General features: G+C 35.0%; 1 pseudogene; it reads right to left on the reverse strand.

The window, feature by feature from the left end:
- Positions 1-8,138: 8,138 nt before the first annotated feature.
- On the reverse strand, positions 8,139-88,961 carry LOC137772167 (RNA-binding protein EWS pseudogene; annotated as a pseudogene).
- Positions 88,962-144,179: the final 55,218 nt, after the last annotated feature.

Here is a 144,179-nt window from a genome sequence, read left to right on the forward strand (position 1 = left end):
TGTCTGTATTTCTTCCGGGACAGCTATTTTTTCCTCCGTGTGGAGTTTTTTTTTTGTTTTTGCTTCTTACCTGTTTTCCTCCCTTAGTTTAATTTTTTCTTCTTCTAATTTTTTGTTGAAAAATTATATAAAATTTTAAAAAATTGGACATATATTATATAATATAACAACTATAGAAATCAGTCTTCCAACTCCCCAAATTTGTGGTGATTTTTCTGGTTATTGTTGCTATTCCTTTTTTTAGTGATTTCTTTGGACAAATTCTACAAAATCTGTATTCTTTGTTGTGTGTGGCCACACACACACTTTGTTGCATGTGGTCTCTTTTCTGTAGTTTAGTGGTCAGGTTATGATTGGAATTCTTAAATGGGTAGAACCATTAATTCTCCAAGTCTTTGTTGAAGGAATCTGTGTGTATGTTGGGACACTCATTCAACATCAGCCAGACAGTTAACAACTCTTCCTTAACTTCACTTTCTCCTTTTGTAGAACCTCAAAGTCAATGAAAGGTTATAGCTTAAGACTTTCTCTTGTCTTCCCTGAGCATATGTATACCTTTACAGATTCTATGGGTTTCTCATGTTCTAGCTTTTTCTTTTAAGTTTTTGGCTAGCCTGTTCTTTGCCTGTACTGTTATCCATAGCCCAGGCAGCTGCAAAATTAGTCAATTTTTTTCTTGTTTTACACAAATATCTCCAGTGAAAAGGCTCCTTTTTTTTTTTTTTTTTTTTTTTTGCACTGGGAAGCCATGAATCAGTTCATATTCATAGTGCCTTGTAATTGAGGTCTTCCAAGAAATCATTAAAAAAGTCAATTCATGACAATTCTCTGAGAATGTGGCTTTGAAATAGCTCCAACCTTGATCTTCTGTCTCAGGTGACTACCATCCTTCTTGTTATCACCATGATAGCAGTCTGTTACTGGTTTTCAAGTCTACCATGAAACTGAAAAGGGGACATGAAAAGAAGGAAAAGTAAAACACCACAAAACTTACAGTTTTTACCAAGATTTAGCTATTTAAAAAAATACTTATAGGACTGCTGCAATCCTTTCATTAATTTCCAGAGTTCTGAAACATTTTATTCTGACAAGTTTTGCCAGTACACCCATTGCCTCTATGGAAGAAAGAATTTCCAGAAGGCTGTACTCCTTCACTCAGGAAGTGCCAGCCTCTACTATGATTTTAGAGTATTCTTTTAAACTAATTTTGTTTCTTCCACCCACAATCAATGTATAACCAAATCTTGTTAGCATTTTTCCAACAAATATGCAGAATATAACTGCTTATCATGATTCTGTGCAATCATCTTGGGCTAAGCCACTATCATATCTCATCTTGATTAGTAGTATATTCTTTCAAAAGTTCTGAGTCAGCTATTGTGTCCCTAAAGAACCCAAACAAGCAGCTAGAGTGACTCCTTTGAAATGTACATCACCATGTCATTTCCCTGCTTAAAATACCCTGTTTCCTGTCTCACTTAGAGTAGAACTTAAGATCTTAAAATGCCTAAAAATCCTTACACGATCTGACACCTAGCTTCCTTTCTGCTTTCTCAGTACTTCCTGTTTTCTCACCTTACTTCAGCTGCACTGGCCCTTTGCTATTTCTCAAGCATGCTATGTAGACTTGTGTGATTCTACCTCAGGACTTTTACATTCTTTTTCTTTATCTATGCACAGGTCTTACTTAATCATTTACAAACAAACTTCACTGGAGATATATCCCTTGATTTTCTTATATAAACAGTAGACCTCCTGCTCCATTGGAAGTCTTTTTCCTCGTAACCTGTGTTATTATTCTGCACAGCACTCACTATCTGACATATTATTTTCCTTTATTTTTATTATTACTAGTTTTATTTATCTACCCTAGAATGTAAGTGACATGAGGATCTGATATTATACATTTTATTTCTCACAGTATCTCCAGTCCTTAGAGAAGTGCCTGGAAGAGTGAGTATGTTATAAATATTTTCTTAAATAAATGAATGGACCAGAGTTGTAGGCAGTAAATTAAGGGGAAGAGACCTAGAGTTACAATGACATTAATAATTTTCTATTTCTGAAATAAAATAATAAAGTGTTTAAATATATTTTGTAATTTTTCAGCATTAACTGATTTATTTAGAGGGTTAGAGTAATTGCAACTGTGTTCTCATTTAATAGAATCCAGATAAATAGAAGGGACAACAATTAATTCAGGATGATTCCCCCCTTCCTATTCAGAATCCAACTATGAAAAGAGGAAGAAAAAGTAGCCCCATCTCTTTGTTTCTCTTCACAAACACAAAATTGGTGAGGACATCTTTGCCTGACTCAGCTTCTGCCTGAACAGTCTCCATCTGTTCGACACCATGTGGTACTTGTGCATATGCCAAACAATCAGTCATTCTGCTGTTTGCAAGGAGAGACAATGAAAAGATTAATAAAATTCCTTTTACTCTGATGAGAAACACAACAGCTCAGTGATCTCACACACGCATTCTGGAAATTACTGTGCTACAGAAAACCGTTAAACTCATTTCTGGGCTGAGTGGAATATTAAAAAAACAATTTGACAGAGCAAGTATAATGAACAATGTACATGACAATCCCCTCTAGTCTACATTTTCTTGCCCAGGTTAATGAGACACATTGGGAAAAATCTACACAAGATCCTCAGAAGAAGATGTTTCTTTTGTGTTAAAACCCAAAGGCAAGTTAAGGTCGAGTGGTTGAGATCGACCTTAGAGATCAGAGCAAGAGGCCATCCATATTGGAAATCAACATTGCCACAAAGTTTTCTTTCCCTAAGATCTCCTAAAGTTTTCTGGAAGAAAAGAAAAGTTCAGGGAAACTCCAAGTTTATCAGCAGGATGATTTTAACCAGGTTTTCCCAAGCACCAGTTTGGAATTTAGTAATTGATCTTAAAGCCTGGTGGGAACTTTATTCTCAGTTCCTGCTTCACTCATGGTCACCTTCTCTTAATTTTTGTTAATTTCTCAGGAAATAACTAATTATTATAATCACTAAAGTTGGAAATTCTGGGTTATAATTTCTTTATAACTTTTTTCCTTATTAAATATGTGATACATATTCTTTGGCAGATGACTTGAAAAATATAAACAAATAATACATCTAAATTCCTACAATCTAGTCATGCACTATTAATATTTGGTAGTATATTCTTCTTGAAAGATATATTTTAAAAATTTTATTTGTGTGTACAATATACATAGATACAATATATTTATACATTTACGTATGTTGATATATATACATATACATAGATATATATGTATATTTATATATATGATATATATATAAAGTAGTTATAATATTTTGACAGGGAACTGAGGAATGCCCAATGCTGTTAACAATTATTTTACCTATTTTTCATATTCCAGGGAAATTATATAACCCAGAGGACAAAGATTTGATTACTAGTTGGAACTTTAATGTGGAAACATGCTAAATTAGAAATGTGTGTACCAGGAAGGACATCTTTTGCTCAGGTTAGGTAAACCTCATTCTTGTCTCACCTTTTCTTACTAAGGGAGGATGGTCAATGAGGCAACTTCCTTCCAAGCAAGAAAAGATGGTAAGTCCTGTCTTACAACCACCCTGTGCAAGGGAAAATTAGAGAGGTGCAGGTTATCTTATTAAATGTGGCAGATTGAGACATATTGTACCTCAACTCCTTTCCAAAAACCACACTAACATGATAATACTTTTAAAATAACACAAAATCAAAGGAATAAAGAGAATGTGAAATAAAGCCGAGCAAAATATGTCTATACATACAATTTTGGAAGGTGGAAATTAAATAGGAAGTGACATCCAAGTTGACAGACAAAGGAAAGTGAAACTTTAGCCTGACTGAGAAGAAGCCAAGGAGAAGCTAACTGATTCATGCCTAACAGTTTTAGAAAAGCTTAGAAATGAGAGCCAGTGAATATCTAAGTAGAGAAAGGTATGGATTTAGGCAAGATAAATGAGGACTGGTTGAAGGTTTTTTTTTTTTTTTTTTCTTTACTTATTTGTTTGTTGTATAAAGATTTTTCAGTCCTCCTATTTTCCTCAAACCCAGCAGAAGATTGGAGTTTAAACTTTGGAGAGGCTGAATTAGAGGGGCTCTGTACTCAGAGGTGCTAGGCACAACTGAGAGTAGTAGTAATATACCTGAGAACCGAGATGAAGTAAAAATATTTGTACAATGAATTGGGAAACTTATATTCATTTGGCCTGTGTGATTCACATAAAGTCGGCACAAGTTAAGTTAAGCTTAAGGCACAGCAGAGCAGTACATTTTTCAAAAGCAATGCTGATGGTCAGAATTTAGTAAAATTTAGAATTTTCTTTCAAAAATATGAAAGTTATTTTCAACCTAGAATCTTATTCCCTATAAACAAGTAAACCTAAACTTTTTCACACAAGCAACATCCAAAAGAAATTTACCTCTCACATATTTTCTCAGAAAGCTACTCAAGTATATGCTTCAACAAAACAAGGGCTGTAGGCTGACAGGACTCCAGCTGAGATTGTAACAAAGGACAAGGGATCATTAAAAGAAGCATTCATGAAAAGCAAGTGAAGAAAACAAGAAAAGTAAAACTTTTAAGATAGCTGCTCTGTACACATATGATGAGTGGATATTTACACTTATGTAGGAGTGTTTGGAGATGAGATACTTATGGCTATGTAGAAAAATAAGCAAGCAAACAAACAAAAAGACACAATTATGAACACCAGAGAAAAAAATTTTACAGAAATATGATTAGATATGAATTGTGATTCAACTGTGAATAATTGTATACTCATAACAACATATATTAAATATTGGTTTACTCAAAAAAGTTTTACATAAATAAACTGAAAGGATGCTGGGGAAGGTAATGATTTCTTTGTGGGTAGCATGTAAAAAATTAAATTCTGTCATCCATATAAAAATTCAATACAATGTGCCAATTCTCAAATAGCAGTATGAGTTATTACTGAGAAATATGACAGTAAATATCACAAGACACAGTTAAACGATGTTAATAGACTTTCTCTCAGGGAACAAGAAACCAGATTAGGGAAATGGGTTTTAGATGCCTGCTGTTTTGATGTAGAGGTGATGGTGGTTGTACCTATGACAAGCCCAGTTTACAAAAGAGAGAAAGAAGGAGAGAAGGAGAGAGAGAGAGGTAAAGAAGAAAAGGAGAGAGAAGAAAAGGGGAGAAGCAAGGAAAAAGTGAGCCAAAGAGATAGGGTAGGCTTTGTTCCAAGAGGGCAGTCCTGGTCCTACTTGCCTTCAAAGATTTGTGACTAAAAGTATGACAGAGGTACAACCTACTCCCAAGAGGGAAAGTTATGAATCTTATTCACATCTTTTTTTTTTTTCCTTAAATAAGAACATCCCGGAAAATAAACAACCTGATATATATTCAGACTTTTGTCTTTGCTCAATCATTCATGATATTGTGTTCATAGAACAGAGTGTGACATGAATAAACATTAACAGCAAATACACAAAAATGAATTTATATCTGAATTGCAGATAATCATTATATATGTATTCACCATGAATCTCAGTCTTGACTGAACATTAAAATCACTTAGGGTGTTTTTTAAAATCCAAGGCTGGTCCCCAAAACACTCTCTGGGGACAAGGTCTAGGCATCAGTAGTTTTAAAACTCTCCAGGCAATTTTAATTTGCAGGCAAATTGAAATTATGACTGTTTCATGTGGTCCTCAGACTAGAAGTATTGGCATCATCTAGGTACTTCTATTAAATGTAGAATCTCAGAACCTACCTCCAGACCTACAGAAGGAACAGTTTTGGGTGTAGGTAGCAGCAATCTGAGTTTTAATAAGACTTTCAGGTGATTCTGAAGCACACTATAGTTTGAAAAACTTTGCTTTAGGGTCTTACTTTATACAAGGTAGCTAATGGACCTACTGGGTTGACCAAAAAGTGCCTTCGGTTTTTAAGTAAAAGTAAAAGACACATTTTTCATTTTCACCAATAACTTTATTGAACAATGTATTCACCCTTTTGTTCCACTACCCTCTGCCATTTTTCAGGCAACTTCATAATTCCACATTCCTAAAACTTTTTATCTTTTTGAGCAAAGAACTGTTCCAGGTGTCTTTTACAGTTTTCCAGGGAATTGAAATTTTTTCCATTAAGAGAATTTTGTAAAGACCTAAATAAATGTAAATCCAAGGGTGCAATGTCTGGCGAATACAGCAGATGAATCAGAACTTCCCAGCCAAGCTGTAACAGTTTTTGCCTGGTCATCAAAGAAACATTCAGTCTTGTGTTATACTGGTGGAAGATGCATTTTCTTTTGACTAATTCCGGATGCTTTTTGTCGAGTGCTGCTTTCAGTTGGTCTAATCGGGAGCAGTATTTGTTGGAATTTATCGTTTAGTTTTCCAGAAGGAGCTCATAATAGAGGACTCCCTTCCAATCCCACCATATACACAAAATCACCTTCTTTGGATAAAGACCGGCCTTTAGTGTGGTTGGTGGTGGTTCATTTTGCTTGCCCCACAATCTCTTCCATCCCACATTATTGTACCAATATCCACTTTTTACCACCTGTCACAATTTGTTTTAAAAATTGAACGTTTTCATTACGTTTAAATAGAGAATTGCATGTGGAAACTAGGTCAAGAAGGCTTTTTTCGCTTAGCTTATGTGGAACACAAACATCAAAGTGAGGAACATAACCAAGGTAGAGCAAATGATTTTCAACGCTCGATTTGGATCTTCTGAGTATGTGTGCTATCTCCCACATGGTATAACATTGATTGTTTCCAATTAATGTCTCGATTTGATCGCTATCAACTTCAACTGGTCTATCTGATGGTGGAGCATTGTCAGCGAGAAATCTTCAGCAGGAAACTTCACAAACTGCCTTTGAAATGTTTGATGTGTCACAACACCTTCTCCATACACTGCACAAATCTATTTTTGCGTTTTGGTTGCGTTTTTACCTTTCTTGAAATAATAAAGCATAATATGCCAAAAATGTTGCTTTTTCTTCCATCTTCAGTATTAAAATGGCTACACAAAAATTCACCAATCTTGATAAGCCTTTTTTTAAATGCTCGCTGATATGACAGCTGTCACATAAATTCTAATAAAATTATTTCGAATGAAGTTAAAGACAACTAAGTGCTGCTAGAGCCATCTTACAGAAAAACCCAAAAGAAATTTTTTGGCCAACCCAATACAACTAAGCATACCAACTATCCCAGTTTACCAGGATAGTCTTAGTTTGATATTTAAAGCCCCATGTGCTAGATAAACCAGAATGACTGGCTACCCTAAGCAGCATTGTTACTTGAAATTTTCTTGTAAATAAAAAGTGTCAGGGCCTCCCCTAGACAGCCTAAGTTCAAATTTGCATTTTAAGGAGAGATCTAGATGACTTGCATGTGCTTGACAATCTGAGAAGGACTGCTCTTAGACAGTAATGGTTTTCAAGCGTAAAGCACATTAGAATCACCTGGGTGTCTTTTTAAAAACAATGGTACCCAGGCTTTACCCACGATTGAATCAGAGTTTCTGGGCTTGAGCTCCAGGCCTCTATGAAACTATGATTGAGCACAACTACAAATTTCTTGTTTTGTTTTGTTTTTGTTTGTTTATAAACATTTGAAATTTTATTAAAAATATCACAACCAGGAACATTGTTACAGTTAGAGGCCTTCTTAGTTCTCTACAATGATACTGAGCATGTTTGTAAGGGGTTCCCATTGTTTGGTCTTAAACAACCATCTTTCAAAGAAGGAAAAAAAAAAACTTGGCACACTACCATTTAACTTGTTTGTTTCTTCACAAATGGTGAAAATACTAAAGTACAGACAAGGAATAATCATAATGTTGTGGCCAACATTATAAATATGGAATTATAAATTTAAACATTTGTGCAGGGAGCTCATCTTGGTGCTCTGTGGTGACCTAGATGGATGGGATAGGGGGACGTTAGGGACATCCAAGAGGTAGGGGATATATGTATATATATAGCTGATTCACTTTGTTGTACAACAGAAACTAACACAACATTGTAAAGCAACTATACTCCAATAAAAAAATAAATAAATAAAATATAAAAAGTAAATAAATCTGGTAGTCAGTGCAGCTCCGTGGGGTCTCTGCATCTAGTAGGGTCAGTCTCTGCATTCCTGACAGTGCTCACCTTTATCCATTTTCCCATGTCCTTCACTCCTGCCTCTTATTCCTCCCATCTGTTCCATCAAAGGTCCAGTGGGTCCCCCAGGCCACCTTGTCTTCCTCCACCAAAGCCACCCTTTGTCCATGCCCTGGCCACCACAGAAGCCACTTCTGTCTCCACCACAGCCACCTCTGAACATTCCACTAGAACCACTATGGTCCATGAGGCCACCTCGTCCTCCCAGCATGCTACCAGGGCCACCTCTGCCACGGTCACTGCCCGGGGGCGGGAAAGGTGGTGGGAGAAAGCCTTCAGGCTTTGGGACCTTACACTGGTTTCACTCTGTTCTCCAGGTGAAGTTCTGCTTTGCACACCCCTGATTGGGGCACTGCCAGTCTCCAGCTTGGTGCTAGACCTTTCCTCCTCCAGACAGGTCCCCTTGGGAACTGCGGGGCCCTCTTGGTGGGAAGCCTCCTCTGTCTCCTCCTCGGCCTCCAATGTAACCCATGGGTCCTCCAGGACCTCCTGGGCCCCTTGGACCTCCTTGGAGAAGTGGCGCCATCCCTCTGCCTTCACAGGGTGACATTCCTCCCTGCATGCTGTTCATTGGAGGCTTCTTCCAAGCCAGAGAAATTTTAAGTTTGCTCCCTTGAAAATCCTTCCCATCAAATCACTTGACAGCAGTATTGGCAGTTGGCGGATCTTCAAAGGACACTGTAGCATCACCTTTGCGCTTTCCTGTTTCCTTGTCAAAGTATATATGCCTCATGGGTTATCCAGTCCTCTTGTTCATCTTAACAACTCCACACTGCTTAAAGAAGTCTGCCAGATCATCTAGAGTCACACTGTCATTTAATCCCTGCACATAAATTGCACTGTTGTCAGAGTCTTCATCTGGATCTGCAGGTGGGCCTAAATCAAGATCTGGTCCTTCATCTATGGGTCCACAAGGCTTATTGAAGCCACCTTGCTCTTCAGTGCCCATTCCACCACGTCCTCCCCACCCACCTGTGCTCATGCCTCCAGGATCAAATCCCCCTCTTCTGCTGCCTTGGTTATCAGGGCCACTCATGCTCTGGTTCTCTCCTGGATTTAGGTTTCAAAGAATTATCAGTGTTCTGTGGTTACAACAACTGAAAAATCTCAACAAAAATCATAGTGAAAAATCAAAATTGTTGTCCAGACTAGGATAAATATCTAAAGATTCACCATGTCTTTAGGCTAAAATAGATCTTGAACAGTATTATGCTTTTACTTGTTAAGATATGAATTACTGTGCTTTACCTGCACTAAGTAACCACTTTGAAACACATTGTTTTGGGGGTATTATTAAGAAGTAAATATATAAACAAAAAATCTCCATGGAATATATTAAGCTTTAGCTGTAAATTAGCTGTTTTGAGCACTTAATTAAAATACTATGTCATTCTTTTCTTAAGTAGAGTGATTTTCCTATAAGAGAGTTTAAGATATCAAGAACATGAATTTGCAATCACCCAGCTTAATCAAGCCTGAGTACCCCCATTGCCTACTAATCTATCAGAAACTGTTGTGGTCATACATTGTTCATTCAGGTGTGATGCTGAAATGACTCATACTGGCAGAAAGCTCAGGTTCATTAGGTAAAAATCAAACTTGATCTTGCATTGTAATGCAGTCTTCTAACATGCATTTAAGAAACAATAGTGTAGCTCTTTGTGGTTGCAACCACTTCTATTATTTTCTCCTAAGATATTGTGCATATGCTCTTTTGAGCTAATCAAATGTGTTACAATCACACTTTATCTTACCAACACAACTTTTTTTGAGTACTAAAAAATTCCTCCTGACCCAGCTAAAGAAGAACATGAGATAGAATTTTATTCTTAGAGAATGGGAATGAATTTTTTAATTATCCATAAGTTCCTACCCATAATTCCAAGGACACAGATCTGCTTGACCACTGGCTAGAAGGAAGAGTATCTGGAAGTATGAAGTCAAAAAGCAGAGCAAAACTGTGTTTACATGAGGTGAATTCTAAATTTTGGTTACGTTAGTTAGGGTGCGAGCTTTCTCAGCTACCACTAACTGGAATGCAATTATGTATTACTGATCAGGTATTCAATAGTCAAAAATTAGTGGTACATAAAGTATTGTTTTGGCATTTAAGTAGTTACTATCCTCATGATCGATATACTGTCTTGTTATGTATGACAAGATCTGGGACCCAAGTGATAGTCTGAGATACATACCATCTTGAACAATTTTACATACGTGAGACAGAGTGGGCTAGATACTTGCACCACTCTGATTTGATCTGATTGGCTTAGAGCTTCAAGAAGCCAACTGTATAATAGCTCTATTGGTTATTGGGATTCCTTTTCCTTGCTTGTCTTTTTTATAGGATCTCTGAAATGCATGCTCTGTTATGGTCAATAGTTTTAGAGAACGAGCTTATGATTACCAGGGGGAAGGGCGGGGAGAAGAGATAGACTGGGAGTTCGGGACTAACATGTACCCACTGCTATATTTAAAATAAAATGCCTTTCCATGAAAAAAAAATTTTTTTGTTTTCTCAGATCATTTTTTTTTATGCCAGAAGACTGTTATTTGTAATAAGTTTTTTCATGTCATATAGTTTTTTGAGTCATATAGCAAGTATTGTTGCCATGCAAACTATAGGTGTAAAACAGAGAAATTAATGGTTATTCTTCCTTTCTTTTAACAACCATGTAATGAGCACCACCAGTTTTATGCAGGACTAACTCTGTGAGACCCAGAAAGATGAATAATGAAGCAGCCATTGATCACAGGGGCTAACAATCCATGAGGGAAAGCAACAAGTATAGATACTTACAATAACTACAATTGTTAAAAGTGCATTTCATGAGTGGCGTTGAGAAATGCTGGGGCTACGAAAGGGAAAGATCAATTTGACTTTGGAGTATCAGGAAAGACTTCACGAGGTCAGTAGATAAAGCAATGTTTGTAGATAAGCACTGCAGAAAACCAAAATTTAATCTCTTCTTTCATTTCCTATTTGATGTTTAAATCTCCATACCTCACTTGACTTTTCTCATTTGTAACAGGAGGTTTAAAACTTTTGTCTTAAGGACAGATTGCATATCTAAATATAAAAGGCAAAAAATAAAGGATTTACAAAAAACTCATAGGAGAAAATCTTTATGATCTTGGAATAGGAAAAGCTTCCTTAAACAGTACATAAAGAGTTTAAGAACATATAAATCTTTTGTTTTGTCTTCATCAACCAGTAAGACAGTGGAAGACGGATGGACAGACTAGAAGATGTGAAGATATTGGTGATACTATGTCTGAAAAATGACTCATATCTTAAATATTTTTAAAGATCTCTCAGAATTAGGTAAGGAAAAGACATTTAAAAATAGGTGAGAGATTTGCCAGTCACATCACAAGATAGGATGTCCACTTGCCCCATAAACATGAAAAGTGTTTGACTTCATTTATTATTGGAGAAATGCAAAATAGAATCACAGTACATATAATTTTACTAGAAGAGTGGAAATGACAAAAGAAAATTCCAAATGTTGAGGAAGATGTGGAGGAACTAGAATTTTCATGTACTCTTAGTAGAACTATAAACTGATAAAACCACCTAGGAAGCTGTTCGACAGTTTCCAATCAAGTGTAAGTTTACGGTATGACTCAGCAATTCCAGCCCTAGGAATATACCTGTATTGTATCCTATTGCTGCTGTAACAAACTACCTTAAACTTAGTGGCTTAAAACAACACAAATTTGTTATCTTACAGTTCTTTAAATCAAAAACCTCATCAGGTCTCAGTGGGCAAAAATAGAGGTGTCTTATGTTCCTTTCAGCACATTCTAGGTTAGAGTCCCTTCTGAAGCCATTCCCAGCTTCTAGAAGAGTCCTGCATTCCTCGGGTCATGGCCAAGACCTCCATTATTAACGCCAGGAATGTTGGATTCTCTCACCCTTCTTCCTTCATTATCTATCTGTCTCTCTCTCTCTCTTTTTCTCTCTTGGTCTGTCTCTCTCTCTTTGTGCCTTTCTGTCATCTCTCTGCCTCTCTCTTTGCCTGTATTACTGTCTCTCTTTGCCTCTGTCTCTCCTTTTCTCTATCTCTCTGATTTTCTTTCTCTCTCCTTCTCCCTTTCCTTCACCCACAGTAGCCAGAAAAGTATCTCTGCTTTTAAAGACCCATGTGATCAATTGGGTCCATCTGAATAACCTAGGTCACTTACTCCATCCATCTCAAAGTTCTTAATTTAGCCACATCTGTAAAGTCCTATTGGTCATGTAACATACTGACAGATTTAAGGATTTAGAAAGTAGTTATCAAGTTCAAAAACAGGCAAAACTCATCACTACATTAGAAATCATGATGGGGGTACCCTTGTGGAGGATGTAATTTATGATTAGAAGGGGACATGGGTGGGGGACATTTCCAGGATGATAGAGCTGTTCTGTTTCTTATCCTGGGCACTGGGTAAATTGTTTAGTGTGGGAAAATTATGTATGTTATGCTTAAATATTACATTTGAAAAATCTGTTGTACTAACTTCACAGAGCAGTAAATATAATAACCAAATGATATAACAATATTGGAAATTATTTTTATTAGACTATACTATTTGACAGATGTTGTACAGATTTTTTTTTTCTGTTCCCACATAGCCCATATGATAAGCATTATTATCCCCATTTAACAAATGAAGGGGCTAAGAACCAGAAGTGTTAAGTAGCATAGCTAATAAAGATCACCTTGACTTAAAAAAAATTAGTTTTGTTTTTTACTTTTTGCTTCTATATAATGGAAATCACCTGGTATCTTACTTATATCAAACTTTATCCCTTTCTATATAATATTGGAAATTTTGACCATGCTTCTGTATTAGATTCTATTTACTATTTTCTGGTCAGAGGCAAATAATTATCTATAACTACATGCAGCATATAACCAAACTATTTAGGAAAAGAGTTTCAGTTGCTTTCATGCATTTTCCAGACGATAGCATTGAAAACTGAAATGACATTGCCTTCCAGAGTATACAGCCAGGACTTCTGCTTTTCAAAATGATATTGTTCTCATAAATCATGGGAGCAAAAGAGGCCCTGGAAATGCTAAAGGAGTCTGTAGAGCTATGGGATTCCCTCAACCTTTACCAACAGTTTTCTAGATTACTCCAATTATCTCTGCAGGATCAGGTATGCTTAAGGTGAACTCTTCAACACTATAGAGAATACATTCCTTGCCTAGTCTTTGAGGTAAGAAGATTGTTTCATAGAACTTTGGGGTTGCTTCTCTACTCTAAGATTCTGAGTTTGGAAATGCTATTTGAGATGGGTCTCCTTAAACGCTAACTAAAATATTTGTTTCTTATGTATTGGTCTGATGGTGGCTACTAGGATATTTGGTTAATCAGTTGCATACCAAAAAAAATATAATGAATTTTTAAATTTCTCATACTTTAGCCACTTCTTGGAATCAATTTTACCATTATGTCCTGGTGCGACAAGATAGATCAGAAACAAAGCAAATTAATATTCAACTTAAATTCAAACTACGTACTTCTTTATCACATATTCTAGTTATATATTATCAGGATATATCAGTTATAGGAAATAAATCTGATGCTTTAAACATATTTAACCCCAATTTTTTTAGTTTTCTTATTTATATTGGGACTTCAGCATTATTTATTCCAGGCACCCGAAATAATGGGTCAGAATTATTCACAGAATTAAACTTGTATACTAAATATGTTTACACATTTCTCTCACACAGAAACTACAAATGTGAGCTCTAAAGATTTTTTTCATTGAGTTCCAGACTTTTAAAACATATAATTCAAAATATTATTTTGAAAATATTTAAAATATCTATACAAATGACACTTGAAAGTGCTAGAAAATCTTCACCTTGGAGAAGGACAGAGAGTTGGGGAGGGTCAACATCATAAAAAAATTAGATTTTGAAGACAAATAAGAGAAGAATAAAAATAAAGGAAAAGCTGCATTACTATAATCACCTGACAAATGACTTCTACATTTTTATGTTCTTTTAATTTTGGAGTAAGTAGAAAAATATTAAAAGACATGCCAAAATGAGATATGAGATATAGATTTTCCCCTTGTTTTCTCAACTTATAGAAGAAAAAATAAAGCAATATTGTTTTTTGTTTCTGCAACTAGGAAAAGTCAAAACGAACTGGCTAAAATGCACATCCTCCCACAATTTATTTTTGGTATGCCAGGCCAAACTGTTGAAGAAGGATACTTGTTGAATTTCAATCTGGCTTGCCGTGTATCAGCACTTCAGTGCACTTCCACCATCACTTTCCATGCAAGATTGATAGACAGGTAAGGCTACGACAGGAAAACATGGTAGTTTATCACATGGAGACTGCAACCCAGAAGACCTGGATTCAAATGCAGAAAGTTATGCCTCTCTATGCTCTGCTTTTTTTCATCCCTAAAATGAGAGTAACATTAATAATAGCGCCTACCTCACAGTGTTGTTGTGAAAATTAACTGAGCTAATATTTAAAAATTGCTTAGAACAATGTCCAAAATATTAGAAATGTTGCATAAGTTTTAGCCACAGTATTATAGGCTTTTCTTTAGCTCAAGCGAAGGCATGATATTTCTTGGAATGTAGAGGGAACTGGCCTTGAAGGCCAGTAAATATATGTTTGAAAAATATTATCTTTATCCTGAAGGAGCAGCTAAAGTTACTGAAAGGATTGCCAGGACACATTCACTGGTTATCTGACTTTCAGAATGGGCTCTGAGCCTAGAGCTGGATTTAGTCTCCTCTGTTTCTAGAGCTGTCTACTGGCCACACATTTAAATGAGTACTTTTATTGATCAGAAACATACAGACATCAGGCTAAGTTTTCTATATGACAACAGAAGAATCTGCACCTGACTAAGCTAAGGCAGTGACCCTATAGGACTGCATAAGTCCTAATGAATGGCTGTCTGTACTACTACTGCCTGTGTAACTAATTATGTTAGAAAGAGGACATGTCTCTGGTAAATGATTCTCGAACACATGAGTGAAGTAGCATGCATATATATGGATTTTGTTTTGTTTTGTTTTGTTTTCTATTTACACTCAACATCTAGAGAATAAACAATATGTACTACAATGTGTACCACATTGAAATAAAACTCAAATGATATTGTTGAATTTATAAGGAAAAAGCATTAGAGTGTTACCACTAAGTTTTACTTAAAGAGATTTACCAAATAATTCTTAAAATAAGCCATATCCCCTAGAACACTTCAAACGTTTTCAATATTCAGCATGTATTTATTGAGCACTAATATGGGCCAAGTACCAATCTTACCCGATCTTAATTTAAGAGGGAGTAGATGTAGAAAAAATACTGTATTGGAATTCAAACCATCTTTCTTTCTTAGCCTTTGTTATTTGACATTTATACAAGTCTTTTTTGTATACTTGACATTACTAAGTATAATTTACACAGTTAATTTTCCGTCAATGGGTACTTGAATCACAAAAACACTAAAATTACTTCCAGTTATAGTAATACATAACTTTACTGATTTTTCCAATCAAAAGTGAATAAAAACAATAATTTAAGAATATATGACATTATTGTCCCTTATATTAACTAATGTGGTCTGTAAATTAGTGTACTGCTGAATGTTACTTAAAAAGAAGAGAATTGGAGGAGATAAACCACTGCGGAGCAAAGTTTAAACTCATATTCCTCTGTTTCTTGTAAACTGGTTATTATTTTCTTTAAATGTTATTAAACGGAACAGAGGCTCTCTGAGATAGTCAACTGTTCTAGTATTTATATCTATTTTTTAATCTCACAAGAGTGTAACCTTTAACCGTGAGAACTGAGATGACCCTAGAGTTTTCTTTGTTAATAAGAAATTGAATTTGTCCATTTGACTAAAGCATAGTTTTTGACTCCATTCTTTGGCAATGTGGATGCTGTCTGAATTATTTTTTTCATATTCACAGCAGGATGGCATTTTCATTTGCAAAGCTCCTAGTCCAATTTTAATACCTAGCCAAATTTAATCCATGTGATTATGCAGATCTGAGATTTTACACTTTCTAGTCTCATTTTCTGAACTTCTTTTATCCTAAGTAGATGCAACTCATGAGAAATAATGAGACTCTAACCTCCTACACTTAAGGATGATTTTTACAGCTCCCAAGTTATAATTCTCCACCAAAACTTCCTCTCTAAATCCATCCTGGCTTGTTTTCTCAGTGTCTCTGTCTCCTAATGAAAAGAAAAAGAAAAATATTGATGAAAGACTAAAAAAGATTAGGAAAACAAGTATCTATAGGGCAGGATAGTTGCTCAGTTTCAAAGCTGACCCAAAATTACATTTTCAACCAATTGTTCAAATAATTGAAAAAAATAAAGGGTATGTCTACCTATTTATGGAAGGGAAGGCAATGGTGAGCCACTTCTGCTATTTTATACTTGGTTGAGCAAGTGTGTATTTTTTTAAATATAGTACTTCTCCTATTTCAATTACTAGATATTGCTCCTTAATTTTTGGCAACTGTTTGGCCTTCATTTATTGTTTTCATACTTTTCTCTGTCTTCATGTGTATTTTACTGGGAAAATAGAAGGCATTGTTTGAGGCTGCTGGACCAATGTCATTTTTTAAAAACAATTTTATTGAGATATAATTTACATGACATAAAATTAACTCATTTCAAGTATATAATTCGATGTTTTTTAGTATGTTCAGAGTTCTGCAAGCAGCATCCTAACCAATTTTAGGAAATTTTAATAAACATTAAAAAGAAACCCAATAGCCATTAGCATTCTCTCCCCATTTCTTGCCCAAATCCTCCAGGCACAGGCAACTACTAATACATGTTCTCTTTATACATTTGCTTATTCTGGACATTTCATACAAGTGACATAGAATATGTGGTCTTTAGTGACTGGATTATTTCACCTAGTATAATGTTTTAAAGGTTTATCCATGTTTTGGCATATATCACTACTTTATTTCTTTTGTGGCCAAATGTTAGTCATTTGTATGTATATACTACATGATGTTTACCTGTAAATTAATTACCTGTAAATTAATGCATTGGTTCAACTTTTTGGCCATTGCTAGGAATGCTTCTATGAACATTTATGTAATTTTTTTTCCAAAACTTTTAGTGGAGTATAGTTGATTTACAATGTTGTGTTAGTTTCCAGTGTACAGCAAAATGAATCAGTTATATATATACATATATCCACTCTTTTTTAGATTATTTTCCCATATAGGCCATTACAGAGTACTGAGTAGAGTTCCCTGTGCTATACAGTAAGTCCTTATTAGTTATCTATTTTATATATTGTAGTGTGTATATGTCAATCCCAATCTCCCCATTAATCCCTCTCCTCCTCTTATACCCTGGTAACCATAATTTATTATGATTACTCTATTTCTGTTTTGTAGATAAGTTCATTTGTACACTTGTTTTTAGATTCCACATATAAGCATATTGTATGATATTTGTCTTTCTTTGTCCGACTTACTTCATTCAGTATAACAATCTCTAGGTCCATCCATGTTGCTGCAAATGGCATTCTTTCATTCTTTTTTATGGCTGAGTAATATTTAGTTGTATATACGTACCACTTTTTCTTTATCCATTCTTCTGTTGATGGACATTTAGGTTGCTCACATGTTCTGGCTATTGAAAATAGTGCTTCAATGAGCATAAGGGTGCATGTATCTTTTTGAATTATGATTTTCTCCGGATATATGCCCAGGAGTGGGATTGCTGGATCCTATGGTAGCTCCATTTTTAGTTTTTAAGGAAACTCCATACTGTTCTCCATACTGGCTGTACCAATTTACATTCTCACCAACAGTGCAAGAGGGTTCCCTTTTCTCCACACCTTCTCTAGCATTTATTGTTTGTAGATTGTTTGATTATGGCCATTCTGAGAGGTGTGAGGTGATATATCATTTAGTTTTGACTTGCATTTCCCTAATAATTAGTGACGTAGAGCATCTTTTCTGTACCTCTTGGCCATCTGTATGTCTTCTTTGGAGAAATGTCTATTTAAATCTTCTGCCCATTTTTTGATTGGGTTGTTTGATTTTTTGATATTGAGCCACTTGAGCTGTTTGTATATTTAGGAGATTAATCCCTTTTTTGTTGCTTCATTTGAAAATATTTTCTCCCATTCTGAGGGTTGTCTTTTTGTTTTGTTTATGGTTTTCTTTGCTGTTCCAAAGCTTTTAAGTTTCATTAGGTCCCATTTGTTTATTTTTGTTTTTATTTTCATTACCCTAGGAGGTGGATCAAAAAAGATCTTGCATACTCTGACATAAGAGTGTTCTGCCTATTTTTTCCTCTAAGAGTTTTATAGTATCTGGCCTTATACTTAGGTCTTTAATCCATTTTGAGTTTATTTTTGTGAATGGTGTTAGGGAGTATTCTAATTTCATTTTTTTACATGTAGCTGTCCAGTTTTCCCAGCACCACTTATTGAAGAGACTGTTGTTTCTCCATTGTATATTCTTGTCTCCTTTGCCATAGATTAGGTGACCATAGGTGCATGGGTTTATCTCTAGACATTCTGTCAAGTTCCATTGATCTATATTTCTGTTTTTGTGCCAGTACCATACTATTTTGATGACTGTATCTTTGTAGTATAGTCCGAAGTCAGGGAGCCTGATTCCTCCAACTCCATTTTACTTTCTCAAGATTGCATTGGTTATTCGGGGTCTTTTGTGTTTCCATACAAATTGTAAAATTTTCTCTAATTCTGTGAAAAATGCCATTGGTAATTTGATAGGGATTGCATTGAATCTGTAGATTATTTTGGGTAATACAGTCATTGTGACAATATTGATTCTTCCAATCCATGAATCTGGTATATCTCTTCATCATTTGTTTGTATAATCTTTTATTTCTTTCATTAGTATCTTATAGTTTACTGAGTATAGGTCTTATGCCTCCTTAGGTAGGTTTACTCCTAGGTATTTTATTGCTTTTGTTGCAATGGTAAATGGGATTGTTTCCTTAATTTCTCTTTCTGATATTACATTGTTAGTGTGTAGGAATGCAAGAGATTTCTGTGCATTAATTTTGTATCCTGCAACTTTACCAAATTCTTTGATGAGCTCTAGTAGTTTTCTGGTAACATCTTTAGGATTTTCTATGTATAGTATCATGTCATCTGCAAACAGTGACAGTTTTACTTTTTATCCAAGTTGGATTCCTATTATTTCTTTTTCTTCTCTGATTGCTGTGACTAGGACTTCCAAACTATGTTGAATAATAGTGGCAAGAGTGGACATCCTTGTCTTGTTCCTGATCTTAGAGGAAATGCTTTTAGTCCAAAAGCAGCAGAATACACTTTCTCCTCAGGTGCATATGGAACATTCTCCGGGATAGATCACATCTTGGGTCTCAAATCAAGCCTCAGTAAATTTAAGAAAGTTGGAATCATATCAAGCATCTTTTCCAACAACAACACTATGAGATTAGAAATCAATTACAGGGAAAAAAAAACATTTAAAAACACAAACACATGGAAGCTAAGCAATATGTTACTAAATAACCAGTGGATCTCTGAAGACATCAAACAGGAAATCAAAAAATACCTAGAGACAAATGGCAATGAAAACACGATGATCTAAAACATACAGGATGCAGCAAAAGCAGTACTAAGAGGGAAGCTTATAACAGTACAAACTTACCTCAAAAAAGAAGAAAAATCTCAAACAACCTAGCCTTACACCTAAAGCAGCTAGAGCAAAAAGAACAAACAAAACCCAATGTTAGTAGAAGGAAAGAAATCATAAAGATCAGATCAGAAATAAATGAAATAGAGACAAAGAAAACAATAGCAAAGATCAATGAAACTAAAAGCTGGTTCTTTGAGAAGGTAAACAAAATTGATAAACCTTTAGCCTGACTCATCAAGAAAAAAAGGGAGATGACTCAAATCAATAAAATTAGACATGAAATAGGAGAAATTACAATGGACACCACAGAAATACAAAGGATCATAAGACACTACTACAAGCATTATACACCAATAAAATGGACACTTAGAAGAAATGGACAAATTCTTAGAAAAGTACAACCTTCCAAGATTGAGCCAGGAAGAAATAGATAATATGAACAGACCAATCACAAATACTGAAATGAAACTGTGATGAAAAATCTTCCAGGGGGACTTCCCTGGTGGTCCAGTGGTTAAGATGCCATTCTTCCAGTGCAGGGGGCATAAGTTCAAACCCTGGTCAGGGAACTAAGATCCCAAATGCCTTGTGGCAAATAAATAAATAAGCAAATAAATACATACATACAAAAAATAGCAAAATTTTAAAAATTCTTCCAGGACTAGATAGCTTTACAGTTGAATTCTATTAAACATGTAGAGAAGAGTTAACACCTACCCTCCTGAAACTCTTCCAAACATTTTCAGAGGAAGAAACACTTCCAAGCTCATTCTATGAGGCCACCATCACCCTGATACCAAACCCAGACAAAGGTATAACAAAAAAAGAAAATTACAGGTCATGAACATAGATGCAAAAATCAACAAAATAGTAGAAACTGAATTCAACAACACATTAAAAGGATCATACACCACGATCAAGGGGGATTTATCCCAGGGATGCAAGCATTTTTCAATATACACAAATGAATCAGTGTGAAACACCACATCAACAAACTGAAGAATAAAAACCATCTGATTATCCCAATAGATGCAGAAAATGTTTCTGACAAAATTCAACACCCATTTATGATAAAAACCAGAAAGTGGGCATAGAGGGAATATACCTCAACATCATAAAGTCCATATATGACAAACTCACAGCAATCATTCTCGTGCAAATTTTTGTGTGCTGTATTTTCATTTCACTTTCATTTATGTTGGGTATATATCTATCAAAAGAATTCTGAGTCATATGGAAACTTTATATTTATGTTTAACTTTTTGAGGAAGTGGCAACATGTTTTCCAAAGTGGCTGAACCATTTTACATTACTACCAGAAATACATGATTGTCTCAAATTTGCAAATTCTCACCAATTCTTTTTACTATCTATTAGATTATAGCTACCCCTGCAGGCCTGAAGTGTTATCTCATTGTGGTTTTGTTTTGCATTTCTCTTATGACTAATGATGTTGAGCATCTATTGATGTGCTTATTGACCATTTGTAAGTCTTCTTTGGAGAAAAATCTATTCAGATCTTTTGCATACTTTTTAATTGAATCATTTATATTTTTGTTTTTGAGTTGTAAGAGTTCTTTATATATTCTAGATAAACTCCCTTACCAGACATATGATTTTTTAATATTTTATCCCATTCTTTGAGTTGTCTTTTCACTTTCTTGAAGGTATCATTTCTAGCACAGAAGTTTTAATTTTAATGTAATCCAGATTTTCTATTTTTTCTACCATCATTTGTGCTTTTAGTATCATTAGTGCCTAACCCAAGTTCACAAAGATTTACTCCTATGCTTTTCTTTAAGTGTTTTATAATTTCAGTTCCTACATTTAAGTTTGTAATTCAATGTGAGTTAATTTTGGGGTATGGTGTGAGGTAGAGGTCCAACCTCTTTCTTTTACATGTAGACATCCAGTTGTTCTGCTACCATTTATTAAAGACTATTTTTCTTCATTGAACTGTCTGGGATCCTTATTGAAATGAGGATTATTGATCATAAATGTAAAGGTTTACTTCTGCATTCATAATTCTATTCCATCAATCTACATATCTATCTTTATGCCAGTACCACCCAGTATTGATTACTCTAGTAATAAGTTTAAAAATCAGGAAGTGTGTGCTCTCCAACTTTGTTCTTTATCAAGATTGTTTTGACCATTTCAGAACCCTTAAATTTTCATATTAAGTTAAGATCACCTTGACCATTCCTGAAAAAAAATGTCAGCTGTATGTTTGATAGGGAATCTAACAATATTAAATCTTCTGATCAATAATCTTTAGATGTCTTTTTATTTATTTAGATATTCTTTCATTTCTTCCAATAATATTATGTAGTTTTCAGTGTATATGTAGTCTTGTGCTATTTTTCCTTAAATTTTTACCAAATTATTTTGTTCTCTTTTATGCTATTGTAAGTAGAATTGTTAGTTTCATTTTCAAAGTGGTCATTGTTAGTGTATAGAAATATAATTGAATTTTTGTATATTGATCTTGAATTTTTTAATCTTGCTGAACTCATTTGTTATTTCTAATAGATTTTTGGTGGAGTTCTCAAGTTTTTCTAAATATATAAGATATGTGTATTTCCAAAAAATATTAATTTCTTCCTTTTTCTAAAGTGGATGACTTTTATTTGTTTTTCTTGCCTATTTGCCCTGACTAGAACTTTCAGTACAGTGTTGAATAGAAGTGGAGAGAGCAAAGATCCTTATTGTTTTCCTTGTCTTATAGAGAAAACATTCAGTATTTCAACATTAAGTGAGACATTAGCTGTGGTTTTTCAAAGAAATCCTTTATCAGATTGAAGGAGTTCCCTTCTATTCCTAGCTTGTTGAGTGTTCTTATCATAAACGAGTGTTAGATGTGACAAATACATCTTCTGTATCTACTGACACAATCAAGTGGTTTTTGTACTATAATCTATTATCATGCTGATTTCATTAATTGAATTTCATATGCTAAAACAATCTGGCATTCCTGGGATAAATCATACTCGTTTATGTTATATAATTATATATATGTATATGTATATGTGTGTGTGTGTGTATTGCTGGGCACACAATGCTAGTATTTTGTTAAGATTTTTGTGTCTTTATTTTAAAAAAAGATATTGGTCTATAGTTTTGTTGTGATATTTTTGTGTGGTTTTGATAAAAAGTGCATTCTTAGCCTCATTGAATGGAAAGTGTTATCTCAATTTTTGGAAGAGTTTGTGAAGGATTGGTATTAATTCTTCTTGAATGTTTGGTATAATTCACCAGTGGAGCCATCTGTGCCTGGAATTTTCTTTGTAGGAAGTTTTTATTTGTTTGTTTAATTGAAGTATAATTGACTTACAATCCTGTGTTAGTTTCAGATGTACCAATAGTGATTAGATATTTTTACACATTAAAAGGGGAAGGTGGGGCAAATTAAGAGATTAGGATTGACATATATATACTACCATGTGTAAAATAGATAGCTAGTGGGAACCTGCTGTATAGCACAGGTAGCTCAGCTCGGTGTTCTGTGATAACCTAGATGGGTGGGATGGCAGGGTGGGAGGGAGGTCCAAGAGGAAGGGGATATATGTATATGCATAGTTGATTCACTTCATTGTACAGCAGAAACTAACACAACATTGTAAAGCAACTATAATTCAATAATAAAAAAGATCATCTTGCTAAGCCTAGTTACCATCTGTCACCATACAAAGTTATTACAATGCCATTAACCACATTCCCTATGCTGTAGGAAGTATTTAGATTACTGATTCAACCTCTTATGTTATAGTTCTAGAGGTCATAAGTCTGAAATGGATATAACAGACTGTGTTCCTTCTGAAACCTCTAGAGAAAAATCAGTTTCCTTGTTTTCTCCAGGTTCTAGGTGCTGCCTGAATTCCATGGCCAATGGCCCCTTCCACTATTTTCAAAATCTATCACTACAACTTTTACTTCTGTGGTTACACACCTTCTCTCACTCTGACCCTCCTGCATTCCTTTTATAAGGACCTTTCAGATTACATTGAGAACACCCAGATAATACAGGATAATCTTTCTGTCTTAAGGTCTTTAATTTACTCCCATCTGCAAAGTCTGTTTGCCATTTAAGATAACATATTTGCAAGTTCTGGAGATTAGGACTTAGACATCATTGGGGGTTATTATTCTGTCTACTGCAACCCTTATGTAATTTTCTCTTCCTCTTTTTTTTATTCACTATTGTTGTTATACCTGTTATATCTACATACATTATAAACTCAACAATACATTGTTGTAATAATTACTTTAGTTCATTTTAAGTTTTTAGAAATCTGGAATGCAAAAGGAGAACAAGTATATATTTATGGATTTTGTTATATTCACCTTTTTATTTATCATTTGTGTTGTCTTCATTGTTTCCTGTGGAATCACGAAACTATTTGACGTTATTTCCTTCTTCCAATATATTTTTGACCTCACCTACCTTCTTTATCCAGTTATTGTCAAATGTATTACATTCCTATGTGATACAGAACCATTAATGTAATTAAATATATGTTGTCTTATGTAATTGCTTATTAAATAAAGACAATAAAGGAGATGAAATATGCAATTATACTGTTTTTTATAAGTCCCTACATAATTAACTTTATTTTTTGTGTGAAGTTAAACTACTGTCTGATGTCAATTGATTTCAATCAGAACTTCATTTAATATTTCTTACTATGTATTTTCCAGGAAAATATGCACCTTATTTGGCCTATCATTTTTTTCTATTGCTTTGAATATGTCATCCTACTGCCTTATGATTTCCACTGTTTCTGATGGGAAGCTAACTGTTATTATTATTGGGCTTTTCTTGTATATGACAAGAGTTTTCCCCCTACCTTGATGCTATTAAGATTTATTTTTCTTTCAGCATTGTCACTGTGATGTGCTGTTTGTGTATCACTTTGAATTCATCCTATTTGGAGTTATTTGAATTTCTTGGTTGTACAGTTTAATAGTTTTTCATCAAATATGAGAAGTTTTGCCATTATTTTTTCAAGTATTTTTTTCATGTTTCTCCTCTCTTTCTGGCATTTCCATTAAGGGTATGTTGCTTAATGATATCTCGTATTTCTCTGAGGCCCTTTCAGTTTTCTTCTTTTTTCTTTTCTCTCCTTGCTCTTCAGATTTAGATTCAGATAATCATTTGTCTTCAAGTTTGCTAATGCACTCTCTGCCAACACAAATTTACTGTTGGGCCTTTCTGAATATTTTTTACTCTCTTTTAAAACTCCAATGTTTCCATTTTTTAATAACTTCTATTTCTTTAATACTATTTTTAATTTAATGAGATATGGATATCATACCTCCTTTACATCTGTAATCATAGTTTCTTTTCATTATTTGATAATATTTATAATAGATGATTTGAATTTTTTCCCACTAAATCTAATATCTGGTTTCTGTCAAAGGCCATGTGTGTTGCCTGCCTTTATTGTTGTATATGGGTCACGCTTTTATGTTTCTTTGTATGTGTCATAATTTTGTAGGATATTTTAGATACTATTTTGTAACAACTCTGAATATTGACAACCACCACCATTATATATCCAATCTACAGGGGTTGTTTTTGTGGTGTATAGCCAGCTTGTTTTCTTGTTTATTTGCCTTGTTACTTCGCTGGACTATTTTAGTGGAATGTATTTACCCCACAGTGTGCAGCCTTTGATGTTGTTCCTCAGAAGTTTTAACCTTGGGCATGTATTCAAACACCTTTTCCCTTCCCTTTTCAAGGGTGATAGCTGTTTTAGCTGGACTCTGGATGTTTTTTTCTTTGATGTCTCTAATACGTTGCTAACTGATCTACCTTTTTTCAGCTTTATTTAGATATTATTGACATATAACATAGTGTAAGGTTAAGGGAAACAAAGTGTTGGTTTGACACACTTACATACTGCAAAATGATGACCACCATAGTGTTAGCTAACACCTCCATTACTTCACATAATTACATTTCTTTTTTGTGGTAAGAACATTTAGGATTTACTCTCTCAGCAACTTTCAAGTATATCATTAAGTACTAGTAACAATAATCACCATACTGTACATTAGATGCCCAGAACTTATTCATCATAGCATAGAAATTTGTAGGTTTTGACCAGAATCTCCCCATTTCCCCCACCCCTCAGCCCCTGGTAACCACCATTCTACCACCATTCTACACTCTATTGTTATGAGGTTAGGTTCTTTAGATTCCATGTATGTGATAACATAGGATATTTGTCTTTCTCTTCCTTATTTTACTTAATATAATACCTTCAAGATTCATCAACATTTTCCCAAATGACAGGATTTCCCTCTTTCTCATGGCTGAATAATATTCCATTACGTATATGTGTATGTGTGTATATATATATATATATATATATATATATATATATATATATATATATATAAACACACATACATACACATATATGTCATCCATTTCTCTATTCACAGACATTTAGGTTGTTTTCATATCATGGCTATTGTGAATAATGCTGCAACAAGTATGAGATTGCAGATAACCCTCTTATACTGTTGGTGGGAATGTAAATTGAATCAGTCACTATGGAGAAGAGTATGGAGGCTCCTTAAAACACTAAAAATAGAATTACCATATGACCCAGCAATCCCACTACTGGGCATATACCCAGAGGAAACCATACTTCAAAAAGACACAGGCACCCCAATGTTCATTGCAGCACTATTTACAATAGCCAGGTCATGGAAGCAACCTAAATGCCCATCAACCGATGAATGGATAAAGAAGATATGGTACATATATACAATGGAATATTACTCAACCATAAAAAGGAATGAAACTGGGTCATTTGTAGAGACATGGGTGGACTTAGAGACTGTCATACAGAGGGAAGTAAGTCAGAAAGAAAAACAAATATCGTATATTAACACTTATATGTGGAATCTAGAAAAATGGAACAGATGAACCATTTTGCAAGGCAGAAATAGAGACTTAGATGTAGAGAACAAATGTATGGACACCGGGGGGGGGGGGGCGGGTGGGATGAATTGGGAAATTGAGATTGACATATATACACTAATATGTATAAAATAGATAACTAATGAGAACTTGCTGTATAGCACAGGGAACTCCTCTTCGCTGTACAGTAGACACTAACACAACATTGTAAAAAGACTGTACCCCAACTAAAGAAAAAGATTCATCAATGTTTTGCCAAATGTCAGGATTACCCTCTTTCTCATGGCTGAATAATATTCTATTACATATATGAATTTATGTATATTATATATATGTATATATATGTGTACATGTATGTATATATATATATATGTACACATATATGTCATCCATTTATCTATTGACAGACATTTAGGTCATTTCCATACCATAGCTATTGTGAATAATGCTGCAACGGATATGAGATTGCAGATATCTCTTCAAGATCCTGCTTTCATTTCCTTTGGATATATATATATGTATATTTTTATTTATTTATTTATTTTAAAGTGGGATTACTGGATCATATGATAGTTCAATTTTTTTAAAATTGGGATATAGTTGCTCTACAATGTTGTGTTAGTTTCTGCTGTACAATGCAGTGAGCCAGCTATATGTATAAATATATCCCCTCCCACTTGGACCTCCCTCCCACCTGCACCTATCCCACCCATCTAGGTGCTCACAGAACACTGAGCTGAGCTTCCTGCACTACACTGCATGTTCCCACTAGCTCTCTGTTTTACACATGGTAGAGTATATATATCAGTCACAATCTCCCAATTCATCTCATCTGCCTTCACCCCCTCATGTCAACCTGTATGTTCTCTATGTCTGCATCTCTATTCCTGCCCTGCAAATAGGTTCAGCTGTACCATTTTTCTACATTCCACATATATGTGTTAATGTACAATATTTGTTTTTCTCTTTCTGACTTACTTCACTCTGTATGACAGACTCTAGGTCAACCCACGTCTATACAAATGACCCAGTTCCATTCCATTTAATGGTTGAGTAATATTCTGTTGTATATATGTATCACATTTTCTTTATCCATTCATCTGTCAATGGACATTTAGGTTGCTTCTATGTCCTAGCTATTGTAAATAGTGCTGCAATGAACATTGGGGTGCATGTGTCATTTTGAAGTATGGTTTTCTCAGGGTATATACTCAGTAGTGGGATTGCTGGGTTATATGGTAGTTCTATTTTTAGCTTTTTAAGGAACCTCCATACTGTTCTCCATAGTGGTTGTATCAGTTTACATTCCCACCAACAGTACAATAGGGTTCCCTTTTCTCCACACCCTCTCCAGCATTTATTTTTGGTAGATTTCTTGATGATGGCCATTCTGACGAGTGTGAGGTGATAACACATTGTACTTTTGATTTGCATATCTCTAATAATTAGTGATATTGAGCATCTTTTCCTGTGCATACACCATCTGTATGTCTTCTTGGTGAAATGTCTATTTAGGACTTCCACCCATTTTTTTTTATTGGGTTGTTTTTCTTTTAATATTGAGCTAAATGAGCTGTTTGTATATTTTGAGGATGAATCCCTTGTCAGTTGCTTTCTTTGCAAATATTTTCTCCCATTCTGCGGGTTGCCTTTCTGTCTCGTTTATGGTTTTCTTTGCTGTGCAAAAGCTGTTAAGTTTAATTAGGTCCCAATTTTTTATTTTTGTTTTTATTTTCATTACTCTAGGAGGTGGGTCAAAAAAGATTTTGCTGAGATTTATGTCAAAGTGTGTTCTTCCTATGTTTTCATCTAAGAGATTTATAGTGTCTGGTCTTATATTTGGGTCTTTAATCCATTTTGAGTTTATTTTTGTGTATGGTGTTAAGGAGTGTTCTGATTTCATTTTTTTATTACATGTAGCTGTCCAGTTTTCACATGACCACTTACTAAAGAGACTGTCTCTTCTCCATTGTATATTCTTGCCTCCTTTGTCATAGATTAGGTGACCATAGGTTTGTGGGTTTATCTCTGGGCTTTGGATCCTGTTCTATTGATCTATATTTTTGCTTTTGTGCCAGTACCATATTGTCTTGATTACTGTCGCTTTGTAATATTGTCTGAAGTCAGAGAGCATGATTCCTCTGGTTCTGTATTTCTTTCTCAAGACTGCTTTGGCTACTCAGGGTCTTTTGTGTTTCCACCAAATTGTAAAAATTTTTGTTCTAATTCTGTGAAGAACACCATTACTAATTTGATAGAGATTGTATTGAATCTGTAGATTGCTCTGGATAGTCTAGTCATTTTCACAATATTTATTCTTCCAATCCAAGAACATAGTATATCTCTTCATCTGTTTGGGTCATCTTTGATTTCTTTCATCAGTGTCTCATAGTTTTCTAAGTATAGGTCTTTTACCTCCTTATGCAGGTTTATACCTAGGGATTCTATTCTTTTTGTTGCAATGGTAAATGGGATTGTTTCCTAAATTTCCCTTTCTGATCTTTTGTTGTTAGTATATAGGAATGCAAGAGATTTCTGTGCATTAATTTTGTATCCTGCAACTTTACCAAATTCATTTATTACCTCTAGTATTTTTCCGATGGCATCTTTAGCATTTTCTATGTATAGTATCATGTCATCTTCAAACAGTGACAATTTTACTTCTTCTTTTCCAGTTTGGATTCCTTTTATTTCTTTTTCTTCTCTGATTGCAGTGGCTAGGAGTTCCAAAACTAAGTTGAATAATAGTGGCAAGTGTGGACATCCTTGCCTTGTTCCTGATCTTAGAGGAAATGCTTTCAGTTTTTCACCATTAAGAATGAAGTTTGCTATGGGTTTGTCATATATGGCCGTTATTATGCTGAGTTAGGTTCCCTATCTGCAAACTTCTTGGAGAGGTTTTTTATCATAATTAGGTATCAAATTTTGTCAAAAGCTTTTTCTGCATCTATTGAGATTATCATATGGCTTTTATTCTTTAATTGTTAATATGGTGTACTGCATTTATTGAGTTGCATATAGTGAATGATCCTTTCATCCCAGGGATAAATCCCACTTGATCCTGGTTTATGATACTTTTAATGTGTTGTTGGATTCCATTTGCTAGTATTTTGTTGAGTATTTTTGTGTCTATGTTAATCAGTGATATTGGCCTGTAGTTTTCTTTTTTTGTGATATCATTGTCTGGTTTTGGTATCAGGGTGATAGTGGCCTCATAGAATGAGCTTGGGAGTGTTCCTTCGTCTGCATTTTTGGAAGAGTTTGAGAAGGATGGGTGTTAGCTCTCCTGGACTTTAGCACCCCCTCTCCCCCCACTGCCACCAAGGCCTCTTCTGGAACATGGGTAGTTCAATTTTAATTTCTGGAGAATACACCATACTATTTTCCACAGTAACTGCAGCAATTTACATTCCCACCAATAGTGCACATGGGTTCTTTTTTCTCCACATGCCTGCCAGCATTTGTTATTTCTTGTCTTTTTGATGATAGATTCTCTAATGTGTGTGAGGTGATATCTCACTGTGGTTTTGATTTGCATTGCCCTGATGATTAGTAATGTCGACCACCTTTTCATGTACCTGTTGGTCACTTGCATGTCTTCTTTGAAAAAACATCTATGCAGTTACTCTTCCCATTTTTTGATCTTGTACTTTGTTTTGTTGCTATTGAGTTGCATAAGATTTTTAATATAGTTTCAATATTTAACCCTTATAAGATACAAGATTTGCAGATATTTTCTCCCATTTCATAGGCTATTTTTTCATTTGTTGATTATTTCTCTTGCTGTGAAGAAACTTTTAGTTTGATGTAATCACACTTGTCTATTTTTGCTTTTGTTGCTTGTGCTTTTTGTGTCATATCCAAAAAGTCATTGCCAAGATCAATGTTTCCCTATGTTTTTTCCAGGAGTTTTATGTTTTCAGTTCTTATATTTAAGCATTTAATGCAGTTCTAGTTATTTTTGTGAGCAGTGTAAGATAAGGGTCCAATTTCTTTCTTCTGCACATGGTTATTCAATTTTCCCAAGGCCATTTATAGAAGAGATTATCTTTTCTCCTTTGAGTATTCTTGGCTTCCTTGTCAAATATTAGTTGACTAAATATGCAAGGGTCTATTTATGGACTCTCTCTTTTTTTCCATTGGTCTAAATTTCTATTTTTATAACAGTATTGTACTCCTTTGAATGCTGTAGCTTTGTAGTATTGTTTGAAATCAGGATGTGTGATGCCTCCAGCTTTGTTCTTCTTTCTCAGTATTGCTTTGACTACCTGGGGTTTTTTGTGATTCCATACAAATTTCAGGATTATTTTTTCTATTTCTGTGAAAAATGTCACTGGAATTTTGATAGAAATTACATTGAATCTGTAGATCACTTTGGGTAGTATGGGCATTTAAACAGTATTAATTGTTCCCATCCATGAACATAAGATATCTGTTCATTTGTTCATGTCTTCTTCAATCCATCATTGTCATGTAGTTTTCATTGTACAGATATTTCACTCTCTTGGTTACATTTCTAAGATTTTATTGTTTTTGATATTGTTGTGAATGGGAGTGTTTTCATTTATTTTGAGTGTGGTTTGTTGTTATTGTATGAAAATGCAACTGATTTCTGTATGTTGATTTTGTATCCTGCATCTTTATGAATTTATTTATAGTTCTAAGAGTTTTTGATGGTCCTTACAGTTTTCTACATATGGGATCCTGTATTTGCAAACAAAGATAATTTTACTTTTTCCTTTCTAATTTGGATTCCTTCTATTTTTTTTTTTTTTTTTTTTCCTAGCCTAATTCCTCTGGCTAGATCTTCCTCTATTATGTTAAATAGGAGTGGTGGGAGTGAGTACTCTTGTTTTTTTTCCTATTCATAGAGGAAAATCTTTTAACCTTCACCACTAAATATGCTGTTTGCTGAGGCGTTTTATTATAATTGATGTTGTATTTTGTCAAAAGTTTTATTCTGCATCTACTGAGATGATCTTATGGTTTTTATTTCATTCTATAAATGTGTGCATAACATTAATTGACTTGCATATGTTGAAACATCTCTGTATCCCAGGGGTGAATCCCACCTGACAATGTGGTATGATCCTTTTAATATGCTTCTAATTCAATTTGTTAATATTTTGTTGAGAATTTTTGCATTTATATTATCAAAAGGAAATAATAGTGTACTTTTTTGTGGTGTCCTTATCTGGCTTTGGCATCAGGCTTCATAAAATGGATTTGGGAGTGTTCCCTTCTCTTTAATTTTTGGACAAATTTAGGATTGGTGTTAATTCTTCTTTAACTGTTAGTAGAATTCACCAGTGAAACCATATAGTCCTGTGATTTTCTGTGTTGGAGGGTTTTGATTACTGACTCACTATCTTTAGTCATAATTGATCTTTTCAGATTTTCTATTTCTTCACGATTCAACCTTGGTAGGTGGTATGTGTCTAGGAATTTACCAATTTCTTTTAAGTTATCCAATTTGTTGGTGTATAATTGTTTATAGTAGTCTCTTATAATCCCTTTGATTTTTGTAGTTACAGTTGTAATGTCTCCTCTTTCTCTTCTGATTTTATTTCTCTTCTCTTTTTTCTTAGTCTAGCTTAAGTTATGCTGATTTTGTTTATATTTTCAAAAAATTGTCTCTTCATTTTATTAATCTTTTCTTTAGCTTTCCTATTCTGTATTTCTTTTATTTCTGTTCTGATTTTTGTCATTACCTTTCTTCTGTTTACTTGGACTTAGTTTGTTCCTATTTTTCTAGTTCCTTGTGGTATAAAGTTAGATTGTTTATTTGATATCTTTTTTTCTTAATGTAGGCATTTATTTCTATAAACTTCTCTCCTAGAACTGCTTTTGCAGGATCTCAGAGGTTTTGATATGTTGTGTTTCCATTGTCAGTGGTTACAAGATATTTTTTGTTTTCCCTTTGGATTTCTTCTTTGAAATTGTTTGTTCAGGAATATGTTGTTTAATTTCCACATAATTGTGAATTATTTACCTTTCCTCCTGTTATTGATTTCTAGTCCCTACCATCGTGTTTGGAAAAAAAAAATACTTGGTATGATTTTAATCTTCTTAAATGCAAAGACTTGTTTGGTGACCTCTCACATGCTCTGTCCTGAAGAATGTTCATGTAAGCTTGAGAAAAATGCCTATTCTTCTGCCATTGGATGGAATGTTCTGTACATGTCTGTTAGATATATTTGGTCTAAAATATGGTGCAAGACAAATATTTTCTTGTTGATTTCTGTCATTACTTAAAGTGGGGCATTGAAGTCCCCTACTGTCATTATATTGCTATCTATTTCTCCCTTCAGATATGTTAGTATTTTCTTAATATAAATATGTGCTTCAATATTGGTTGCATATCTATTTAAGAGTGTTATATCTTCTTGATGAATTGACCCCCTTATCATTATAAGGGGGTCATCATATAATGAACTTCTTTGTCTCTTATTACCATTTTTGGCTTAAAGTCTACTTTATTTTATATACATATAGCTACCTCTGCTGTCTTTTCATTTTCACTTTTACGGAATACTAACTGATCTGCATTTATTGGTATTGCACCCAGCTGTTCACCTCCTCTAATTGTTAGCTGATTTTTCTTGTTATCAATGATGCTCCAGTACAGAAATTGTTAGACAATCATAGAGTTGAATTGGAGCTCCTTTTCTAGGTGTTTTTTGAGTCTAGTGTTTGAGGCTTGCTCTGACTCCAGAAAGACTCTTTTTAGTTGCCCTCTGCCTCTAGTTTGTATGCTAAACTTCCGGCTGGTGTATCTTGCTGCTTTCATGGAGCTAGTAGTATTAATTGTACACTGCTAAAATGTCCATTGTTTCTGGAAGTGCCCTTAGACTTGAAATTCCTCATTCTCAGTTCCAAATAAAGTCAGTCTCCTTGTAGAGCTAGTTGTTCTTAAGGCTTGAATCTCTGCTGGTCCTAAATTGTGCACTAATGTTCTGAACCTGGAAAGTGGGAACATAGTCTTCTGCTCTTAGATTGACTCCCTGCTCTATGAGTGAGACATTAGGCAGGAGCAGTAGTTGTGGTCTTCGTTTTTTTTTGGGGGGGGGGAATCTGTGGTCAGAATACATTTATTGACTTTTTTTTTTTAAACATCTTTATTGGCGTATAATTGCTTTACAATGGTGTGTTAGTTTCTGCTTTATAACAAAGTGAATCAGTTATACATATACATATGTTCCCATATCTCTTCCCTCTTGCATCTCCCTCCCTCCCACCCTCCCTATCCCACCCTTCTAGGTGGTCACAAAGCACCGAGCTGATCTCCCTGTGCTATGCACCTGCTTCCCACTAGCTATCTATTTTATGTTTGGTAGTGTATATATGTCCATGCCTCTCTCTCACTTTATCCCAGCTTACCCTTTCCCCTCCCCATATCCGCAAGTCCATTCTCTAGTAGGTCTGTGTCTTTATTCCTGTCTTGTCCCTAGGTTCTTTATGACCTTTTTTTTTTAGATTCCATATATATGTGTTAGCATATGGTATTTGTTTTTCTCTTTCTGACTTACTTCACCTTGTATGACAGATTCTAGGTCCATCCACCTCACTACAAATAACTCAATTTCGTTTCTTTATATGGCTGAGTAATAGTCCATTGTATATATGTGCCACATCTTCTTTATCCATTCATCTGACACTTAGGTTGCTTCCATGTCCTGGTTATTGTAAATAGAGCTGCAATGAACATTTTGGTACATGACTCTTTTTGAATTATGGTTTTCTCAGGGTATATGCCCAGTAGTGGGATTGCTGGGTCATATGGTAGTTCTATTTTTAGTTTTTTGAAGGAAGCTCCATACTGTTCTCCATAGTGGTTGTATCAATTTACATTCCCACCAACAGTGCAAGAGGGTTCTCTTTTCTGTACACCTTATCCAGCATTTATTGTTTGTAGATTTTTTTGATGATGGCCATTCTGACTGGTGTGAGATGATATCTCATTGTAGTTTTGATTTGCATTTCTCTAATGATTAATGATGTTGAGCATTCTTTCATGTGTTTGTTGACAATCTGTATATCTTCTTTGGAGAAATGTCTATTTAGGTCTTCTGCCCATTTTTGGATTGGGTTGTTTGTTTTTTTTTATATTGAGCTGCCTGAGCTTCGTGTAAATTTTGGAGATTAATCCTTTGTCAGTTGCTTCATTTGCAAATATTGTCTCCCAATCTGGTCTTCTTGAATTGTGTTTCTCAGTGTAAAACCTCTGCCATTTCAGCAAGCTGGGGTAAGGGTAATCAGGGCTCAGAGTTCTTGGCTTGTGCAACTGGCGTAGAGCTTTTTCCTTATGAGTTGGTAGCTGGATAGAAAAAAGATGCCCAGATCTCTTAGTCGCTCTTGCCTAGAATAGAGCTTCTCCAATACAAAGCTGAGAGGAATGAGAAATGCTGGGATTCTGGCCTTCCTGAAGGAAGAATCCATAGTCCCTTACGGGAAACTGAGGGGAGAGGGAGTCCCATTCTCTTTTCTTTCTTATTTTCTGCCTATAGTGGGGCTTCCAACATGCTGAGCTACATGGGCCAAGAGTGAGTTATGCTTCCCCAAATTCAGAGTTTATCCCTGTTTTTACCAAAATTTAATGGATTTTCTTCATTAAATATTTCTAAATTTTCTGTGTGCTATTAGAATAAATTGCAGAGATTTTAAATAGCTGTTTACTTTATGATTTGTTTTTTGCTGAGGAGAGGGTTTGTGATCCTCCTCATGCTATCATTCTGCAATTGTCTTTTCCTAAACAATGTAATTTTAAATAAAAATCATATGCTATAATTCCAAATCCTTCAAAATTGCTTTAGAAAAACAATTATTTTTATTAACTTGCCCCTGGATAATATAGACATTTTTCTGATTAGTATGTATTTTCTTGGGAAAAATTTTAAATGTGGTAATTTAATGAGTGTATTGCAAAGTTCTCATAATTCATTTCAAAAAGTAAATTGATTATTATTCAAGGTATACTCTGTTGCTCACCAGCTTTCATTTGACTTCTGTGTTTAGCCATGGGAGAACCTAACAAATGATTGGAGGCCTGTGGTTTTAAGGTCAGAATATTTCTTCCCTGATCCCCTCCCCGCTATCTGCCTTGGTTCTATGGTTGTGGCTGTGGTTCTGTCCTTTTGTAACTATAGCTCCTTTCAGACTCCTAGTGCCAGTTCTCACATGACTCTGGTAATAGTTTTTCTACTTACCTTGAGAGAGCTTTTCACCATTGCTGGTCTGTAGGGCCTCATCATCCTTTGTTGGTTCAACTATAAATAGTCCCTTATTTAAACTTACTTCAAAATGTCAGCTAAGTATGGCATTTATTCCTGGTGGGACAGTGACTCGTTTTCTTGGTGAGTGGTTCTGGGTCAGAGAAAAGAATGTTAACTTCAAGAGAAGAACATGTGACTACAGATCAGGCTCCTATTTTAAATAGTTTCCTGACAATGTACATTTACTATCTATTCATAGTCTGCTGGCTACTTTGCAGGACCCAGGATCAGTCATTGTTCTTAGTTGCTGCTACAGACATTGATATAGACATAGTTAAACAGAAAAAATGAATTTATCCAAAGGGTGTTACATAACTCATTGAAACTCCAGGAAGCCTAGAGAACTGGGACTGGAAAATTGAGGAGGAACAAGGACCATGGTCAAAATCAGTAACACTAGTCCAGTGAGAAAACTGTTGCAATTGCCACAGAGAATAGGCACCCTGGGATACAGTGCCTCCATTGTTGATGCTGAAAACTGGACACTGTCCTTTGCTGCCTCTAGACCTCGAGGGTTTGCCCCTGCTACTAATGCTGTACACTGACATAATGGGTTCTTTGTCCTTTCCTCTCAATTCCAAGTCCAGAGTTGGTGAGTTGGATTGACAGAAACAATATTTCATCCCATGCCCTGACAAAACTATCTGTCATTTTCAGCTTCCACTAATACTCGCCAGGTAAGGAATTGGCCATCCATAAAAGGGGACTGAATGTTCGTCATAGAGAACATGCTAAATACCCATTGCTATGTGCCTATTTGTCTGACAAGCGGTTGTTACTTTTGGCTGTCCAGTTCATGTAGTTATACTTCAAAAACAAAAACAGAATGAAACAACTCCACCTTAATGTACTACACCATCCTTCATGAAAATAAAATGTATTTTCACCTTCCCCCAAAGAAGGGGAACTCAACATTTCATCAGTTACTGCATCCAGCCAGAGCACCAATATCTCTGGGGAAATGTATACTACTCCTTTTCTTCTGACTTCGACATGCCTTGATATTTTGTAACTACAGAATTCTCACCACAAATATGTCCTATAGAAAATAGTAAGAGGAATGAAACTGAAAGAAAATGAAAGAAGGAATAAAACAAAGGACTTTGTTTTCCATCTCTTTGGGATTCTTTACTTACTGAAGTGGCTGGAGTGACTAAAACTTTTCTTCAATTCATGAAAATTGTGCTCCACCTGTCTATTGCCTAAGTCTGTGGATTTCTCCCTTTACTTTAAATGAAGATGCTTCTGTCATCCGAATATCCATCAATGTGCCATTGGATCTAGTTTCAGTTAACTAAGCAAACAATCACAAAAGCTCCAGGCAGCTTCAATTATTGTACCAATGAATAATCTTTGATAACCTTGTTAAACTTTGTGATGAATGCAGAGTTCATGATGCTGCTTTCTGGAGTTTTGTGTGCTGGTAAAGGAGAGTTTGAAATAACCTGAAGAGTGTTCAAGATCAAATCCAAGTGATTGGATTCTCTTATGACACCTGAAATTATAAAATTAGGATGGCTGGAATAAAAAAAAAAAAAAAAAACTAAACTAAAAATTATTATCAGCTTGCATTATCTCTGCTTGAGATAAATTATACAGTTACCTAAATTTATAATTGCTCTTTGGAAAGTGAAATTTTTGAAGTGCTCATGTCATGGTCCAGCTTGCTTTCAACAGCAATTAACTGGTATGCATAACGTAAAGATACTTTTAAAGATATGGCATATATTATCCATGTGTTCTCTTTTCTTTTTTCTCAGGCCAGGAATGAGCATCAAGTAGAATATCTTTCTCCGTAGTAATTTCTTATGTGTTGATTTCAGTTTATCAGCAGATCCTTCCTTGACTCAGTAAAATTGGGCTACATATTAAGTCTTATGTTTTTTTTTGCTTTGTGTCAGTCATTTCCCCAGAGGTTTGAAGTCAGCAACAATAGAATTTTGCAGTTCACAGCAGAAGACTCCTGATTATCAGCAGAAGCTCCATGATCTGTCTTGAATTCTCTGTTTCTCAGCTCCTTCACTAAATCATCTTACTCCTCCATTGTGACCTTATTCAGATCTTCCAATATATTCAACACTTTCTTCTGTGTCAACATAGTGCTTAGCGGTACCCCATGCTGGTTGTGATTAACAATGCACTGAAAAAAGTTAATTTTCTGATTTTTTTCAAAATTATTATACCATATATAATAACATGTTGAAATTTTCCAGCACCAACCACATTTTATAATTATTATTTATTTTCTCATGAAGAGAAGCAACTCACATGCACAGTAGATGAGAATATGTACATAGTCATGGTTATGTCTTTTATGTAGTCACACTTTACTACTTCTAAATTTTCTTCTAATGTATGATTATTTCCTGCCTCTTAGGCTCACCTACTTTCTTCACAGGTGTATATACTTCCTTAGAATGCCTTTAAAACTTACTTATGAGGGGAAAATGATAGGAAAAATACACAACATATTTTTTAAAATGCAAGCATAAGACAAAAACCTATAGAAAAAATTGCTTAGATAAGACTACATCATATTCTACATCTTTTCACATTGATACTCATGCAACTCAAATATTTTTACTGACACCTACATGTAGGTTTGTCTATCAAGCTTTTAATTTATATTGTGAATATTGTTTAGATTTTCTTGAAAGATATGCCAACGTATATTCAGATGAATAGAGTTCAGAATATCAAGTAATATTTTTGTTTACTCCATTGCATGCTAAACATAGCAGAATTATTTCCCCAAATACCAGTTGAGATTTTCATTTCAGCCCTGTCTAGAAAATTAACTGATCACTTAATTAATTAAGTGGTCACTCCCCATACCAGTTAAGATTCCTTGTTTCATGCAGAAGAACAAACTGGGTAATTTAAGCAGAATATTTGTGAAGAGGATAACGAGTAGTACACTAAAAATTAGGAAGTCTAGAGAATCAGGTTAGAAAAATGGCCAGGAAGAGGGGAAACTATGTAGCTGCTAGCAACAGGCTAAATGCCACATCAAATACCAGCTCTGTGATAACAGTTCTACTGCTGTTGCCGCTGTTGAACACCACACAGACCAGCTTGTACTCCTGCCACTGTTGGCACCAAACACAATACTCTGTATACACTGTGCTGCTTCCACTGTTGCTGCTCCTATCCCTGGAACCTGGATAATGTTGCTACTATTGTCATAATTGATGTTCCTTGGCCTCTACCCTAAATTTACAAAATCCCAATTCAAAGTCCAAGATGGTGCAAACTGATTGAAGGAGCAAGGTCACATACTGTCAATCTAGTTGCAAGAGAGGCTGAAACTATCATACTTGTCTCAGAGAAAATAGGCTTTGTCTATACTGACACTCAGAGGTCAAGAAGAAGTCAAATATGGGAAGAGTGATCATATTCTGGACAGCCAAAAATCAACTCATATTGATTACATGACTTATGAATTTTCTATTGTTTAAATGAGTTGAAGGAATTGACCTGTCAGTAAAAAGAAAATCAGCAACCCTAAACATAAATTAATAGATCAGTGGGATAATAATGCTTATAATACCATTAGTGTTGGCTTTAACTTGAGGTTGAAACTACCAATTCAGCATTTTATGGGAGTACTTTAAATCCTCCTTTTAGTTATGGAGTTAGAAATTCAAAAATTCACCCCTTATGAGTGAAGCAGAGCAAGCATTTATGAAAATACTAACCTGGGTTAAATATGTACTCTCTGGACATGAAAATAATGAGCCCATACGAGGCATGAGGTCTTGACCTTGCACTGGTCAAGTTCTCACCCGCTGAGTTAGCCATCTGTATAAGCACTATTATTCTCCTTTTCTTGCAAGATTATATAAAATTCCAATTGAAAATAGAATGTTTTTTTTTTTAAGGCTGAAGCTAGATTTTATCAAAAGACACAAAGTTTCTATTTCTTAGCTCTATTGTTTTGCTATCTCAAACTCCTTATCACCCCTCTCTGATCCCATAGAACCCCACAAAAAACTAGCAATTTAAGATCCATTCACCCAGGAAAGGGAATGTAAACATGGCAGATGAGGCTTGAAGTATGGAAATTTCAATGGAAACAATCCAGTGTACTAGGACATACACTCCATGGTAAAAATAAAAACAAAAACACTCCTTTTTTTCCTCAGAAATTCTGGAGTTTGTGTAGAATATAAATGCATATATATAACTGCCGTATATCAGTTCTTAGATCAGTTACACAATGTTTTGACTCCCAACAAATTTTATATATCTTCCCACAGCTGAATAAACTTTTCCATTTCTGTTTAAGTGCTGAGTCACTAATGCATGTTCTTCTTTTCATAGAGAAGACATCCATAAGTGACCTCCATAAGTCTAAAATGACCACTTTCCTCTACTTGGCAGCTAGGTAAGCATTAATTCAATAAGACTACACTTCCAAAATTGTATTTGCCTTAAAAACAAGGATTATCTGTTTTCTCCTACTTCATCTGGCCATATGACTTCTAAAAAATATGTAACTGGGTTCTTTATGTGTGAATATTGGATCTGGTAGATTTAACAAAAAGTAATGATGATAAAGGACTGAGTTCCTATAGTGTGCAAGAAAGGCTGCTGTGCACTTTATACACATTACATCTGCTGACCTGAAACGAATAGACTGCCAGATATTTTTCCAGCAAAGATAGCTTATATAAGATCAGTAGAGAATTGTAATTTCGGATCTGCCACCATGGCAAGCCATGTGGTAGTTTCTGCACAGCAAGAGAAGGAGGATGCTTTTATAGGTAGAAAAAGAAAGTGAGGAGGGCTATAGTAAACAAAGACTCCATGGCTTTTGATTGGCTGAGTCCTTGCCAGGAAAGAAAAAAACTCTTTCTTCCTCATGTTGGACTCTCATCCCCCAACTCTATTCAACTGTTTCTAATTATTATTTTTTTACATATATAATGCCCCAAATCGTTACCAGATTCACATATATACAGGGAGGAAAAGTGATTTTCTCAGTGTTACACAATTTTTAAGTGGCAGAGCTAGGATTGAGTGCACTTTAGCCACATTTGAGGATCTAGAGGAATTATTTGAAAACTGATACATAAAGGGAAAAAATCAAGTGTGTATCCAGCTTTTCCAAAGTGAATTGTACTTAAGTGTAACTAAATAATTGAGCACCAGAATTTCTCTTTAAGGAAGTACTCAAAACTTTAAATGAAAAATAATAGAGTCAGAACATCACCATTTTTAAATCCAAGAGAAACAGAGATGCTGGAAACGGTTACCAATAACAGCTAAAAACCACAAAAAGGAGAGAAAGCTAGACTATATGTGTTTCCTGCTGGAACACACAGTACCACATTCCAGAATGTGATCAAGCTTCTAAGTCTAACAATAACAGGGGACAGAAGAGCATGTTAAATAACACCCCAGGGATGAAAACAACCAAAACCATATTGTGGAAAACCACCTGAGTCTGCAATAAATAAATTCTAAGAAATTGAGAAAGAGTGAGAACAAGAGCTAGAGAGAGCAGGGGATGGGGGGGAGAGAGAGAAAATCAAATCTATAGATTAAAAGAAACTTAAGAAACTTGCCAACCAATTGCAATGTGTAGAACTTATCAGAACACTAATTATTAAAAATCCTTTAACAATTATGAAACGGATATATTTATTTGAATTCTGTCTAAATATTTGGTGTTATTGAGATATTGTTTTCATGCATATTTTAGGCATAATAAAAAAGAATATTGCAGTTATGTTTTAAAAGTGTTATATTTTAGGTATACATAATAAATATCCTTTAATACAAGTATGTAATACTTTAGATTTGTTTGAATAATCCATGAGGAAAGGATAGATGGAGGTAGGGTCATAGATGAAAGAAGATTGAAATTGGGAGATTAAATAATGGGTTTCATCATACTATTCTTTCAAAATTTGTAAATACTGAATTTCTATAATTAGAAAACCTACAAGTATAGTTTTTTTTAAATATAAACTAAAATGAGGAACTCGTGAGTCTTTTTTGACTCCCTGCAATTAATATCAAGCACCCATTTTTCTTTCTTTCAAATTCTTGGTTCCCTATGAGTGTCAATGCAACATTAAATTATGTTTGTGCAATGAAGATAGTTTCTTTAGATTTTAGAAGACTCTTACAAGGTGTGCCAGTTGTGTTTGTTGATATACCACACCTGCTTTTCTAAGCCTGTCATTCAAGTACAATGGTATAGAGCCCAGCAATGCCATTTACCAGATGCCCTTGCCAGCATTTTTCTATTTCAATTTTGTAGTAGGAGGCACTCAAGTAAAATGTGATAGATTGAAGAGAAGAAAAAAATCGTATTATTTGTAGCATAAAATCATATTCTTATGTACTGAAAGCACATACAAGCATATGCATGACCATTGATTGGCAGAGAGAAGCAGTAGGTTTTGCCTACTTTCAGGCTTCCTCTTAAGAAACATCAAGTTTGATATGAAAGCAACTGAGGCCTTTTGTGGCAGCTTCCTTGAAATTCCTTCAGGGACAGGGATAACACCAAGTTGGGATTCCGGTATGGTCTATTTTTTCATCTATGTGTTGGTTACTTGAGCGTTTGTGAAAATCATTGAGATGTATACTACGATACTTACACTTTTCTATGTATATGCTACTGTAATTCAGTAAGATGTTAAAACAAAAACAAAAACAAAACAAGAAAAACAAGAATAGTCAGGAAGTGCTGAAAAACCTCTACCTTTTCACATTTGTTTCAATTGAGCAAGAAAAGTCATTGTGATACTGAAAGACAACAAAGACTGATCACAGATAAATTCAGATCTGCATTATTTATAGATATCCAAATAGCAACTCAACTGATTAAGACCTCAGGTTTAAATTAACCCCATGCCAAATGCAGGGTAGTGATAGATATTTCCAATGTGAATAGAAGCATTCCATGGATCATATTCAATTTGAACTTTGATGGCAATTTTGGGGCTTCTATCAGGGCCTGTACCTGCATCAGGAATTGTGAAATATTGTGAGAAACACATTTCCTGGGTCATTTCAATTTGGTATATAATAACTCAGCTTCACTGGTAATGGCATCTCAAGGTGGAAGCGTTAAACTGGGTGCATGAAAGAATTACAGGGAAAGAAATATGAGCCTCACTTACTGACCTGAAGGTCAAAAGGTGGACTTGCAAAGAAAAATCTCAGGGAGACTTCTACTTTAAGGGAAATTAATAGAGTATAATGTGTGTGGGGGAAAGGAATTAGGATTGCTCTACATGACATATTTTAGCCCATTCTAGACCCATCAAAGTAAAACATCTGCAGAGTCTAAAAACGTATTTTGATAAAACATTCTTAAATACATTAAGATGCTGATGCATAAGATAATTATTTGTCATTAGGTTAATCAGTCATAAAAATGTCCCAAAGATTCCATAAATTAGTTCTTAACTAAACAACCGTAAGTATATTATATACTAATCAAAACAAACACTGTTATAGCAGGTTCTATTTCACAGAGTATTTTGGCATGCCCAATTTGAATTTGTTCCTTTACCAATGACATATTATCTATACTGAACATTATGCATGTACACTGCACACAGACCTACAATTCCTAGGAAATCACACTCTAAACAATCTGTTCATAACTCTGACTGCCCAGTGTGGTTGTTAATTTTTTTTAAATAATTGTAATATAAGCTTACATTTCTTTGTAAAGATTCAAATGTTAAGAAACTCTTAGAACAACTTTTGGGAAGGTCTTATTGGATCTCCTTTCCTTTTTATCCCGCTCCAGACCTCAAGAAAAACCATATTCACAAATGATACGTATCCTCTCAATACCTTTTCCATACTTTTGAGGTAGATATGCACTTATCTATGCATAGGGTTTTTTAAACACATCATTGTGTTCTGTAACATTTTTCCCACTTAGTAACATGTTCTGAAATAGTTTTCCATGTTAATACACTTAGTTCTACTTCATTTGGTTTAGTCACTACCTAGTCTTCCAAATTATGGGTGTTTCATAATTCAATCAACACCTGATACAAAGGTTTACAATTTCAAATAATATACAGGTTAAAAACTTGGGATCTGTGGTCTGATTACTCTGCTGTTTAACTAGTATGGACACTTGAGCAAAGTATTTAACTATACTGAGGTGCATTTTCTTAATCTATAAAAATGAGATGAATGCCTACCTCACAGGAATACTGTGAGGATTAAGTGATATAAGTAACAAGCACTAAGCATAGAACCTGGCACATAGTAAATACTCAATAAATGTTAAATAATACACACACACACACACCCGATGTATGTAAAGTACCTGACATACTGCCCAAGATGTTAAATGCTCAATATATGATATTATTATATAGATATCTTTCATGTTTTCTTCTCTGTTTTTAATAATCATTAAATATTTATCTACAAAGGTTTTATTTATATGAAAAGTATCTATCATTTGTTAATTTGTTAATATTTTTAGCCAGTTGAGTTTTTTAACTCTGTACAATCATTCTATATGAACTTTTTTCAATTTTATGAATGCAAATTACTCATACAAATTACTTATAGCTTTTAATATTTGTCAGACTTAGAAAGGCCTATGCCACAAAAACTGTAAAAATATTCTCCTATACTGTATTATTATTTTTATTTTTTCTGGAATTTTTTCCTACCTGCTTCTGGCATGCATCTTTTTATATGATGTGAGGTAAGCATCTGTTTTAAATTTTTTTCCAATGCATCACCAATTATCTCCAAGTCATTTTTCAACTCTTCCCCCATGGATTTGAACTGTCATCTTTAATCACATAATAGATGCATACTCATTCATGGCTCTCCTTCAGGACTCGCTATTTATTGGTCATTTAGATTAGAGAATATTTTTCTTATTTTGTGATATACTTGGTTGCTTTGGGTATAAGTATTAACCTTGTCATATAGAAATAGTTGTAAACATTTCCAGATCCCTTTATCCAGAATCGCATGCACTTTTCTCAGTCCATTCATGGTTACACAACATTGGTTGGATCTAGGAGAAATTGAAGAAAACTTCTTCTGTTCATCTCCAAATGTAACTATTCTTTCTTCTCCACTAGACCTGATCCTGCCTTCAATCACTAGAAATGGAATTCTGAAGAGCTACAGGTTGTGTAGTAACTATTTTCTGTCTATCCTCTACTTTAATCACCACCACTTTTCCCCTATCATTAGGGGATTTGCAGTTGTAATTACTTTTCCTAGCATTAGCCAAGTTGACTAATTCTTGTGCCTCCAAATTTTCCTTTTGTGGCACAAACATCACTTTTCATACTTTTTGAGTCCTGTAAGAATCTCTTTCCACTCCATTTTCTATCCAAATCCCACCTTTGTGTGGTAATTTCTACTATCTCTGTTTCACACAGTAGAAGGTTGCCTGAGAACTCACAGGATGGACCTTATGCATCATAGCAATGCCTTCATAGTTCACTGTGACAAAACTAATGCTCCATTATTCCCTTTTCATGTTGACATATATATGAATGGCTCATGTTAGATTATTAGATTATTAAATAAATGTAATGAGGTATCGGTAGTGGTAGATGCGGATGCTTTCTGAAATGATTTGATGACTTAGCAGCATCTTAAGACCCAAATTACCTACCTCTGAGGTACTTGTAGTAGTGTGGGAAGAATGCAGTGACTAGCTCCATTCTAGCATATTTCACTGGTTTGTGAAGTGATGCGCATCATATGTTACATTGGGCATCAACTTAAAATACTCTTATGGCTCAAGTTAAATCATGGTGAAAAACGGTATTGAAACAGTGTTAAAAAATAGGACCCTGATCCAGAAAGACTGGGCACTTGCTTCATATGGGAAGCATGGCTTCATAATCTGTGATTTAACTCTTTAGTTCTACATTGCCTCTTTAATTACTCTGAAATTTTAATGAGATTGGAATCAGTTTAGATGAAAAATAAGTGTTTTCAATTATTTTCATGGCAAAAAAGTAAGACTTTAAATGGTAATTTTTCATGAATATATTATTTGAATATGATGAAAATGTTTTTCTTTCATTTATTTTAAAGACGTTGTTTTTTTTAATGTCATTAACAAGTTCAAGCCAGAGAAATCAGCTGAGCTTCTGAAATGCCACTAAATTTAGGCATATAAAATATTTTATATTATTTTTTTAACTGTAAAAAGTAAACATTTTAATTGAAAGGGTACATTTTAGGAATTAAAATTTAAATTAGAAATGGACTGCTATTCTTCTTTGTTACTGCACTTAATTTCATCCTAGGATGGCCATAAAACAAAAAATAGATATATTTTGGCGTTCAAATTCATATTTTTAAAAGCCAGTCTAGTTAAGTAGTCTCATAGACATACTGTGTCAACAAACTAAGACGTAGGGAGGTGAAATAGTTGGAACAGTAAAATTAAAAATAAAATAAGGTACAGCATTTATTAGTGTAATAGAAAATGCCTGGAGCTAGAAGTCAGCAAACTAGAGGTTTCGACAAAAATCTTACAGTAGCTCATTCTGTGATGTGAAATAACCAGCTGACCACTGCAGGGCTTACATAAGAGGAGAAGTTTTGTGTCAAAGATCTTGAAGTTTCCTTTCTGACATAAAATATGTGTAAAAGTCCATGATTTTCCCAGTGCACTCTCAATGTGATAGTCCAGCTGCTATCACACATCTTTTGTTAGTTTAATATTGAATCTATTATAAACTGCCTCACTTGAAAGAGAGAAATTCAGTATTTTACAATGGCACATAGGGTTAATAGAAAATATACTAATACAGAAATATAGATCAAAGAAACAGATAGAAAGCCCAGAAATAAACTCATATGCCTATGGTCAATTAATCTATGACAAAGGAGGCAAGAATATACAATGGAGAAAAGTCAGTCTCTTCAATAAGTGGTGCTGGGAAAAATGGACAGCTACATATAAAAGAATAAAATTAGAATGTTCTCTAATACCATACACAAAAATAAACTCGACATGGATAAAATTAACCTTTCTTATGTTTGTCCATTTGACAGAGTTTTGATATGTCATGACCTGGCACATAAGCTATAAATATCCTCAGATGGAGCCATTCATTGATGTGTTTCTTCACAAGCAACAAATAAACTAAGTATTTTTGAGAATCCAGTAACTTGGGAAATAGTATAATGATTATTGAAATTAAAAATATTTTTTTATAATTAGTTATTAAGCAAAATATATAATATGTATAAACTGGCATTATTAAATTTACAGCTTAAATGCCCCAAACATAGAGGCATCAATGGAGAAAGCATTTCAGTTGTTCTTTTTCACTTATCATTGAGATATAAACTAACAGTAATAGGACAGGCTCATTAAATGTTTCATATGGTCAAAGTAAATCTCTGTTTTATGTTTATGACTACAACACTGGAACAATTAATAACAATTTTATTGTAAACAAAATTTATATCCCTTTTGATCATTTTTCGAGTCCTTAAAGTTGTTTTGATATAGTGTACAAAGTTTCACTTAATACTGTTTGTGAGACTTTCATGTTAAAACTTAAAAATTCTATTCCAAAAATTATAGAGTTTTCTCAAAAAGAAGTCTTTATTGAAACCAAATTTTAAATATACAGTGTCTTATTATATCATCAATCATTAGTAATTATAATTTTAATCCTTGCTTTTAAAATAATATTAATACGGGAATAGGAACATACATATCGATAATTACCTTGAATGTAAATGGATTAAATGCTCCCACCAAAAGACACAGGCTGGCTGAATGGATACAAAAACAAGACCCATATATATGCTGTCTACAAGAGACCCACTTCAGACCTAGAGACACATACAGACTGAAAGTGAGGGGATGGAAAAAGATATTCCATGCAAATGGAAATCAAAAGAAAGCTGGAGTAGCAATTCTCATATCAGACAAAATAGACTTTAAAATAAAGACTATTACAAGAGACAAAGAAGGACACTATATAATGATCAAGGGATTGATCCAAGAGGAAGGTATAACAATTGTAAATATTTATGCACCCAACATAGGAGCACCTCAATACATAAGGCAAATACTAACAGCCATAAAAGGGGAAATCGACAGCAACACAATCATAGTAGGCGACTTTAACACCCCACTTTCACCAATGGACAGATCATCCAAAATGAAAATAAATAAGGAAACACAAGCTTTAAATGATACATTAAACAAGATGGACTTAATTGATATTTATAGGACATTCTACCCAAAAACAACAGAATACACATTTTTCTCAAGTGCTCATGGAACATTCTCCAGGATAGATCATATCTTGGGTCATAAATCAAGCCTTGGTAAATTTAAGAAAATTGAAATCGTATCAAGTATCTTTTCCGACCACAACGCTATGAGACTAGATATCAATTACAGGAAAAGATCTGTAAAAAATACAAACACATGGAGGCTACACAATACACTACTTAATAACGAAGTGATTACTGAAGTAATCAAAGGGGAAATCAAAAAATACCTAGAAACAAATGACAATGGAGATACGACGACCCAAAACCTATGGGACGCAGCAAAAGCAGTGCTAAGAGGGAAGTTTATAGCAATACAAGCCTACCTCAAGAAACAGGAAACATCTCGAATAAACAACCTAACCTTGCACCTGAAGCAATTAGAGAAAGAAGAACAAAAAAACCCCAAAGCCAGCAGAAGGAAAGAAATTATAAAGATCAGGTCAGAAATAAATGAAAAAGAAATGAAGGAAACAATAGCAAAAATCAATGAAACTAAAAGCTGGTTCTTTGAGAAGATAAACAAAATTGATAAACCATTAGCCAGACTCATCAAGAGAAAAAGGGAGAAGACTCAAATCAATAGAATTAGAAATGAAAAAGGAGAAGTAACCACTGACACTGCAGAAATACAAAAGATCATGAGAGATTACTACAAGCAACTCTATGCCAATAAAATGGACAACCTGGAAGAAATGGACAGATTCTTAGAAATGCACAAACTGCCGAGACTGAACCAGGAAGAAATAGAAAATATGAACAGACCAATCACAAGCACTGAAATTGAAACTGTGATTAAAAACCTTCCAACAAACAAAAGCCCAGGACCAGATGGCTTCACAGGTGAATTCTATCAAACATTTAGAGACGAGCTAACACCTATCCTTCTCAAACTCTTCCAAAATATTGCAGAGGGAGGAACACTCCCAAACTCATTCTACGAGGCCACCATCACCCTGATACCAAAACCAGACAAAGATGTCACAAAGAAAGAAAACTACAGGCCAATATCACTGATGAACATAGATGCAAAAATCCTCAACAAAATACTAGCAAACAGAATCCAACAGCACATTAAAAGGATCATACACCATGATCAAGTGGGGTTTATCCCAGGAATGCAAGGATTCTTCAATATACGCAAATCAATCAATGTGATACACCATATTAACAAATTGAAGGAGAAAAACCATATGATCATCTCAATAGACGCAGAGAAAGCTTTCGACAAAATTCAACATCCATTTATGATAAAAGCCCTGCAGAAAGTAGGCATAGAGGGAACTTTCCTCAACATAATAAAGGCCATATATGACAAACCCACAGCCAACATTGTCCTCAATGGTGAAAAACTGAAACCATTTCCACTAAGAGCAGGAACAAGACAAGGTTGCCCACTCTCACCACTATTATTCAACATAGTTTTGGAAGTGCTAGCCACAGCAATCAGAGAAGACAAAGAAATAAAAGGAATCCAAATAGGAAAAGAAGAAGTAAAGCTGTCACTATTTGCAGATGACATGATACTATACATAGAGAATCCTAAAGATGCTACCAGAAAACTCCTAGAGCTAATCAATGAATTTGGTAAAGTAGCAGGATACAAAATAAATGCACAGAAATCTCTTGCATTTCTATACACTAATGATGAAAAATCTGAAAGTGAAATTAAGAAAACACTCCCATTTACCATTGCAACAAAAAGAATAAAATATCTAGGAATAAACCTACCTAAGGAGACAAAAGACCTGTATGCAGAAAATTATAAGACACTGATGAAAGAAATTAAAGATGATACAAATAGATGGAGAGATATACCATGTTCCTGGATTGGAAGAATCAACATTGTGAAAATGACTCTACTACCCAAAGCAATCTACAGATTCAATGCAATCCCTATCAAACTACCACTGGCATTTTTCACAGAACTAGAACAAAAAATTTCACAATTTGTATGAAAACACAAAAGACCCCGAATAGCCAAAGCAATCTTGAGAACGAAAAATGGAGCTGGGGGAATCAGGCTCCCTGACTTCAGACTATATTACAAAGCTTCAGTAATCAAGACAGTTTGGTACTGGCACAAAAACAGAAATATAGATCAATGGAACAGGATAGAAAGCCCAGAGATAAACCCACACACATATGGTCACCTTATCTTTGATAAAGGTGGCAAGAATATACAGTGGAGAAAAGACAGCCTCTTCAATAAGTGGTGCTGGGAAAATTGGACAGGTACATGTAAAAGTATGAAATTAGAACACTCCCTGACACCATGCACAAAAATAAACTCAAAATGGATTAAAGACCTAAGTGTAAGGGCAGACACTATCAAACTCTTAGAGGAAAACATAGGCAGAACACTCTATGACATACATCACAGCAAGATTCTTTTTGACCCAGCTCCCAGAGAAATGGAAATAAGAACACAAATAAACAAATGGGACCTAATGAAACTTAAAAGCTTTTGCACAGCAAAGGAAACCATAAACAAGACCAAAAGACAACCCTCAGAATGGGAGAAAATATTTGCAAATGAAGCAACTGACAAAGGATTAATCTCCAAGATTTACAAGCAGCTCATGCAGCTCAATAACAAAAAAACCAACAACCCAATCCAAAAATGGGCAGAAGACCTAAATAGACATTTCTCCAAAGAAGATATACAGATGGCCTACAGACACATGAAAGAATGCTCAACATCATTAATCATTAGAGAAATGCAAATCAAAACTACAATGAGATATCATCTCACACCGGTCAGAATGGCCATCATCAAAAAATCTAGAAACAATAAATGCTGGAGAGGGTGTGGAGGAAAGGGAACACTCTTGCACTGTTGGTGGGAATGTAAATTGATACAGCCACTATGGAGAACAGTATGGAGGTTCCTGAAAAAACTACAAATAGAACTACCATACGACCCAGCAATCCCAATACTGGGCATATACCCTGAGAAAACCATAGGTCAAAAAGAGTCATGTACCAAAATGTTCATTGCAGCTCTATTTACAATAGCCAGGACATGGAAGCAACCTAAATGTCCATCGACAGATGAATGGATAAAGAAGATGTGGCACATATATACAATGGAATATTACTCAGCCATAAAAAGAAATGAAATGGAGGTATTTGTAATGAGGTGGATGGAGTTAGAGTCTGTCATACAGAGTGAAGTAAGTCAGAAAGAGAAAAACAAATACAGTATGCTAACACATATATACGGAATCTAAGGAAAAAAAAAAAAAAAAAAAAAAAAGGCCATGAAGAACCTAGTGGCAAGACGGGAATAAAGACACAGACCTACTAGAGAATGGACTTCAGGATATGGGGAGGGGGTGGGGTGAGATGTGACAGGGTAAGAGAGTGTCATGGACATATATACACTACCAAATGTAAAATAGATAACTAGTGGGAAGCAGCCGCATAGCACAGGGAGATCAGCTCGGTGCTTTTTGACCACCTAGAGGGGTGGGATGGGGAGGGTGGGAGGGAGGGAGATGCAAGAGGGAAGAGAAATGGGAACATATTGTATATGTATAACTGATTCACTTTGTTATAAAGCAGAAGCTAACACACCATTGTAAGGCAATTATACTTCAATAAAGATGTTTAAAAAAAAAATAAAATAAAAAATAAAATAATATTAATACAGTAAGGAAATTTAAACATGGCTATTATTTTTGGAAATGCTTTTCTTGAAGATCACAGTGACTCACTTGAATAAGATCTTTTCTAAGTCTCATCTAGAGTAGAAGAATACACAACAGCAAGTGATTTAGGGTGCTTAACATAAATTCATTTTCTCATTTGCTCATGTAAAGACTACCCAGAGCATAGCACTAAGGAATATAACAGGTAAGGAACTAGTAATGTGGTGTGTTTATAAGAACACATGGTTTTTAAGAAGGTTTTATAGATAAATATATGTAGGTTATTTCATATAATCTATAAAAGAGAAACAATAAAAAATACAATTAAATTCAACACTACCTTGAACTTATTTATGGCAGTTCAAAGGAAAAAAAAACAAAACAAAAACTAAAGGGTTTTGAAATTCATCAAATTTCCTAAAAAGAGTGCAAGTATGAAGTTCCAGAATTGATTTCCAAATTTTGATTTGCTCTCCAGTATGACATGAAGTTGAATTGCTCCAAATCAGTGGCAGATGATATTACCTAGATGAAAGCAACATTGATGGAAATGAAGATAGATTTATCAGGGAGGAGTGCAGGGCAAGCTGCAATGGCATTCTCCCAAATCTTTGAAACAGTCAGAACAAAACTATGAAATGTTCTTTTCATTCTAGAATATCAAAATATTTAAATATTTTCTTTTTTTCACTAATGGAGAAAATGGAATCCCTGGAACTGCTCACTCAACCAGTGCTAGAGATTGCTTAAGCTCCTGCAGCAAACTCATATTATTCTCTCCGACAAACGTACCCTATTAATCTATGTGGGGCACATGTTCTAAGAGGCAACTCCTCTTGGGAAATATTTGTTAAGATAATAGACAAATTCATTTTCCTTAGTTACACTTAGCTGGACAATTTGTTCTCAATCTGTACATGTATTCATTTATGCACTTATATATGAGATGTACATACAAATATCTGTACATTTGTATGAATTTAGTGCTTAAACTATAATATCAAAGTGTTCTGTTTTGTTCTGTTTTTAATTTATGATTATGGTCAGATAAGTGCCAGTTTGGGGAAACTGAAGATTTTAGCATACCCATCTCAGACAGACAAATTTCTTTACCTTATTAACCTTTGTTCACCTATAATTATGTGAATTCTTCAAGATGTCTTTTCTCTCCCTACTACCAGACACCTGACTTGAGGTCCGTCAGTATGGGGTGAAAAATATAGTCTATTGGTAAGAACTCGTTCCAGAGCATCTAAAGAATGTACTTCAAACTGCTAAAATAACTCTCCATTTGTAGTAGTAAAGCATCCCAGGAGTGGAGAGATGGTAATTTAATATGTGGTGTCAGTGTCACAATTAATTTTCTATATTTAAGGTAAGAATCTGATGATGTTTTTACCTTTACCACACTAGTTAGTATTTTCTTGTAACTCACTACTTCCTAACATTTAAAATTTCAGTGAAGTTTTATTGATGTTTCCTTGCAGACTGAACTGAAATTGCCTTTTAGTTAAGACTTTAACTACCATCTTGGAATAAGGATGGAATTTTTGCCCCTGTTTTGTATCTGCTGTAGACTGATAAGCTGAGTATTAGAGTTACGACTGTTAATAGTGAGAAGAATGTCCTTTTGCTTCTTCCCCACGCATATTATCAAGAATGGCCTAAGGTTGGCGATATTGTCTGGATAATATTCTTACTTGTGCATAACTATCATTAAAAAATCATCTGTCTATCTATCTATCTATCTATTATCTATCTATCTATCTATCTATCTATCTATCTATCTATCTATCTATCTATCATCTATCTATCATTTACCTACCTAATCTATTTATCCTACTTACCTATCTAATCTATCCACTCCCTATTCTGGAATTTGGAAAAGTTTCACCATAAATCTTCAAAGTACAGAAATAGATATTTGAAATGTCTTAATAGTGGAGCAATTTAGCTTTCATCTGAGAGAGTGTTTCAAGCTACCAGTTATCTCACATGTGGAGAGTTTGCTTATACAAATAAACATAAGAAAGTGACTTGTAGAAGCCTCAACAACCACTTATCAGGTCTCAGAAAGATCTGAATACAGAGCAGTACTCACCTCTATTATCTATCAAAGATTCTAGTGATGCAGCAGTAACACTTAAAGGCATGTTTTGTATCTTATAAGAACTGAGACACTATTTATTATGTGCTCTCTTACCTCTGTTCTGCTGGTTCTTCCATTTCTCTCTTTCTCATTCTCTCTCTCTCTCTCTTTCACACACACACAGACACACAGACACACACACACATACACACCCCTCCCCAAATCCCACAGAGGCCATCACTAGTAAGCCATTTCCATATGATACAGAAGCCCCCTAATTGGGCAGTACTCTCATGCCAGGCCACATCATAGGCTATTGGCAGATCTATAGATAACAGCCTTTACATGAGGAGCCCACCACTGATCTAAGCTGCAATGACCCTTGGGGGTGGAAGAAAAGGTTGTTTAAAATTTGGTGCAGAGATTTTTCAAAAAGGGTGGTGGCCAAGGAAGACTTTCGGAGAATTACAGTCTTCTCTCTAACACTTCGCTACACAGAGTATGGTCTATGCACCAGCAGCATAGACATTACCTGGGAGCTAGTTAAAAATGCAGATTCTCAGGCTCTTTTTTGATTGACTGAACCCAAATCTACATTTTCAATTGACTGCATTTTTAACAAGACTTGAGTGATTCACATGCATATTAAAGTGTGAGAAACACAGCATCTGACAAGCTGTCCCTGGGCTCCAATTTGACTCTTAACAGGATCTGTGGTGTCAATACATCTATCTCATTATACTGAAATTTCAGATGTAAAAAAGGTGCATTGAAGGACTCTGTTACTTTCCTGAACAAAGATAAGAAAATAAGAAGTATCTCCATCTGAGCTGCATATTCTAGCTCCTAACAACCTTTGATATGTATGTATGTGATGTGTGATCCATGCACTTCTAAAAGGGGGGAGAGCACTGCTAAGCATGGAGATCCAAGCGTGAACTTAAATGTACAAAACACTTGGGTGTTTTTGTTTGTGACTAATTAATGCTTTAGCTAGATATCACCTCATTGAATAAAAAATGGATTTGCTCCAAGAAATAATTTTATCAGTCAAATTTCAATTTTAGGAAATTATTAGTTAGAACTTATTAAAAAATTTAAATGTGCTTTAAAAGAAAAAAATAGAAAATATTTTTTATTTTCTTCAGCAGTGATATCTAACATTCTACCAAATCTATTTAATTTGTCACACCCCTTCCTCTTTTCATCCTAAATACTTGTATTCATTAATCAGTATTTAGAAATCCGATTTCTAGAATCATTCGATATTTAAAACAATTAAGAAGCAATATTTGCAGCTATTTTACCTATATCATAAATAGTCCCCCAAAAGGAAATGTTAATTTGTTGCCAATTTCTTTTTCCTAGACCGGTTCTCTAACATCGTGTTTCGATCCTCTTCTGTGTCTTGATCAAGGAGACATGCACCAAAGCAACCACACTCCAATAAAAGTTAATTTTAAAAAAATGAGACATGCAACATAAGTAATTTAAGAACAACACTGATAAACCAAAGTTTCCAAACAAGGTTTTGTCTATGAATAAAACAGTAATAAAACTTAATGCTATTCTTAATAATTGTACTCTCACTGACTTAGATCACAACATTTTAAACTTTTAATTAAAAAATAAACTTTAAATTTAAACTTACAAAAAATTATACACAATACATAATGAACTCTACCTGGATTCATGATTTGTTTACATATTGTTACATTTGTTTTCTCTCTCTCTTCTTTGTCTCTCTGTCTCTGGCTTTCTGTGTGTCTGTGTGTCTTCTCTCTCATTCATATATATATATAACACATATATGTGTGTATGTATTACATGCATTTTATGTTATATATAATATGTATATTTTAATATAATTTTGGATGAACCATTTGAGAATAAAGCAAAACTTGACTCTTGATGCTTTACACAGAAATACTTTAATGTATGTCTCTTAAAATAAGGAGATTTCCTTACAAGACCACAATTTCAATTGTGATAGGGACAGAATAAATGGACAAAGTAGGTGATTAAATAATTAATCTCACCAGGGGATTATAAGTAAAGAAAAAATTATGGGAGACCCCTGTAAGTTAATGATCACTCAAGAAAGCAGGTTTGCTTAGCCACAAAACAAAGCAGGCTTTCTTAGCAAGGAAACCGTGCAACAGAAGCATAGCCATGCCCCAAAACGATAAAACAATAGTGGAATGAGCCCCTTACCCTGCCCAGTAAGTTCAGTAAGTTTATGATTCCTAGGACACGCTCCTCTGTGCACACTAAAGACAAAAATATAAAGAAAAGGTGACATTATATTAAAACCTGAGATGATTTACCAATTTTAGCATATGTTACCACTACTACTAATTTAGATAGTGCCATGACAGTCCCGCTTTGACCATGTAGGGACAAGAAAACTCCCCCCACCTGATGAGGAGGAGAAACCGATGATAGAAGTTTGATGCCTACTCAAGAATGCAGAAAAAGGTGGTCTTCTCCCCCTCCCCACTTTTCCTTTGATTATGAAACTGTAGCCCACTATGTTCTCGAGGCATGACACCCTCTCACCTGCCCTCTTATAAGCCTCACAAGCATCCTATTCTAATAAATCACTTCTTATCTATCACTTTGTCTCTTACTGAATTCTTTCTGTGCTGAGATATAAAGAACAGGAGCTCCTCAGAGCCCACCCGGGCACATTCCTGCAGTTTCAATTTCAGATAGTTTAATATTTATCCATTATTGTCTAACATAAATTTCAATTTTGCCAGATATCCCAAAGTCTTTTATAGATTTGTTTCTTCTGTGATCTGTGATCCATTCCAAGCCTGTGAAATCTGTTTCATTATTATCACTTTAGTCTCCTTTAACCAGGATAGTTCCTGAATCAGTCTTTGTCTTTTATGACCCTGATTTTTTTAATGGTAGTTTTTTAAACTGTCTCTCAATTTGGCTTTGTCTAACTGTTTCCTTAGAATCAGGTTCAGGTTTTGCATTTTCGGCAAGAATGCTACTTAAGTGATATTATGTTGTTTTTAGATGAGCATATCTGAAGTCACAGGGTGACATTTTGACTCACTGTCAGTGAAATTAACTTTGATCACTTGGTTAAGTAGGGGCATAACAATTTTCTTCCCTGGAAAATTAATACTTTTCCCCCTTTTTAAAATAACAGCTTTATTGAGATATACTTCACCTACAACTCACCCAGCCAATTCAGTGTATACAGTTTAATAGTTTTTAGTATATTCACAGAGTTGCACAGTCACCACCACAATCAATTTTAGAACATTTTCATATTCTAAAACATGTTTATTTTCATCCCAGAGAGAAACCCAACACCTCATTGGCAGTCATTTTTCATTCACCTCCCAAGCTTCCTTTCCATTTACATGTGTCATACATATTTTAACTTTGATAAATATTTTTCTTTTTCATGCAAAAGTAGGTTTCCAAACACTGTGTAGTCCAATTCATTACTATTTTCTTTTACTATATCTGGATTTGAGTCATAATTAGAAAGCCTTTCCTTACACGGAAGAATTTATTAAATTTTCTACTTGTGCATGTATTATTTTTTATACTAGATTTATTATTCACTTGGAGTTTATTCTTCTGTATGTGTGAGAGGGAAATACTTTTACCTTTTTCTCAATGGCTATCAGATGTTTTGGCACAATTTAATTTAAAAGTCTACCTTTGCTTCAAAAATTGGTGATGCCATTTTCATCATGAACTAAAATTTTCATATGTTCTTGAGTTTATTTCTAGATTTTAAAAAAAATTGTATTTCACTAGTCTATCTACCTAGTCATGTACTGGTAACATAATGTTTAATTAGAGGAATGATAGCAGGTTCAAATCCCTGGTTGGTATAGTATACCCACATAGTTCTTTTTCAGGAATTCTTAGCTATTCTTGCATGTTAATTTTTCATATGAACTTCGATCTGTTTTCAGGGAAAAAAAGAAGTTGTTTTTGCTTCAGTTTGACTTACATTACATTTATTAATTGATTTAGAATAAACTAATATCTTCACAATGTTGAGTTGTCCTGTCTCCTTTTTTTGTTTTTGGTTTTGTTTGTTTGTTTAACTGAAAGATAGGGATAGATTTGCAGTGTGTGATTCAGGAATTTCACATAACCATGAGCCTTCCCAGGAGAATGGGTCACATGTGAAAATCAAGTTTCATGCATGTCACAAAGTTGAAAATGGGTTGTGAAACATTTTGCTAGTGCATATAACCAAGAGTATGTAAGAAAATCTGGACAAGGATAATCTTAAAGAAAGAAAATTTGGGCTGGACAATAAAGGCTGTGAAAGTAGTAAAGATGTAGAAGATTTTGAAAAAGGGAATCCAGAAAATCATATCTAAGATTGATGAGGATATATAAAACAAAAGTTAAATGTATTAATTATTTTCATCAGAGAATAAAGGGCTAAATTGAAAAGATTAGTCTTCTGTCATATAAATATTTTATTTTGTGTAATGTGGTTAGCTTGTAATTTTTTTCAACTGATGGCATATGCTTGTAATAAACTAGAAGAAAACTTTAGAAAAAGTTTCTTTAGAAAAAAAGTTTCCATCAGAAACTTTTTAACAGATGTTCAGTTCTTAGAATAAGTTTGTAAGATTAACAAACAAAATTCAGATTCTGGAGTTTTTAATTCTTCCTCTCAGAGTGGAAGCAAATCTTTCAACAGTGTCTTCTTAATATATGGTTGGCCAAAAAGTTCATTCGTTTTTTCCATCAGATGGCTCTAGTAGCGCTTACTTGTCTTTAACTTCATTCAAAACAATTTTGTTAGATTGTATTGTGACAGCTGTTGTATCAGTGTGCATTTAAAAAAAATCAAAATTGATGAATTTTTGTGTAGCCATTTTAATATTGAAGATGGAAGATAAAAAGCAACATTTTCAGCATCTTATGTTTTATTATTTCAAGAAAGGTAAAAACGTAACTGAAACACACAAAAAAATTTGTTCAGTTCATGGAGAAGGTGCTGTGACTTATCAAACATGTCAAAAGTGGTTTGCGAAGTTTTGTGCTGGAGATTTCTCGCTGGACAATGCTCCACAGTGAGGTAGACCAGTTGAAGTTGATAGCTATCAAATTCAGACATCAATCGAGAACAATCAACATTATACCACGCAGGAGATAGCCCACATACTCAAAAGATCCAAGTCAAGCTTTGAAAATCATTTGCACCAGCTTGGTTATGTTAATTGCTTTGATGTTTAGGTTCCATAATATTAAGTGGAAAAAACCTTGACAATATTCCCGCATGTGATTCTCTACTGAAACGTAATGTAAACGTTTCATTTTTAAAACAAACTGTGATGGGCGATGTAGAGTGGATACTGTACAGTAACGTGGAATGGAAGCGATCATGGGGGCAAGCGAAATGAACCACCACCAACCACACCGAAGGCCAGTCTTTATCCAAAGAATGTGATGTTGTGTATATGGTGGGATTGGAAGGGAGTCCTCTATTATGAGCTCCTTCCAGAAAACCAAACGATTAAGTCCAACATGTACTGCTCCCAGTTAGACCAACTGAAAGCAGCCCTCGATGAAAAGCAACCGGAATTAGTCAACAGAAAACACATAATCTTCCGTCAGGATAAGGCAAGACTGCATGTTTCTCCGACGACCAGGCAAAAACTGTTACAGCTTGGCTGGAAGTTCTTATTCATCCTCTGTATCCACCAGACATTGCACCTTCAGATTTTCCATTTATTTAGGTCTTTACAACATTCTCTTAATGGAAAAAAATTCAGTTCCCTGGAAGACTGTAAAAGGCACCTGGAACAGTTCTTTGCTCAAAAATGTAAAAAGTTTTGGAAAGATGGAATTATGAAGTTGCCTGAAAATGGCAGAAGGTAGTGGAACAAAACAGTAAATATGTTGTTCAATAAAGTTCTTGGTGAATATGAAAAATGTATCTTTTTTTTTTTAACTTAAAAACCAAAGGAACTTTTTGGCCAACCAAAATTTCAATTTTTTGTTTTGCTTTTGCTTTATCATTCTTTCCCCTTGGCAGTGCCAAAAATTAAAAAAAAAAAAAAAAAAAAAAAAAAAAAAAGAAGTGCAGTCAATTGCAAAGCACCATAAACAGGAACTATAATCGTAATTGGCCAGAGAGTTTCCTTATTTACTTTATCTGAAGCTCTTAGTATATAGGCTCAAACACTTAGAGCACCCAAGAGAATTAAGGTTGATGATTTCTAGGAAATATTTTTTAAATTTATTTTCTCATTCTGTTTTTGTTGTTGTAGTTTGTTTGTTTGATTGCTTTGCTTTTAAAGGACATAACACGTTTGTGCGGAGCTCCAGAGTTTTGTGATTATGATAAGTGGAAGAGAAAGATTTAAAACTAGTTTGGAGGGAAATAGAAAAGAATTTGGTTTACACCAAGGCCAATATATTACTGGGGATCAAATTTGTGGCAAAGATATCTAAGGATGATTTAGAAATACTGGGGGACCAAAAGATATGACTTTAATGATTTGTGTTTCATGGATGATAAATAATACTTGTGGATGGAACTTTTGCCATCACTATGATTTTTTATAGGAATAAATGTGAAAGAATTAACTTATCCTAAAACAAATTACCAACCTAATGATTATGAGATGGTGACAGAAGGAAGGACATGTTAGAGTCACATGTGCATTCACTAGCGTGAATTATAGATGCCAATTTGTGAAACCTGGAGATTGAAACAATTTATCAGTAAGGAAACAGTGTGTAAGTATAAAAATTGTTGCCAAAATAATAATTGTGTCCAATTGTCCAAAAAAATCGGTGATTGCTATGTGCAGACACTCTTATGCCATCTGTTGCATTTGATTTAATTTTATCACTGTCTTCCATGTAGGTGGCAAAGGACAGGGGCAGTGCATTCTTTTGAAAATTGAGTTTTTGTGGCCTGGCTGATCTGTTGATTTCAGTTGCTTTAGAGATCAATTCAGCCGTAAACATCACTACTGATTTTGAAGAAAGCTGAAAGAAACTATAATAAATTGAAAAGCCTTTTTGTTAAAAAGACAACATGTGTGATTAAATTAATTAATTAAACATTATTTTGTAATACCTACTACGTGCCAGGCAATGGTCTATTTTCTGAGAGCAAGCCACTAAAATAGATTAAAGCTTAGGTCCTAATGGAACTCATATTCTGCTAGGTGAAAAAGGCTGTACACAAACATCAACTTGCAATTATTGGACATTTAATGTATGGCTGGGTATTTTTCTAAGAAGTTTACATGCATTACCCTATCTAACACCCACAAAAGCCCTGGAATGGGAAATATAAATTAATTGAGGAAAAATGAAGGTGAATAACTTATGCAGCTAGTAAGTAAGGACACTGGAAATTTGAAGCCAGGTGATATAGACTCTAGATATTTTAAGTAATAAGAGTCATGAAGAAACAGAGAATCTAAGTAAAAGTTGGTCACAGTGGGTGGTGGTGTATAATTTTAAAAATGGTGGTGAGGGAAAACCTTTCCTGTGAGGAAGATTTTGAGCAGAGAGGGAATTATGCTGATATCTAAGGGATAAGTGTCCTAAACACAGGGAATAGCAAAGGCAAACGTACCTGAGGACAATGTATTTGAAAAGGAATGGGAAAACAAATATGTGTGGAGTACTGCAAGTTACAGAAAGAGTGGTAAGAGATCAGGACAGAGGGATTTTGGTGGCAGAGGCCATGAGGAGGAGGTGGTGGTGCACAGTTAATCATCTTCTATGTCATCCTTGCAGTCACTGTCAGTACTATGTTCAGATATGCTCAGATCCTTCTTTTTAACCATTCCTATGTGTCTCTCCCAGGCTTTGATGTGCTGGCTTTTGGAACTCATCCCTGGAGATCTGTCCTTTAGCTCCTGGGGCCCCTTTCCGCACACATAGAAAGCTACTAGTGCCCAGGAATTATGTGTCCCCAAGGAAGTCAGTGACTGACGGGCACAGCATAATGAAAACTAGTTCCCATGCCTTAAACATAGACCAGCTCTGAAGAGTAATTTCCACTCTAGAGTTTCCTTGCAGACTAAAGTTAAAGCTGCCCTCGCACAGGACTTTGCTTGAAATTGCCGCCTTGCTTGGTTTCTTCCCCTACTTCCTTCACTCCCGTACCAGTTGTCCCCCAGAGCATTTTCTTAATAAATAATTTGCACATGAATCATTTCAGGGTGTGTTTTTGAGGAACCCAATCTAAGACAGATAGATCTCAGTAACCTGAACAGGTTCATCAAAAGATTCTAAGGATATAAACCTGGAGTTGGATTCCTCAATGCCCAGATGGTATTTAGGATCCCATTATTTGTGGTAAGTGAAGTGTATATGCACTGTGCCATGCTGGAGCACTGAGATTATTAAAATTTTCACTCATTGTGAACTGGGATGGATCCAAGTGGAAGGAGATATACATGTATATTCAATATTGTCTGCACTGGAGAGAGATGGATGTTGTAATTTAAAGTATTGTCAGAATTGTATGTTGTTACTGAGTGTAACTGATGCATGGAAGAGAAAAATGAAAGCTCCATGTCATCCAAATACCAACTCAAGACTTGACTCCATGGTGGTATTCAAAGAGAAACTCAGGACTTCCCTGGTGGCGCAGTGGTTAAGAATCCGCCTGCCAATGCAGGGGACACGGGTTCGATCCCTGGTCCGGGAAGATCCCACATGCTGTGGAGCAACTAAGCCCGTGCACTACAACTACAGAGCCTGTGCTCTAGAATCCGTGAGCCACAACTACTGAGCCCTTGTACCACAACTACTGAAGCCCACCTGCCTATAGCCTGTGCTCTGCAACAAGAGAAGCCACCACAATTAGAAGTACGTGCACTGCAACGAAGAGCAGCCCCAGCTCACCACAACTAGAGAAAGCCTGCTCACAGCAATGAAGACCCAATGCAGCCAAAAATAAATAAATAAAATATAATTTTAAAAAAACAAAGAGAAACTCATTTCTTACAGCTGAAGGGCTATGCTGAAGACCAGGCCCAGAATCTGATAAGAGTACCAGCACTTCAGAGAAAGCTGGATTTGTTGTCTCAGCAAGTCTCCAACAGTAAAGTTGGACCCTGATAAGGAAGACATCTGCATGGACACTTGTGGTATGCTGAAAAATGGTCCCACAGAAGATGTCCACACCCTCATCCTTAGAATCTTTGACTGTTACATCACATGGCGAAAACAGCAGCTGGTGGGGGAGCAGTCTTTGTAGATGTGATTAATTTCAGGATTGAAGATAGGGAGATTATCCTGGATTATCTGGTTGGGTCCTAAATGCAATTACATATACCCCTATAAGAGGGAGGGATATTTCTTTTTAATGCATAGAGAAGCCAATGTGAAGACGGAGCAGAGAGAGATTTGAAGATGATTGTCCTGAAAAATGGGCATATTAATAATTTATGAGTCTTTTATGATAATTATCTATTTCTCATTACTTAGTTCTGTCCATTTTTGCTTTATAATTTTGGAAATAGTTATCGGAGATTACAGTCATAAGATTCTGATATATTCCTATTGGATTATTGTTATTATCGTTAGGATATGTCTCATCTCTACCTCTAACAGTATTTCTTATTTACACATCTTTTTCTGACGTCAGAATGTACATATTTTTACACATATTTCATACATGATTTTAGTATTGCTACCCCAGCTTTTGGTTTGTGTTTACATAGTATATAATTTTCATCCTTCTTCTTTCAAACATTATACGTTCTTATGTTCAATATTTGTCTCTTTTATGAAGCACGACATTTTTAAGTCCATTCTGACAAGCTTAATCTTTTACTTGTAGTGTTTAGTCCGTTTATAGTTGGTATAATTAAATAGATATCAGTAGGTACATCTACCATCATATTATTCTTTTTGTAATGGTCTATCTGTATTCTGTTCCATTTTCTGTCATTGCTGCTTTCTTTTGGGTGAGTAAATTTATGTCATTCATTTTTGCCCTACAAGTAACTTGTTAGAAATACATATTTTAACTATTCTTCAGTTGTTACATAGAGATTATAATATGCATCTCACTACTGTCTAATGTGCTTTTGTAGTTTACTACTTCCTGATACTGTTGCAATATACATTTTAATCTGCATTTACTACCACTCACCTTTTTTTGTTATTGTCCTCCATTTTAATCCTACACACAATTTAAAGTCAACTAGATTTTACTCTTTTCTACTTGTGTTTCCATGTTTTGTTTTGGGTAATTTTCTTCCTGCCTGAAAAGAAGATGTGGTACATATATACAATGGAATGTTACTCAGCCATAAAAAGGAATGAAATGGGGTCATTTGTACTGACATGGATGGGATGGACCTAGAGACTGTCATACAGAGTGAAGTAAGTCAGGAAGAGAAAAACAAATATCGTATATTGATGCATATATGTAGACTCTAGAAAAATGGTACAGATGAACCTGTTTGCAAGGCAGAAATAGAGAGACAGATGTAGAGAACAAACGTATGGATACCAAGAGGGGAAAAGGGAGGTGGGATGAATTGGGAGATGGGGATTGACATATGTACACTAATATGTATAAAATAGATAACTAATGAAAACCTGCTATATAGCACAGTGAACTCCACTTCACTGTACAGTAGAAAATAACACAACATTGTAAAACAACTATACTGCCCCAAAAGTTAAGATAAAATAAAATAAGTAAAATAAATAAATCCTTTGATTTTTGTTTTTTTGGTGGAAGTCTTCTAGGGACAAATTTCTTCAGCTTTGTCTAAAAAATTTTTTTATTTCACAATATTTTTAGGAAAAATTTCCACAGTGTTCAATATTCTTTTTTACTAGTTGTTGTTTTGTTTTGTTCTTCCAGCTTTATAGAGATACCAATCCTTTGCCTTCTCACTTTGAGAGTTTCTATTAAGTCATATGTCATTCTCACTCTTGCCCTTAAAATGTAATGTGTTTTATTCCCCTCACGCTGCTATTAGACTTATTCCTTTGTTTTTGCTTTTCAGCAGTTTTCCCATGATGTGCCTTGGTGTAACTTTTTTTTGTATTTGTTTTGTAGGCAATTTGATGAACTTCTGGAAACTATTTTAATATCTTCTATCAGTTTAAAAAATGTGTTATATCTCTTCAAATATTAATTTTGATCCATTATCTTTCTTTATATTTTCTTTCTGGGGCTCCAACTGTACATAAATAATGGAAGCATGTTGTACTTGTCATTTTTTTCTCAATTTTTAAAATTATGGTAAAATATACATAAACATATAATTTTAATCACCTTTAAGTGCTCAGTCTGTAGTATTAAATATATTCATAATATTGTGATACCATCACCATCAGCCATCTCTAAAATATTTCTCATCTTATAAAACTGAAATTCTATACCCAATAAATAATAACTCTCCATTTCCTTCTAATCTCAGCCCCTGGGAACCACTATTATACTTTCTGTCTCTATGTAGTTTCCTAAATATTTTTGATGCTATTATAAATGGAATCATTTATGTAATTTCCTTTTTGTATTGTCCATCATTAGTGTATAGAAATGCAACATTTTTGCAGCTTTATTGAGATAATAATTGACATATACATTTTGTAAGTTTAAGGGGTTCAATGTGATTTGACCTATGTGAAATAATTAATAAAATTAGTTACATCCATCACCCCACATAGCTACCAGTGTGTGTGTGTGTGTCTCTGTGTGTGGTGCAAACTTTAAAGATCTATTATCTTAGGAACTTTCAATTATACAATACAGTATTGTTAACTATATTCACCCTGCTGTGCATTAGTTCTTCAGAACTTATTCTTCTTATAACTGAAAGTTTGTACGTTTTGAACATCTCCACCCATTTCCCCTATACCCTAGCCACTGGTAAACGCTAATCTACTCTCCATTTCTATGAGTTGGGTTTTTTATATACCAAATATAAGTGAGATCATACAGAATTTGTCTTTCTCTGTTATTTATTTCACTTAAATAATGACCTCAAGTTCCATAGTTCCATCCGTTTGCTGCAAATGGCAGAATTACCTCCTTCATAGTAGAATATTATCTTTATACATCCATCTGTAAATAGATGTTGATTGTTTCCATATCTTGGCTATTACAAATAATGTTGCAATGAACATGAGAGTGCAGATATCTCCTTGAAAAAATTATTTTATTTCCTTCAATTTATAATCAGAAATGAGATTGCCAGATCATACGGTAGTTCTACTTTTAATTTTTTGGGGAACTTTCATACTATTTTCCATAGTGACTGTACAAATTTACATTTCTACCAACAGTACACAAGTGTTCCCTTTTCTCCACATCCTCATCAGCACTTGTAATTTCTAGTCATTTTGACAATAGCCATTCTAACAGATTTGAGGAAATATCTATAGTAGTCCTTTTTTTTATTTTGAGTTCCTCAATTATGTTTTTCTTTTTAAATTGGGGTATAGTTGCTTTACAATATTGTGTTAATTTCTGCTGTACAATGAAGTGAATCAGCTATTTGCAAATGAAGCAACTGACAAAGGATTAAACTTCTAAATATACAAACAGCTCATGCACCTCAATATCTACTGTAATCTTGATTTGCATTTCCCTGATGATTAGTGAGGTTGGCTGTTTGTATATTTTCTCAGGATAAATGTCTATTCAGGTCCTTTGCCCATTTTATAATTGGGTTATTGGTTTTGTGATATTGTATGGATTCCTTATATATTTTGGATCATAATTCCTTATCAGCTATATGATTTGCAAATATGTCCTCTCATTCTGTAGGCTGCCTTCGCATTTTGTTGATTATTTTCTTTTGCTCTGCAGAAGCTTTTTAGCTTGATATAGTAGTCCCACTTATTAATTTTTGTTTTTGTTGCTTGTGCAACAAAATATCCTTCAAAATATCCTTGCCAAGACCAATGTCGAAGAGCAAAAGTTGTCCCTATGTTTTCATCTAGGAGTTTTACAGTTTTAGTATTATTTTTGTCTTTAATCCATTTCAAGTTAATTGTTCTGAATAGTGTAATGTTTGGAGTTCACCTTTTTTTCTTTTGCATGTGGATATCCATTTTTCCAGTCCCATTTATTAAAGAGACTATCTTTCCCATCGAGTACTGTTGGCTACCTTGTCATATATTATTTGATTGTATCTGCATGGATTCATTTCTGGGCTCTCAATTCTATTATTTTTGACTATGTGTCTATTTTTATGCCAGTACCATACAGTTTTGATTACTGAAACTGTGTAGTATAGTTTGCAGTGAAGAAGTGTGATGTCTCTAGCTTTGTTCTTCTTTCTCAGGATTGCTTTTGCTATTTGGGTTCTTTTGTGTTTCCATAAGAATTTAGAGATTGTTTTTTTTTAGTTCTGTAAAAAAAAAAAAAGGCCACTGTGAGTTTTATAGGGTTAAAATTCAATTTATGGATGGCTTTGAGCAATACGGATATTTTAACAATCCAAAAAATTGGGATATCTATTTATTTGTGTCTTCTTCAATTTCTTTCATCATTGTTGGGTAGTTCTCAGTGTACAGCTCTTTCACCTCCTTGGTTAAATTTATTCCTAAATATTTTATTTTTTTTTGTATCTACTGGGAGCTGGATTGTTTTCTTTATTTCTTTCTCAGATAGTTTGTTGTTACCATATAGTGTTAGCATTTGTTGTTGATTTTGTATTCTGCAAATTTACTGAATTTGATCTTCCTAACAGACTTAACGGTTTATTTTGACAGAGGAAGACCTTCAACAGTCAGCTCAGCCTGGGGTACTGGGCTGGACAGCTTGTAGAATATCCCCAGTATTTGAGCTCCACAAGGTTCCTAGTGAGCTATCTGAAGTGAGACGCTAGTGAGCCTCCTAGTGAGGGCCTGAAATGCTGGGGAAGCTGGATATCCACCTTGATTTCTATTTTTCCCACTGAATTAGCCATAAAAAGAAGAGGGCTCTCTCAGTTTGTCCCTGTGCTGGCCAGAGGGAGGGGCAGTGTTGTCATAGTGGAACTGCTTCTCTTACCCTATTAATGCAGTCCTTCTCAGTCTCTGTTGTCCCAGATCCTGGGATTATCACAGTGGTCTCTTGTCTATGCATAGTTGCTATCTGATCTTATGAAGGAAACTGAAGTCAGGAAATAACTGTATTGCCATCTTGATGACATCACTCTCCACAATGAATCTAATTTTTATGTGTTGACTTATATCCTGCTAAATTGCTGAATTCCCTTATTAGTCCTAACAATTTCTTTGTGGAATTTTTTTTTCTACAAATAAGATATCATCTGCAAACAGAGATAATATTATTTTTTCCCTCCCTATTTGTAGCAGAAGCAGACATCCTTGCCTTTTTCCTGATCTTAGAGGAAAAGATTTTAGTCTTTCACCATTGAGTATGATGTTAGCTGTGGATTTTTCATGTATGGCTTTTATTATGTTGACATAGTTTTCTTTTATATTTAGTTCATTGAGTGTTTTCATTATGAAAGTGTGCTGAATTTTGCCAAATGATTTTTCTGCATCAATTGAGTTGATCATATGTCTGTTTTTTTCTTCATTTGTCAATGTGGTGTATTATGTTGATTGATTTTAGTATGTTGAACCATCTTTGCATTTCAGGAATAAATCCCACTTGGTCATAGTTTAAAATCGTTTTAATATCCACTGAATTCAGTTTGGTGGAATTTTGTTGAGGACTCCTGCATCAATGTTTACCAGGGATATTGGTCTGTAGTTTTTGTTTTGTTTTATTTTGTTTTTCCTTCTAGTGTCTTTGGCTGGCTTTAGTATCAAGAAACTGTCCTCAAAGAATGATTTAGGAAGAGTTCTCTTTAATTTTTTGAAAAAAAAAAAAAAGTTTAAGAAGGATTATGTTATTTCTTCTTTAAATGTTTGTTAGAATTCATAACTAAAGCCATCAGGCTCATGGCTTTTTCTTTTGGGAGAGTGTTTTATTACTGTGTAGTGTGAGCCCCGACAGTTTTTTAAAAATGTTTTTCCTGTTTTGTAAAGCAAGTGCCTGATTTAAGCTTTCATTTTAGAGGCATTCCCTTCAAAGATGGCCACCTCAGATAAACACATTGCCAGTCACAGGACTAGATAAAGAGCCAGGCCACTTCCTCTCACTAAGGCTCCTTTGTTTTAACGATCTTGGTTCATTTCAATATATAACCATTTGGGCTGTTTCCTTTTTGTTTTTGTTTTTGTTTTGTTTTGTTTTGTTTTTCCTCTTTTCATGCTTAAATTCCCACTCTTAAGTGGTAAATTCCCCAATAATGAGTGAGCACCTGAATCCCTAGACTCCACCCTTGACCCTAACAAAAGTAGAACCCCCAGCCTATGTTTTTCTCTCTCTCTCTATTTACAACCTCACTGTGTGACCCAGATGTACTGTGTAATTTCCAGGTCTTATAAGTAATAACTCTCTATTTTTTCAAAGATTCCAGATGGTTATTGTTACAGGTCATCCTCCAATCATCATAAGAACCACAAGGGCCAACAACAACACTGTTTATTAATAGGATGAGACTTGCACAAAACATACTTCTTCAATGTCCTTACTAGTTATAAATCAATTCAGATTTTTTATTTCTTCTTGATTTAATCTTAGTCTGTTTTGTGTTTCTATGAATTAGGTCATTTCATCTTTGTTATGAAATTTGTTGGCATACAATCATTCATAACCCTCTCTCATAATCCTTTTTATTTCTGTAAAATCAGTAGTAATGTCCCCACTTTTATTTATAATTTTAGTAATTTGAGTCTTCTCTCTTCTTTCTTAATCCATCTGGTTAAAGGTTTATCAATTATTTTGATCTTTTCAAAAAATCAACTTTAGGTTTCATTAATTTTCTCTGTATTTTTTCTATTTCTATTTCATTTATCTCTGCTCTAATCTGTATTATTTCTTTTCACTAATAGTTTTTGGTTTAGTTTTTTTCTTTTTCTAGTTACATTTTAAAATTAGGCTGTTTCAGATACTTCTTATTTTTTTAACTTAAACCTTTATAGCTATAAATTTCCCCATTAGCACTGCTTTTTCTGCATTCCATAAGTTTTGGTATGCTGTTTTCATTTTCATGCATCTCTAAGTATTTTCTAATTTCCCTTGTGATTTCTTCCTTGATCCATTTGTTGTTTAAGAGTGTATTTTTTATTTTCACAAATTTGTGACTTTTTGGTTCTGATATTGATTTCTAACTTCACATAGTGATTGGAGAAGATACTTTATAAGATATAATGTCTTTAATTTTATTGAAAACTAAATTGTAGCTTAATGTATGGTTGATCCTGGAAAATGTACAATATCCACTTAAGAAAAATGTGTATATTCTATAGTTGTTGTGTAGAGTGTTCTGTACATGTTTGTTATATATAGTTGGTTTATTATATTGTTTAAGTTTTCTATTTCCTTACTTATCTTCTGTCTGGTTGTTCTACTCATTATTTAGAACTGGGTATTGAAGTTTTTAACTATTTTTGTAGCACTATCTATTTCTCCCTTCAATTCTGTCAATTTTTGATTCATATAATTTGATGGTCTGTTATTAGGTGTGTAAATGCTTTGTTTGTAATATCTTCTTGCTATATTGAAACTTTTATTAATATATGATATATTTCTTTGTATTTTATAACTTTTTTTTCATTTATACACTCTTGTCTAACATTAGTATTGCAATGCTTGCTCTCTTTTGTTATTATTTCCATGGAATATCTTTTTTCCATCCTTGTTTGTGAAGAGTCACTTCTCTGTTGTTTTCAAGAGTCTCCTTTTGTCTTTGTCTTTTGAAAGTTTTATTATACTCTGTTTTAGTGTGGGTCTCCTTGAGTTCATGATACTTGGAATTTATTGAGCTTTGTAGATATTTATATTCACATCTTTCATTAAATTTGGAAAGTTTTCACCCATTATTTCATTAAATATTTATGTGCCCCTTTCTCTCTTCTGGGACTCCTGCAATGCATATGTTGATTTTTTGATGGTTTTTCATAAGACCCTTAGTCTCTAGTCACTTTTCTTTAATCTTTTTTCTTTCTGTTCCTCAGATTTGATAAGTTTTAGCCTTGTATTCTAGTTCACTAATTCTTCTTCCTGCTCAAATCTGCTTTTGTACACTTCCAGTGAATTTTTCATTTCATTTGTTATACTTATACTTTTGAGTTCCAGAATTTCTTTTTGGTTTCCTTTTAGGTTTTCTACTTATTTATTAATATTTTTATTTTGTTCATACATTGTTTTCTTGACTTTCTCCACACCTTTCTCTAAATCTTTAAGCATCTGTAAGACAGTCATTTTAAAGTTTTTGTGAGGCAGTTCCATTACCAAATATTTTTAAGGGAATATTTCTATTGAATTATTTTCTTTTTAATTAGCCATACTTTCCTGTCTCCTTGTCTGCTTCGGGGCTTTGCTGTTGTTGTTGTTGTTAAAAATTGGATATTTGAATCTAATAATGTGGTAACTCTGGAAATCAGATTCTCTTCTTTCCAGGGTGTTTTTTTTTGTTTGCTTTGTATTGTTTTTGCTTTTTTGATTGTTGCAGTCTATCTCTGGGCCAAGGATAAGTCTAAGATGTAAAATTAAGGTCTTAACAGGTATTTTTTTGAGCTTTTCCTTTCTTTGGGCAAGCATGGTAACTTTCTAATTTCCCATATATATGTAGTTGATTTTGAATGTCTTAGTCTTTAATGTCTGGCTCCCAAAAGGGAAAAATGAGAAAACTGAAGGGGAAGGAAATAAGGATATCAGCGTTTTAAAGCTTCTAGAAGTTACTTCAGCTGAAGAGGTGGGACACTGCAACAATGGGAGAAAGTGTAACAATGATGGCTGCCAGCCTCTTTGCACCTCTGAGAATCAGAAGCAGCAATTAGTGAGCAAGATGCAGCTGTCTGATATTTGGAGAACAGGGTCATTTTTGTCCACACTGTCCCTCACAAACTGTGTGCAAACTGCTCCAGAATACATGTACACACTGCCATAGGACTGGGAGTGGGAGATGGGTAGTTGTTTCTATGCCAAAAGTTTAAATTGACCAAGGTTAAGCACAATTTACTGTCAAGTCTTCCCCCTTTGAAGTTGCAAACCTTCAACAGTTTCTAGAGTTACAAAATCGTTATATCAGACAGATTCTGCTGGTTCAATTGTTGTAAGTGAGGAGTCAGATCTCGGTGCTTTATACTCTGCATCTTCTCAGAGTCCTCTTTATTTGTCTTTTACACTCTGTTCTGTATTACTGATCCCTTTTCAGCCTGTCATTTTTTGGGAATATACTCTATTTACAGATCTTCTACAGTACTTAATATATGTTTGCATATTCAGAAGAAAGTAGTCATGGATACTGACATTATCAATAGTAATGACTTCAACAATTATTACCTAAGGAAAATAGAGCTTAAAAGAGTAATAGGGTGTTATTTATACATGATTAGGTTTCTAAACCGCTTCATTTCAGGCTTAAATTTCTGCCAGTTTTGAGGGATAATTATGATTTTAACAGGCCATATTGACTCAGACTCTTTATAGGTTGCTTATGTACTGCCAAAAATAAAGGCTGTTGATAATATAAAAATATAATATGACCTTCATACCATAAAAGAAAAATGATATTGAAAGTATGTTCTTTGCTAGTAAGGAAATGTATTTTGAGCTTACAATATTTAATTACCAGCAGCTTGAATGTTGTCTATTGCTAACATTTTATTTTGCAGATTCAGCTTTTCATTTCCTTATGTGTATAATATGTCATTTAAAAAATTTATCAATAGTGTGTTTAATACTTAGGAAAAAACATTACCAGTTTATGTAATTCTAATTAATCTCCCAATTGAGACAAATGGAATAATAATGGGTATTTGAAGGTACATACAAAGAGAAGGACATTTAGAGGGAAAAATGCAGCTGTGTAGGCTTGATTGACCCAAGATGTGGTCCATTTTTTTCTAGGAGTAACAGCATGTATCATTCATCAGTTCCCCCTGCTTTAGATACAATCCAGCATCATAAGCTAATTATATGGATAATTTCAACTGGCAGGACTGTGGCAAGGCATACCCTTTTTTCATATTTGTTTAATGGAAGACAGCTTTAATGATTTCCTGGAATATTGGGCTGCATGAGAATGTCACCAGTCTGTCATCTCTATACATCTCTGAGCATCTCAAGGTCTTTTTTACTTAAAATCATAGACTTTGTAAACAGTGTAAGTTACTTTAGTTATGTCAAAGCTCATTGAATAATGAGCACTTCCTCCTTGCTAAATTTGCAAGGTGCTTTTGACCAATTCAGTCCTCACCCCACCACTTCATGTTTATGCTAATGCACAGAACATTGTTCATATTCTCTACAAGTGTGCTCCATATTCAAGTGTGCTATTTTTCTCCTAGCAATAATTCTTCCCTACTCTCTCACTATAGAAATTGAAATGCACATGCTCTTTCATTTAAACAGTCTTTGAATCTCCACTAAGCATTCTGTTAGTTTTGTTTTTCTCCGTCTCCCCATGTAAGCAAAGTAATTTTGTTGCTTGTGAGAAAGCAATGATTATTTTATCTAAGACATAAACACATTGCTCAGCAGTAGGCCCATGGCTTCTATATAGTGCAAGTGGAATATGCAATATTCTTGCTAAAATACATTTATTCATGATACAGCTCAGCCTAAGAGAAACAGACAAAATTAAATATTTGAATATAATAGCATTGTTCCTCAACACAAAAGAGTAAGGAGGAAAGAATTTTGGTTATGAATGCCACAATATTATCCCAGCATATGGTGATATATTGTTGTGTAGTGTTGTAAAGTTTTTGTCAGTAGTCACACTGTTACCTAGGATAATTTCCTTGAATTCAAAGTCTCTATTATATGAAGAAATAAAAATGATTAATGATTTGGTATTCAGTCAGCTCCATTTAAGTGGCCCATGCAGATCCCAACACTTCCTTTCTTTAGTAGTTTCCTCTCCAGGAATGGCACAATAGAAGGAGAGGAGAATCACAGACTTTGCATGCTGCCAGCCCAAGGAACAGGGGATAAATTGATATAACAATTAACAATGAATAACTCTCCTCACAGAATCATTCCCAGAGAAATAATCACACCTTTAATCTGGCAGATGTCCCTACCCCCTTAGACACACACACTCACATACACACACACACGTCCTCCCTTTTGGTTTGCTTTGAAAAGCAAGTAACAGAGATATAGGCAAAGATGGCAGGGTAGAAAGACCCTGAGCTCACCTCCTCTCATGGGCACACCAAAATTACAGCTATTTAGAGAACAGCTATCAATGAAAAAGATGAGAACATACCCCCAAAAAAGTCTTTTACAACTAAAGATACAAAGAAGGAACCAGAACATGATGGGTAGGAGGGACAGAGTCACAATATAGTAAGGTCCCATATCCCTGGGAAGATGATCCATAAACAGGAGAATGATTACAATTGCAGAGGTTCACCCAAAATAATGAGAGGACTGAGCCCCTGTCAGGCTCCCCAGCTAAGGGGTCCCGCACCTGGAAGATGAGTTCTCAGAGCATCTGGCTTTTTCTTTTTAATTTAATTTTATTTACTTTTTTATACAGCAGGTTCTTATTTGTCATCAATTTTATACACATTAGTGTATACACGTTAATCCCAATCACCCAATTCATCACACCACCATCCCCAACCCCCCGTGGCTTTCCCCACTTGGTGTCCATACGTTTGTTTTCTACATCTGTGTCTCAACTTCTGCCCTGCAAACTGGTTCATCTGTACCATTTTTCTAGGTTCCACATACATGCATTAATATACGATATTTGTTTTTCTCTTTCTGACATTACTTCACTCTGTATGACAGTCTCTAGATCCATCCATGTCTCAACAAATTACCCAACTTCGTTCCTTTTATGGCTGAGTAATATTCCATTGTATATATGTACCACAACTTCTATATCCATTCGTCTGTCGGTAGGCATTTACGTTGCTTCCATGACCTGGCTATTGTAAATAGTGCTGCAATGAATATTGGGGTGCATGTGTCTTTTTGAATTATGGTTTTCTCTGGTTATATGCCCAGTAGTGAGATTGCTGGATCATATGGTATTTCTATTTTTAGTTTTTTAAGGAACCTCCATATTGTTCTCCATAGTGGCTGTTTCAATTTACATTCCCACCAACAGTGCAAGAAGATTCCCTTTTCTCAACACCCTCTCCAGCATTTGCTGTTTGTAGATTTTCTGATGATGCCCATTCTAACTGGTGTGAGGTGATACCTCATTGTAGTTTTGATTTGCATTTCTCTAATAATTAGTGATGTTGAGCAGCTTTTCATGTGCTTCTTGGCCATCTGTTATGTCTTCTTTGGAGAAATGTCTATTTAGGTCTTCTGCCCAGTTTTGAATTGGGTTGTTTGTTTTTTTAATATTGAGCTGAATGAGCTGTTTATATTTTTTGGAGATTAATCCTTTGGCTGTTGATTCGTTTGCAAATATTTTCTACCATTCTAAGTGTTGTCTTTTTGTCTTGTTTATGGTTTCCTTTGCTGTGCAAAAGCTTTGAAGTTTCATTAGGTCCCATTTGTTTATTTTTGTTTTTATTTCCATTACTCCAGGAGATGGATCAAAAAAGATCTTACTGTGATTTATGTCAAAGAGTGTTCTTCTTATGTTTTCCTCTAAGAGTTTTATAGTGTCCAGTCTTACATTTAGGTCTCTAATCCATTTTGAGTTTATTTTTGTGTATGGTGTTAGGGAGTGTTCTAATTTCATTCTTTTTCATGTAGCAGTCCAGTTCCCCCTGCACCACTTATTGAAGAGACTGTCTTTTCTCCATTGTATATCCTTGCCTCCGTTGTCATAGATAAGTTAAGAATACGAGCGTGAGTTTATCTCTGGGCTTTCGATCCTGTTCCATGATCTATATTTCTGTTTTGGGGTCAGTACCATATAGTCTTAATTACTGTAGCTTCGTAGTAGAGTCTGAAGTCCAGAAGCCTGATTCCTCCAGCTCTGTTTTTTTCCCTCAAGATTGCTTTGGCTATTCGGGGTCTCTTGTGTCTCCATACAAATTTTAAGTTATTTTGTTCTAGCTCTGTAAAAAATGCCATTGGTAATTTGATAGGGACTGCATTGAATCTGTAGATTGCTTTGGGTAGTAGAGTCATTTTCACAATGTTGATTCTTCCAATCCAAGAACATGATATATCTCTCCATCTGTTTGTTTCACTTTTACTTCCTTTCATCAGTGTCTTATAGTTTTCTGCATACAGGTCTTCTTTCTCCCTAGGTAGGTTTATTCCTAGGCATTTTGTTCTTTTTGTTGCAATGGTAAATGGGAGTGTTTCCTTAATTTCTCTTTCAGATTTTTCATCATTAGTGTATAGGAATGCAAGAGATTTCTGTGCATTAATTTTGTATCCTGCAACTTTACCAAATTCATTGATTAGCTCTAGTAGTTTTCTGGTAGCGTCTTTAGGATTCTCTATGTATAGTATCATGTCATCTGCAAATAGTGACAGCTTTACTTCTTCTTTTCAAATTTGTATTCATTTTACGTCTTTTTCTTCTCTGATTGCCATGGTTAGGACTGCGGAAACTATGTTGAATAATAGTGGTGAGAATGGACATCCTTGTCATGTTCCTGATCTTAGAGGAAATGCTTTCAGTTTTTCACCATTGAGAATAATATTTGCTGAGGGTTTGTCATATATGGCCTGTATTATGTTGAGGTAGGTTCCCTCTATGTCCACTTTCTGGAGAGTTTTTATCATAAATGAGTGTTGAATTTTGTCAAAAGCTTTTTCTGCATCTATTGAGATGATCATATGGTTTTTATTCTTCAATTTTTTAATATGGTGTATCACATTGATTGATTTGCATATATGGAGGAATCCTTGCATCACTGCAATAAATCCCACTTGATCATGGTGTATGATCTTTTTAATGTGTTGTTGGATTCTGTTTGCTAGTATTTTGTTGAGGATTTTTGCATCTATATACATCAGTGATATTGGTCTGTAATTTTCTTTTATTGTAGTATCTTTGTCTGGTTTTGGTATCAGGGTGATGGTGGCCTCAGAGAATTTGTTTGGGAGTGTTCTTTCCTCTGCAAATTTTTGGAAGAATTTGAGAAGGATGGGTGTTAGCTCTTCTCTAAATGTTTGATAGACTTCACCTGTGAAGCCATCTGGTCCTGGACTTTTGTTTGTTGGAAGATTTTTAATCACATTTCCAATTTCATTGTTTGTTATTGGTCTGCTCATATTTTCTATTTCTTCCTGGTTCAGTCTTGGAAGGTTATACCTTTCTAAGAATTTGTCCATTTCTTCCAGGTTGTCCATTTTATTGGCATAGAGTTGCTTGTAGTAGTCTCTTAGGATGCTTGGTATTTCCGTGGTGTCTCTTGTAACTTCTCCTTTTTCATTTCTAATTTTATTGATTTGATTCCTCGCCCTCATTTTCTTGATGAGTCTGGCTAATGGTTTATCAATTTTGTTTATCTTCTCAAAGAACCAGCTTTTAGTATTATTGATCTTTGCTATTGCTTTCATTGTTTCTTTTCATTTATTTCTGCTCTGATCTTTATGATTTCTTTCCTTCTGCTAATTTTGGGTTTTGTTTGTTCTTTTTTCTCTAGTTTCTTTAGGTGTAAGGTTAGATTGTTTACTTGAGATTTTTCTTGTTTCTTTAGGTAGGCTTGTATAGCTATAAACTTCCCTCTTAGAACTGCTTTTGCTGCATCCCATAGGTTTTGGGTCATCGTGTTTTCATTGTCATTCGTCTCTAGGTATTTTTTGATTTCCTCTTTGATTTCTTCAGTGATCTCTTGGTTATTTAGTAACATTGTTTAGCTTCCATGTGTTTGTGTTTTTTACTTTTTTTTTCCTTGTAATTGATTTCTAATCTCATAGTGTTGTGGTCAGAAAAGATGCTTGATATGATTTAAATTTTCTTAAATTTACTGAGGCTTGATTTGTGACCCAAGATGTGATCTATCCTGGAGAATGTTCCATGTGCACTTGAGGAGAAAGTGTAATATGCTGTTTTTGTATGGAATGCCCTATAAATATCAATTAAATCTATCTGGTCTATTGTGTCATTTAAAGCTTCTGTTTCCTTATTTAATTTCATTTTGGATGATCTGTCCATTGGTGTAAGTGAGGTGTTAAACTTCCCCACTATTATTGTGTTACTGTCAATTTCCTCTTTTGTAGCTGTTAGCAGTTGCCTTATGTATTGGGGTGTTCCTATGTTTGGAGCATATATATTTATAATTGTTATATCTTCTTCTTGGATTGATCCCTTGATCATTGTATAGTGTTCTTCCTTGTCTCTTGTAACATTCTTTATTTTAAAGTCTATTTTATCTGATATGAGTATTGCTACTCCAGCTTTCTTTTGATTTCCATTTGCATACAATACCTTTTTCCATCCCCTCACTTTCAGTCCGTATGTGTCCCTAGGTCTGAAGTGGGTCTCTTGTAGACAGCATATATATGGGTCTTGTTTCTGTGTCTATTCAGCAAGCCTGTGTCTTTTGTTTGGAGCCTTTAATCCATTCACGTTTAAGGTAATTATCAATATGTATGTTCCTATGACCATTTTCTTAATTGTTTTGGGTTTGTTTTTGTAGGTTCTTTTCTTCTCTTGTGTTTCCCACTTAGAGAAGTTCCTTTAGCGTTTGTTGTAGAGCTAGTTTGGTGTTGCTGAATTCTCTTAGCTTTTGTTTGTCTGTAAAGCTTTTGATTTCTCCATCAAATCTGAATGAGATCCTTGCCGGGTAGAGTAATCTTGGTTGTATGTTCTTCCCTTTCATCACTTTAAGCATATCATGCCACTCCCTTCTGGCTTGTAGATTTTCTGCTGAGAAATCAGCTGTTAACCTATGGGAGTTCCCTTGTATGTTATTTGTCATTTTTCCCTTGCTGCTTTCAATACTTTTTCTTTGTCTTTAATTTTTGCCAATTTGATTACTATGCATCTCGGCATGTTTCTCCTTGGGTTTATCGTGTATGGGACTCACTGCGCTTCCTGGACTTGGGTGGCTATTTCCTTTCCCATGTTAGGGAAGTTTTTGACTATAATCTCTTCAAATATTTTCTTGGGTCTTTTCTCTCTCTCTTCTCCTTCTGGGAACCCTATAATGCAAATGTTGTTGCGTTTAATGTTGTCCCAGAGATCTCTTAGGCTGTCTTCATTTCTTTTCATTCTTTGTTCTTTATTCTGTTCCTCAGCAGTGAATTTCACCATTCTGTCTTCCAGGTCACTTATCGGTTCTTCTGACTCAGTTTTTCTGCTATTGATTCCTTTCTAGTGTAGTTTTCATTTCAGTTACCATATTGTTCATTTCTGTTTGTTTGTTCTTTAATTCTTCTAGGTCTTTGTTAAACATTTCTTGCATCGTCTTGATCTTTGCCTCCATTCTTTTTCTGAGGTCCTGGATCATCTTCACTATCATTATTCTGAATTCTTTTTCTGGAAGATTGTCTATGTCCACTTCATTTAGTTGTTTTTCTGAGGTTTTATCTTGTTCCTTTATCTCGTACATAGCCCTCTGTCTTTTCAAATTTCTATATTTCTGTGAAATTGGTTTTTGTTCCACAGGCTGCAGGATTGTAGTTATTCTTGCTTCTGCTGTCTGCACTCTGGTGGATAAAGCTATCTAAGAGGCTTGTGCAAGTTTCCTGATGGTAGGGTCTGTTGGTGGGTAGAGCTGATTGTTGCTCTGGTGTTCAGAGCTCAGTAAAACTTTAATCCACTTGACTACTGATGGGTGGGTCTGGGTTCCCTCCCTGTTGGTTGTTTGGCCTGAGGCAACCCAACACTTGAGCGTACCTGGGCTCTTTGGTGGGACTAATGGCAGAGTCTTGGAGGGCTCATGCCAAGGAGTACTTCCCAGAACTTCTGCTGCCAGTGTCCTTGTCCATGGTGAGCCACAGCCACCTTCCGCCTCTGCAGGAGGCCCTCCGACACTAGCAGGTAGGTCTGGTTCAGTCTCCCCTGGGGTCACTGTTCCTTCCCCTGTGTCCCGATGCACACACTACTTTGTGTGTGCCCTGCAAGAGTGGAGTCTCTGTTTCCCCCAGTCCTGTTGAAGTTCTGCAATCAAATCCCACTAGCCTTCAAAGTCTGATTCTCTAGGAATTCCTCCTCCCATTGCCAGACCTCCAGGTTGGAAAGCCTGATGTGGGGCTCAGAACCTTCACTCCAGTGGGTGGACTTCTTGGTATAAGTGTCCTCCAGTCTGTGAGTCACCCACCCAGCAGTTATGGGATTTGATTTTACTGTGATTGTGCCAGTCCTACCGTCTCATTGTGCCTTCTCCTTTGTCTTTGGATGTGGGGTATCTTTTCTGGTGAGTTCAAGTGTCTTCTTGTCAATGATTGTCCAGCAGCTAGTTGTGATTCTGGTGTTCTCACAAGAGGGAGTGAGAGCACGTCCTTCTACTCCGCCATCTTGGTACAGTAGTCTCCGAGCATTTGGCTTTGAAGGCCAGTCAGACTTACTTTCAGGAGTCCCAGAGGCCTGGAGAAAATAGAAACTTTACTCTTAAAGGGGGCACACAAATTCTCACATGCTCACATGTTCAGCTGCAGTAATTTGAAAGTATCTTAGGTCAGATCTCCCTGCTAGAGTGTCTCCCATGGAGACAGGAAGTAACCACACTTCAACCTGAGGACAAAGACACTAGTGACAACCATTTTGGGAGGGGTCAGTCTATCATGTAGAAATTGATTCTAGCAAGCACCACTTTAGAATCCTCCTTATGGTTTATTAGCCTTAGGACCCTGACCTGTCCTGAATTAAAAGCCTATAGGTGTCAGTGCTGGGGTGCCACAGGCCAAGTAAGTAACTGGGCAGAGACACACCCCATCTACACACAGACAGGCAACCTTAAGAGCTCCTGAGCCCACTGTCACCATGGGGCACCAGGCTTCCCATCAGAGGGCCCAAGACCCAGCCCCACACTGCAGTGTCTAGGCACTAACCTAGGAATCTGAATGCCCTGCAGTCAAAGACCCTGGGACCCAGCTCCCTCTACCAGTTAGCTTGCTCTAGTCTCAGGAAAAGCCTCACTCAGTAAGGGGCAGACACCAGCTGCAAGATAACAGCAGCTCTGCAGCATGCAGACTCTGCCCACCCACTGGTATGTCAGATGCTGTCCTGGTAACAGCTAGGTTCTGACCTCACCCACTAACAGTCCAACACAAGCTTTGGGACAGCACAGCCAACTGTTTCAGGAGCCAGCCCCACCCACGAGTGATCAAACACCAACTCTGAGACCCCTGGGCCCTGAAACTAGATCCCAAGAACTGACTCTACCCACGAGTGGGCTGGCAGTAGCCCCAGGACCTAGTTTTTCCAGCCAGTGTGTGGGCCAGAACCTCAGGGTCTCCTGGACCCTGATTCTGCCCATCAATGAGCCAGCACTAGCCTCAGATACACCCAAGTTTCCCCAGTCAGCTGCCTCATGACCCAAACCCACCAACCAGCAGCTGGCAGCTTCTACACAAGGCAGAGACTGACAACCAATCAGGGCAGGGGCCAACCAATCCTACCACACTGTCTGTAGTACTCAGCCCACTACAATAAAACAAACCACACAGCCCACAGGAGGCAACCCTAGAACATATAGATCTGGTGAGGAGAGGGGAATATGCTGATGGGACACATAGGATGTACCCTACAAAAGACCACTTTTCCAAAATTGGGAAATGTAACCCACCTATCATATACATAGAAATAAAAACTTAAGCAAAATGAGGGGACAGAGGAACATATTCCAAATGAAGGAACAAAATAAAACCCCAGAAGAAGAACTAAGTGAAGTGGAGATAGGCAGTCTCCCAAGAAATAGTTCAGGGTAGTGATCATAAAGATTATCAAAGAACATCGGAGAAGAATGGATGAACAGGGCAAAATTTTAGAAATTTTTAAACAACGAGTCAGAAAATATAAAGAACAACTAATCAGAGATGAACAATACAATAATTGAATTGAAAAATACACTAGAAGGACTCAACAGTAGACTAAATGGTACAGAGGAAGGGATCAATGAGCTGGAAGACAGAGTAGTGAATGTAACTGACTCTGAGCAGAAAAAAAAGAAAGGAGAATGAAACAAAATGAGGATAGTTTAAGAGACCTCTGGGACAACATCAAGCACACTAATATTCACATTATATAGTCCCAGAAGGAGAAGAGAGAGAGAAAAGGCTTGAGAACATATTTGAAGACATAAGTGCTGAAAACTCTAACTTGGGAAAGGAAACAAACATCTAAGTCCAGGAAGCACAGAGATTCCCATACAGGATTAACCCAAAGAGGAACACACCAAGATACATTGCATTTTAAAAAGCAAAAATTAACGATAAAGAGAGAATATTAAAAGCAGCAAGGGAAAAGCAACAAATAATATACTAGGGAACACCCTTAAGACTATCAGCGAATTTTCAGCAGAAACTCTGCAGGACAGAAGAGGGTGGAGTGATATATTTAAAATGATGAAAGGAAAAACCTACAACCAAAAATATTCTATCTGGCAAGGCTCTCATTCAGATTTGATGGAAAAATCAAAAGCTTTACAGAAAAACAAAAGTTAAAAGAGTTCAGCACCATTAAGAAATGTTAGAGGGATTTCTTCTAAGCAGAAAAGGAAAGGCCACAACTAGAAATAAAAATTACAAAAGAAAAAAGCTCATCACTAAAGACAAATATACAGTAAAGGGAGAAAATCATCCATATGCTACCCAAGCTAGTAGGAAGGTTAAAAGACAAAAGTACTGAAATCAGCTATATTCACAATAAGCATTGAAGGATTACACAAACCAATTAGATGTAAAATATGACATTAAAAACAGTATTTGTGAGAGGAAGAGAGTATGAGTAAAGGATGGTTAAAATGTATTTGCAATTAGGAAATCAGCAACTTAAAACAATCACGTATGTACATAGATTGCTATATGTAAATCTCAAGGTAACCAGAAACCAAAAATGTGTAAAAGATACACACACACACAAACACACACACAAAGGAATACAAACATAACACTCAGGATAGTCATCAAATCACAAGATAAGTGAACAAAAGAAGAAGAAAAGAACAAAAAAGACCTAAAAATACAACCCTAAAACAATTAACAAAATGGCAATAAGAACATACATATCATTAATTACTTTAAATATAAATGGACTACATGTTCCTATCAAAAGGCATAGAGTGGCTGAGTGGATACATGAACCAGATTCATATGTATGCTAACTATATAAGAGACTCACTTCAGATCTAGAGAGACACACACAGACTGAAAATGAGGGAGAAAGATATTCCATACAAATGGAAATCAAAAGAAAGCTGTGGTAGCAATGCTTATATCAGACAAAATAGACTTTAAAAAGACTGTTACAAGTGATAAAGAAGGACATTACATAATGATCAAGAGACTGATCCCAGAAGAGATAAAACAACTATAAATATATATGCAGCCATCATAGGAGCACTTAATTACATAAACCAAATATTAATAAATGTAATGGGAGAAACTGACAGTAACAATAATAACAGAGGACTTCAACACCCCATTACGTCAATGGACAGAGGCTTTAAAGTACACATTAGATCAGACGAACTTAATAGATATATAGACCATTCCATCCAAAAGCAACAGAAAACATTTTTTTCAAGTGCACATGCAACATTCTTCAGGTTAGATCATATGCTAGGCAACAAAACAAGCCTCAGTAATTTAAGAAACCCTACCAAGTACCTTTTCTGATCACAATGTTATGAGACTAGAAATTATTACAAGGAAAAAAAAACTGTGAAAAACACAAACACATGGAGCCTAAACAACAGGTTAGTAAACAACCAAAAGATCACTGAAGAAATCAAAGAAGAAATCAAGAAATACCTAGAGACATGTGAAAATGAAAACACAACAATCCAAAATCTATGGGATGCAATAAGAGCAGTTCTAAGAGGGATGTTTATGTCAATACAAACTTACCTCAGGATACAAGAAACATCTCAAGTAAACTACCTAACCTTAGACCTAAAGGAACTGAAAAAGAGCAACCAAAATCCGAAATTAGTAGAAAGAAAGAAATCACAAAGATCACAGCATAAATAAATGATATAGATATAGAGACTAAAAGAAACAATAAGAAATATCAATGAAACTAAGAGCTGGTTCTTTGAAAAGATAAAAAAATAAAATAAAATAAAATAAATAAACCTTTAGCCAGACTCATAAAGAAAAAAAAGGAGAAGGCCCAAATCAATAAAATCAGAAATGAAAAGGGAGAAATTACAACCAACACCACAGAAATACAAAGGATTGTAAGAGAACCCTACGAAAAATTATATGCCAATAAAGTGGAAAACCTGGAAGAAATGGTCAAATTCTTAGAAAGGTACCATCTCCCAAAACTAAAACAGGAAGATATAGAAAATATGATCAGTCCAATTACCAGTAATGAAATTGAACCAGTAATTTAAAAAAAAAACAACTCAACAAACAAAAGTCCAGGACCAGATGGTTTCACAGGTGAATTCTATCAAACATTTAGAAATGAGTTAACACTGATCCTTCTGAAACTATTTCAAAAAATTGCAGAGGAAGGAATATTCCCAAACGCATTCTATGAGTCCACCATCACCCTGATACTAAAACCAGACAGATATCAGAAAAAAGAAAATGACAGGCCAATGACACTGATGAAGATAGATGCAAAAGCCCTCAACAAAATATTAGGAATTAAATCCAACAATACATAAAAAGGATCATACACCATGATCAAGTGGGAATTATCCCAGGGATGCAAAGATTTTTCAATATCTGCAAGTCAGTCAATGTGATAGTTCACATTAACAAATTGAAGAATAAAAATTATATGATCATTTCATAGATACATAAAAAGCTTTTGACAAAATTCAACATCCATGTATTATAAAAACTCTCCACAAATTGTATACAGAGGAAACATACTTTATCATAATAAAGGTCATATGTGACAAACCCACAGCTAACATACTCAAAAGTAAAAAGCAGAAGGCATTTCCTGTAATATTAGGAACAAGACAAGGATGACCATTTTCACCACTTTTACTCAACATAGTATATGAAGTCCTAAGCCACAGCAATCAGAGAAGAAAATGAAATAAAAGGAATTCAAATTTCAAAGGAAGAAGTAAATCTGTCACTATTTGCAGATGACATGATAAAATACATAGAAAACCTTAAAGATACTACCAAAAAATTACTAGAGCTCACTATTTAATTTGGTAAATTTGCAGGATACAAAATTAATGTACAGAAGTATGTTGTATTTCTATACACTAACAATAAATTATTAGAAAGAGAAATTAAGGAAATAGCCCCACTTATGAACAATCAATCACATCAAAAGGAATATAATACCTAGGAATAAACCTACTGAAGGAAGTAAAGGACCTGTACTCAGAAAACTGTAAAACACTGATGAAAGAAATTGAAGACAACTCAAACACATGGAAAAGATATACCATGTTTGTGGATTGAAAGAATTATATTATATTATATTATGGTTAATATATTATAAAAATATTATATAATACATTATAGTTATTACATTATATAAAATAAACATACTACCCAAGGCAATCGACAAATTCAATGCAATTCCTACCAAAATACTCAGGGAATTTTTCACAGAACTAGAACAATTTTAAAATGTGTATGGAAACACAAAAAAACCTTGAATAGCCAAAGCAATCTTGAGAAAAAAGAACAATGCTAGATGTATTATGCTCCCTGAGCATACTACTATCAGACTGTACTACTGAGCTATGTTAATCAAAACTGCATAGTACTGGCACATAAACAGACACATAAATCACTGGAACAGAATAGAGAGACCATAAGTAAACCCATGCACTTATGATCAGTTAATCTATGAGAAGGAGGCAAGAATATACAATGGAGAAAAGGCAGTCTCTTCAAAATCGGTTTTGGGAAAACTGGACAGCTACATGCAAAAGAATGAGATTAGAATATTTCCTCACACCATATACAACAATAAACTCAAAATGGATTAGAGACTTAAATATAAGACCAGAAGCCATAAAATTCCTAGAAGAAAACAAAGGTGGAACACACTTCGACATAAGTCATGGCAATATTTTTTTGGATCTGTCTCCTAAAACAAAGAAAACAAAAGCAAAAATAAACAAATGGGACCTAATTAAACTTAAAAGCTTTTGCACAGCAAAGGAATTCATCAGCAAAGCAAAAAGACAACCTGCTGAATGGAGAAAATATTTGAAAATGTTATGACAAATAAGGGGTTAATATCTAAACTATATTTGTGTATATAGCTCATACAACTCAACAGCAAAAAACAAATGCCTGATTAAAAATCAGCAGAAGATCTGAATAGACATATTTCCAAACAAGACATACAGATGGCCAGCAGGCACATGAAAAGATGCTCAACATGACTAATCAGTAGAGAAATGCAGATCAAAACCACAGTTAGTATCACCTTACACCTCTCAGAATGGCTATCACCAAAAGGACCACAAATAACAAATGCTGGCCAGGATGTGAGAAAAAGGGAACAGTTGTGCACTGTTGGTGGGAATGTAAATTGGTGCACCACTGTGGAAAACAGAATGAGGGTTCCTCAAAAAACTTAAAACAGAACTACCATATGACCCAGCAATTCCACACCTAAGTATACAACCAAAAAAACTGCAAACTCTAATTTGAAAAGATATATGCACCCCAATGTTCATAGCACCATTATTTACAATGGTCACGATATGGAAGCAACTTAAGTATCTATCAACAGATGGATGGATAAAGGAGATATGGTATATATACATACATATATATATATATATATATATATATATATATATATATATATATATATATATATTTACATACACAATGGAATACTACTCAGCCATAATATAGGATGAAATTTTGCCATTTGCAACAACATGGATGGAGTTTAGAGGGTATAATGCTTAGTGAAATAAGTCAGATGGAGCAAGACAAATACTGTATGATACCACTTATACGTGGAATCTAAAAAAATAAACCAACTAGTGAATATGACAAAAAAAGAGACTCAAAGACATAGAGAACAAACTAGTGGTTACCAGTGGGGAGAAGGACAGGCAGAGAGGCAAGATAGTGGTAGGGGATTAAGAGGTTCAAACTACTATGTATAAAATAAATAAGCTACAATGATATATTGTACAGCACAAGGAATATAGACAGTGTTTTACAATAACTATGAAAAGAGTATAACCTTCAAAAATTATGAATCAGAATGTAGTACACCTGCAACTTATATAATATTGTACATCAACTATGCCTCAATAAAAAGGAAAAAGAAAAGCAAGAAACAGTATGTAAGCAACTCACATTACCCAGGGATTATTTAGGTAGTACATCTCACGGATTGCTCTATTTGCTCAGTCCTTATCCAAAATCTCATACACTGACTAGTAAACTGCACACGGAAATTATTTTGTTGCCCAGACTTTGCAGTTGGGTTTGTCTTTCATCTCCTAGTAGAAACTGATATCCTAAGGGACCCTAGGTTACTCTTCTCCATGTGCTCTTCTCTCTTCAGTCCCCCACTCCTGTTCCTTGCTTGGGACTGCTCTGCAATGCACTTTAGGAATCTAGAACAAATCTATTGTTTTTTATACACACAGAACATCACAGTGAAATTAATAGCCTGAAAAAGATAATCCCTGTCCTTGGTATTATACAAAGGTTTTTCTCTTCCATGAGCTTTCATCTCTCTGTTTCTACTAGTGCTTCCTGAGTCAAACTGTTTCCCTCACTAGTGGTGAGCCTTGGCCAAGTAACTAATGCCATAATAAAAAACATGGCCTAGTTACAGCTTTTTTACATATTTAATGACAGTTTTCAAGGAAAAACAAAAATAACTTTTTCAGTAAGGTTCAGACCTAAAGGTGCTTTTCAATACCACCTCTCTCACTCAAGGCTTCCTTTATTAGTCTTTACCACACCTTATGAGATAACCAGTGTCACATTATTTTTTCATATTTTTGAACTGTGAATGAAATCAAGTAGCATGAAATCTCTTGTCTTTGGTTTCTTTCACTCAATATTGTATCTGGGAAATTTGTCCATGTTGTTTCATTCATCAGTAGTTTATTCTTTTACATTACATTATAAATTATATAATTTATATTATATTATGAAATTTAAAATTACATTATATAATTTCTAATTATATGAATATGCTACTTTACTGCTGATGAACATTTCCGATGTGGGCCATTGTATTGTAAGGTTGTTTCGAATATGGACTATTATAAATAATACTGCTCTGAACATTCTCGTCTTTTAGTATATAACTCTATCTATCTAACAACATATCAATTTATCTACTATATCTATCCATCATCCAATCTATCTACATGTCTAATCAATAATTTTTGCTGGATCTATTCTCAGAAGTGTAATTTCTGGATCATTATAAAGCTGATGCATTTTTTAAAAAATTCTTATTTAATATTGGAGTATAGTTGATTTACAATGTTGTGTTAGTTTCAGGTGTACAGCAGAGTGATTCAGTTATACATATACAAGTATTTATTATTTTTCAAATTCTTTTCCCATTTAGGTTATTGCAGAATATTGAGCAGAGTTCCCTGTGCTATAGAGTAGGTCCTTGTTGGTTGTCTATTTTAAATAGTGTTTACATGTAAATCTCAAACTCCCAGTCTATCACTCAGCCCCCACCGTTTCCTCCTAGCAACCATAAGTTCATTCTCTAAGTCTGTGAGTGTTTCTGTTTTATAAATAAGTTCGTTTGTATCATTTTTTTTAGATACCACATACAAGTGATATCATATGATATTTGTCTTTCTCCGTCTGACTTACTTAACTTAGTATGATAATCTCCAGGTCCATTCATGTTGCCGGAAATGGCATTATGTCATTATGTCTAAAGGCCGAGTAATATTCCATTATATATGTGGAATATATATACCACTTCTTCTTTATCCACTCATCTGTCAATGGGCATTTAGGTGACTTCCATGTGTGGGCTATTGCAAACAGTGTTGCAATGAACATTAGGGTGCCTGTATCCTTTCGAACCATATTTTTCTCAATATATATACCCAGGAGTGGGATTGCTGGATCCTATGGTAGCTCTATTTTTAGTTTTTTAAGGAACCTCCATAATGTTCTCCATAGTGGCTATACAAATTCACATTCCCACCAATGGTGTAGGAGGGTTCCCTTATCTCCACACCCTCTCCAACATTGTTGTTTGTAGACTTTTTTATGATGGCCATTCTGCCTGGTATAAGGTGATATCTCATTGTAGCTTTGATTTGCATTTCTCTAATAATTAGCAATGTTTAGCATCTTTTCATGTACTTCTTGGCCATCTGTATATCTTCTTTGGAGAAATGTCTATTTAGATCTTCTGCCCATTTTTGAATGGGTTGTTTGTTATTTGATATTGAACTGCATGAGCTGTTTGTATATTTTGGAGATTAATCACTTGTTGGTCACTTTGCAAATATTTTCTCCCATTCTGAGAGTTGTCTTTTTGTCTTGTTTATGGTTTCCTTTGCTGTGCAAAACCTTTTGAGTTTAATTATGTCCCATTTTTTTATTTTCATTATACTATGAGACAGCTCAAAAAAAGATATTGATGTGATTTATGTCAAAGACTGTTCTGCCTATGTTTTCCTCTAAGAGTTTCGTAGTATTCAGCCTTACATTTAGGTCTTTAATCCATTTTGAGTTTAGTTTTGTGTATGGTGTTAAAGAATATTCTACTTACATTTTTTCACATAGAGCTGTCCAGTTTTCCCAGCAACACTTACTGAAAAGACTGTTGTTTCTCCATTGTATAGTCTTACTTCCTTTGTCATAGATTAATTGACCATAGGTGTGTGGGTTTATTTCAGTGCTTTCTATCCTGTTCCATTGAGCTATATTTCTGTTTTTGAGCCAGTACTAAACTATCTTGATTATTGTAGCTTTGTAGTATAGTCTGAAGTCAGGGAGCCTGATTCCTCCAGCTGTTTTTCTTTCTCAAGATTGCTTCAGGGCCTTTTGTGTCTCCATACAAATTTTAAGATTTTTTTGTTCTACTTCTGTAAAATACACCATTGGTAATTTGATAGGGCTTGCATTGAATCTGTAGATTGCCTTGGGTAATATATTCATTTTGACAATATTGATTCTTCCAGTCCAAGAACATGGTATATCTTTCCATCTGTTTGTGTCATCTTCGATTCCTTTCATCAGTGTCTTATAGCTTTCGGTGTACAGGTCTTTTGCTTCCTTCAGTATGTTTATTCCTAGGTATTTTACCGTTTTTGGTGTGATGGTAAATGGGATTATTTCTTTAATTTCTCTTTCTGATCTTTCATTGTTAGTGTATAGAAATGCAAGAGATTTCTTTGTATTAATTTTGTATCTTGCAACTTCATCAGATTCATTGATGAGCTCTAGTAGTTTTTTGGTAGCATCTTTAGAATTTTCTGTGTAGAGTATATGTCATTTGCAAACAGTTTTACTTCTTCTTTTCTAATTGGGTTCCTTTTCTTTCTTTTTCTTCACTGACTGCCATGGCTATGGCTTCCAAAACTATGTTGAATAGTAGTGGTGGGAGTGGACCTCTTTGTCTTGTTCCTGATCTTAGAGGAAATGCTTTCAGTTTTTCACCACTGGAAATGATGTTTGCTGTGGGTTTCTGGTATATGGCCTTTATTATGTTGAGGTATGTTCCCTTTATGCCCTCTTTCTGGAGAGTTCTTATCATAAATGGGTGTTGAATATTGTCAAAAGCTTTTTCTGCATCTATTGAGATGATCAGAATGTTTTTATTCTTCAATTTGTTGATATACTGTTTCACACTGATTGATTTGTAGATATTGAAAACTCCTTGCATCCCTGTGATAAATCCTACTTGATCTTGTTGTATGATCCTTTTAATATATTGTTGGATTTGGATTGATAGTGTTTTGTTGAGGATTTTTACGTCTATGTTCACCAGAGATGTGGGCCTGGAAATTTTCCTTTTTTTGTGATATCTTTGCCTGGTTTTGATATCAGAGAGATGGTGGCCTCATAGAATGAGTTTGGGAGTGTTCCTCCCTCTGCAATATTGGAATTGTTTCAGAAGGATGTGTTACCTCTTCTCTAAATGTTTGATACAATTCACCTGTGAAGCCATCTGGTCCTGGACGTTTGTTAGTTGGGTGTTTTTTAATCACAGTTTCAATTTCGGTACTTGTGATTGGCCTGGTCATATTTTCTGTTTCTCCTTGGTTAAGTCTTGTAAGGTTATACCTTTCTAAGAATTTGTCCATTTCTTCCAGGTTGTCCATTTTTTTGGTATATAGTTGCTTATAGTAGTCTTTTATGAGACTTTGTATTTCTGTGGTGTCCATTGTAACTTCTTTTTCATTTCTGATTTTATTGATGTGAGCCCTCTCCCTTGTTTTCTTAGGAGAAAGGCTTGCTTTGCGGCCCAGCATGTGATCAATCCTATAGAATGTTCCATGTGCACTTGAAAAGAATGTGTTTGGGGCTTTTGGATGGCTTGTTCTATAAATAACAATTAAGTCCATGTGATCTAATGTGTCATATAAGGCCTGTGTTTCCTTATTGATTTTCTGTCTGGATGATCTGTCCATTGATGAAAGTGGGGTGTTAAGGTCCACCACTATTATTGTGTTACTGTCAATTTCTCCTTTTATGGCTGTTAGTACTTGCCTTATATATTAAGGTGTGCCTATGTTGGGTGCATATATATTTACAATTGTTATATCTTCTTCTTGGATTGATCCCTTGATCATCATGAAGTGTCCTTCTCTTTATCCTGTAACAGTCTATTTGAAGGTCTATTTTTTCTGATATGAGTATTGCTATGCCAGCTTTCTTTTGAGTTCCATTTGCATAGAATACCTTTTTCCATCCCCTCATTTTCAGTCTGTATGTGTCCATAGGTCTGAAGTGGGTCTCTTGTAAACAGCATATATATGGGTCATGTTTTTGTAACTATTTAGCCAGTCTACGTCTTTTGGTTGGAGCATTTAATCCATTTGCATTTAAGGTAATTATTGTGATGTATGTTCTTATTGCCATTTGTTAATTGTTTTAGATTTGCTTTGAAGGTCTTTTTTTCTTCCCTTTCTCTTTTGTGTTCTTCTCTTGTGATTTGAAGACTAAATTTAGTGTTGTGTTTGGATTCCTTTTTCTTTTTGTGTATCTATCTATTGCAGATTTTTGGTTTGTGGTTACCATGAGGTTTTGGTATAGCAGTCTGTATGTATAAATAAGATTGCTTTCAGTTCCTGGTCTTTTAATTTCAAATGCATTTCCAGTATCCTGCATTTGTGTTCTCCTCTTCTCACAATTTTTGATATCATATTTGTGTGTGGATGATTTCCTATCTTTTCTGTGTGTTTGCCTTTACTAAAGAGGTTTTCCATTCATAATTATCTCATTTCTAGTTTTGGCCTTTTCTTTTCTGTGTAGAGAAGTTTCTTTAGCATTTGTTACAAAGCTGGTCTGGTAGTGCTGAATTATATTAACTTTTGGTTGTCTGTAAAGCTTTTAATTTCTCCACCAAATCTGACTGAGAGCCTTGCTGGACAGAGTATTCCTGGTTGTAGATTCTTCCCTTTCAGCACTTTAAATACATTAATACAATTAATATATTAAGTATATTAATTAAAATATTAATTATATTAATATATTGATATATTTAAATATATTAATCCTTTCTAGACTACAGAGTTTCTGCTGAGAAATCAGCTGATTACCTTATAGGAGTTCCCTTGTATGTTATTTGTTGGTTTTCCCTTCCTGCTTTTAAAATTTTTCTTTGTCTTTAATTTTTGTCAATTTGATTATTATTTGTCTTGTATTCCTTCTTGGGTTTATCTTGTCTGGGACTCTCTGCACTTCCTGGACTTGGCTGACAACCTTTCCCATGTTAGTGAAGTTTTCAGTTATTATCTCTCCAAATATTTTCTCAAGTCCTTTCTCTCTGTCTTCTCCCTATGGGACCCCTATGAGGCAAACGTTGGTGCATATAATATTAGCCCAGAGGTTTCTTAGATTGTCCTCATTTCTTTTCCATCCTTTTTCTTTATTCTGTTCCCCAGTAGTGATTTCCACCACTCTGTCTTCCAGTTCATTATCCGTTCTTCTGCCTCAGTTATTCTGATTTTGAGTCCTTCTAGAATATTTTTCATTTCATTTATTGTATTGTTCTTCTCTGTTTTGTTGTTCTTTAGTTCTTCTAGGTCTTTGTTAAACATTTCTTGTATCTTCTCCATCCTTGCCTCCATTCTTGTTCTGAGCTCTTAGATCATCTTCACTATCATAACTCTGAAGTCTTTTTTGGGTAGATTGCCTATCTCCACTTCACTTATGCAGTTCAGAAACTGCATTTATAGACAGTGCTTTATTTGTTTTCTTTATAAAAAATGTGCCTATCTACCTCAAGTTCATGTCAGTAGTCTCATATAATTCTCTAAAATTTAATCTTTTTCCTTTCATACTAATATCTATAAAGTATTTGGAATTAACTTTTGTGAACAGTATAAAGTAGAAGTCAAATTTCATATTTTAAAAAATATGGATATCCCATTAACCTAACAATTTAATACAGAGATGTCTCCTCACTCTTCTTTCTTAGCTCCACTTTTGTCATAAGTCATGTATCCCTTTAATATTGGATCTGTATCTGCACTATCAATGTTATTCTGTTGTTTATTGATGTATATCATGGTTGCTATTTTTTTTATTGTACAAGTCTTTATAAACATTAAAATCAGCTTGTGGCCAAACACAGGAATACAGCCGCTAGAATTTTGATTGGAATTAATTTGAAAAGTTATATGTACCCCAGTGTTGATTGAAGCATTATTTATAGTAGCCAAGATATGGAAGCAGCCTAAGTGTCCATCAACAGATGAATGAAGAAAGATGTGGTATATATATACAGTGGAATATTACTCAACAATAAAAAAGAATGAAATCTTGCCATTTTTGACAACCTGGATGAACCTGTAGTTCTTAGTGAACTCTATGCTAAGTGAAATTTCAGACATAGAAAGACAAACATTGTATGTTTTCACTTATATGTGAAATCTAAAAAACAAAACAAATGAATAAGTATAACAAAACAGAAACAGACTCACAGATACAGAGAACAAACTAGTGGTTGCCAGAGGTGAGGCGGTGGGGAATGGGTGAAATATGTGAAGAGGACCAAGAGGTAAAAAATTACTGTTATAAAATACATAAGTCACAGGGATGTAATGTACAGCATAGGGAATATAATCAATATAATCGTAATAACTTTCTATAATGCATAATCTATAAAAATATCTTATCACTATGTTGTACACCCGAAAATAATATAATGTTGTAAGGCAAATATATTTCAATTAATTAATTTAAAATAATCAATTTCAAAAAACAACTATAGGTCAATTTGGGGAGAATTTGTGCCTTTATAATATATTTTGCATGATATATCTAGTTACTAAGTTCCTCTCTAAATTTTCTTAAAATATATTCTAATTTTCTGTATAGATATCTTTAATATATTCCATCTATTTTTTGGTATTTTATAGTTTTGATGTTATTTATTTTTATTTTATTTTTTAAAAATTTTATTTAATTTTTTGTCTGTGTTGGGTCTTTGTTGCTGCATGCGGGCTTTCTCTAGTTGCAGCAATCAAGGGCTACTCTTTGTTGCAGTGCCTGGACTTCTCATTGTGGTGGCTTCTCTTGCTGTGGAGCATGGGCTCTAGGCACGTGGGCTTCAGTAGCTGCAGCACACGGACTCAGTAGTTGTGGCTCATGGGCTCTAGAGCGCAGGTTCAGTAGTTGTGTTGCTCATGCTTAGTTGCTCCCCGGCACATGAGATCTTCCCAGACCAGGCTTCGAATCTGTGTTCCCTGCATTGGCAGGTGGATTCTTAACCACTGCACCACCAGGGAAGTCCAGTTTTGATGTTATTTTTAATGAGATTTTTCATCATTAAATTTTCTTTCCATTTTCTTGCATATTACAATTTGTATGTATTGAAATTTTATGCAGCATTCTTCTAAACTAAATTATTATTTCCATTATTAATCTATAGTTTCTTTTGGATGTGTCTACAAATATGACAATATCTTCTCTGAATATGATTTTCCTTTACAGTTTTTATAATGAAACCTTATAACTACTTAAAGAAATAAATACTTTATTTAAATCTTTCATACAAGAGAAACTCCAGACTCAAATTATTTTAATCGTTATTGCTACACTATATTATTATCTCAGAAATTAGGAAAAGATAGAACTCTTCAATTTGTTCTATGAGAACAGCCTAACTTTGATAACAAAACATGACTAGAAAGTTACAAGAAGAAAATCATAGACTAATCTCATGAACATAGATGTAAAAATATTGAATGAAATACAAGCAAAGTGAACCAAGAAATACAGAAAAAGAATCACATAATACTACTTAGTTGGGGTTATTAAAGGAATGTAAGGGAATTATTACATTTTAAAATTAATCAACATTGTACTAGACATTTTAGCCAGTGCAATAAAGAGGCAAGAAAAGATATATATATATATATATATATATATATATATATATAATGTATGTGTGTGTGTGTGTGTGTGTGTGTGTATATATATATAATTCATTCAACTTAATTATTTTATGTTGATATCTCATAATATTTGGGCACTTTGACAACAAAACATATAGTAAATATGTGTTCAAGAATACTACATATTATTTCACATAAAAATATTTTTGAACATCTGAACTGTACTAAATATACTTTACTAGCTGTGGTGGAAAATATATGGATGAGGTAGACTTCATTCCTACCTTAAAGAAACATACAAACTAGTCATGGGGGTGAACAATGGATTATTTTAAAACACAATGCAATGGACTATATACATTGCCCCTTTCCTAATAACTAACACAAGATGTAAATCCTTGATTTAATCTCCTCAATTTAGAGTCCCAAACTGCAGCCTAAGGATAATCCATGTGTTTTGCATACTCTAAACTATGACCCTCTCCTATTGTCTGCTATTTTTTCAATTTATTTTTTTTGAAGGGGAAAATATTTACTTGTTTTTTGCTTTGTTGAAATCTAACTGAAATTTAGCATGTCTTTTTTTTTACATTCTTTTTTTATACAATTTTTAAAGATTATGCTCCATTTACCATTATTATAAAATATTGGCTATATTCCCTGTGCTTTTCAATTATTTTTGTTTGTTGAATTTTAGCCTGTTAAAGCTTTCTGAGTGGCTTAAATACACATTAATCATTCAAGATTTAGTGAAGATTACTTCAATCATATTGCTTCCTTCTGACAACAAATTAGCCCACCTGCTCTAAAAGAAGGTTATCATTGTTCTGGGGAAGTACATGTAAAGTGTCTTTGTGGAGAATGTACTCCCTCAGTGCAAGTAAGTATAGAACACTCTTATAGAAATAGCAAGCCTGACTGGTATGTAGATGTTCATAAAAGGGTACTGTTCTGGTATATAAAAAACACTCAAAACTTCTCAACTTAAAACCACAAAATCATTTTTTTATTGACCTGCCATTTGTGCAGGTGTTGGTTGGAAGATCTTATCACTGGTTCCTTTGCGCCAGCTTGAATGGAGCTAGAAGATGGTTTTTCCAAGATGGGCTCACTCGTATGGCTGGAAAACTGGTGTTGACTGTCAACTGGGTGCTCAGCTGGGACTGTCATAAACCTCAGTTCCTTCCTACAAAAGCCTCTCCAAAAGACTAGTTGAGCTTTCTCAGAGCATGGCAGCTGGGAGCCAAGAATGAGTATTCAAGAGACAGGCAGTGGAAGCTGCTTAAATTTCTTAAATCTAAGTATGGAAACTAGTGGCATCACTTTCACAGTATTCTATTTGGCAAGTAGTCATAATCTCTGCCCAGATTCAAGGTGGGAGAATCAGACCCCACCTATTAATGGGAGAAGTGTAAAAGAATTTGGGTTCATCTTTAATCTATTACAGTCAATGAAATCTCTAGCCCCTACATAAAGGGCTCGTAGGCTGAGAGTAAATGTGTAAAAAATATAAATTTTACTGCTATGGGAATTGTACTGCCATTTCTAAAACTAGGAACTGGGAAGAAAACAAATTCACTCTACACATTGTCTCTCCCTTTTGCTTATGTGCTTTTTTCTTTCTACAGAAAATGTTTCTCTTCTCAGGATTGAAATCTCAGAATTGACTCTATTCATTTTATACTAAAACTATATTGTGAGTTAAATTGGCTTTTTGTAGCATAGGGGCAGAAGCTACCACCATTTATCACTTTTTTTCTTTAAGAATATTTACAAATTTTTACAACAAAACATGCATGCAAACATACAAATAATACAAACAATGCAAACTTATTTGAATGATATAGATAGACAGTCATCAACAGAAATACACTGATTAACTCCAGACAAATAATTAATGTCTGTGCCAAGACCACTTACTGTTGATGCTATGTTGACAGACACACATTAATGTTTTCTGGAACAGCAGAACTAGAAGAGTGACAGGCCATGAGTTTTACATGAGTCACAAAACCATGTCAGCAGCAACAGCCTAGCCCAGGTGTAGTAGCTGGTGTGTGAGGCAATAATAACGGACCTTTAAGAGGTGCAAATGACTCAAAAACACTGCTGAGAAAAGATGCCTTGTGGCAAATTCACAAAATCCAAATAAAAACTAAAGGAATAGAAGATGGCAAATTGATTAATGTTTCAAAAAACTCAGAAATAAGCAAAAGGTCAGCCTTAGTCATTTTAAGTGTTCCTGGAGAGTTAAAGGAGGCATATTGAGCAATATTTTTTGAGAGTAGCTGACGTTCCTTCCAAAAATGAGATCCAATTTTCCCTAGATTAAAAAAAAAAAATGTTTTTATGCTACTCATATTGGAAGCCTAATTATAAAGCAGTTTTACTATGTAAAAATTGGCTTTTCTGCCTTCAATAAAATAGGTGTGATATTTCAGGGAGAAAATGACAAGAAGGTTCTAAATTGTGATGTCATTTTGAAGAAGGTGCATGGATCATGCAGCTCATTGTATTCAGTACTAACCTACATGCTATACCAAGACAATTCCTGGGACCTTTTCTTTTTTACGGGTCGGCAGGGACAATGTGAAAAGGATAAGCTGCCTATTATTGAAGGGACCTAATTTCTAGTCCCAGTCCCATTCTGCCGATAATTTTGTTTCTCTGAATGCAGTTTTCTCATCTGCAAATTGAAGTGGTTAGACTCAGTCTTCTCTATAATCTTCTTTGGCTTTAATGTCTAGTGTCTTATTCTTTTGAGATATTTGCTCTGGGATGGAAATAGTTTAATACTAATATGGATTTTTAGGGTTATTTCATCTTAACTTTATTGAGCACATAATATTGAATCCTGGCCTTTTTGGAGAACCTTGAAAATCTGATCTCCTTCAGTACCAATGCACTTGCTCTTCTCTCTGCTCAGGCAACACTGCTATCAGTGAGCAGAACTCCCTCACCTCTTGGAGGTCTTTATTCAAATGTCACAGAGAGACTGTTTCCTGACATACATCCCAACATTCCCTACCCCCTAACCCAATTCTTTTTCTTCATAAATTTTAACATTGCCTGATATTGTAATTATTTTTTTGTTTTGTCAATTTCCCCACTAGAATGTAACATCCATAAGGGCAAGAACTATGTTCTATTCACTGTTTTATCTAAGAATGTCTGGCACATGACTAATTATTTCAACTCATATCTGACGATCTCAGTGTCGATACATTTTCCATGATTTCCCCCTGTTCTTTTAAATTTGTTTCAGCTTCTAAGCTTATTCTCAATGCTTATATAGGACTTCTCATCAAATATTCTACCGAATTGCAATTGAGTGATCATTCCTCACAAATCAATATTTAAACTGAACGTGAAAGAACTCTAATCACTGTGGTTATTTCCTTCTTTTTCCACCTTTCACTAACTCAGTTGCCCCTTTAGATGACTTGTTTATCAACTGATTTCACCTTCCAGATTTTGCACTTTATCTGATTAAGTTTTTTTTTTAACCTGTGTATCTCCAGTAACTAGCACAGAATTTTTCACATAGCAGGCAGTTAGTAAGTGTTTTGAATCAAAAAAGGTATTAAAACATGTTGCCAGAATTAAAGTTTCCCATTCTTATAAACTGTATACATTGGCTTAAATTTTAGGTTGAATATAGCAAAGCAAGGATAATATAAATTTTATTAGGTAGGACAAATTACCTAATAAATAATTTTTAACAATATCCTCTTTGCACAGATACAGATATTTGGAAATAATTCACTGTTTTGGTTAGCACTTAGTATTTGTCTATCACATGGGAAAATGTTTATTATTATGGCCATAAAACCTTCAAGCCTTGGCACTTGGTTACTCATTTCTAGATTCATGTCTTCTAGCTTCATTAGAAGAAACAATTCATGTCTTTCAGTTTCTGTAGTGCACCACTGTCTCCATCAATTTTACATCTTCTCTCATGTTGTATTTGAGTCTGGAGCACTCTTTACCTCACCCATCCAAATACTGTTGTCCTTTGCTTAACTTATACCTAATCATTTCTCAAACCAGCTGTGGTCTTGTGTCTGTGTGATAACTCTATGCTAAGCCTGGTGTTTGTGTTTGGACACTTTACTCCTGTTGTATGCCTTAAAGAGGACTTTGCTCATTTCCCTTCACTATATCTGCTGAATGGCATATTTCATTTGTTTACTGTTGCTGTTTCCTGAGCATCTCTATGCTATGCTTCAATATTTGAAGCTGTGATTTGCCATAAGCATAAGGCATTCCAACAGTGCTGTTTAATGTTATCTTACCAGTTTCAGGTCTTCCCTGGAAAGCCATGTTTGCATAATCTTTGCCTTCTATCCTATGGTCAATTAAGGGGGTCCAATATAAACAGTGCTTTACTCCAGTCCCAGCAGATGATTTGAAAATTGTAATTGAACTTAATTCTTTCATTTCCACACAGTCAAAGAGATTGGAACATTGCCCGTTTTCTACTCCATTTTCTCACTTTAGAACCAGCTATTCTGATGAAAAGAGTTTCCCAGTGTTCACTTATTTGTTTTTCTAGAAGCAAAAACAGTGCATGTCAACTTCAATTTTTTTTCTCATTAGCTACCTGCAAAGGCGTAAAACCAATAAAAAATCTTTGCTGTTTAAAGACAAATTTCAAATTTCTTTCAATTTTATTAACATATCCTTCACATAGTTGTACTCCAGTTTCATTTCCAGCCTTATGTCGCATTTCTTCCAAGTATGACCACTTTGTTCCACCAGGCTTTATCTACTGCTCACAAACGTACCTTGTTTACATTGTTCATGCCACCTCTGTTCCTAATAGGAATACATAATTCTCATCTAATTTAACCCCGTATTTGAGGTACAACTCATACCCCATCACTGCCCTGAAGCCACCCTTCACTAACCATACTATAATCCAATTTGCTTACTTAGGTATCTTACTGTCAGATTTTATCTCTGTGTTGGCTTCCTTGTAATTTTAGGCTATTGTCTTCTCTTTGCTTATCTATCCACATGAAGGTGTAAACCAAGAACTGATACATGTTATGTTCTTATTATTTGTAGGGACAATGACCTTAAAATACAGCCTGTCATCAAATTGCAAAGCTGAGGATTACTGTGCAAATTTTGCAGCTGTACGGTAATCCATGGCAAAAATCTATGGAGAACTAATCAGTGAAAGCTAGAGATTATGTCCATATTAAGCTCTCAATCATCACTCTTGTTTATACCTCTGGAAACACAAATGGTCTCTCTACCTAAAAACCAATTCAGGAAGTGAATTATTTATTAGAAAATAAATATATTTTTCTGCAATAAATCCAAGTGAAAACCACATGCATCCCTAAAGTGCTTTTTAACCTTTTTTTTTCTCGACTGATTTCAAACAAGCAAGCAAACAAGCTTTGTTTCCTAGGATGCCATTCATCAGATATGCACAGTTTTAGAGGTTAGAGACAGAGTGAGAGCAGTCATCACAGAATTAGTTCTTCTGCCAAGGAGCTGAGAATAAGATTTCTACCCTGATGTCCCTGAGGATCAAAAACGGAAATAGTCCATGACATGAAAGACTCCCGTATGTGCCTAATACTGGGAATACAGCATATCAAAATTCTGGCGACTTACAAAATGTTGAGCAGAATATTGGAATATCTAGTTAGCTGAGCAAAATAATAATCCATAATATTAAATATTTTTACAGAATATTTATGGTGAGTGAGGAGCAAAGTGGCTCAGACTGGATAGGTAGTAAAAGATTAATTAGACTGAATTCTTAAAGTTTTGCTGCATGCTTGTGAATATGTGGCAAGAATAAAGATGCTGGTTTGGAGGCTACATCAAACAGAAAATTCAAACCACATTGATTTCAGGACAAAAGGAATATGCTAACTTCAGATGTGGTTGATCCTTGGTTCAATGTTAAAGTTATATAGTTTATCTCCCTGTCTCTTACCATCTTCTTTTTTAATTATTTTTGTTTTATTATCAGAGGCTCTCTTCTATTTGTCACATGTGGATTGTTGCTGCTCTAGAATTTCATTCTCAAAACTCCACATCCAGCTTACTGATTCCAATTGGTTTGAGCTAGGTCATAGGCCCATTTTTGAATCACTGTGGTCATATGGAAGGAATCTACAGAATGGCTTAGTCCTCAGTTCATGTCTATCTCTGGGAATGACTTAAATTTGGCATCATTCAATACACATGGCTGCATGATTAGGACCTAAAGCAAAAATGAAGTTCTGTTACCAGAAGAATATGGAACCGACTGTATAGCACAGAGAACTCTACTCAGTGCTCTTTGGTGACCCAAATGTGAAGGAAATCCAAAAAAGAGGGGATATATGTATACGTAGAGCTGATTCACACTGCTATACAGCAGAAACTAACACAACATTGTAAAGCAACTATACTCCAGCAAAAGAAGAAGAAGAAGAAGAAGAACATGGAGTGTATTCTAATTGTCAAAAATAATAAATTTTTTCAGAAAATACCAAATTATTTGATCTCAGGTAAGTTTTTTATTTCTTATAAAAAGCTATATCTAAAACATTCAATACAACAGTTACTCCAAATGAATAAACACATATCTTGATGGAAAGATAGTTCAGTCCAAAATAAGCATGAACTATGATCCCTAAAAATATAATGAATGTAAAGGTTAGTGGAAAACTCAAAGCATTTCTGCCCTTGTGCTTAAATCAATATACATTCAGTAATTTATATCAGAGCTTGCCTTAATAATTATGAAAAAATTGAATGAGGTAAGATAAGCATATATATAAAACATGTCTATCCATTAAAATATTAGATTGGACACTGAAAATTATTAATTAAAACAGTCAGTGAGCAATTTTTCTTTTCAATACAGACTTGACTAAGAAAAATACATTTGGAATTTAATGCAAAAAGTTTCCAGCTTCCAATGATCTAAGAAATTTTCACTTGCTAGCTCCAGCCAAATACTGCTGTAGTATAGGAGCCAGAGTATCTAGTCTATATATTATTGACCTTACTCCCTAAATTATTCAACCAATATAACATTAGTAACAGAAAAGGAGACTTAATACCCTTAATGGAAGAGAAGTGTTCAGGTGTATGGCGGAGAGAAGATATTAAACAGATAAAGAGCACAGAAACAGGAAATGAAACTGTTTGTAATCAATAACCATAATATCATTCATCATTAACACATTCTGCACACCCCTATACATCATTAGCTGAAACTTGAAACTAAATTATTCCATAATTTTTAAAGTCTTGTCATTTCTGAGTGCTAGATAATTATAATTGAATTATAATTTTAAAAGTTATTATGAAGTATTTTAGACATAGAAGATAATACAGTGAACAATCACATATCTGTCCCCAGTCAAGGAAATAAACCATCACCAACAAGAGTGTGAGTTCCTCTGTACTCCTATCTGAATTTGTCTTCTCTACTCTTCATAAAAATTAAACAAAAACTTTGTAAATCAATTAGTTAGCTATAAAATATATGTGAAGAAAACATTTCAGGGATCATTTGAATGAATTATTTCAAATGATGGATTCACTGTGACTGTAGTCACTCCAACCTGGCATATATATGTGTACAAATAGACATGAAGGAAAGTTGAGATAAATACATGAATATTTTATTTATATGTCCTTAGCATAGCCTCTTCCCTCTAATCACATTTTTACAAATTTTGATGGCTGTGAATTTTATTAAGCAATTTATTCCATTGTTTTTACTGATTTCTTTCTTTTAAACTTTATAACATCTCTATGAGGTAAATGTCATTGTATCCATTTGAAAGATGAGGGAAATTAAAGATCAGTCAATGTAACTTCCAAAAGCTATACAGAAAGAATATGGCAAAGTTGAGATTTCACTTTGGGTCTACTGACCAAAACTAAAGATCTAAACCATATTATTTTTGTTTGTTTGTTTCTTAGTCACAGGCTATTTCTTTTAATGTTCCACACAAGCCTTCAACATCACTAAATATTTCCTCTACATTCTTCTTTGAAGATAACTTGTTTTATATATTTGTTGTGACATCAGCTGTCATTGTAATCACCCTGTAGGAACTGTGTCTGTTTTCTCTGGTTGCTTTCATGCCTTAAAAAATAAACACAGAAAACAAACAAACAACCAACAACAAGAAAAAAACTTCTGTATTCAGTAATTTAACTAGGATGTACTTATGTATAGTTTTACATACTTGGAAGTTGAGACCAAAAATATCAAAAACTTGTCCAATGTCAAGCTATTAATTCTCAGAATCAAAAATCTAATCCATGTTTCTGTGATGCAAATATTGGCCTTAGGAATGGATTCTTCCTTTAGTGTTCCAGACAATCCTTCAACATCCTGAACACTTCCTCTACATTCTTCTTTTTGCTGTTATCATTCTGGGAAAAATATTTATGGCGATAAGTAGCTTAGGCAATTGTTTTTCTGTCATCATTGGCAATTAGCAAAATCCATCTGTGTGAGAACTTTCTGCAACAGATCTTAGTCTCCTCAATAAAAACAACAATGACAGTAAAAAGAGACTGCAGGAGAGACATTTAACTAGTAATTTTAAAAAAAAGAGAGATTTAAGCAGCATTTCAACCAGTTACAATATATAGATTTTATTTGAATTTTCAAATATTATACATATATATGTGATAATTTCAAAAATGTAAACTGACTGGATATTTAATTTTATTTTTAAGAAGAAATTATTATTATATATAATGTTAAAACTTAATATTATTATCAATATTAATACATTATTACTATTATTCAGCACTAAAAGGCAATGAGCATCATGCCATGAAATGACATAGAGGAAACAAATGCATACCACTAAGTGAGAGAGGTCAATCTGAAAAGGCTGTGTACTGTATGATTCCAACTCTGTGACATTCTGGAAAAAGTAAAACTGGAGACAGTAAAAAGGTCAGTGTTTGCCAGGGATTGGGAGGTTGGAGGGATAAATAGGTGAAGCACAGTATTTTTAGGTCAGTGACACTATTCTGTATGACACTGTAATGGTGGATGCATGTCATCATACATTTGTCCAAAACCATAAAATGTAACAACACCAAGAGTGAACCATAATGTAAACTATGGTCTTTGAGTGATAATGATATGTCAAGGTAGGTTTATCAATTGTACCAAACGTACCACTCTGGTGGGGTATGTTGTTCATGAGTGGGACAGGGAGTATATAGGATATCTCTGTTCATTGTTTTCAATTTTACTGTGAACCTAAAATTTCTCTAAAAATAAATCTATTAAAAAAGAGAAATTATTTTTAATTTACAGGAACATGTTAATACTATTGTGGTTATGTTTATTAAGAGCCATTATGTTTTAGAAATACATACTCAAGTATTTATTTCTAAAATTTTTAATGCCTGGGACTCACTTCTGAATAATCAGGGGACAAGGAGTATGAGTGTGGTTAAGGGAAAACAATTGTCATGACAGAATAACTGTTGAGGATGGGATAGGTATGTGAAAGATAATTACACTATCCTCCCTACTTTAGTAACAACGTGAAAGTTTTGACTAAAAAATGAGATTTAAAAAGTCTTTTTAAAGCCTATCAAGATTCCCACAATATTCACTGGAATTTTAACTTAGGCTCAGGCCTATTCCTTGTATCTTTATCTAAATAATAACATTCTAATCATGGTCATGGGGAAGAACATGCAAATTATTTAATCTGTTCTTTCCTTCTCAATAACACTTAGGGGCAGAAATAAAGTACAAGGCTGAAATAGTGGAGAAAAACATTTCAGACACATGAAGAAGAATGGTTCATCTATGATTACATACTTTAACAAGGCATTGCTAAATGAAATTATATTTGAGTTTCTTATCACCAGTTTTTACCTTCAGTTTGGGTTTACCTTTTACATTCTATTATTTTGTAAATTTTTGATTACCCTAATATATTAAAAATATAGTATCTAGTCATTTGTATTCTAGATCGGTAAGACTGAGATGATTTGGATACATAAGTGCTTTGACCAATGCCTTTCAGAAAATATGAGAAATGTAACCATAGCTACTGCTAGGTGAAAAAAAAAAAGGCTTATTACATTTTCAGAAAAACAACAGCAAGGTCAGACATCCATTTTTTGTGTGTACAGTGTGAACACTCTTCTTTGATTCCAATAGGTAATAGAGAGTAAAATCTGACTTTGTGAAGCTTTCCTCTTTGCCATCCCCCATCAAAGGAACAAAATGTTACATGGGGAGGAAACTCTACTTCACTTTTGTGCAGCTGACTTATTTGTTGACTATGTTGAACAAAGTTTAAAATTACCTCTTTCAATTTGAATCTTCTGCTGGACTGTAGTAACATGTAGGTTTGGGTGACAATATAAAGTAACTGTTCTCATGTGCAGAGCATAGTACATTTTTATTCCACTATTAATGTGTTATGGGCTCAACTGTGTCCTCCTCCAAATTCATAAGTTGAAGTCTTAGTCCCCAGTACCTCAAAGTGTGACTCTATTTGTTGAGTGGTATTCTTATAAGAAGATGAAATTTGGACACACACGTATGAAAAGAAGACCTCATGAAGACACAAGGAGAAGATGACCATCTATAAGTCAAGGAGAGATGTCTCAGAAGCAACCAACCCTGCCAACACCTTTATCTGAGACTTCTAGCCTCCAGAATAATGAGAAAATGCATTTCTGTTTTTTAAGCCCCCCTGTTGGTGGCACTTTGTTATTGCAGCCCTAGCTAACTAATCAAAATATTAGAAAAAATAGTTGATTTTTTTAGAGGAAAAAAATCCCTTATATTTAAAAGTAGAATTTCAATGTCCCCAAACGTGTGTGACTATAAGACAGTGGAAGAATCATGTCAATCCTTATGATTGGATCCTACTGTTATCCACCTTTGTCTGCCAATTCAATGTTTTTGATAGTTGGTCCATTAAGATGTTTTGGTTGTGGCACTCTTATTTCTCACCAATTGATTCTAAGAATCATGCGGCAAGCCGTCACAGATTGATAGGTATTGTGTTCATGTAATCACAGCTCCCATGCTTCCCATTGGCCAAGTAAGCCATTCAGGACTTGGAGTGAGTATAGAAAATCCAAACCCTACTTAATTTTCACTCTTTATTAACCTTACCAAAAGGTAAAGCTGTAAATAACATAAGATCATCAATACTCATCAATACTATACACAGTGACAGTCTAGTTGTAGTGGAGAATCAGAGAATTCCAGATATTGCCATTTTATTCTCTTGAAATGACTTTGCTTACTCACCAATGTTTTCTACTGAGTCCAGCACATACATTCAAGTAGATACATGATAGTACAGTATACTGTTTAAGGTCACAGGCTCTAGAGCCAGTGTGCCTGGGATTATATCTTGACTTCCCAATTTAATAATATGCAAGTTACTAGAAACTTTCTTATCATATTGTCTTCCACTTGAAATGGGATTTAAATGTACCTGATTTAAAAAATTGGGGGAAGATTAATTGGGTCTAAACATAAAGTGCTAAGAACAACAGTAGGAATATAGTGGGCAATAAATAAATCTTTACTATTATTATAGTCAAATGTGAAGAACCATTAGGGCCACCAAACCATTACCCCATCAAACTACTGAAACTATGTTTATATACTGATGAGCTTTCTCAAAACAATGATAGAAAATAATTTCTTAGGAATAAATAAGCCACATTTCTTACTTTCTCATGCCTCGAGTAACTGTTTTACTAAACTTCATTGATTCTACTCACTAAACTCTCACTCTTCCTCTATTTCCACACTTACTATTTTTCTAAGACATTTTTATTCTAGGGAAGTTTGTTAACATTTCTGCTCACCACAAAAATTAATAGTAATAATAATAATAGTTGTCATTCATGGAATAATTATAATGTACTAGATAATAAGCTATATAATGCAGTAGATTATATATATATATATATATATATATATATATATATATATATATATATATATATATATATATATATATATAATGTACTAGATAATAAGCTCCAAGCATGCATTAGTGTATTGAATATTCATGACAGTGCTATGAGGTAATTACAAAGAATATCCCTATTTTACAGATTTGGAAACTGAGTCTAGAGCTCAAGTAACTTGTTTGAACTCACCTAGTAAGTGGTAAATGTGAGATTCGAACCCAGGCATCCGGACTCCAGAGCAGTAAAAGTAACTGCTTTACCATATGGAATCCACTCTACAGCATTTTCCCTCTACCAAGTATCACTGGAATTTTCTTTGCTCCTGTAAGTTTGAAAGATGCAGTTACCCCCACACAACTCCACTTGCAAGAAGACATAAATCCTGGTGTTAAGTATATATTTGGATGTGCATAATTATGTAACCTTACAAAACAGAGCAGCCCGCAGTAATTCCACAATTGAAACACATCTTAATAAATATATTTCACAGTCATTCATGTGCATTTATAAGTTAAAGATATCAATCTCTCATCTAGATCTGCAGCTTTTAATTAAGTGTTGCTGAGTTAAATCTTTTTCTAGGAAACATTTTAGGCAATATCTGGTTCTTTAGAAGGATCTGCTCTTTTTCTTAGAAATGCTACCTTCCCCACAGGCCTTTGTTTGTTCCTTTATTCCTTGGCCTCTAAGAAAATTTTCCTTTCATTTTGAGTTGCATCAAGGAGTTTTTTAAAATAATAAAATAAAATAAAACACATTTCTCTCTCCTTATGGGTTTATCATTCTGATGACCTTCACAACTTTCATTTAAGCTATGAAAGTATGAATTCTCATTATGCTTGTTCCTGGCTCTTTAGTATTATTTAGGAGGAACAGAGGCAGACCCCAAGGGCTGAATCAATTTTAATTCTATCTTCTGTGACTTGTCTGCTGCACCTCTGAAAGTTGGTCTAGAGAAAAAAAAAATCCAAGCAGGCTTCTCCCTTCAGTCCCCTCTGGCACACTAACTTTACAGATACTGGCTCCACTATTCTGTTTTCTGTGACCAATACTATTTTTAGAATCTCTACCACTTTCCTCTTGTCATTCATCTTCTAAACTACCTCCAAATGCTTTTCAATTACCAACACTATACTTGAGTTTCCTGCTGAATTTTGAGAGGCAGAGTTGAAGAGATATGCCTCTTTAAAGCTTTTAAGCACTCTGTCTAAACAGGGAAATTCTGGGAATGTTGAATGATAATCTAGTGAATGGGATTCATCTAGGTGTTTGTAATGGATGCTGCGGTGCCCAGGCTAAATGTCCCTTTCTTTACCCCCACCTCCCACAGTTATTCTCTGAGCTGCTAACTGCTGAGTGCTCACAGGTGAGTGCTTCCCCTGAAATTGCTTTTTGGTTGAAGGAAGTAAGGTTATACCATTTTCCCAGGGGCAGCCCATATCTAACAACTGTTTAATGGGGCCAGAGGCAAAGCTTGGGCCCCTTTCTTTCAATTTAGTACAATTCTAAAGGGCTATTATAGCCCCCAAACCCAATGTGAGATCAACTGAGGCCTCTATGATAACTGGATTGTGGAATTGTGTTCAAATTCTCCCTCCACCCAAGTCTTCTTTCCTCACCTCTTCAAACAAACACCTTTCCTCAGTGTATTCAATCTCAAACTCCCTTTCAAGTTGCCAGTTCACAGTCTGTTTCTAGGGAACTGGCCTAAGACAATGTTGAAAGGAATTCTTGCAGACTGCATATAATTCTGTAAAACCTCACCACGATTTTTTTTAAATTAAGCTATTTATATAATTGTCTTCCTTTTCCAAATACTATTTCCCCTATCTTCTAAAAGGCAAATCAGCTACAATGAAGGACTGAGAATTCTGCTTTTTGAAGTTACCTTGTTTAATGGTGATTGATGCTATTACAGGCTGATTCAATTTTTAAAAGAAATTAATAAGCCAATCTCAATCTCTCTCTCTTCTCTCTTTTTCCTTCTATTGATAGTTCCATCTCCATTCCTCTGTCTCTCTTTCTCTCTATGACATATACATGCTTTTTTTCTCTCTTCATGAACCAGGTCACTGAAGAAAATAGGGATGTTGTTGTTAGTTACAATTTATTGGTGGTGAATATCTCTTCATTGAAGATATACCTCCTTCTCTCTTACCATTAGACTCTCAATTCTAAGAGGTTAATGAATAGAAATAATATTCTAATCCCAAGTATATATTAGATACTCAAATAATTTGGCATGGATAGATGAACATTCTAAAACTTTAACTTTCATTCAGACAGCTGGAAATAGCAATTATAGCCTCACTATACTACCAAAAATTATAGTTTATGTATAATTTATTATATAAATATAATAAATTACATTTATAAACACTGTATAATTTGTAATAAGAATGCTATTATTTTAAAGTATATAAACCTGACTCCCCTTACCAAGCACCATTTAGGGCCCAACTTTGCTGTCACATTTTAGGACAAGTGCCAATACTTAATCATTCCAATTCAACTATACTTGTTTGCCTTTCTCAGGATCTAGCTCTTATCACTTTATGCACACTTCTCTTACATATTTTATTCCCTTTAAGACAAACATAGCTACAATAAAATATTCTGATAACTTTTAATGGAGAAGTAATCATCTCCTGCATTTGCTGAAGTATTCACAGGCAGTTTTCCTCCCTGCTTACTTCAGCAACATATCATGGTATTCACCTGTGATCCATTTCCCAGGCCTTTATCAGCAAAGGTAATTATACTCTCAAAAGCTTGTCTTGCAGCAAGGGAGTCATAATTCACAGAAGGGGATCCTGTTTTAGAGAGAGCACAGCTCCTGTAGACACACGCACCGGGAGGTGACAGGGAGAGGACACACAACAGCCTGTGAGACACAGAGATTCTCACAGAGGGGGATGGGTGTCAGAGAGAACACTTTCACATGCTAGAAATTCCTCTATTGCTCCAATACTTTTTTAAACCTTATCTTTCTTTATGACTCTCAAACCTATTTGCTTATTAATTTTATATCCTTTAAGGTGCAATGCAGGCTCTTCCTCTTCCTTTCTCAAGCAGGCTTTTTTTTTTTTTCTTTGATCAGACATTTTAGATAATCTTCCTGCTTTTAAACTTCTTCTTACAGGTGGCCCTGTGTCAGGCTTTTCATCCCTCCACCCCACTGATCTAAAGGCAATCGGTAGCACACAATTCTTGCTAAAGTAGATCACTTAATTTAGTATATATTTACTGAGATGAGCCCTAATACCTCTTGACAATTTACTTTCCTGAATTAATAAAGCGATTTAGGACAACAGAATTCTTGGTCACACTAGGACTCTTAGAAATTGCTGAGTCTTAAAGATTATGATTATGTACAGCATGGTTGATCATAAGTATAAGAATAGCTGACATGTAAGAGAAAAACCACAAATTTTGAGTTAAGACAATCTCTTTGGATGGATTCTATTAGCTCCACTGATTTTGTAAGAGGTAATTTCCTACAGCCATGAGTGAAACACACATACACACACACACACACATGCACACATATTTGTGCCACTGAATTTACATACAACACACATTTATTTAACTTTCCTGAGAGCCACAGCTGATTTATTTTCAGTTGGCAGTCAAGTAAATCCCGACATCTTTTCCACACAAATTGCTGTTAAGAACTTTACAAATACTGATTGTTATGCAGTATATTAACCATTTCTCTCAGCTTTTTGTCATCTGAAAATTTTATGAGCACACATTTTTGTCTTTATCCAAGTCAATGATAAAAATATTACATAGGACAAGGCTTAGGACAGAGTCTAAGTGATCACTCTTGAGGAACCATAATTCAACCATCTGAATGTACTATCATCCAACTCTGACAAAACTTTATTTTTCTCTCATCTGGCCCACATTTCTCCAACTGGTAAACAAATAAACCAGGAGAGATTTTAACACTTTTCTGAAGTCCAGATCATCTTGTGACATTCCTCTGCTTGGCCAGTCTTACTAGATACCACTTTATTTAAAATATTAATGGGGTTGTGTTATGTTTCCATGTTGATTCTGCATCTATGCTAACTTGTAGTATTATCCTTTCTCTATTTAGGTTATTAGAACTCATTCATTTTACAGAGAATTATTGAGCACTTATATGTATCATGTGCTATGTTAGGTTCTACAGTTATAAAGATATTTACTCTATAACTTCTGCTCTTAGTATGCTCACTGTCTGCTCTATAATATGTTATAGGGTATTTGCAGAATCTGATATCAAGCTAATGCATCTATAGTTTTTGTCATTGACACCAAAATTGGGATTGTAATTGATAATAACAGGTATTCTGGTACTTATTTTGTGATACACTACAAAAAGTATCAAGAGTAATATTGGTGCCAAAAACCTCAGCCTCTGTGTACTGGCGCTGAATCAAATCTTGGAGACAGAGTTTTGGGTGAAGTAGAAAAGAATAGCTTTATCACTTTGCCAGGCAAAGGGGGACACAGTGGGCTCATGCCCTGGAAAACTGTGTATCCCAACCCGGGAGGATTTGGTGAGGAGTTTTATAGCAGTGGTTCAAGAGCGGGGGTGGGGGGGGTGGGGGTGGGGTGGGGGTGGGTGTTCTGATAAGGATCAGGGTGTGTGCAGGGCCTGCATTCCTTTAATCTGTCCTCAGGTCATCTCCTGATGAGCTTCTCAGGTTATCAAACTGTTATCTTCCTGGAATGAAGAATGCTAACATCTTCCATTTGTTGGGGGTTTTAGTTCTGTAGAAGAACTCGAAGATATCATTAGGTGTATCACTTGAGGCATAACCAGGACCCTACCCCAAGCCTGCACTATTGTTTCTTGGCTGCTCCTCCCTTGTCTCTGCATCCCCTCCCTTCCCTGATTAGCAACTGTTAGAATCTGCCCTTTGGAACTCAGGGAATGTCATGGAGGCTGAAACCTACTCCCTACAAACAAGAAACGGTGGTGTGGAGGGGGAAACAGAAAGGCTTTCATGCCCAGGAGCCCCACAGGGTCCTGCTCAGTTTCAGTATTGATGATATAAATACTACTTACTTCAGTACTTGATGTGTAATTCATCTGAAACTAAAGCCTTAAATGCATTTATAATAATTCTTACTATTTTCTCTCTATCAAGTGTCCCCAAGACCATTCTTGTGCTTGAAGATTCACTAGAACTCATAGAATTCAGAAAAGCCATTATGCTCATATTTACAATTTATTACAGTCAGAGGACACAGATTAAACTCAAGGGAAAAGGCACATGAGATGAAGTATAGGAAAAACAAGACACAAGCTTTCAGGTGTCCCTCTCTCAGTGGAGTCATACAAAGAAACACTTAATTCTTCCAGCAACAATGTGTAGCAACACATGAAAAGTATTGCCAACCAGGGAAGCTCACCTGAGCCTTGAACTCCACAGTTTTCACTGGGCGTCAGTCATGTAGGCATGACAGACCTTAGCTACTCAGACTCTTGCTGCCCCAGAACAAAAAGAGGTATTCATCATAAATCACATTGTTAGGATAAACTTACCTTGTCATTCTGGTACAGCATGGCCCAAGGCCACAGACATACAAAAACATTCTTATCAGGCAGAAAAAATATACTAAGAGATCAGAGGTTATCTCCCAGGAGACTGCTAAGAGCCAGTCCTAAAGACAGACATCTATTTGGAATATGCAACCCAGGCCTATGACTGTTCTTTTGAGCTATAATAGCAGATTTAGTTATCTGCAACAGAGACTGTATGACTGACAAAGCCTTAAATATTTAATTTAATCTGTTCCATTAAATAAAATGTTTGCCAAGTTATGATCTTTTCAATACTAACAGAGCTTCTTTTTATTGGACTTTGGGTATTTATTATTATTTGTTTCTTGTCCCTCTTTTTATGGTATATTGCAACATCAAAAACTTAGAAGGAGATGAGACAGAACAGGGGGTAAATTCTAAAATACGTAATATTTCTTCATTTTCATTTATGCTACGTTTATTATGTATTACATTTTATTGCATAAAATGTACTTTTCGGTACTTTTAGACTATGATTTTTTCCATTAAGTCAGTTGAAAGTGTTAGTGATTACTCTACAGATAATAAAAGCAATCATTTATTGTAACTTACCTAAGGTTACATAGTAATATGCTGATTCAGCTACAGAAGGTGACTGTGGGAGTCTAGATTCTTAGCCATAAAGCAAAAACTGCTTATGTCTGCAGGACAATCACTTACTTTAACACTCCATATTCCAAAACTCCTGAAAATCTAAATTAGATAATTTGTATTCTTAAAGCTGTCTATCTAACTTTTAAATATAATTGAAATTTTAAAAAGTATATTTTAATGCCACATGTTATATTTTGCTTACAAAAATAGATAGATGTTAAGTGTCTTAGTAAAGGCACTTTGAGTTGCAAGTACAGTCAGTTCTTCCATCACACTTATTTTTAAACATGTGTGTGTTCCAATGCAATCTATTAGGAAACAATCTGAGAACAATGCAAATTTTACATTTGCTTATATGCAATTTTATCTGTAAGAAATACTAGGTGAATACAAAAAAATATATATATACCCAGCTGAACTGAGTCACAAAGGAATACACAATGAATACATGGACAGACCTCAAACATCTCTTCTATCAGTTCATTGTTCACTGCATGTCTTATCCTAAAAGATTGTGTTTTGCTATTTTTTTTGCATTTGTGGAAACTCATTCAACATCTCAAACATATCTAAGTGTCCTGATCCGAAAACAAAGAGCAGTACATAAAACAAACAAACAAACAAAACTCTAAGTATTGAAAAGAAGCTTGAAATAATAAAATGTTTTGAAAGAAATGGGAGAACATGTGATAGCTCTCAAACAACAAGCATGCAGGAATGTAAATTGGGGACCATCAGAGACAGTGCTATGAAAACAAAAGAAACAACATGATTGGAAAGACTTCAAGCACTGGAAAGTCAGTAAGAACAAGACCTAAAGAAATAGAAGTCATGGAAAGATTGTTGCACTTATATTGAAGCCCAGATATTTAAAAAGTCAGAAAACCTTTTTTCATAATCAATATAAAGAACTATCTATAAACTAAGATTTTAAACAGAAATTTCCAAATCCTGCAGAAGTGGCTCCTATTAGTACTGGTTTGGTGATTCAAAAAATCAATAAAATTTCCAGTTTTCAGCTGTTGAGCAAAGCCATGATTTAAGATAAAAAGCTGCAAAGGAATTTCCAGAATTTATACAGGAAGTTAATGAAGATGGTTTTGAATCCCATAAAATTTTTAATTTTGATTAAACCAGTGTCTGCTATAAACACAAGCCTTGAAGGACCTATTTCTCACAGGCAAGGAAAAAAAAAAAAAAGCCTCAGGTTTTAAGGCTGCAAAAGATTACATTTTGTGTAATTTTTCTACCATTGAACAATAACTCACAAGCTTTAATACATTTTATGTCCATTTACAGAAAGTCAGTTTTCTTCTCCCACAAGATAATTACAATATCTATTGTGGTATGTATATTTCTTAACCATTTAACATGTATAAAACTGGGATATAATTTTTTAGGTTCCTACTTTTCCTTTTTATGTGTCTTTGATGAAGTTTTTGAGGATTTTGCTTCTAACTTCACACTTACCATCAGCTCTCTGTTTTTTATTGCATGATTTTGCATAGTACAGTTATTTTTAGCAATGCATGGATTGCAGTATAGTGACTTGGCTGTAACAGAACACCACTGAAGTAAAATTATACCAGGAAGAAAGGAATTAAGTGTTTCTCACACAACCAAAAGCAGGAAGTGTAAAAAGCACTCAAGAGGTATCCTAATTGGATTCTAAAAAACTTTGAGAAACCAAGAGAGCTAGTATTCTCATTTCTGCAGGGCCAAATGATCCCTTTTCTCTTCTTTCTCCAAGTCTGTTCATTGTTTTGTTTGTGTGTTTGTGTCTAATTACCTATTAATGAGTTTTGTCTTCCTAACAAGCACATGAAAAAGATGGCTACCCCTTAGCTTCTCAGAGTAGGTAAGCAGAACGGACTGACTATTGTATAGCCTTATTTCTCCAAATTTTTGTGAGAGATAATTTTTTTTTAATTTATTTATTTATTTTTAGTTTTGGCTGTGTTGGGTCTTCGTTTCTGTGAGAGGGCTTTCTCTAGTTGCGACGAGCGGGGGCTACTCTTCATCGCGATGCGCGGGCCTCTCACTATCGCGGTCTCTCTTGTTGCGGAGCACAGGCTCCAGACGCGCAGGCTCAGTAGTTGTGGCTCACGGGCCTAGTTGCTCGGCGGCATGTGGGATCTTCCCAGACCAGGGCTCGAACCTGTGTCCCCTGCATTAGCAGGCAGATTCTCAACCACTGCGCCACCAGGGAAGCCCTGTGAGAGATAATTTGATTAACCAATTTTGAACTAGAATATACTCCAAAATTATCTAGAGATTTTATTTTTATGCACATTAGCACAACATTGAGTTCATTATTAAATGAGATATTTATAAATGAGTTGTGAAGTGTGTTACAAAAGATTGATTTAAGCATTGTGAATGAAAAATATTGCCTGCCATATCAGTAAACAAAGGATGTTGTGGCCATCAAGCCAACACAGTACAACCACCATAGGATGAGCCCTGAGGGAACTCAGGATAGAAACAGGATGCCCATCATTTAGCAGTCAGCGCTAGAGCCACCACCTTGAGAGTGCACTCTGAGGAGACTCAGGATGAGAAAGCACAGGATACTGGCCACAGATAGCTGAAGTGCATATCAAAGGAATGATTTCAGTGAGATCAGACTCTTGCATCTTCCCATACATAGAAAATCGCTAAATTTCTTACCTTGAGATATCTGGTTTTCTTTAATTAACAGTAATCTTTTGATGTCCTGACTACCTGGTCTTTGTTGCAAAAACTCCTCTATATCCTGGCTCCTCCCTTGCCTCTTTGGAGCAGTCTCTCAGAGCTATTTGAGATGCTGTGTCCTGGGCTTAAGTCGTCAATTTTGTCTATCAAATGAAACATAACTCTCAACTTTTAGATGGTGCATTTTTTTCAGTTGACAGCATATTTGAAACTTGAAATATTTTTGTTCTCCAAAGTAATAATGCTAGGAACAGTGCATGAACATTTTGTTTTATCTTATTTGTTTTAAATGAGTCTGCCTCTATATTTAACAATTCAGAAAAATTTAACTAGAGAGGATCTTGATTATCCAGGCAACCATCTAATTCCCAAGACAAGACACTGAGCTCCAGAGAGGTTTTCAATTTCCCAAGATAATGTTTGCTATAGAGTGACATTGGAGTTGTGGTTCTTGGCAGCTAGGAATCAGGTAGAACAATAAAAAGCAAAATGAGGAAAATGCATCCTGATTTTATCTAAATGTATTCCTGGCCTAAACATCAACAATCAGTAAAATAAGCATATGTTACTGGCGATTAGAAACAATATCAATAGTTTCTAGTTTCTACATGGTGAGAATTTTTGAGCAATGAAAACTAGAACCTGGGTTGATAGAAAAACTTTGGGTGTTCAAAGATGACTAAGTAGAGAGAACTCCAAAGAGATTTACGTCTATGTAGTTACATTTACATTTACATTTCAATGGGGGACAAAGTCCAGAACAGTGGGGGCATTCCAATGATTGTAAACCAGAGACAGATGTTATATCTACACTACTGAAGAGATTTATTTTCATTCCAAAGGGCAAGAACAAAGGGACCTTAATTTTTACTTTCTATGGGGACTTTGTTTAATTTAGGGAGACTATTCTATTTCTCTACCTCTCTCAGAATGGAGGACAGCTGTGCAAGCCATATTATATAAATTCATAGATTCATAATTGTGAGGTTCTTCTCCAGTGGCAGAAGCCCTGTACCTGCAGGCCTAACCATTTGGCTCTCAGCACATCTCAGTGAAGTGGAAAAAATGGAATGTGCAGTAATGATATAATTTTTGCTATGGGTAATAATAATATCCTCTAATCCAGATAACTCATATTTGCATTCAAGAAAATATAAATCAATGTAGATATTAAAATTGTATCATTGGGGAATGGTGGTATAATAAAGCTCTGTGTATACACTTTCCAGTGAAAACAGCCATAACTGGTGAAAGTTATAAAAAACAGAAAACCATAAAAAAAATTGAGTGAATTTATTGCCAACAGACAGCTTATGAGAAATACATAAAGAAACCCTTCAGACTGAAGCAAGTGATATCAGAAAGTAACTAGAACCCACATGAAAGAAAAAGAGATTTGATCATGGTAATTTGATTTGATCAAGGTAATATGATCAAGGTAGAAGAGGGAACAGAGCTCTATGAAATTAACATTTCTATATTTCACTGGAATTAAGTATAAATCTGAAGGAGATTCTGATAAGTTGAGATATATATGGTAAACCCTAGAGCAACCACTAAGAAAATAACCAAAAGAGTGAAAAATCATTAAAGGAATTAAAAGGTTACACTAGAAAACATTCACTTAATCAAAAAGAAAACATTAAAAAATGAATAAAGGGAATTCTATACGTTTCAAAGTGGAAACACATAGGAAACAGAAGGTAAAATGTCACACATAAATTACATATATCAATAATAAGATCAAATATGAATGGATTAAAAAATTCAAAAGGCAAAGATTGATAGTCTAAATAAAAACCAAGATCCAACTATATGCTGTCAATAGAGGACATAATTTAAGTTCAAATATGTAAAGAGCTTGAGATTAAAAGGAGAGAAAAAGATATATCATGCAAACAGCAAGCATAAGACAGAGGGAGTGTCTGTACTAATATTAGGTAAAACAGATTTTAAGACAAAAACAGTTACTAGAGATAAGAGGGATGTTTTATAATGATAAAATGACCAATTCATCAAAAAGATAAGAATTATAAACATGTGTGCATTTAACAAGAGAGCTCAAAATACATGAAACAAGAAGGTGACAAAATTTGAGGAAGACACACAATTCAACAATAATAGTTGAAGACTTCAATATTCACATTCAGTAATGGATAGAACAACTAAAAGGAAGATTGGCAAGGAAATAGTAGACTTGAACAACACTATAATTAACTAAACCTAATTGATATCTATAAAACACTCCACCCAACAACAGCAGAATAACATTCTTCTCAAGTGCACAGGAAACACATAGATAATTATCAGACCATAAAATAAGTCTCAATAACTTTAAAGAATTGGTATCATACAAAATATTCTCTCTGACTACAATGGAATGAAATAAAAAGTCACCAGCAGAGAGAAATTTCATATATATTTGGAAATTTAAGACACACTCCTAAATAATCAAAGGATTAAAGGAGAAATCACAAGAGAAAATAAAAAATACTTTAAGATGAATAAAAATGAAAACTACAACATATCAAAGCATAGGATGCAACTAAAGCAGTGCTAGTGGGAAATTTAAAGATGCAAATGCTTAGAACTAAAAGATATCAAATATAAAAGCTACCTTCCACCTTAAGACACTATAAAAAAGAGCAAACAATATAATGTCACCAGAGAAAGGAAATAATAAAGATTAGACTTGAAATTAATGAAACAGATGATAGAAAAACAACAAAGAAAAAACAATGGAATAAAAATCTGGTTCTTTGAAAAGATCAACAAAATTGACAATTGTTTAGCTAGACAACCAAAAAAAGAAAAAGAGAGGAGATTCAAGTCACTAACATCAGGACTGAATGAAGGAACATTACAAACCTTGCAGAAATTAAAAGGATTATACGGGAATACTATGAACAACTATATGCCAACAAACTAATTATTTAGATGAAATGGACAAGTTCTGGCAGAGATACAAACTACTGAAACAGACTTAAGAGGAATAGAAAATCTGAATAGAACTATAGCAACTAAAGATATGAAATTCGTAATTTAAAAACTGGCCGGTACGAAATGCCCAGGCTCAGCTGACTTAATTGGTAAGTTCTACCAAGCAGTTAAGGAAAAATTAATATGAATCCTTTATAATCACATCCAAAACATAGAAGAGGTAACTCTTCACACTTCACTTTATGAGGACAACATTACCCTGAAACCAGACAGACAAATACATAACAAGAAAACTATAGACCAATTATTTATTATGAATATAGACAAAAAAGTCTTCAGCAAAATATTAACAAACAAAATCCAGTAAAGTAAAACGGAATTATATACCACAATCAAATAGTATTTATCTCAGGAATATTAGATTGATTTAACATAAAATCCACTGATGTAATCCACCACATCAATAGAAAAAGGACAAAACTACATGATCATTTCAGTAGACACACAAAAAAGCATTTGATTAAATCCAACATCTTTTAACGGAAAAATCAATTTAAAAATTAGAAATGGAGGCCTATTTCCACAACTTGATAAAAGAAATCCAAGAAAAACTCAGGTTAATGTCATACTTGATGTTGAAAGACTAAATATCTAAGAACAGGAACAAGACAAGGATGCCTAAGCCCTCACCTGTTTTATTTAACCTTGTACTGGAAGTTCTAGCCAGGACAGTGAGGCAATAAAGTGAAATAAAGCCATCCAGTTTGGAAAGAGAGAAGAAAAACTATGTCTATTTGCAGATGACATGGTCTTATATATAGATAACCCTAAGGAATCTTCTAAAATAACTATTAGAACTAATAAACCAGGTCAGTGAGTTTGAATGCCCAATATCAATATTAAAAAAAAGAATTGTATTTCTATAAACTACCAATTAATAATGTAAAAATGAAATTAAGTAAACAATCCCATTTACAATAGCATAAAACTAATATACTTAGCATTTAAAATAAAGGTTTTAAACATACCCTGAAAATTATAAAACAGTTTTGAAAGAAATTACAGAAGACCTCATAGATGGAAAGACCACCTATGCTCATGAATGAGAAGAGTTAATACTATTATTTCTCCAAAGAAAACATACAGATGTCCAAAAAGCACATGAAAAGATGCTCAACATCACTAATTATTAGAGAAATGCAAATCAAAACTACAATGAGGTATCACCTCACACCAGTCAGAATGGCCATCATCAAAAAATCTGCAAACAATAAATACTGCAGAGGGTGTGGAGAAAAGGGAACCCTCCTACACTATTCGTAGGAATGTAAATTGGTACAGCCACTATGGAGAACAGTATGGCAGTTCCTTAAAAAACTAAAAATAGAACTACCATATGACCCAGCAATCTCACTCCCAGGCATATACCCAGAGAAAACCCAAAATACAAAAAGATACAAGCACACAATGTTCATTGCAGCACTATTTACAATAGCCAGGACATGGAGACAACCTAAATGTCCATCAACAGAGGAATGGATAAAGAAGATGTGGCACATATATACAATGGAATATTACTCAACCATAAAAAGGAACAAAATAATGCCATTTGTAGCAACATGGATGGACCTAAAGATTGTCATACTGAGTGAAGTAAGTCAAACACAGAAAGACAAATATCATATGATATCACTTATATGTGGAATCTAAAAAAAAAAGAAAAGGGTTCAAATGAACTTATTTACAAAACAGAAGTAGAGTAATGGATGTAGAAAGCAAACATGGTCACCAGTGGATGGGGGGCGTGGGATGAATTGGGAGATTGGGATTGACATATACACACTACTATATATAAAATAGATAACTAATAAGAACCTGCTGTATAGCACAGGGAACTCTAGTCAATACTCTGTAATGGCCTATATGGGGGAAAAATCTAAAAAAATAAGTAAATAAATAAAGTGGAACCATGTATATGTATAACTGATTCACTTTGCTGTACACCTGAAACTAACACAATATTGTAAGTCAACTATACTTCAATAAAAATTAAAAACAAACAAAAAACAGAACAAAGCAAAAACAAACAAAGAAAACTAAAAAAAAAAAAGATGGCAATACTCCCAAATTGATCTACAGATCTATCACAATATCTATCAATATCTCAGCTAGCATCTTTGCAGAAATTGATAAGCTGATCCTAAAGTCAATATAAAAATGTAGGGAATTCAGAATAGCCAAAGTCATATTGAAAAATAACAAAGTTGGTTGTCTCATACTTCCTGATTTTAAAAGATACTACAAAACTATAGTAATAAATATGGTATGGTTCTGATATAAGATAGACACATAAATCCATCAGACTGAATTGAGTATCGAGAAATAAATCCTTGTATTTATGGTCAATTGACTTTTGACAAAGTCTCCAGAAAAATCAAATAGAGAAAGAATAGTCCTTACAACCAATGGTGCTAAGACAACTGGATATCCACATGCACAGAATTAACTCGGTCCCCTTCTTCACACCATACACAGAAATTTACTCAAAATGGATCATAAACCTAATTGTAAGATTTAAAATTATAAACTCTTATAAGACAATATTGGACTAAATGTTTACCTTGGGTTAGTCAAAGCTTTTTAAATATGCTACCAAAAGCTCAATTAACAAAAGAAAAAATACATAAATTAAACTTTTGTGCTTCAAAGAATACCATCAAGAAAATGAAAACACAGCTCACAAAATAGGATAAAACACTTGTAAATCACATATATGATGTATTTAGAATATAAAAAACCACTTAAATCTAATAAAAATAAGAAATACATTTAAGAAATTAAATTATATCAAAAAATTAAAAATGTACAAAAGATCTGAATAGACACTCTTCCAAAGAACTTATAAAAATGTTTAATAAGCACACGAAAAGGTGTTCAACATCATTAGTCATTAGAGAAATGCCAGTCAAAACTGTAATATCAGTTCATACTCACTAGGATGGCTATAATAATAATAATAATAATAATAATAATAATAATAATAATAATTTAAAAATACAGTTAATAGCATTTGTTAGCAAGAAATCAGAGAGAGAGGAGTGGAGAAATTAGAACCCTCATACATTGTTGGTGGGAATATTAAATGGTAAAGCCACTCTGGAAAACAGTTTGGTAGTCTCTTAAAAAGTTAAACATAGGGAATTCCCTGGCGGTCCAGAACTTAGGACCCTGTGTGCTTTCACTGCCGAGAGCCTGGGTTCAATCCCTTATCAAAGAGCTAAGATCGGACAAGCCACGAGGCAAGGCCAAAAAATATATATATAAACATAGAGTTAGCATATAAACCAGCATGCTCAAGAGAACTGAACCCAAATATCTACACAAAAAGTTGTACATGACTCTTCATTGCAGAATTCTTCCGAATAGCCAAATAGTGGAAGCAACCCAAATGGCCATGGGTAAATAAAATGTTATCTATCCATACAATGGTATTTTATTCAGTCAAACAAATAAGTGAAATACCGATACATACTATAACATGGATGAATCGTGAAAATATTACGCTAAGTGAAAAAAGGCAGTCTCAAAACACAACATATTGTATGTTTCCACTCAATATATTATTTAACATCTTTTTTGGAGAATAATTGCTTTACAATAGTGTGTGAGTTTCCGCTTTATAACAAAGTGAATCAGCTATACATATACATATATCCCCATATCCTCTCCTTCTTGCGTCTCCCTCCCACCCTCCCTATCCCACCCCTCTAGGTGGTCACAAAGCACTGAGTTGATTTACCCTGTGCTATGCAGCTGCTTCTCACTAGCTATCGGTTTTACATTTGGTAGGGTATATATGTACATGCCACCCTCTCACTTTGCCCCAGCTTACCCTTCCCACTCCCCGTGTCCTCAAGTCCACTCTCTAGTAAGTCTGCGTTTTTATTCCTGTCCTGCCCCTAGGTTCTTCATGACCATTTTTTTTTCTTAGATTCCATATATATGTGTTAGCATACGGTATTTGTTTTTCTCTTTCTGACTTACTTCACTCTGTATGACAGACTCTAGGTCCATCCACCTCACTACAAATAGCGCAATTTCCTTTCTTTTTATGGCTGAGTAATATTCCATTGTATATATGTGCCACATCTTCTTTATCCATTCATCTGTCAATGGACATTTAGCTTGCTTCCATGTCCTGGCTATTGTAAATAGTGCTATAATGAACATTGTGGTACATGTCTCTTTTACAATTATGGTTTTCTCAGGGTATATGTCCAGTAGTGGAATTGCTGGGTCATATGGTAGTTCTAATTTTAGTTTTTTAAGGACCTCCATACTGTTCTCCATAGTGGCTGTATCAATTTACATTCCCACCAAGAGTGCAAGAGGGTTCCCTTTTCTCCACACCCTCTCCAGCATTTATTGTTTGTAGTTTTTTTGACGATGGCCAATCTTACTGGTGTGAAGTAATAACTCATTGGAGTTTTCCTTTGCATTTCGCTAGGAATTAGTGATGTTGAATATCCTTTTGTGTGTTTGTAGGCAATCTGTATATCTTCTCTGGAAAAATGTGTATTTAGCTCTTCGGTCCATTTTTGGACTGGGTTGTTTGTTTTTTTGGTATTGAGCTGCATTAGCTGCTTGTAAATTTTGGAGAATAATCCTTAGTCAGTTGCTTCATTTGCAAATATTTTCTCCCATTCTGAGGGTTCTCTTTTCATCTTGTTTATGGTTTCCTTTGCTGTGCAAAAGCTTTTAAGTTTCATTAGGTCCCATTTGTTTGTTTTTGTTTGTATTTCCATTTCTCTAGGAGATGGGTCAAAGAGGATCTTGCTGTGATGTATGTAAATAGAGTGTTCTGCCTATGTTTTCCTCTAAGAGTTTTATAGTGTCTGGCCTTACATTTATGTCTTTAATCCATTTTGAGTTTATTTTTGTGTATGGTGTTAGGGAGTGTTCTAATTTCATTCTTTTACATGTAGCAGACCAGTTTTCCCAGCACCACTTATTGAAGAGGCTGTCTTTTCTCCATTGTATATTCTTGCCTCCTTTATCAAAAATAGGGTGGCCATATGTGCGTGGGTTTATCTCTGGGCTTTCTATTCTGTTCCATTGATCTATATTTCTGTTTTTGTGCCAGTACATTACTGTCATTATTACTGTAGCTTTGTAGTATAGTCTAAAGTCAGGGAGCCTGATTCCTCTAGCTCCGTTTTTCTTTCTAAAGTTTGCTTTGGCTATTCAGGATCTTTTGTATTTCCACACAAATTGTGAAATTTTTTGTTCTAGTTCTGTGAAAAATGCCAGTGGTAGTTTGATAGGGATTGCATTGAATCTGTAGATTGCTTTGGGTAGTATAGTCATTTTCACAGTACTGATTCTGATAATCCAAGAACATGGTATATCTCTCCATCTGTTTGGATCATCTTTAATTTCTTTCATCAGTGTCTTATAGTTTTCTGCATACAGGTCTTTTGTCTCCTTAGGTAGGTTTATTCCTAGGTATTTTATTCTTTTTGTTGCAATGGTAAATGGGAGTGTTTCCTTAATTTCTCTTTCAGATTTTTCATCATTAGTGTATAGGAATGCAAGTGATTTCTGTGCATTAATTTTGTATCCTGCTACTTTACCAAATTCATTGATTAGTTCTAGTAGTTTTTTGGTGGCATCTTTAGGATTCTCTAAGTATAGTACCATGTCATCTGCAAACAGTGACAGATTTACTTCTTCTTTTCCAATTTGTATTATTTTATTTCTTTTTCTTCTCTGATTGTTGGGACTAAAACTTACAAAACAATGTTGAATAATAGGGGTGAGAGTGGGCAACCTTGTCTTGTTCCTGATCTTAGTGGAAATGGTTTCAGTTTTTCCCCATTGAGGACAATGTTGGCTGTGGGTTTGTCATATATGGCCTTTATTATGTTGAGGTAGTTCTCTCTATGCCTATTTTCTGGAGGGTTTTTATCATACATGCATGTTGAATTTTGTCAAAAGCTTTTTCTGCATCTATTGAGATGATCATATGGTTTTTATTCTTTAATTTGTTAATATGGTGTATCATATTGGTTTGCGTATATTGAAGCATACTTGCATTCCTGAGATAAACCCCACTTGATCATGGTGTATGATCCTTCCAATGTGCTGTTGGATTCTGTTTGCTAGTATTTGGTGGAGGATTTTTGCATCTATGTTCATCAGTGATATTGGCCTGTAGTTTCCTTTCTTTGTGACACTTAGTCTGGTTTTGGTATCAGGGTGATGGCAGCCTTGCAGAATGAATTTGGGAGCCTTCCTCCCTCTGCTATATTTTGGAAGAGTTTGAGAAGGTTAGGTGTTAGCTCTTCTCTAAATGTTTGATAGAATTTTCCTGTGAAGCCATCTGGTCCAGGGCTTATTTTGGAAGAGTTTGAGAAGGATAAGTGTTAGCTCTTCTCTAAATGTTTGATAGAATTCGTCTGTGAAACCATCTGGTCCTGGGCTTTTGTTTGTTGGAAGATTTTTAATCACAGTTTCAATTTCATTACTTGCGATTGGTCTGTTTATATTTTCTATTTCTTCCTGGTTCAGTCTCGGAAGGTTGTGCTTTTCTAAGAATTTGTCCATTTCTTCCAGGTTGTCCATTTTATTGGCATAGAGTTGCTTTTAGTAATCTCTCATGATCCTTTGTATTTCTGCAGTGTCAGTTGTAACTTCTCCTTTTTCATTTCTAATTCTATTGATTTGAGTCTTCTCCCTTTTTTTTTCTTTTTTTTTTAATTAATTAATTTATTTTATTTTATTTTTGGCTGTGTTGGGTCTTCGTTTCTGTGTGAGGGCTTTCTCTAGTTGTGGCAAGCAGGGGCCACTCTTCATAGCAGTGCACGGGCCTCTCACTATTGCGGCCTGTCTTGTTGTGGAGCACAGGCTCCAGACGTGCAGGCTCAGTAGTTGTGGCTCATGGGCCTAGTTTCTCCACGGCATGTGGTATCTTCCCAGAACACGGCTCAAACCCATGTCCCCTGCATTGGCAGGCAGATTCTCAACCACTGCACCACCAGGGAAGCCCCCTCCCTTTTTTTCTTGATGAGTCTAGCTAATAGTTTATAAATTTTGTTTATCTTCTCAAAGAACCGTTTTTTACTTTTATTGATCTTTGCTATTGTTTCCTTCATTTCTTTTTCAGTTATTTCTGGTCTGATTTTTATGATTTCTTTCCTTCTGCTAACTTTGGGCTTTTTTGTACTTCTTTCTCTAATTGTTTTAGGTGTAAGTTTAGGTTGTTTATTTGAGATGTTTCTTGTTTCTTAAGGTAGGATTGTATTGCTATAAACTTCCCTCTTAGAACTGCTTTTGCTGCATCCCAAAGGATTTGGGTCATCGTGTTTTCATTCTCATTTGTTTCTAGATATTTTTTGATTTCCTCTTTGATTTCTTCAGTGATCACTTGGTTATTAAGTAATGTATTGTTTAGCCTCCGTGTATTTGTATTTTTTATAGATTTTTTCCTCTAATTGATATCTAGTCTCATAGCATTGTGGTCGGAAAAGATACTTGATACAATTTCTTTTTTCTTGAATATACCAGGGCTTGATTTGTGATGCAAGATATGATCTATCCTGGAGAATGTTCCATGAGTGCTTGAGAAGAAATTTTATTCTATTGTTTTGGATATAATGTCCTATAAATATCAATTAAATCCATCTTGTTTAATTTATCATTTAAAGCTTGTGTTTCCTTATTTATATTTATTTTGGATGATCTGTCCATTGGTGAAAATGGGGTGTTAAAGTTCCCTACTATGATCGTGTTATTGTTGTTTTCCTATTTTATGGCTGTTAGTATTTGCCTTATGTATTGAGGTGCTCCTATGTTGGGTGCATAAATATTTACAATGGTTACATCTTCTTGGATTGATCCCTTGATCATTATGTAGTGCTCTTCTTTGTCTCTTGTAATAGTTTTTATTTTAAAGTCTATTTTGTCTGATATGAGAATTGCTACTCCAGCTTTCTTTTGATTTCCATTCGCATGGAATGTCTTATTCCATCCCCTCACTTTCAGTCTGTATGTGTCCCTAGGTCTGAAGTGGGTCTCTTGTAGACAGTATATATATGGGTCTTATTTTTTTTTATCCATTCAGCCAGTCTATGTCTTTTTGTTGGAGGATTTAATCCAGTTACATTTAAGGTAATTATCGATATGTATGTTCCTATTGCCATTTCCTTAATTGTGTTGGGTTTGTTATTTTATGTCTATTCCTTCTCTTGTGTTTCTTGCCTAGAGAAGTTCCTTTAGCATTTGTTGTAAAGCTGGTTTGGTGGTATTGAATTCTCTTCACTTCTGCTTGTCTGTAAGGGTATTAATTTATCTGTCGAATCTGAATGAGATCCTTGCTGGGTAGAGTAATCTTGGTTGTAGGTTTTTCCCTTTCATCCTTTAAATATGTCCTGCCACTCCCTTCTGTCTTGCAGAGTTTCTGCTGAAACATCAGCTGTTAACTTTATGGGGATTCCCTTGTATGTTGTTTGTTTTTTTTCCCTTGCTGCCCTTAATATTTTTTCTTTGTATTTAATTTTTGATAGTTTGATTAGTATGTGTCTTGGCATTTTTCTCCTTGGATTTATCTTGTATGGGACTCTCTGTGCTTCCTGGACTTGATTAACTATTTCTTTTCCCATATTATGGAAGTTTTCAACTATAATCTCTTCTAATATTTTCTCAGTACCATTCTTTCTCTCTTCTTTTTCAATTCAAATTTTGGTGCATTTAATGTTGTCCCAGAGGTCTCTGAGACTGTCCTCAATTCTTTTCATTCTTTTTTCTTTGTTCTGCTCTGCAGTAGTTATTTCCACTATTTTATGTTCCAGGTCACTTCTCCGTTTTTCTGCCTCAGTTATTCTGCTGTTGATTCCTTCTAGAGAATTTTTAATTTCATTTATTGTGTTGTTCATCATTGTTTGTTTGCTCTTTTGTTCTTCTAGGTCCTTGTTAAACGTTTCTTGTATTTTCTCCATTCTATTTCTAAGATTTTGGGTCATCTTTACTATCTTTATCCTGAATTATTTTTCAGGTAGACTGCCTATTTCCTCTTTATTTGTTTGGTCTGGTGGGTTTTTACCTTGCTCCTTCAACTGCTGTGTGTTTCTCTGTCTTCTCATTTTGCTTAGCTTACTGTGTTTGGGGTCTCCTTTTCACAGGCTACAGGTTTGTAGTTCCCATTGTTTTTGGTGTCTGCCCCCTGTGGCTAAGGTTGTTTCAGTGGGTTGTGTAGACTTCCTGGTGGAGGGGACTAGTGCCTGTGTTCTGGTGGATGAGGCTGGATCTTGTCTTTCTGTTGGGCAGGTCCACGTCTGGTGGTGTGTTTTGGGGTGTCTGTGGCGTTATTATGATTTTAGGCAGTCTCTCTGCTAATGGGTGGAGTTGTGTTCCTGTCTTGCTAGTTGTTTGGCATAGAGTGTCCAGCAGTGTAGCTTGCTTGTCGTTGAGTGAAGCTGGGTCTTGGCATTGAGATGGAAATCTCTGGGAGATTTTTGCCATTTGATATTACATGTCACTGGGAGGTCTCTGGTGCACCAATGTTCTGAACTTGGTTCTCCCACTGCAGAGGCACAGCCCTGACACCCGGCTGAAGCACAAAAACCTTGTCATCCACACAGCTCAGAATAAAAGGGAAAAAGAAAGAGAGAAAGAAAGAAAAAATAAAATAAAATAAAGTCACTAAAATAATTATTAAAAAAAAATTTAAATGTAATTAAAAAAAAAGAAAGAAGAGAGCAACCAAACCAAAAAACAAATCCACCAAGGATGCAGCTCAATATCAAAAAAACAAACAACCCAATTCAAAAATGGGCAGAGGACCTAAATAGACATTTCTCCAAAGAAGATATACAAATTGCCAACAAACACATGAAAGAATGCACAACATCATTAATCATTAGAGAAATGCAAATCAAAACTACAATAAGATATTATCTCACACCAGTCAGAATTGCCATCATCAAAAAATCTACAAACAATAAATGCTGGAGAGGGTGTGGAGAAAAGGGAACCCTCTTGCACTGTTGGTGGGAATGTATATTGATACAGCTTCTATGGAAAACAGTATGTAAGTTCCTTAAAAGCTAAAAATAGAACTACCACATGACCCAGCAATCCCAGTACTGGGCATATACCCTGAGGAAACCATAATTCAAAGAGGGTCACGTACCACAATGTTCATTGCAGCTCTATTTACAATAGCCAGGACATGGAAGCAACCTAATTGTCCATTGATAGATGAATGGATAAAGAAAGTGTGGCACATATATACAATGGAACATTACTCAGCCATAAAAAGAAACGAGGGCTTCCCTGGTGGCACAGTTGTTGAGAGTCTGCCTGACAATGCAGGGGACGCAGGTTCGTGCCCTGGTCTGGGAGGATCCCATATGCTGCGGAGCAACTGGGCCCGTGAGCCACAACTACTGAGCCTGCATGACTGGAGCCTGTGCCCCGCAACAAGAGAGGCCACGACGGTGAAAGGCCCATGCACCCCGATGAAGAGTGGCCCTGCTTGCCGCAACTAGAGAAAGCCCTAGCACAGAAACGAAGACCCAACACAGCCAAAAATAAATAAATAAATAAAATGCTGGCTTAACTCCTAGAGAGTTTAAAAAAAAAAAAAAGAAATGCAATTGAGTTATTTGTAGTGAGGTGGATGGACCTACAGTCTGTCATACAGAGTGGTAAGTCAGAAAGAGAAAAAACTAATACCGTATGCTAACACATATATATGGAATCTTAAAAAAAAAAATGGTCATGAAGAACCTAGGTGCAGGATGGGAATAAAGATGCAGCCCTACTAGAGAATGGAGTTGAAGAGATGGGGATGTGGAATGGTAAGCTGGGACAAAGTGAGAAAGTGGCATGGACATATATACACTATTAAATGTAAAACCGATAGCTAGTAGGTAGCAGCCACATAGTACAGGGAGATAAGCTCGTTGGTTTTTGCCCACCTAGAGGGGTGGGATATGGAGGGTGGGAAGGAGGGAGACTCAAGAGGGAAGAGATATGGGAATATATGTATACGTATGACTGATTCACTTTGTTATAAAACAGAAACTAACACACTATTGTAAAGCAATTATACTCCAATAAAGATGAAAAGAAAAAATCCACCAATGATAACAGGAGCTAAAAAGTATACTAAAAAAAAAAAAGAAAAAACAAAAAAACCGACAGACAGAACCCTAGGACAAATGGTAAAAACAAAGCTATACAGACAAAATCACACACTGAAGTACACACATACATACTCAGAAAAAGAGAAAAAGGAATAAAATATATATATCACTGCTCCCAATGTCCATGGCCTCAATTTGGGATGATTCATTGACTGTTCATGTATTCCACAGGTGCAGGGTACATCAAGTTGATTGTGGAGATTTAATCCTCTGCTCTGGAGGCTGCTGGGAGAAATTTCCCTTTTTCTTCTTTGTTCACACAGCTCCTGGGGTTCAGCTTTGGATTTGGCCCTGCCTCTCCATGTAGGTCACCTGAGGGCATCTCTTCCCTGCCCAGACAGGTCGGGGTTAAAGGAGCAGCTGATTTGGGGGCTCTGGCTCACTCAGGCCAGGGGGAGGGAGGGGTACGGAATGCGGTGTGAGCCTGCGGTGGCGGAGGCCAGCGTGACATTGCACTAACCTGAGGTGCGCCGTGTGTTCTTCCGGGGAAGTTGTCCCTGGATCATGGGACCCTGGCAGTGGCGGACTGCACAGTCTCCCAGGAGGGGAGGTTTGGATAGTGACCCGTGCTTGCACACAGGCTTCTTGGTGGCTGCAGCAGCAGCCTTAGCATCTCATGCCTGCCTCTGGTGTCCATGCTGATAGCCACGGCTCACGCCAGTCTCTGGAGCTTGTTTAGTTGACACTCTGAATCCCCTCTCCTCGAGCACCACAAAACGAAGAGGCAAGAAATGTCTCTTGCCTCTTTGGCAGTACCAGACCTTTTCCCGAATTCCCTCCCGGCTAGCTGTGGTGCATTAGGCCCCTTCAGGCTGTGTTCACGCAGCCAACACCAGTCCTTCCCTGGGATCTGACCTCTGAAGCCCGAGCCTCAGCTCTCAGCCCCCGCCCGCCCCGGCGGGTGAGCAGACAAGCCTCTCGGGCTGGTGAGTGCTGGTCGTCACTGGTCCTCCATGCAGGAATCTCTTTGCTTTGCTCTCCGCACCCCTGTTGCTGTGCTCTCCTCCATGGCTCTGAAGCTTCCCTCCTTGCCACCCTCCATCTCTGCCCGCGAAGGGGCTTCCTAGTGTGAGGAAACCTTTCCTCCTTCATGGCTCCCTCCCACTGGTGCAGGCCCCATCCCTATTCTTTTGTCTCTGTTTTTTTCTTTTTTCTTTTGCCCTACCCAGGTATGTGGGGAGTTTCTTGCCTTTTGGGAGGTCTGAGTTCTTCTGCCAGCATTCAGTAGGTGTTCTGTAAGAGTTGTTCCACATGTAGATGTATTTCTGATGTATTTGTGGGGAGGAAATTGATCTCCACTTCTTACTCTTCTGCCATCTTGAAGCTCCTCCCCTGTATGTTTCCACTTATATAAAATATCCAGAATAGAGAAACTATAGAGATAGAAAATAGATTAGTGATTTCCCAGAGTTGGAGAGTTTTGGACCATTGTATACTGTCTGTTAATGGGTACAGGGTTTCTTTGTAGGGTGATGAAAATGTTCTAAAATTGAGTGTAATTATGGTTAAAAACTCTGTAGATATATTTAAATCATAAAATTGTACATTTTAAATAAGTGTACTTATGTGTATGTTATATAAATAATATTTTAATTAAACTATTATAAAATTGTTGACCTATATGTTTTATTATTACTGCTCCATAAATTCTACATTGACAACAAGAGCATCAAAATGTAAACTATTGACTAAAATGTCAATGGGGTAGAGAAGCCTCACCCATTGGTGAATCCTGAAATTAAATGGCATCATCCTATATGTCTCCTATTTGTACTTGCTCTGGATCTATTCATCACCCAGGCTCTACATACTGTTTCTCCCTTCCCAACTCATTCCCAACCCATAGCTCCAGTCTTTTCCCTGTAGTTGAAGAAATGTCAAGCTGAGTAAACAAGAGAGCTTCAGTATCTCAATAGTCTCAGAAAAAGTCATGAGGCTTACTTTGTTTGGACCAGTGTAAGTCATATGATTCACCTCTCACTCTGAATCAATCACTGTGGCAAGAAGAGTGGAGAAATGTGTTTATTTGGTTAGGCCTATGTAACATGTCTGTAGTCCCTGAAATCACCACTCTGGCTAGGGCAAATGGATATGCAGATGACTTCAGCCAGTCAGGTGCGATTTCTCTCAGACCACATGATTGAGAATGGGGGAAGTATGGTTCCCAAAAGGAAAACTGAAGTGTTGTTTGTGGTAGAAAACAGAACCACTAAAGCTAAGCAGGAATTAGCCAAACAAATGGAGGCAAATGGAGAAATAAAATAGAAAAAATCAGCAGTCTATTTTATGCACAACCTGGTCAGTTTTGTTAATTGGTTTATGTTTTATCTTAGGAAATATTGTCTGTAAATAATTGCAAAAGTGAAAATGGAGTGTTCAGATTTATATTTCAGAAAATTCAGTGAGAGGTCTATTTCTCTTAACGACTAGATTTCCAGCTTCCCCTAGACTTTCTCAAAGTACTCCACCCTAACAACTCTTTAAAATCTCCTAATAATTTTGCAATAGCTTAAAAACCTCTGATAATAGAGGCTGAGTTCAGGCTAAAGCTCAAGAAGGAGCCATATCAGGGAGAAAATATATAAGAGAGGGGCCACCTGCACTTTAAAAGATACCTTCCTAAAATAGAGCATATTTTCTCCACACAGTAAGATCATTTTATTGATCATCTATCTACTACATTCCTGATATCATGCAAAGTGCTGTAATGATGCAAAGATAGATAAGACACTGTTCCTACCTTTAGAGTAGTTGAAGGAAAGGCTTGGCTACACTTTAGTCTATGAAAACTACCACTTGAAACTGTGTGTTCTTTGAAGTCAGAGAACTGAACTTATTTAGCACTGGTTCCTGATTCCTAGAACATTTCCCATATATAGCAGGCATTCAGCAATTACATGGTGAATAATTGTGTGAAAAGATAATATAAACTTGGTGCAATTATAGTTTAGAGAGGATCATTCTGGCTGTAGAGGTAACAGCATCCAGGAAATGCTGGCATTTACCTAGGACTTGAAAGATAGGTTAATATCATACACAAAGAGAAGAAGGTAGATAAAGAATGCGTGAGAGACTTCCAGGAAAAAGTGCAAAAGAAAACAAAACAAAAGACAAAGTGGCAAAAAAAGAGAGAAAAGAATAGTAAACAAATAATTGAATTGTCTAGATTTGGATAGTTTGGAAAGATAGAAAGTAGTAAAAAAAAAAAGAAGGGCTATAGAAATTAAATGGTAGCTTTTTTGTGTGTAGGGGGGTGAAAATTTGTTCCCTGGCTAAAGAGTTTGAAGAGCTTTAAGGGAGATAGGCATAAATGGAGTAAAATATTACATTTCTTGATTTGTTTTGTTCTATTGGACAGTGGGGGCAGGAGATTGGCATTGGGAATAGAAAACAGAAGCAATGACATTAGCTGGCAAAAAAAATCATGACCTACAGAAATTGCATCATGTTTTCATTAAACTATAGTGTAGCCTTTTGCCCCAATAAAAGAAATAATAATTGTTATTTTTCTCAATATGCCTTATAGAAACATTTCCCTAACCAATTAAATTCTGTAATAAGTAACTACCACAATTTTTTTTTTAAGTGAATGACTGAGGACCATTTTCCAAGATGTTAATGTTACATTAACAACTGAAAAAAAAAGTTCTAAAGAAGAAAATAGCATTACTTTTTTTTCTCCTGAAGAGATAAATTAAAGCATTGTCTCTTTACCTTAAATATTTATATTTTATTTATGCTATTTATCTTATTAAATATTTTAACAAATTTTTCAATGCAGGTTACGATGATTTTAAAACATTGCTGTACAATTTAAGTAACTAAAAAAGCTGTTGTCACTTATGCTAATTACAAATGTCATCATTTTAAAATGAACACTTTAATCATCATAATTATGTTAGTAGTTTTGATACTTATTGCCTGAAGTGCTGAAGTTGAGGACAGTTAGCCATGCCTTAAGGGTCTAGTCTGGTGTTAATAAATAAAAAAAATAACTGACAGCTGATTACCTAAAAAAATTCAGGGACTTGCTTATTGTGTACTGAACATAGCAGTAGGTTGCAGATATATTTCAAATTAAACAGTCCACTTTCATTAGTTTTAGTCTTCCTCTTGGCTTGTAAATTAATACAATAATGAAGATATTTTTATTTCTTTTTTAAAAATAATGTCTGATTGAAAATATGTTTCAGCTACCTTATAAAGTGTATTTTGTATGAGTCTGGTACTCACAGGGGATGCTCTGAATTACTGATGTCATGGCAATCATTCCTTTACGGAACAAGAATTATCTCTTATTTACAAAAAGGAAAAAGGTGTCTCCAGGCATAATTAGAAATTGCTAATTATATTAGATAAACAAGTGGCCTAAGGGTAATTGGCAATCCAAAGATTATTATTTATTTTATTTTTTTTTATTAATTTATTTTTAGCTGTGTTGGGTCTTCGTTTCTGTGCGAGGGCTTTCTCTAGTTGCGGCGAGCGGGGGCCACTTTTCATCGCGGTGCGCGGGCCTCTCACTATCGCGGCCTCTCTTGTTGCGGAGCACAGGCTCCAGACGCGCAGGCTCAGTAATTGTGGCTCACGGGCCTACTTGCTCCGCAGCATGTGGGATCTTCCCAGACCAGGGCTCGAACCCGTGTGCCCTGCACTGGCAGGCAGATTCTCAACCACTGCGCCACCAGGGAAGCCCCGCAATCCAAAGATTATTAAGCAAATCTGAAAGTCATTATGCAAGATTACTTTTTCAAAATGGTTGCCTAGCCTTAGGTGGTGTTCCTTAAGAAGTGGTATGGGATAACTTCCCTCAGAATAGTCTGATGAGAGTTTGATAAGAATGAAAATATTTGAACTGAATTTCAGATCTTCACAATCAGTATCTATGAGCAAGGGCCCCTAGAATCTGCATTTTAAAAAGCTCATTTCCTAAATATATAGTTTTAGAATTATTTCACAGATGTCAGTATTTGCCATAGTTTAAAAAAACAAAAACAAAAAACACTATTTTAAAAATGTTTTCTTAAGATACGTCGTTTAGGGGAGCCCATTCAGGTGAACCTTGTGTAAGAACAAATAAAATTTAAAAAATAAGAGTTTAATTCTCCCTGTTGAAAATAAGGGAAGAGACTTCTTTGTGTTCCTTTTTCTTAGAGTACTTACTTTAGAAAAATTACCCTTGTAAGTACTTTCTCCTCTTTTTAAAATGTATATAAATCCTTTTGGAAACTAGATAGGTCTTTTGTCAGCTTTATGACCCAGGAATGATTGTCTCAAGGACCTAGGAGACTTCTTTTTGAAATTCAGACACTAAGGAAGATAGCACCCCTATTTCCCAGTTTCTGTGGGAAGATAGGAGGCTAACTTCCCTGGGCACTTTGCTCCAATTTGAAAACCTACCTCTGTCATAAAGTCATAAAATATAAGGCTTGTCTTTCCTGTGCATAAAGTCAATAACCTAACACAGATAGTCACTGATTACTAGGTTAGACTAGGATGAAGTGTGTATGACAAAAAGTGCTGTCAAGTCCTCTAACTTAAGGACTGGTTATTATTATTATTATTTTAATCTTGGAAACGGGTTGTATCTGCTTGGCTATTAAGGGGGTGAGATTCCTTTCTGTCTTTGCAATCTCTTAGCAGATCGCCTGTGATGCATATCGCTTTTGGTGGGGGAAGGGGGCGGTGGCGCACCGCGTGGTTTGTGGGATCTTAGTTCCCAGACCAGGGATCAAGCCTGGGCCCCGGAGGTGAAATCACCACCGGACCGCCAGCGAATTCCCATATATCACATTTTGATTTAATGCTCATTCAATAATAAAAGTGTTCTCTTTCACTGCTAACTGTGGAGAGAATATCTAGGTTGGGAGAAGATTTTGTTTTTAATTATATTTCCCCAGCACTTGCAAAGCCAGTGCCTTCCCAAGTGAGCTGGTAACATGAATATATGAAACACATTGGAGTAAGAAATTATCAATGGTAGTGACTATGGCAAGCTATAATATTTACATTCCTGTTAATGGCATGACCATTCAATTTTTAAGCAGTAGCCAATATAAATAAAACTTCAGGTCGTGGACTGCCATTTTTCAGCCTTACTTTATGAATTAGCTGTGTTCTTGGAAAAAAAAAAAAATGTATTGTTAAAAACAAGACAACAGGTCCAAAACGGAGTCACTTCTGGTAAGCCCCTCATCATCAAACTGAGACTTAATTACAGTTTCAGGTCTCCCAGAAACGGAATCTTAAACCAGTCAATCAGGAATTGACTGATAAGCACTAGTTACACAATCCATCTGATAGACCCCTGCCATCTACTGCAAAGGAAAGAAACTTTGCAATAACCAACCTGCTTTTTTTTGCCTAGTATAACTTCCTTGTTTATCCTTCCTTCTGCATATAAAATTTCATTTTGTCCAGCTCCTTGGAGTGCCTTTCTGCTTAATAGATTGCTTGCTGCTTGATTCGAATTGATTTCTGCTCAAATAAACTCTTAATTAAAATAAAAATATGCCTCAGTTTATCATTCCACAGTTCTGGTGTCAGAAGAGGAAAACTGAAGGAAACCCCCAGAAGGCCCTCAGGAGCACCAAGCAACCAGACATGGGTACCTGTTGAGCCCCTTGAGTTTGCTGCTTTTTTGGTGCCTCTGGAGGTCCTATGTAAGTCCCTCTCAGATCCTAGCTCCACAGTTTTTTGTGCTTTGAGCTTTTAGACTTTGTTCGAGCATTTCTTTCTCCTGACTGGGTCTGGAAACTGGCTAGAGTAGGACTGGGTCCAACTTAAAAACTGGACTAGATCCAGTGTGAGGCCTTGGGTAAATAAAATTGTGTTTTAAGTTGAACAAGCAGATTAACCTTACCAAAGATAATCTCAAGTGACAGTGGTCACAGGGGAGAACTATGAACTTAGATAAGTTATCCATTTATGGGGTGCTCTGGAGAAAAAGAGATATCAGCCACGCTCACCATAAAGGGTAGAGGGAGACTAGTTTTCCTCCTGTACAGTTTCTGGTTACCAGGATGAGACTCTGGGACACCTCACTTACTCCAGAGCCTACAGATGGGTTCCTGGGAAAATTGGCAGAAGCTGGCAAAGGGTGAGAATTCTTATCAAAGTCAGCTCTCCCAAATCTCTATCTATGGTGTCTGGTTGAGAGACAAAGTTAAAATTTCACGTTGTTCCTTCCTCTCCAAATTTAGATTGGCAGGCAAAAAAAACTTTTGTAAGAATTAGATCTCTGAAATGTGACTTGTGAATTTGCTTTCATGTACCCATTGATCATCAATCCTTTCTCCTCCATGGACAGCTATTGATTTCTCATTTGCATCTGCCTGTATGTCTCATTTTGTGTAGCCAGAGTCCTACTGACTGTTGCCAGCTCTCAGGGGTTAGGTGGGAAGCCTCTTGAAACCATTCAGGCTGCAACCTAATTCTCTGAAGAATTAAAAACAACTGTACTAGTCTTACAAATCTAGTCAGAAATTGTGCCAGAAACACAACTTGATTCCAACAGTCCTTTCTTTAAATTTATTTTTTATTGAAGTATACTTGAATTACAATGTTGTGTTAATTACTGCTGTACAAAGTGATAGTTATAAATATATATATATATATTCTTTTTCATATTCTTTTCCATTATGGTTTATCACAGGATATTGAATATACTTCCCTGTGCTATACAGTAGGACCTTGTTGTTTATCCATTCTATATATACTAGTTTTCATCTGCTAACCCCAAATTGCCAATCTAATCCTCTCCCACCACCCTCCTCCTTGGAAATGACCAGTTTATTCTCTATGTCCCTGATTCTATTTCCAACTCTTCTTTTATAAACAAGTGAGTTTTGCATTACAGTGCATGTCTTGTGGCTAAAATTTTTAAATAAAAGCTATATGATCTCTGTTTGCATCTGCTTGTATGTTTCTATATGTCTGTGTATGTTATAAATGTGTTTTTTTCTACCTCTTGATGGTATTGCCAAAATTAGTTTGTAAACAGCTCTATGTAATTGGCTTAAAGGCAAACGCATGTTTATATGCCAAGTATATACTCAGAAATATAGAAACTAACCCAAAAGTTTTTTGAGTTCACATGATCTAAGGTAATCTTTGGTAAATAAAAGCTAGTTTAAATTTGTTGATTTAATTAAAATAGTCATGTCTTTACAGTTTTCCACATGAAATATAACACTTTTATTCTATCTAGTGTTATTTAAAGTCAAATAAGCTCATGTTATCTCTCTTAAGAATCTGTCAACAAGAAAGATAATTAAGATAATGAACTATTCAATATCTCATGCAATTTTGTGAGTAATCTAAACATAATTGTTAAGAACAAGCAAATAGAAGATGTAAGGTAAAAGTTTATAAGTGAACATTTTTTAAGGTATAATTGACTTTCAATATTAGTTTCAGGTGTACAATATAGTGAAGTAATATTTTTCTAGATTATACTCCATTTAAAGTCATTACATAATAATGGCTATATTTTCCTGTGCTCTACAACATATTCTTGTTGCTTATTTATTTTGTACACAATATTTTATGTCTATTAATCCCATATCCCTATCTTGTCCCTTCCCATTCCCTATCGCCTTTGGTAACAACTATTTTTTTCTCTATATCTGTAAGTCTGTTTCTCTTTTGTTATATGCATTCATTGGTTTTATTTTTTAGATTCCACATGTAAGTGATAACATAGAATACTTCTTTTTCTCTGTCTGACTTATTTCACTAAGCATAATACCCTCTAGGTACGTCCACATTGTTGCAAATAGCAGAATTTCATTTTTTAAGGCTGAGCAATATTCCAGTGTGTGTGTGTGTGTGTGTGTGTGTGTGTGTGTTAAATAATGGTACTATGAACATTGGGGTGAATGTATCTTTTTTTTTTTTTTTTAAATGTATCTTTTTGAGTCAGTGTTTTTATTTTCTTTGATTATATGCCCAGCAGTGGAATTGCTGGAACATAAGGTAGTTCTATTGTTTTTTGAGAAACCTCCATACTGTTTTCTATAGTGGCTGCCCCAATTTACATTCCCATTCCCCCAAACAGTGTACTAGGGTTCCCTTTTCTCCATATTCTCTCCCACATTTGCTATGTGTACACTTTTTGAAAATTTATTTGTTTTTTGTACACTTTAAAAAATATATTTATTTATTTATTTGGCTGCACCAGGTCTTAGTTGCAGCATGTGGGCTCTTAGTTGCAGCATGCGGGATCTAGTACCCTGACCAGGGATGGAACCTGGGCCTGCTGAATTTGGAGCATGGAGTCTTAACCACTGGACCACCAGGGAAGTCACTATTTATACACGTTTTGATGATAGCCATTTTGACAGCTGTTAGGAGATATCTCATAGTGGATGATGCTGAGCATTTTCTCATGTGCCAGTTGGCCACCTGTATGTCTCTTTTGGAACAATGTCTATTCAGGACTTCTGCCCATTTTTAATTGGGTTGTGTGTTTGTTTAATATTGAGTTGTATGAGATATTTATATATTTTGGATATTATCCCCTTAATCTGTCATACCATTTGCAAATATTTTCTCCCATTCAGTAGATTGTCTTTTCTTTTAGTTGATAGTTTCCTTTGCTTTGAAAAGTTTTTAAGTTTAATTAGGTCCCATTTGTTTATTTTTGCTTTTATTTCTTTTGCCTTAGAAAACAGACTCCAAAAAATATTGCTATGGTATATGTCAAAGAGTGTTTTGCCTATGTTTTCTTCTAAAAGTTTTATGGTTTCTGGTCTTACATTTACTTCTTTAATCCACTTTGAGTTTATCGTTGTATGTGGTATCAGGAAATATTCTAATCTCATTCTTTTGAATATAGCTGTCCAGTTTTCCCAGCACCAATTTTGAAGAGACTGCCTTTTCTCCATTGTATATTCTTGCCTCCTTTTCATAGATTAACTGATCATAAGTGCATGGGTTTACTTCTGGGCTCTCTATTCTGTTCCAGTGATCTGTGTGTCTGTTTATGTGTCAGTACCATGCTGTCATGATTACTATAGCCTGTAGTATAGTCTGAAGTCAGGGAGCGCGATACCTCCAGTTTTGTTCTTTTTTCTCAAGATTGCTTTGGCAATTTGGGGTCTTTTGCGGTCCCATATAAATTTTAGGATTATTTCTGTGAAAAATGCCATGGGTATTTTGGCAGGGATTGCATTGAATCTGTAGATTGCCTTGGTAGTATGGACATTTTAACAATATTAATTCTTCCAGTACAAGAACATGGGATATATTTCCATTTCTTTATACATTTTCAAATTCCTCCATCAATGTTTTACAGTTTTCAGAGTATAGGTTTTTCAACTTCTTGGTTAAATTTATTCCTATGTATTTTATTCTTTTTTGATGTGATTTTACATGGAATAGATTTCTTGCTTTTTCTTTCTGATAATTCACTTTTAGTGTGAACAAAAAGGATATTTGCAGGATATTTGTATCCTACAAATTTACTGAATTCATTGATTAGTTCTAATAGTGTTTTCTGTATATGGTATCATGTTAGCTGCAAATAATGACCATTTTATTATTTCCTTTCCAATTTGGATGTCTTTTATTTCTTTTTCTTATCTGTTTTCTCTGGCTAGGATTTCCTATACTATGTTAAAAGGAAGGGGCAAGAGTAGGCTTTCTTGTCTTCTTCCTGATTTTAGAGGAAAGGCTTTCAGTTTTTCACCAGTAAGTGTGTTAGCTGTGGGTTTGTCATAAATGTCCTTTATTATGTTGAGATATGTTCCCTCTAAAACAACTTTGATAAGAGTTTTTATCATCAAGGATGGTGAATTTTGTCAAATGTTTTTTCTGTGTCTATTGAGATAATCATGTAATTTTTATCCTTCCTTTCATTAATGTGGTGTATCTCATCCATTGATTTGTGAATATTGAACCATTTTTGTGGCCCTTGAATGAATCCAGCTAGATCATAGTGTCTGATTCTTCTTATATATTGCTGGATTCAGTTTGCTAATATTTAGTTGAAAATTCCTGCATCTATATTAATCAGAGATATCGGCCTGTAGTTTTCATTTATTTATTTGTTTCTTTCTTTTCTTTCCTTTTCTTTTTTTTGGAGTGTCTTTTTCTGTTTTTTTTTTCTTTATTTTTAGCAAAACTTAGAGTTTATTGAACTAGCACAAGAATACAGTATATTAATTAAGAAAAGAATATAACTAATTAAGGAAGAATAGTAAAGACAGAGGTTTATATGGCACTGAATTGGGGAAGAACCTACATCCAGATCTAAGCAGCACTGGGAAGCCCCTGGAACAACAATCTGGAGTCCCAATTGGGAAAAGGCCCCAGGCAGTGTCTCCACCCCTCAGCCTACATGCAGATTTGCAGCTCTGGTTATTGTCTTAGTCTTAACTCGTAAGTCTTGGAGTGTTCTCTGATCCCTGGGGGCTGGCCAGGCCCTCAGGATTCAAGAAGTCCCCAGACTTACTCCCTATCTTATCTAATGATTTAGAAGATGTGCTTGCACCACCCCTGCAGGCCTGCATGTAGCTCAGCAGTTTGGCAAGTAACCAACTTTGCCTAGAGAGGCCTAGAGCCGCCTCCATAGCATGAACAAGACTACTTTACTAGCTTCCCCAATATTTGGCCTCTGTGATTATTTAGGCTGAAGAGTGTAAGAATAAGACAATATAACATGAGCAGTTTTTCAGATACGGTAGGATAAATAACAATTCCAAATAGTAAGTAGGAGCAATAAAATCAAAGATATAAGCAGTGGATTAAATAATGTAGAGAACAATTTTCGAGCCTTGGGGGACTGAGTAAAGAAAAAGTCCCACCAAGAATGAGAGTTATGTTTTTGTACATTAATTCCCACATCCATTAATTTGTTAGCTGCAATAGTAGTAACAGTAGAGTGTTCTAACAAAGTACAGTTACGTTTACCTATAAATTTTTGTAGTAACTCTGTTTCTTGTAATATTTTCTTTAAAGGTTCAAGTGGTAAGCTAACTTTAGGAACAGGTAAAGTAGGGATTAGCATTTGAGTCCACAACAATTGTGATTGTACAGGGGAAAAGTAATATGTTGACCCCATCCAATATAAGTGATCTACATGTGCTAAACATCCTGAAAAAGTGGTCCCTAGCTGATAAGTAGAAGTTGTGTTTATATCATCAGTTACAATACATATAAACTGGGGAGCAACTTCAAAAAGCATACTATAGGATTTAAGAAAAATAGCAGGTTTATGGTGGCCCTGTAGAATGAATGTGGAAGTGTTCCATCCTCTTCAGTTTTTTGAAGTAGCTTGAGAAAGACAGGTATAATCTCTTCTTTATACGTTCGGTAGAATTCCTCTGTGAAGCCATCCGGTCCTGGATTTTCTTTACTGAGAGTTTTTTAATTACAAATTCAATTTCACTACAAGTGATCAGTATATTTAGATTTTCTATGTCTTCCTGATTCAGTCTTGAAAGTTTGTATGTTCTTAGAAATGTGTCCATTTCTTCTAGGTTGTCCAATTTGTTGCCATTTCACTCTTCTTAGTATTCTCTTATGATTTTTTGTATCTCTGTGGTATTGGTTATTATGTTTCCTGTTTTATTTCTTATTTTGTTTTTTGGGTCCTCTCTATTTTGTTCTTGATGAGCCTGGCTGCATGTGTTTATATCTGAAGTGAGTCTCTTATAAGCAGCACATAGGTTGTTCTTTTTTATCTTTTTTTATGCAATCCACAACTCTATGTCTTTTGATTGGAGCATTGAGTCCATTGACATTTAAAGTAGTTATTGATAGGTATGTATTTATTGTCATTTTATTACTCATTTTCTGGTTGTTTTTGTAGTTCATTTCTGTACATTTCTTCTTCTTATAGTCTCTTCTCTTGTGGTTTGATGATTCTCTTTAGTGGTATGCTTGTGTTCCTTTTTCTCTAGTTTCTGTGTGTCTATTAAAGATATTTGATTTGTAGTTACCACACAGTTCATATATGCTGACCTATAACTATAGCTATTTGTTTTAAACAAGTAGTGCTTTAAGTTCAAACACATTCTAAAAGATCTACATTTTTCCCTCCCATCCCCCAACTTTTGTATTTTTGATGTCATAGATTATATCTTCATGTTTATCCCTTCACTGTTTATTGTAGCTATAGTTGATTTTATATATATATATATTTTAATTTTAAACTTTGTACTAGCTTGTTTAAATGTCTGATCCTCAGCCTTTACCATATATTTGTCTTTACTAGTGGAATTTTTCATTTCCTATAGATTTTCACTTATTGTTACAGGCTTTTCTTTTCCACCTAGAGAAGACTCTTTAACATTTCTTTTAGAGTAGATTTAACATTGACGAACTCTTTTAGTTTCTGCTAAAGAACTTTCTGAGTTCTTTATCTCTCCTTCATTTCTAAATTATAATCTTCCTGGGTGGAATATCTTAGGTAGTAGGTCTTTCCCTTTCAGCACTTTAAATATTTCATGCCATGCCCTTCTGTCCTGCAAAATTTCTGCAAAAAAATCAGCTGATAGCCTTATAGCTGTTCCCTTGTATATAACTCTTTATTTTTATCTTACTGTCTTTAGAATTCTCTTTTTATC

This window comes from Eschrichtius robustus, chromosome 11 (assembly GCF_028021215.1).
Source record: "Eschrichtius robustus isolate mEscRob2 chromosome 11, mEscRob2.pri, whole genome shotgun sequence".
In the NCBI taxonomy this organism is placed as follows: domain Eukaryota; kingdom Metazoa; phylum Chordata; class Mammalia; order Artiodactyla; family Eschrichtiidae; genus Eschrichtius; species Eschrichtius robustus.